Raw genomic sequence first — 130076 nt, 5'->3', positions numbered from 1 at the left:
ACAAGTTCTGGGTTATAAAATGGTAAAAAATATAAATGTAGAGCCAAGTGTTACGGGAACACTAAAAATTCAACAAAAAATGTTATTACAAAGATATTGTAAATGACATATCTGTATAGCAAAATTCAAGATATACATTATATTGCCACCATCGAGCAAATGTTGAACATTATACGTGGCACAACATCACTGGCACGTTTGTATGGCATCTCTCAAAAAGCCTGTATGTTAATGATCAAAAAAATGACCAAAGGAAAAAAAATGGACATCACTTCCTTTTTCCTACAGTAGTCCTTGGGTGCTGAGGCTCTCATTTCAGCTAAATTATGTGTAATTAAGGTGCACTTCATAAAATGTAAATTAACTGCAGTCCAAGGCTGAGGAGGCCACTTTTGCCACACACAACCTTGGGTTATCCCATTCTACAGTTCTTCAGACATCAATCTGTTCCTCAAATTGATTAACTGATTTTTTACATAACAGCCATACAAACTACTCTGTCACAGACTAGAATGAAACCTGCTGTTGTACTTTGCTATTAGGAAGCACTATCTTTAATTACCATCATGCTGAGGACTGGTGACCCAATCCGGTGTCCCACCTCTGTTCACTCTGCTGACTCATGATTGAACAACTACTTATAACTCTAACACTGTCATTAAGTTTGTGGACAAAATAACAGTGGTGGGTCTCATCAGCAATCGGGAAGAGTAAGCTTACAGAATGGAGAACGAGAATTGGCAGACTGGTGCCAATTCTACAGCCGCACAATCAAGAGCATTCTGACCAGCTGCATCACTGTCTGTTTTGGGAACTGCAGAATCTCTGATAATAAGGTCTTACAAAGAACAGTGCACTCAGCAGAAACGATCATTGGAACCTCTCCGGCCTCCATTAAGGACATCTTTATAAAGCAATGTACTGTAACTGCAAAGCCTACAGTATTGTGAAGGACCCGCTTCCACTCCTCCCACAGTTTCTTTGTCCCACTTCTGTCTGGCAGCAGGTACTGTAGCATCCAATCCAGTTTTTTCAGGTTCCGCAACAGCCATCTATCCAGATGCTGAACTCTGTTCTGCACCCTGCACTCAGATCAGCTCCTAATAGTCTATTTATATGCAGTACATTTGTTACTCTTGCTACTACTGTTGTTTTTAATTAGTAGTTGCTATTGTTCATTTATTTTTTACAATCTATTTCAAATTATTACTGTCTATTCACTTGCCTATTATTTATGTATTAACTTATTTATCTGTTTATAGTATTGTATAGTTCTATGCCTGCCTTGTACTTGTCCTGTGTCCCTGCATATGTTGCACTGCGGTCCTGGGGAACGTTATTTTTGTGGCACTGTATGCTGCAATTCAGTGTATGGATTGTTTGACAGTAAAGCCACTTGACTTGAGATGTCTTAAATTTATCAATTTTTATTTGTTCTGTTTAAAATATATATATTTTTGTACAGTATATATAAAGTATAAAATATGACCCTCAAAAATTATTTTTAATTAATTGTTTTCATGTGATTTATATAATTAAAACATCAACAGTAAATGTTATCTTAAACTGCACACCTCCTGTCAAAGTTAATTACATATTTCTTTTTGTGTTTTGGTAATTAAGTAAATGCTTGCCTTCACCATTTGATTGTTGAGTCCTCTGTGTCTCTAGCCTTGTCCTTTCTTGTCTCCTGGTTTGTAGAATGGTGTTTTCTTTCCTGATCAAGTACAGACTATCCTCTGGCTTAAAAATATCGTTGTTTTCTCTTAAACTACTATCTTTCCTGGCTACTAGTCTGTCCACCTTTGAAAGCTATGTTGTTAAATACCTTCATCTGCTTTTATCTGAAATACTTCTTTGTGTCTATTGTGAACCACTAGGGGGTATGTAGCACCTCAAACCCCAGCCACAACAGCACAGACACAGTTCCAGATGCCACTAAAGTGATTCTTTGTTACAAATACCTTAATAAACTGCACAGCTCCACCAATATGACTCTCCCCTTCTCCACTCCACCCAGGTGAGCTTCGTATTACTACCCTTCCAATCATCCAGATGAAGCGGAGCAGCTTTTGGGTCAGGTGGAACCTCCCCATGGAAGGAGAGTCTGCCTCCAGCAGATACCGCTATTGGCACCTGAGGACCTCAGCAGGGCTGCCCATCAAAAGTACAACTCCCGCGCAGCACTGCGGGTATCCAAATTGGATGCACACCAGAGGGATGATACAATTGGGGATGCACATGGTCCTGGGAAGCAGTCTTCCCCTGTGCATTCATTATAACCACCTCCTGACCAGGAAAGGTACCACTAACTTGACTTGGCCATTGCAAAATATTAATTTCATTCTTCTTTAACCATTCTTTGGTAGAACATCTTGTGTGCTTAGGGTCTTGCTGCATGACCCAACTTCTCTTGAGATTCGGTTCATGGACAGATGTCCTGACATTTTCCTTTAGAACTCTCTGATATAATTCAGAATTCATTGTTCCATGAATGAAGGCAAGCCGTCCTGGCCCAGATGCAGCAAAACAGGTCCAAACCATGATACTACCACCATCATGTTTCACAGATAGGATAAGGTTTTTATGCTAGAATGCAGTGTTTTCCTTTCTCCAAACATAACACTTTTCGTTTAAACCAAAAAGGTCTATTTTGGTCTCATCCATCCACAGAACATTCTTCCAATAGCCTTCTGGTTTGTCCACGTGATCTTTTGCAAACTGCAGACGAGCAGCAATGTTTTTTTTGGAAAGCAGTGGCTTTCTCCTTGCAACCCTGCCATGCATACCATTATTGTTCAGTGTTCTCCTGATGGTGGACTCATGAACATGACCATTAGCCAATGTTAGAGAGTCCTTCAGTTGCTTAGAAGTTACCCTGGGGTCCTTTGTGACCTCACCGACTATTACACGCCTTGCTCTTGGAGTGATCTTTGTTGGTCGAGGGTAACAATGGTCTTGAATTTCCTCCATTTGTACACAATCTGTCTGACTGTGGATTGGTGGAGTCCAAACTCTTTAGAGATGGTTTTGTAACCTTTTCCAGCCTGATGAGATTCAACAACTCTTTTTCTGAGGTCCTCAGAAATCTCCTTTGTTTCGTGCCATGATACACTTCCACAAATATGTGTATTGAAGAGCAGACTTTGATAGATCCCAGTTCTTTAAATAACACAGGGTGCCCGCTCACACCTGATTGTCATCCCATTGATTGAAAACACCTGACTTGAATTTCACCTTTAAACTAACTGCTAATCCTAGAGGTTCACATACTTTTGCCACTCACAAATATGTAATATTTGATCATTTTTCTCAATACATCAAAGAGCAAGTATAATATTTTTGTCTCATTTGTTTAACTGGTTTCTCTTTATCTACTTTTAGGACTTGAGTGAAAATCTGATGATGTTTCAGGTCATATTTATGCAGAAATATAGAAAATTCTGAAGGGTTCACAAACTTTCAAGCACAACTGTAGGTGGATTGACTTTGTTTGCTATGTAGACTCTGAAACATATTACTTCTGTTTAAACTGCTGAGGCCCTGTTAGTCGGTAGATGTTGTCTGCTCTTATTTTTTTTTTCAACATGAAAAGTTATTTTCTACATTACAATGGCATTATTTGTAGTTGAGTTCAGATGGAATTTATTAAGTTCAAAGGAAATCAATAAGTTTTAACTTTTTTAACTGTATACACCAGGTGGAATTTCAAAGTTATCAACATGGTTTCTCAGAGAATGCTAAAACAAATTAGCATGCTGTAATGCATGGATTTGGATAACTTAATTGAACTGACAATGAATGAAATAGGGAATCATATCAATGAAAGACAAAACCAGAACAAGAGTTGACTGTCTTAGTGTTGAACACTTTCAGTGAGGCACCTACAAAATAACTTCAAGAAAAGTCACAGTCCAATAAGGCATGTATGGTCAGATTAGTCATAGCAGGACCGGTTATTGGCATGGAACCCCAAAGTTTTAGGCTAAAAAGTCTAAGTACTGTACCATGTTGTGCAGATCACTTACACTGTGAAATATGAGTCTTCACCCACTGTAGTACATGTTTATGCCTCATAAAGAATTGTAAATAGTGCTATAGTAATGATATATATATATATATATATATATATATATATATATATATATATATATATAATGATATATAGTAATGGTAATCTTTATATATAATACGCTACTGTGGCTGTTCATTTGTCTGTCCAGGATTTTAAATCACCTGTAGCTTGCAAGCCGTTTCTCCTACTGACCTGAACTTTGGTACACATATACGTGACCTCTGCTGTCTGCTTTCGTGGTGATGTTTGACTTCCAAGTCTATTCCTCTTTTTATTTTTATTTTATTTTATTGTAGAATCAACTCTCGGCAGTGACCAGCAGGGCAGCACATGCATATGGGCGCCGTTCTCATTACCACCTTGGCCGTCACTTCCCCTACCTCTTCATATCTGAAATCGTTCTTGAGGCAGATTGAAGACTTAAATGCCAGCTAAAGTGAAAAATTAAGGAAAACGTACTAAGTAACAGCAACACAAACGCTGACTTAATCAGTTTTAATGCAAAAAGAAGCCGACAAAAGAAGAGGAGAAGTGGGCTGCTAGGGTGGAGAAAAGAAGAGATGCTCAGGAAACAGCAAGCACATCAACTTCTGAGCAAACGAATGCTAAACGTACAGAGAAAGAGGATGAAAACTAGGAATGCTCAAGTCAAATGTATTCACTGCGCGTTATCGTGCAGTGCGCCGTTACTGGCATTTTATAAACTTCGGCAATAATAATGGAACCAGAAATTAGGACGGGAAATATTTTACACTTCTACATGTTTTGACACTGTTAGTAATTGTTCTGTGACAAAAATGTAGTTGCACTCAGTAGAACAGTTGATATGTGAGGATGAAACTAAACAAACCGAGTAAATTGAATAATTTGTTGTTTCAGAATAGGACTACAAATTGAGGTCATTACTATTACATAAAATCCCTATTATTTAATGTGCAGGTATTATGATTCTTTGGTTTTGAAGTTTTTATTTCTGATGGTATTTTTTCATTTCTAAGTAATTTGGACTGCTTTTTTCTGTCATTTTGATTTTAGCCTCAATTATAGGTGCTCATGTTTTATGCATTGCTTAAGTAAGCACATACTTACTCTGCACAGTGAAGCAATTTTATATAGCATCACTATTATGCATCCAATTTGCAAATTACTCTTAATGAGGTAGAAACTTTTAATGTTCTTTTGGCTTAATTACTGGGTTTTAAGTTGTGAAAGGGTGTCTTGTGTCTCTAAGCATGTGCAAATACCACTTGAGAAGGCATGGTCTGCACGAAAATTGGAATAGGTGGCTGTAGATATCCTAGCATGTACTCCATAAGGTTCATTAGAGACAGGTCCTTGGACTCCACCGATCAAGGAAAGATTCAAGAATTCATGTAAGTATTCCCAGGAGATGACTGCTGTGTCTGGTTAGGCATTTCCCTGTTGGAAAATTGCACCAGAAAATTAATATTTTCCATAGGCTCTCGTCAAAGTATCACTGTGTGGTCAAACTGCCCCTAGCCAGCATTGCCATTAACTACAAAATATTTAAAAAAATTAGTAAACCCTGAATATGACCGAGTACCAGTCTATGACAGTCCAGGCTTATTAAGATACAGACAAAAGATACTGTAGCTACTGTTAATAAGGTTAAACTGGTCAGTTCAAGAGAGTGAAATCATTAATGAAAAGCCACTCATGTAAGCTGACAACTCATCATCTAAAAGACATTACTGGATGATCATTTAAAGGCACCACATCCTTGAGAAGATACTGTGATGGGCAGTCACATGTTCCATGCTATGACTGTATTCCTCTTAGCCCCCTGATTAGTAGCTTGCAACAGCCTTCATTCAATCATTATCATTAGCATTCTATTGGTGAGATAGCTGTAGTACCGACATGGGCTGCAACAGGTCGTCACAGCCTTCGTCATTCAAAAAGACCAAACGTTCATGACCTATTAACTCATTCTTGCTGCACTTCATTGGCAGTAAAAGCCTTCTGAGGTCAGCATCGTTCAACCCTTTCTGGTAATTCCCTTTTCTTGCAACCCTGATTAACAACCTTGTAAGTTGTGTAATGGCACACAAACCTTATTGTTTGTACACTTATTCATGCTAATCTTCCTAATCACTCGTAATTGCAAAAGTTCTTTTTCGGTTTCTTTGTTTATCAGGGTTTAATGTTAGGAAATTTCCTGGCGTATCAGGAGCGCCCTCTGCTGGTGACGTCTCTGCACTACTTGCTGACTGCGACAGAAATTCTGTACATTTTTAAATGACAGTTCTTTTTTCAGTTCTGGCAGCACAGTTTATTATTTGATTCTCAACTCATTATCCATCCACTTGTCTTGGAGAAGGTTATGGTGGCAACAACCTGTGGAGCCCACACCAGATTTCTATTTCTCAAGTGACAATCTCCAGCCCCATCTGTGAAATGTCCAAGCACACCAAGCCATCTGAGAAATATAATTCCTACAGAATGTTTCAAGACTGCTCCATATGTTCTGTCTCCAATATAACTCTTTTGGGACAGGAAGTGCCCAAAAAACAACCTGTTAGGATTAACTGGCTGCTGCCAGCCTAGAGTGGCTGTGGCTCTACTCCAAGATCCCCCATAAACGACACACACACACACACATTTGCCAACCTCACCACACATTTGCAGACATTTGATGGACTTTATTCTAGCCAAATGCATTTGCAATCTCATTCATTGAAACTCTACTCAAAGTTCAAAATAATAGGGGAAAAAGGTTAGATTGACAAACTGGAGTTTTTCTAGTTCGCCAACCTACCTTACATAAAACCTGCTATACTGCTAATCCATTGGTCAATCTCACAAACATACTTTTGCTTTTATTTATTAATAACAGCTTAAAGCAACTTATCCTCTTCACCTGAAGGCAGTAAGTTATTCTTTTCCAGGAGAGGACCATGAACTCCGATTTGTAGATGCTGATTTGTATGTATACCACATCACTCTTGTGAACTACACACAGAAAGGGCCAAACAGACAACAAAGAAACAAAAACACAACTCTTATAATTCCAAAGCTGCATAAAGCCTAAGCTCTTTCTCATAAAATTTTAAGTGGCAGAGGAGAAACAACACACACACGACAGAGTAATATGTTAAATTTAAATGCATTTGACTTTATAGCCACAATATTGATATTACTCTTACACCAGAAACCCGTACTTCTGCAGCTTCTCCCACAACTTACACCAGGTATGGTATAGTCAACATCCCTTGCTTAAAGCTGCAGGAAGATCATTCTCCATTGCTTTAATAAATTCCCTCTGTATTTAAGCCTTAACGTCAGCCAGTGTAGCAGATGCCTCCTTATTAGCTTGTCAGTGCATTATCAGTCATTCAGTAACCCCCTTTCAATCACAGTTCCTTGTTACTGTTACCTCTACTAATGTCTTAAACAAAGTCTTTAGAAAAAGCTATTCCAGAAATTGAAGTTAAACTCATCCTAGAAAACAGATGTTTGCTAGGCACCTTTAGGACAATCTTACGATCTGTTTGAGAGTCCTAACTCTGTGCCTTTGTCCCAAATGTTCTGGAAACTTGATTACTTATATTTACAGTGACCAGATTCTCTACAGATCATTATAGGATGGACTGAGAATCAAGGAGGTTAAGTCAGTCAGGCATTGTCCAACCCGCTATATCCTAACACAGGGTTACGGGGGTCTGCTGGAGCCAATCCCAGCAAACACAGGGAGCAAGGCAGGAACAAATCCCGGGCAGGGCACCAGCCCACCGTAGGGCACGCACACACACCAAGCACATACTAGGGACAATATAGGATCGCCAATGCACCTAACCTGCATGTCTTTGGACTGTAGGAGGAAACCCATGCAGACACGGGGAGAACATGCAAACTCCACGCAAGGAGGACCCGGGAAGCGAACCCAGGTCTCCTTACTACCACTGCGCCACCGTGCCACCCAGGAGGTTAAGTGACTTATATTAATTCATTCATTACATTTTTTCCTCTCATAAAATGTATATAATGCCAGGTTTATAATACCTCTTATGTGCAATTAACCACACATTAAGCACGCTTGAGAGGAGAGGTGGATTTCTAATTCAAATGCTTAATTCAATGCAAATTGCATTTCTTGTTTATGCCCTGTGCTAATTTTCTCAGAAGCATTTACTTAATAATATTTTAGCAAAAAATTCATAAACTTTGTACGTTATGAGCATACAACTGAACATGACACATGGGCGGATCTACCGTCAAGCTGTTCTGGGTGTACGTCGTGGGGCCTGTGAGGGCAAGGGGCCTTTTCACTGATCCACCCCCATCCATGCTCATTTTATTGAGCAAAAGTGAACAAGGAGAACCCTCATCTAAGGATCTGCCAAAAGCAAGAATGGAAAATACTGCACTGCATTAAATGACAGGGTGTCTGTGTGATGCATTGAAATCAGCTTTCTGTTAAATAGCTCTGTCATCTAGAGGCACATGGGGGTTATAATTCAGGCTAGATATGACATATGAATTATGAAAAATACATACAAATAACATGAGATTTTTTTTTTCATAAATAGCTTCAATAACATTTACTGTGGTCCAGCATTATTCACCATAGACTGCAATTCTAGCATTAACTTTATAATCCTGTTCTTCATGAAAAGATGAGATTAAAATTCTTAATCTGTAATCACTACAAAACACTTACGGTAAGTAACACGTGAAAAAAAATATCACTTTTGTTTAGAAGTTCAGATAAGCCATTCCTCCAAATCACCGCCAGGTGTCTCCTTCATTCCTAATGTGAGCACTCAAGTTGCATAGTAGGACTATAGTCTATATGTGTAACCCAAGAGTGGTCCACAAAACAAAAAACTAACACATTGAAGTTCTCCACAAGGCTAGTTTTATTCTTTATCATACTTTTGACAAACACATAACATTTTAATAAAAATAAACATTTAGAAGGCACTCCATTTGCCAGCTTTAATGTCATCAGAACTGAACAGGAGACAACTCTTCCATACTTGTAGATCTGCAACATTAGGACAGTCTTTGATGTAGTTGGAAATTTTTTGTGATGGTTTGTCACCAGTCAAAGAATAAACTGTTTCTGTTCTTCATCCTTTGTCGGTATATCATTGTTCTGTACTTTTCATAGAGACTGCATCATTGACTACCGTCATGCATACCGACAGTTCACAAAATTCATTGTAGAAGGTCTTTCCACTGTTCTAGTGATTTTTTGAGAAACAAGTGAGACCTTTCTTTGCCTTTTTCCATAAGTATTTCAAAGAAGGACGTTGTTCTTTCTGTTAGCAGATCCTCCAACTTTGATTGTTCCAATTCATTTGACAGCTCAAGTATGTTAATGGTGGCTGCTGCAGGCTTTGCAGTATCTTTTCATTTGTTTCTACTGAGACTGGGCTAAAATACAATTCATTCTTATTACTAAAATGTTATTGAAACTCCTACTTAATACTAGAATGTCCTGGAAAATTATATGGAGAAACAACTCTACAAACATTAGCTCTTTGCATTTGTTTGTGAACCATTCTAGTGTAAGTCTTCTAAGCATCCATCTTCTCTAAATATTCATAATTGAGAATAAACACAAAATAGCAGGTCAAGCAGTGGTCAAATTTTTCCTCTCTGCACATCAAATCACATTGAGATAACTGTCTTGTTTTCAAACTGAAAATTCAGGTCACCCATCTAGATGCCACATGACTGCAAGGATCTCTGTGATATGCCATCCAAAGTCATGATCCTAGGAGACATACAATACACTCATAGCATACTAATATATGCAACTGTAATAACCAAAAACAAAATTAGCATTTAATATTGCCAATTGGTAAAGTATTAGATGAACTGTTTCAATAAACATCACTCAAAGAACTGTGTAATTCTAAGGAAATAATTTGAAATACCAATGCTCCTATAAAAATGGGAACTATGCACTTGTACACCTTATTGATTCATTCATTTGATCATTTACAATACTCTCTAAATTTGTCTATTCAATAAGAAGCCTGAAATTCATCCAGCATTAGGTGCAAAGCAGAGCAAACCCTTGATGAAGTGCAGTCCATCACATAGTACAATTACTTTCATTCCTACGTTCATTCTCATTGTGCCAACTCAGAGTAACCAATTAACCTACCACACACCTGGGGCTCTAGAAAGAAAACTGGGGCTTTATGGTTAAAAACAAACTCTGCAAACAAAGTAAGAGCATGCTAATTTTACATAGAGAGTAAGACAAAATCTGGATCTGAACCTAGGACTTTTAAGCAGTAAGATAATAGCAGTAGCAATTGTGCCACCTACATATGATTTGAAAATCGATAAAAAGTGCCCAATTGCCTTATGCTATTAAGATGTTAGATGATTATTTTTCTGTATGTCTACACAAAATGCAATTGATATATCAGATACTGTATATGCACATTTTATGGAAGTCACTTTCTACTTGAATTCCAGTAAACCCATATAAATTCAAATGGAAGCCAGGGCAGCCCATTTTGTTATTAAAAACTATTCTTCTAGGATCAGGTGGAGCAACAGAAAGTGCATACAGAACATCTTCTCTGAACTCCAATAAGGCATCATTCAATCTTAACATTTGAAACAGACAAACAGATCCTCCCAGTCTCTTCTCCAGACCTCCTTATATGGTCCTGGGCCTTCTACATTCCAATATGCAGGAATTCTTTTCTCACATTCCTTTCTTACATTCCACAGATCTAAACAAAGCTCCTCCCTGGGTTTGTGCAAAAAAAAAAAAGTTAAATTGCTACTTTATTTTTATTCTGCACTTAACTGTAATTTACTCAGCCTCACTCAAAACATATCTCGATGATGACTATCTTCTAGTTTTTCTCTCTTCTGAATCTTTTTTTGTCTCTGTTGTAAGACCTACAAACAACATGTACTGTAGCTCAAGCAGTAAATAACTCTTTGCTAAAATTGATTATGCGTTACAAGAACATAAAAGATAGTTTAAATATGCCTACCAGGATATTCTTGTTTTATTCAGACATGCTCAGTAGCTGCTTTCAAAATTGATCTTTATTCATTAGAAGAACAAGTATGCAGAAGCGGGAACCTGTCACTTCACAGACTGGTGGAGATGGATATAGGTACATCCACCATTTGCCCCATTTGGATCTATATTGTCCCTATATATAGAAGCATTATGCCTCAAGTTCTTTATAGTGTGTTTTATACAAGTTGCCAAATGTAAAAATGGATAATAAAAAAATGAGCAGAAAGTTTGCGCATTTTATAGATTTTCTAGCTTTTTCAAGGTTGAAACTGTGGGAAAGAAGAGGCTATCCTCGAAGAAAAGAACAGAAGTCAGAAGAATTTTACTGTACACAGTCCATGTGAAAATAATGAACCTGTAATCCAACAAACCAATAACCTTATAAACCAACCCTGAATACTTTGTTATAGTATTTGTTTTATCACTCACTTATTTTCTGAACCCACTATTCCAACAGAACTATCCCAGGGAGTGGAGCTTCTGTGCCAAAAGAAAACTACCCTTGGGTGGGCCAGTCCATCATAGGGCATACTCACTAACACATGGTTAATTTAAAGATGTCAGTCACCCTATCATTAATATGTTCGGGAAAAGGGAGAAAAGAGAAGCACATGAAAAAAAGCCCACAGAGACATAATGAGGCACCAGATATAAATCCAAATTGCATAGATTGTGGCAGCACTATGTTATTTGTTTGTGTACTAATAATACTCCCTGTATACAGATTGTTTCAGGATGTGTACCATCGCACAGTTCTTCACACCTGTCATAAGTCAACATAATCTTAAATGTTAATGTATGTTGGTTTGTTGACATTGCTGAAGGCCATAAAGTACAAAATGGGAACTTGTAATTCTGGCCTAACTTCTCTGTGGTTTACAAATTGCAAAGAAACTGGTGTGAAACCATACAGATGAAAAGACTGTGGTGCACTTCAGCAAATTGTGTTATGCAAATCCAGGGGCACAGAATAGTCAAGGTTATTTTTCAAGGTAAATTCAGAAGGAAAAATCATGCTGGAGAAACACAAACTGTATTTATAATACAGTTGTTTTTGAGGGTCTGACACAGAGTCAGATGTCAAAGTAGACTCTGTCATCAACTAAGAACCACCTGATAGAGGTATCTTCGACATTCTGCTGTGATCTAACCAAATGGGTGAGATTCAAAAAATAAAACACATCCATTTATCTATTTTCTCTAATCTCTCTTTCCAGTTTTAGGGTTACGCACAGTGTCAGTGTACCTTGTTTGCAGTAAGCACAAAATATGAACAAGAACTAGGTAGAGCACAAGTCCATCTCAGGGTACCCTCACTCACTCACTCAATCACTAACAACAGCCAGTTTAGATCTGTCATTCAAGCTACAACCCAACAGAAATGTTTTTGGGATGTGAGATGTAAACCAATTTAGATGCAAAAACGCACACAGAAACATGCAGAGCATCCAAATTACACATAGATAATGACCAGGCCAGGATGAAAACCCAGTTTCCTGGAGCTAAAAAGAAGCAGCAGCACTTGTTGCATCAGAACTGCAACCTGTTGATTGAAACCTTTCTTCTTTTTTCCATAGCCACATGATTAGTATCTACTCAACAATTTTCTTCTTCAATTAACTAGTCAGAATCCTAAAAACATAAGAAGGTAGAGAAAATACAGGGTTATTGTTCATTTGCAAATTTTAAAACAGCCTCAAAAAACAACCAGCCAGTGAAACTAACAAAGAGAAATATGATCATAATAAAACCATTGTGAGCAAATTATTTAGACAAAATGAAAAAGTGTTTTGTTTTTTAATCTCATAAATGTATCAAAATGACAAGTGTATAACACATATATATTTTACTTCATAAATGTATGCAAACCTTTAAAAATGTCATTAATGTAATATTTTTAAAATATAATTCATTCAGCTATTTTGCCTATAGTAAACAGTCTTCCAAAACTATGGAACAGAAATGAGAGGAGCAATGACTGTTGTTTCTGGAAGAACATTTAGCATCAAAACCTGAATAACACATTTTGAATGACATTGAATATTTATATACTGTACATGACTACTGTAGTGTTGTTATGGTAACTCCTTTAATGTAAATATTCAATGTAGTATAATGCAGCATTCAAATCTGAAGCAGTATAGCACCAGCAGAAGGGGTCCAATGATAGCTCTATACAGTACAGTCAGTCATTGTCCAACCCGCTATATCTTAACACAGGGTCATGGGGATCTGCTGGAGCCAGTCCCACACAGCACAGGGTGCAAGGCAGGAACAAATCCCGGGCAAGGCATCAGACCACCGCAGATATACAGTACAATACTTACAAAGTTCATTAAAGTCAAGGACTAATAAACAAAGCAGGTCAGCTTGCAATGTTCAGATAAAGTAAGGTGTAAAACTGAGGATCTCTTATGCCACAAGCATAAGGATCACCCAAAGAAAACATTTTCATACTTGTATTAATAACAATATTTTTCTCAAAAAAACACAGCAAAATGCTCAGCAAACCATTAGCACCAAAAGGAAAAATCAATTGTTTCTTCAGATTAAGAGAAGTAGTCGGTATGTCATCAGAATGTCTTATGATTACATAAAGCCAGAGATAAACTGGGCACTGTCTACAGGAAGATCACAGAGATGTTGACCAAAATGTAATTTGTATAATTTGTAGATGATCTCTAGCAGAACTGGAATCAGTAGATGTGGAATTTAGACTACCTAGCTCAGCTTGTTTCCACTTTTTCCCTCAACAACTGCACAATGTTGTACACATTTAGTTATATCAGGATAATGTTGGGATGGTAATTAGCCTAATAACTTAGTTTCTAAGATGATGTGGAATTTTTCTGTACCAAGAAAAAAATAAATCAACAAGGGAATAATGTTACAAACCCACATAAACAGTGACTAGGCCTAGAAGATAAAACAAGAACCCTGGACCATTGAGGTACCAAACCTACCTAGGCTCCAGTGTTTAGGATACTAGTTGTTTTATGAGGTTTACCTAAGTAAAATCACTATTTCTCTTTGTATCATAAAAACCTCAAACTCTTACCAATCATGCCATAATTATTCTCCTGGATATTTTACATCTTCAGTTGATACAAACCCAATTAATAGTAATTTTAGATAAAATGCACAGTGGTTAGGTCAAATTGGGAGTAAAGGAAATGAATGAGAAGTGGAAAGGACTGCACTTGTTCAGGAACATAAAGAATGCTAGAAATATTGTTTTAATGTGAACTAAATTTTGTTTCCTTCAAAAGGAGCATTAGCTAAATGAAATTAAAATGTAATACTATTTAGCTCCAAAATCCTGGATTACAATTCTGGCCTATCTCATTGTCTAGGTGGCTTTTCCACGTTCTCTAGTTTTCCTCCCACACCCTATAGACCAGTGGTGGCGAACCTATGGCACACGTGCCAAAGGGGGCACTCAGAGCCCTCTCAGTGGGCACGCGCGCCGTCGCCCGAGCACAGAGTTCGTTACTATAAAGCCAGAGGAATGCGGGGCCGGGCTGCTCCCCTCACTGCTCCCCCTCTTCACACGCTCCGGAGGACTTTTCTCACATCACCCGCCCCTCTGCCCAGCAGCCCAATGGGAGCGCTTCCTTCCTCTCCTGTCTGGGGTAAGGCGGGCGGCACACATGCTGCTTGAGGGTGCGGCACGGACTGCAACCTTTTGAGTCTGTGATTCCCGTGGTGGGGTTGGAGGGGATGTGGTATAGCGGGTCCACAGCTCAAAATTGAAAAGGCCAGTTTTAACAGATAATTGCCGCACTCGCAGCTTAACGGGGGTTATGGTAGAGTGGCCGGTGCGGTTTCCGGGAGCTTTGTGATGCGGGCAGTCCTCGCTTAAGTGCACAGGTGAGGAGTCGTCCACATCTGTAATTATTGCCGGGAGTTGCTAATCGCCACACCTGATCCACGACCCCGTAATATATAATGGAAGCTTTGGGGGCGGAGCTTAATAGGGAAGACCTGCGTGAAACACTTGAGAGGATCGAAGGGATGACAAAGGACAGCACAGTTAGTTATGAAAATGAAATCCTTAAAGTGTGGAATTCTCTGCCAAATAATCTTAAGTCAATGAAGGCACTTGAGATTGCTTTCCTTACTTTGTTTGGAACATCTTATGCTTGTGCGCAGCTGTTTTCAGCTTTGAATTAAATCAAATCTGACACCAGAAACAGACTAACAGATGACCTGAGTGCTGCATGTGTTGCTCTCAAACTTACAAAGTATGAGTCAAGGTTAGACAAATTATCAGCATGCATACAACAGCAAAAAGCACATTAATTGTTCAAAAGCATACCGAATGCAAACTTTAACCTTTCAACAAAAAGTTGTTTGTATCATTGAAAGCTCTGTTATTAGGTCTTTCTTTTAAGACAAAAGATGTTAATGTATGAGTTGCTTTTCTAAACTAAAAGCTCAGTAGATAGATAGACAGACAGAGCATCAGTATTGGCAGTTCAGTCCAATTTATCATCCAGCTGCACTCCCAGGTATTTTTAGGTCTGTACCCTCTGCACACACTCACCTCTGATGATCACGGGGTCCATGAGAGGCCTGGGCCTCCTAAAATCCACCACCAGCTCCTTAGTTATGCTGGTGTTCAGTTTTAGGTGGTATTCAGGTTAAATTGCCATGTTGGCACTTTGCGATAAATAAGTGGGTTTTGGATTGCAGTTTGGGCACTTGGTTTCTAAATGGTTCGCCATCACTGCTATAGACACATATATTGCACTAACTGATAGCTCAAAATGTGCTTGATATGACCAAGTGCAGCTATGTGTGTGTGTATGTGTAAGACAGTGGTCTGTAATGGACTGAAACCCAGATCAGAGCTAATTGGCCCAATGAGTTTTTACCGTAGACTCCTAAACCCAAGACCCTGAAATAGTATAAATAGATTAGAAAAAAGATGGTGAGATAGATGGACAGATGTAGCATTTCTGTCACTTCATGGTGTCTTCTGCATCTTACATTTAAATTGGTATGGCCACTGGTATGTTTACTGTGGCTTTCAGCATATTAACAATGAGGCAATTTAATGATATTGTCCATGTAGTTTTAATTCTGGTCGTCCACTTCCTGTTTTGGATCACAGTCACCAACTGGTAAGTTTCTCTGGTAGTATAGTGGCAAGAAAAAGTATATAAATAGCTACATTAATGTATACGTTTGTCTTAAAATATGGTCCAATCTTAATCTAAGTTACAATAATGAACAAACACAAATACAGTCTGTTTTAACTAATAAGCACAAATTATTGCATTGTTCTTGTACATATTGAATTCATTATTGAAAAATTCATAGTGTATGTGAACCCCTAGGCTGATGACCTCAATAAAACTAACTGGAGTCAAATGATTACAAACCTGGAGTCCACTCAAAGAAACAAGACCCTAGGTTTTGTTTAGAGATACTTTGGCCTATAAAAAGACTCAAACATGTTCAGCTTGCTATTCACAAGAAACATCTGCTGATATGAAGCATGTATCGCAAAAGAGATCTTAAAAGATTTATGGTCAACAACTGTTGATTTACATGAAGCTGGAAAGAATTCCAAAAGACACAGTGCAGAATGCTCAATAAGGTAAAATGGAACCCTAAAGTAGCAGCTAAAGGCTTAAAGGAACCATTAGAACAGGTTAATGTCTCAACATTGAACAGGCCTTTTATTCACAGAAGGACACAAAGAAGGAAGCCACTGCTCTCCAAACAAAAAACAGTGCTGCACGCCTCAAGTTCTTATCTTGAGACTCCACAAAGCTATTGGAAAAATATTTTGTGGATTGATGAAATGGAGGTCAAACTGTTCAAGTAGAATATGCAGCAGTACATATTGGGTAAAAAGGGCTCTGCATACCAACAACAAAACATTATTTGAAAGTTTAAGTACAGTGCAGGGAGCATAATGAATTGAGATTGCTTTTCTGAAAAGCTTGCCATTGTCGAGAGGAAAATGACAGTTTATCAAGGTATCCTACAAGGTAATTTCAGTGTGGCTGTTCAAAAGCTGAAGGTCATTAATAGTTGGGTGATGCAGCAGAACCATGACCGTAAACCTTGGTAAATCTACCACAGAATGGCTTCAAAAATTGAAAATCCACTTTTTGGAGTGGCGCAGTCAGAACCTAGACCTTAATCCAACAGTGACACTGTTGAATGACATCAAAGGAGCTATTCACACCAGACATCCTAACAATATGACTGTGCCGAAGCAGTTTTGTAATGAAGAATGGTCCAAAATTCTTCCTGAACATTCCTCGGGAAGCGCTTGTGAGAGTCTGCTGCTGCCAAAGTAGGTTTGACTGGTTATTAAATCCAGGATTTTTCTTATTTTTCTATAGCACACTATATACTGTCTGTTTGATGGATTATAATTGTTTGCATGTGATTAGCATAAATAAGTTGTGTTTGTCTATACTTGAGACTCGGATGAAGATCAGTGCCTGTACTTATCAAGCATCTCAGAATAACTCCTAGGTATTGCACTAAAAGTCAGACTAGAACAAGAATTTGTCCTACACCAGAGTAAGACAAGAGAACTTTTTGGGAAGCATCCTACACTTACTTCCAACTAGGAGGAGTTCATGCTTGAAAATGAATGACATTACAATTTTACAACACACCGAGACTCAAGAAGACATTTAGTAGTTTCCTTGGAAATCAAGATGATGTTTCAGCCTTCTGATACTAATGCTACAGCTTCACTGCAAAAACAATAATAATTTTTTAATGCAGTAGGAGAGGAAGAACAAAGAGTAATGAAAACATAATAAGGTAGTATAGTGTGCCAAGTTGCTTGTAACTGTTGACACTTCACAACAAAATCCCAAAATCAGCACCAAGAGGAAAAGTCCAAGGCACACACCGAATGTGAGTAAAGAACAATATTGGGCATGTTTATTTAACAATGAATGATACACAGCTGTATCTCCAGAAGGAAAACACTGTATAAAATAACAGTTAATTCTAATTCTGAAGTCTCATTCATTCTTCTAATGTTCCTGATAATCCTCCACTGTGCCCTGCCTCTCTCCATGATTTTCCTTATCTTCTGCAAGGCTCTACTTACCCAATGCCCAGAGAGCCTCTGTCTGCCTTCTTGAACCTTGCTAGGCTTCTAAAATGTAATGGGAATGTTCCGGGGAATTGTGGAATGCCAAGGCTCAGCATACATATGTGACATTTTGCTGTCATTCACCCATCCAGCTCTGCTTATTTTCAGGGTAATATGCTGGCTACTGCAGTACAGTTTGTATCTGCGAGGACCTGTGTGTTGATACTGTGATATCACTTGTAATTAACATGTGCATGCTCATCTGCACTTAGGGCAATGATCTTTATGTACACAGCAATTTGAATGAATGCACCCTGTTTTAACATTACCTCAGGGGAGGAAGTGTATAAATCTGCATATTACCTCAAGCATTGTAAGGGCTTTCAAGGTTTCAAGAAATGGTTGGCTGTCACATACCCAAAGTATTGCTATTGTAGATCTGCATTTTACACATATTGTTACCAACACTTTCATGTCGGCTGACAGTGCATGGCTCCTCCACATACATGGAACAATCACATAACATGCAAGATTTGTTATGAATATTTTTCCATCTCTGTCAAAACAGTATCATTTTACAAGTTTATTGTTGTTCAGTATTTAAAAAAAAAAAATATATCAGCATTTCCCAGGATGTGTGTGCCAATCTTTACTTGAACATCATCTTCTTGAAGCTCCTAGCAAATCAGGACAGATCACAAGCTCTCCTAAATCCTGGTGAAGTTAGTAGTAGTGTCCTAAGTTGGGGGAAAAAAGCCTGAAATGTAATGATTTACTTCATGAGGTAGTAGTACATAATAAAAAACAACAGTTGCATCAAATATTTGAAATATTAAAGTGTGTTTTAATTTTAGTGTTTAAAACCTAAATATTCTTCAATGTATCAGAAAAAATAACATTATATTCATAATCAACAACCTTAAATTGGTCTAAAATGACACCCTACATGCTTATGTGAAATGTGTTACTTTTTTTTTTTTTAAACCATCTAGGAGTGGCACTTGGACCACCAGAAAACAATCACATATCAAAAATATTTGCATTGTTGTGATCAGCAAACTTGAAATAGAATAAAGTTTTTTTATGAAAATGAACACATTTTACCCCTTGTATCTCTTCAGGGGTGAAGCCCTGGGGTCGTTGATGTGGCAAGCACAACTTAAAAGTCTTTCCGATCATTAATGCTAAACACTTTACCATAACAGTGTAATTTTCTGCATAAAATATGATCCAAAAAAGGCCTAAATATGAGGGTTTTTCGGCTATAGAAGGCAAAAAAATGAGAACTTCAAAAATCTTGACGACTGGTTTCGCTCAGTCAAGAGGCGCTGGATAAAACAAAAGAACTGAAGTGATTTCAAAACATTCATTAAGTAATACTTATGAATACAAAAATAGATAAAATGCTTTTTCAGAAAATTTACGTCACTCTGAAAATTGTAAGCCAGTTACGGGTAATTCCAAAAGGTTAAGACACTTTCTTACCATTGCAATTACACTAATAAGGTGTGTCAAGAAGCTTCCATGATTGATTACAAGTGATGCGGAGTATCTTACATATCCGGTACCGCCAATAGTGCACTTAGTAATCTGGTGTGGTATCTTCTGTACACCAGTGCTTATATTAAAGTACTCTTTGGAACTTTTCATTTACAATTACGGTGCTTTTCAAGATCTAGTCCGCCTTTCTACGCGCCTCGCGAAAACGTTTTCATAACCGGTATATGAGATGATCTAATTCAAAGACAGTTTCACACCGAGTTCTGAAACACTTATATTTGCCTTTAGCAAGTATTGCAACTGAAATAATTCATGCAGTTTTGAGCACACCAACGTTCTTACAAATATCCACTGACGTTAGAAAGGTATTTCGTTACCAGGTGTTTCCTTCAAGAGACCTTCCCCATCATTTCATGCAACTTTTCTCCACCTGGTGTTGCCTTCTGGGAATATTTTCACATACAGTAATATCTTTGCGAAGCTTTCCAATGCAGTCGAGCCACTTTCAAGGGAAAGATATGACACAGCAAGCACTATCTTCTTTTTTAAGGCGACAGCAGCTCCCTGCAACCCACAGAGATCAGGCAAGAGTGACTGTGCAGCATTTCTACTTACCTCCCATCTCCCGTAGCAAGTCCAGATTGACAGAGGGCGAGTCCAAACAGCGTTGCGGCGGGCCGGGAAAGAGGCGGGACCCGCGGCTCGCCTGCGTGAACATTGTTGTGAAGTGACGTCACCGCCAGAAGATGAAGGCGCAGAGGCAGCCATTACTCGAGGTTCTGTGATTATTACCACCGAATAAATATTGGCGAATAAGTTCCATGGCAAGAACCACTAGTCATATTGTGAGTACAAGGGTTTTCATTAAGCTACCTGTTAGTGCCAAGTGTTATGCAGTGCGGGAGGTGGCGCCGTGCAGAAGAGGTGCGGTGTAGGCCCTTAGCGTTTACTGTGCCCTCTCAGAAGGGCTTCACGGCTCAGCTGAATTGGCTCAACTTATGTAATACCGGCAAATTGTTTTTAACTTTGCTTAAAGATGAGCTGGCTTTGTCCAGAACAAATATTGGTGTTGGATACATAAAGCTAGGAATAGCGGAGGCGAAAAGTGAAGGAAACGGGCTTGGTGTTTACCTGTTAGTGCCTCACGTATTTACGCACACCTAGGACACAGGCTGTAACAGGAGTCCGCCTAGTTCATCGCAAGTCTTGTTGAAGTTCATATATCATGTCACCGCCGCAGATAGCTTATTTAACGGCATTGGGAGTACATGGTTGGTCTGCTGAGAAGTGGACAACACTAAATGAGCAATTGGAGGGGGATGGGGGCAACGGATCGGCGAAAGCAGAAGTTGTGTTGGCACTTGAAAAGGTCTAGAAAAGAAATTGTTGGCCTAGAAGGGCAAATGTTATGAGGAGACCCTGAAAAATAACCAAGCTATCCAAAGTTCCGTCGTGTTCCTCGATGTCCCATTCATAAGTGGTGCGCTTCAGGTGTGACTTTCTGTCGTCTGAACCCTTTCGATCCTCGAAGGTTTTTTTCATGTGGGCGCCTTATAATTATTAACGTACTGAATGTCAAATATGAATAAAATAAAACTCTTTGTGCCGCGTAGACCCCTAGGTCCGTTTCTGTAATAGCAGATGAGAGGATATTTGATTGCATTTGTTGACATTGTTAAAATCAAGAAAGATGTAGTTTTCTGTTGCAGAGTTTCGGTTAAGTTTAAGAAGGAAGGCCAGGACATTTATTACCGGAAATGCTTAAAGACAAGACACTTGTCAAGAGGTGCTTATTGGCCTGCGTTGCCAGTTGCCCGAAAGGGTGGGAACTATGCTGTAATCACCTGTCCTGTCCAAGTCAGCTGTTTTCCTATGTTCAAACTAGCTGTGTTACTCGGCTTCACATGAGATATTTCTTAAAACAATGGGCTATGCTGTTAATCGGACGTATCAGAAGTACTATGTAAATTAGTCATTTTTTTGCATACGATATTTATTTTTTTTTGGTGTTAAATATTAGTTCACTGGTGCTGCTTACTCTTCAGTATGTTACTTACATTTGCATATCAGTAAAATAGTCTCGCCGGATATCAATTCTTTATTTTCTTAGTGATTGACCTTGGCTTTTCTTGATGGTCATTGCGAAATGCAATTTTACAGGGAGCTATTATTTAGAATTAAAATAGTTAATTAGTAGGAATAATGGGAGTTTTGAATATAAATGTAATTTCAACTAGTTGCAATCAGATTTGAATTAATGCTTTGACCTATATTCTTGTACCGTTGCAAAGTTTTGGAGGGTTTAGATCAAAAGCAGTATACTTTGAACCATGGTTTATTTTAAGTTCTTACATATATCATGGATGTTTACAATCTGCACTTTTTGCATGATCCATGAAATTAATTTTATACATTGTACAGAAAAGAAATGGTGAAAAGATAATATTATAAACTATGTACAGTGTCAACTTTCTGTATTTTCTGGCCATGGGAGACCCTTTTAATGAGCTGGGCAAGTATTTAAACTGACCATGCTGTTTATCTATCTCTATACACGCACACACATACCTACAAACTGAGTGGTATTAAATGTATGTTGAAACATGATTTTTTTTTTATTTCTCCTTACAGTGTTTCATGTTGATGCTAAATTATCTCTCTGTCATTTGCCCCATTCTTATTTCATCCTAAAGTATATAGAAGGTCATGATATGCAGAGGACATGCATACTTTACCTGGACTATGATTGTCCATAGAATTGAAGCCCAGATGTAGAGTCTGTGAAGAAAATATGCATGTTAACTTTCATTTATAAAGTGGCTTATTGAAGTAATAGAAGAAGTAATTGTATTAGTATATTTACATTAGTGATGCTCCAATTGATTTGCTGACGATTAGGACTGGCCAGTTTTTCACCTCAAATGACTTTACTGCTAATCAGTAAATTAGCCATTTTCAGAATCCGTTTTTCTAAGCCATATTTTAATTTAGTTGTAGTGCTGTTTTAATTGAAGGATTAAAGTATCTTAAGAATTACAGGTGTCATTTTGCTGGTGTTCCTAATAGCAATTATTATCTTTGAATTCATAGTGCTCACATTAGTGGAAAAGAAAAGTGATGAAACCAGGCTTGGTGTTGACCAAATAGTGACAACACATTTACATAGACCAAATGCATGATCTGCAACATGAGTCTGCCTAGTTCATCACAAGTCTTGATGAAGTTCATATGTCATGTCACGCTGTAGGTATTTTAATTTACAGCATTGGGCAGACATGTTTGGTCTGTTGAGTAGTTGACAACACTAAATGAGCAACTGGAAGGGGAGGGGGCAACAGGTTTGCAAAAGCAGAAGTTGTATTGGCACTTGCACAAGTATGTAAAAGAAACTGCTGGTCAAAATTGCAATGTTGTGTGTAGAACCATCCAAAGTTCCATTGTGTTCCTCAGTGTTCCATTTATAAGTGGTGCACTTCAGGTATACAGTAACTTTCAACTACCCAAACTCTTCTGATCTTTGAAGGTTTTCCATCATGATACAATTCATTTGCGATTCAGGTTTCACAGTTCAGTATTCCCACAATATGAAATCTTGACAAAGAAAATGTACTATTTAGAGTTAATTATTGTTAGACATGTTATTAATCAAAGCATTGTAAAATACATTTAAATAAGTGTGCAAACACACATTTTAGCATATTTTTTGTAAGTGATTTCTTTTTTTATTCAAATAAAATAATCTTTATGTATTATATAATATATACCAGAATATTTTTTTTAACACTGAAAGATCATACTCTGAGAAGTAACATTTTTTTCTACTGTTCTGACTATGGGAAACATTTCATAAAATAGCAAACACCAAGTGAAAACTAGCCATGGATGTTATTGAGCGGTTCCTTATATCACTTTACTCATCAGCACCACAGTTTTTTTGCCACTGTTTCATGCTGTCTTTCTGCACAATCCACTGTTGACTGCTACCTTCTGCAGAAGCCTTTATTCTTACTATACTGTACTCTGAAAGTCTCCGCCTGCATTCGTGAACCTTTCCTGGCTTGTAAATTGTATCATGAGTAATCCTGTGGTTTATGGAATGCAGAGCTTGGCGTACATGTGTGAGAGGTCAGTGTCAGACGTGCTGCTAGCCCTGCCCATTTTCATGGTAATCTGCTGACTGGTACAATATTAGCATAATATATTTGCCCTGCAGTAAGATATGTGTTCCATGTTGATTAGAACATGGAAGTAAGAATTTCACTGTACTCTGTACACATGACAATAATGATCCTATAAACTTACAAAGATAAAGTGGTGCAAAACCATCCGAAAGTAAACTTATCTTGTTTTCTGAGGTAATATTGCACATTACTTCAACAGTGGCTGTTCTTTCATTTCCTGTTTGAATGCTTTCTTTTTTGTTTTTTTTTTCTCAGTGTATTCAATTTCTTGTATTAGGAATTTGTTCATTTTTTACAGTGTCCTTGGAGCATTTGCAGGTTAAGGGCTTTGCTCAAAGGCCCAGCAGAGTAGGATCTCCTTTGGCAGTAACAGGGATTTGAACCGGCAGCCTTTCGAATACTACTGCAAATCCTTAGCCTCAGAGCTACCTGCTCCGCCTTACTGACCCATTAGCTCTGTGTCCTAACTCGATATACAGAGAACTTATAATGTTATCTTTCCTTTAAATAAAAACGAGGATGTCATCACTCTGCATGAATCTGTGACCTTTCCACAGTGAATATATCCCCTGCATTTGAAAACGCTCAATATTTGGGTGCAGACGTATGGCTTCACCAGAAAGAAATCACTGGGGATTGGGTTGCTTTCTCTCTCCACCATGCTAGATGAGGATTGCTGCTGAGAGCAATGCTAGATACACTGGGGTATAATTTCTGATTCAGTATCCGTGATAGGTGTATCGATGTCTCAAGCACTCATTCTCATGTCCACAGCTCATAAAGAATGACAATAACTACAGCTTCCTTCTCCAAGGGTCTATTTGAGAATATCCTGAGAAGCGTGTAGTATAAGTTTGTTCTTTACCACTCCCAAAAGATTTAGATTTGTAAACAAGCCTATGGACTCCGAGGTGCATTTATGAAACAATGCAGTGACTTGCTGTACTCATTCAGGTACTGTATGTGCATGAAAGCTTAAGTTGTAGTCCCAGGCCACCTTAGCATCCATGTAGTGCTCTGACAACCTTCACCCGTCACATCATTATATGACCAATGAATAAGAGTTCTGGCAAAGTGCAGTCAGTTTGTCATGTTATATCTTAGTTCTAGTTCTCAGTCATATTTTTAAATTCCCTTCTTTTGAAATGTTTTTTGTTTGCCATTGTGTTTTATTTCAGTCATGTGGTAATGTCATAACAATATACATTACAAGGCCACTTTTGTTACTGGCAGTATTTTCTGTCACGAAATTTGATACAATAACATTTTGTCTTATGTCTGGGGCGTCTCGTGCTAGATTGTTGTTTCACCTAGGGCTGCTTTGCACCCATTGCTCCTCTGGTAGGGTTCATCTCTCTGTTGCCCTGAATTGGATTAACTGTTTGAGAATGGTGTATTTTCAGTTTATTGACTTAATGTAATAATGGAAGAGTAACTCATTTAATTTGGAATGAAGTTAGTCTTTGTGAGAAATGGTAACTGACAACAATAAATAATAGAAATAGAAGTATTTTTATAGTGAGTAAAGCTAAACAGTATTATTTGCCTAACTGTAACATATAATTGAATGACCATTATACAAGTTGAAGGCAAGTGAACATTTCAGTAAACAAATACGGTTTTCAGACTACTTGTATTTATATTTTTTGTTTAACAATTAAAGCAATGGGGAAGAACATTGACTATCTTGATGCTGTATTGCAAGGTAAATGTGAGAATTGAAGCATCTTATTTGTTTTTAAAGTCCAATCCTTTAGCTAACAGCCCAACTCATCATACCATTAGATCCTAAAAACATCTTTAGTATGGCAGTTGTTCTATGCATAGTGGTTAGCACCACTACCTTTCTGTTTCACAAATATAGATTTAAATCCCATTTTGCTCCTCCTCTGTTTTTAAGTGTGTTTTGTTTGAGTATCGCAATATATTTTCAAAACCAGATGATGTATTTCATCCATCCATCCATTTTCTAACTCGCTGAATCTGAACACCGGGTCACGGGGGTCTGCTGGAGCCAATCCCAGCCAACACAGGGCACAAGGCAGGAACCAATCCTGGGCAGGGTGCCAACCCACCGCAGGACACACACAAACACACCCACACACCACGCACACACTAGGGCCAATCGAGAATCACCAATCCACCTAACCTGCATGTCTTTGGACTGTGGGAGGAAACCCACGCAGACACAGGGAGAACATGCAAACTCCACGCTGAGAGGACTCAGGAAGCGAACGATGTTGTATTTGTTTAAGTAAATAATAATTTGGCCTATTTGTGTTTCCCACAGCTTCAGTCGTCTTTGACCCTGAGTTTCAGAGAATGGGTAGATAGAATCCCTTTATTTTAACATTGCACAATTTTATTCTAGTCAAAATTTTAAAAAAAGGACAGTGTAAAATCATACATCAGTTTCTTTCAAAATCAACCTTAGAAGCTCAGTGAATCAAGCTTTTACCGTTCAAATTAGGTTGACCACGCAGAATAGAACACCAAAAACAATATCTTATGTTTTATTACACGAAAATCCAAATCTAAAACATGTCATCTGTTTTATTTATTTTAATATAAATATAATTTTATACAATTGCGAAAAAGTTCCAATATTTTAAAGAAATTAGGTATTTTGAAAAACTCTGGATTGTATCAGAGTGTTGGGTAGACTACCAAAAGCATATACAATATTTAGTTTGCAAATAACAAGGGCACACAAGATTTTAGTTTATAAATGACAAAAGCTTACAATGGAGAACCTAATTAATTCCTTAAAAAATACAGTTATCTTTTATAAACAATATATATTGTTATATATCTAGAATCTGATTGAACTTGGATGACCATCAACTACAAATACATCTTTGTCTTCTGAATGCTATCAATCGAAAAATTGGTGACTAGTTAATTGTATTAGCGTTATTGTAATAAACACCTATCATGACTCTGTAAGAGGTTACATTTCCCCCTTGGGACAAACAAAATACTATGTATTTCTATATAAGACTTGTAGATGTAGTTTAGAGTTACAGGAAGAAAAGTGAGTAAGGCAAAAAACAACTGTAAGATGGTCCCTTGCATCACACCCTTAAGTACACATCTACACTGAATCATCACTTGTCAGTTTTCAGTTAGCAGTTAACTTGACATGCATGTGTTAAGGGTTTTGGAGAAGGGTGGGGGGAGAATTGGGGGGATTTTGCTGGTCCCCAAAAAAAAACCGCATGTGATCTGGAGAAAAACTTTCCGACTGAATGTAGATAGTGGCTGGAATTTGGACTTTGTTTTATTTTCAGCAGTTAGTAGTAGTGCAAGCTATTCACTTTTCCAGTGTGCCATCCTGGAATTAACTAAAGTAATTACTGAATATAACATTTTTAAGTCTCTTTTTTTTTTACTTGTACTTGTTTTGTGTTTTAATTCTTGAGAATGAAAAAGTGTTCTTCATATGCAGCCAGACACACAATTGGATAAGCTAATTTTGAATTTTTATAAAGAGTAGTAGAGAGTGCTTCACATTGCTGTCCGTTTTGAGTTATTGTCACTTCTAACTCTTCAAAGAAGCTCAGCTACTTTGCCTAAATTTATTCACTGAAGGATAATGCCAAATGTCTATGTTTTTACTGTGTTGTGAGAGAGGTTTACAACACTATTTCAGAGCAGAAGAAGGGAACTCAATGTTAAATGATGAGAGTGAAGTGAATGGTGGTTTGAGTTGCACAGCAAAATTATTTTGGTTTATTCTTTTAGCAGTTTTAACAGTAGTGCAAGGTGTCACTGGCAGAGAACCAAATAATTTTTATTTCCGTTTCAGCTCAAGTTACAGTGTTCTTACTGAGGCTAAATTTGGGTCAAGAGAAGGCAGTGAATGCAAGCTAAAACACTACTCTGACAGCATGGTAGGTGTCATTGAGTACACTAGTCACTCCATACTGTATGTGTGTGTAGTACAAAATAAACTTTTCACTTTGAGAAACAAAATTGCATACTGTAATATTGAGTTTGTAACTATGAAAATTTTCAGTTGATTAAAATATTTTGCTTAAATAATGTTTTTATTTTAGATGTTTTAGGAAAATCTTTTATAGTTTATCATTTAGAATTTTATGAAATTTTATAGTTTATCATTTAGAATCATTATTTTGAAATAAACAATAGTTTGTCAAGCCCAGAAAATAGCTTTAACTGTGTATATATATATATATATATATATATATATATATATATATATATATATATATATATATATATATATATATAAAAACATTTATGGTGGAGCAGTGGTAATGCTACTGCCTTGCAGTAAAAAGTTTATGGGTTTGTGTCGCAGGTCCTCCCTGTGTGAAGGCACTTTGAGCAGTGAGAAAAGATATATAAATGATGGTGTTGTTATTATTGTTATTATTATTTAATAATAGCAGGTATATCCTTGTGTAAAAAAACAGTAACTCATTTAGTTTGATTTTTTTTCTGCTGTCTTTATTTTTGCCTCCCATTGCTCCCTATTTTTAACTCTGACATGTGACATGACAAACTGAAACTGTATTTGAATTGACAAAGAGAACGGTCTCTTTCTCAAAGATTGATTGTGTATAAATACAGACTCCACACAGACAACAGCTGGGAGCAGTATTCAAACCCAGGATACTGACTCTGAGGTGGCAGCAGCACTAAATTGCTTCCTCATATATACTACCAGTAATACTGATATTTAACAATTCTTAAACATACATTTCAGATCTGCTTGCTTTACATTTAATTTCAGTTTTATTTGGGATGGCATTGTAATCAAATACTATGCTTGTAAAATATTAATTTTGATTTGTTTGGGTTTTTTTTTTGGTAGTTGGCTTACAATTCGAGGTATTCCATTAATGTATTTTCAAACACAGTTTACATATGTGTTTAAGAAAGTTATTTGTCTGCTTTATCTAATTATGTAATCTGGTATGTGTACACACTCCCATATAATTTACTTCTCATTGGTTCTTACATTGTTCATGAACATTGCTAATTGATGTTTTAAAACTGTCATGACCTGTATTGAAAGTGAGGGAGAAAAAACACTAGATATACTATACATAATGAGTGGATACGGACACTAGTGAAAGTCACCCATACTATCACATTTATTTTCAAAAAAGGATACTAGGTATGTATAATCATAGATCACTGTAAATTGCTACAAGTTTTGGTAGCAAATCAAAAAAGCTTAATTTTTGCTATAAAAGTTATTTTTGTCCCTCCTGAGTTGTCCTAGTGCTGTAGAAAGTTTGCTGCAGTATTTTGCTCTTTAGCTGTTCAGAGCACTGATTAGGCAAATTGCTGTTTCTAATCCAGAGTATTACCTGACACTAATAAGCCCCAACATGATCTGCTGATGATGATGACAGATTAATTTTAAATTGCTCTTTGAATAAAAGAAAAGGAAAATAAAGGGCTCCTTATACCAAGTATTATATGTAAATGTTTACATTTTGTACAGTCAGCTCAAGTTGCCTTCTCTACTCCCCTTTGTTTCGAAAATGTAAACTGTCAGTCACTAAAAAAAACTTTTTTAAACATTATTTTTTAAGGTTTAATTCAGATTTTATATTGCAGGTGTTGAGGAAACAAGCTAAAAATGGAAATCGATCTGAATACAATGGGATCATTCCCAGACAAAATCATATGGACAAGTGGCACAGTACAAGAACAAAAATTCAAGGAAAACTGTAAACAGACAGGTGTAATTGTAATTCAATTGTGCAGAGAAGTGTTGGAACAAAAAGACACCACTGATTATGGTCCTTTCAGCTTCTGGTGTTTCACTTTTAAAACTAGTACCTTCGTGTTTCACCCTTGAGCCCTCCTGACAACCAACGAAGCTGTCCAAAAACGCAGTACTTCCGGGGATACAGGGATATGCAGTCCATTTAATTAACACTGCTACAGCGTACTCGGCAGTTTTCAGCAATAGATTGCAAAGCTTCTTTTCAATTATTGATGAACCCACAAAAAGATAATCCGCAAATTTTACACCTGCAAAATCACAAGAGCTGACCTACAATCGTTTGTGACAGCCCTAATAAATATACACTCACAATATTAGAATACCGAAGCGCCAGATGTTTTTGAAGGATGAGAATGATTGCACTATGAATATGCTTTACATCAACACTGTAATGTGCCATGATGTTTTAGGCCTGTGCTTTCTTTTATTGCCTGCTGATCTGCTCTTATAATTAGCAGCTGCACTGTTTATGGAGTGAAAACATAATTTTATATGTCCTGTTAGAAAATTTAGGACACTATAACTGCATTGTGGCTACAGATTCCAAATTTCTGTTAAACGAGTCTAACTAATATCCTTAGCCTGGAAACCTCACTTACTAAACAGCTTACAATCTTGTTCATCAAAACCTTTTTAAAAATTACACTATAAAAGTGATGATGATCATTTTTTTTTCTTCTCGAAATGTGTATATATGAGTAACAGATGGACATTGATTTTGTGTTTGTTTAATTTGAACCATTTGGAACAACTACAAAATACAAGTTTGGAAAACTATCTCTCCTTCTTAATAATGTTACAGTATTTCATAAATGTAGCCAAAAGCTAATCAACACGACATGAGGGAAGGATGCTAAATGTTTGAAATATATTTTTCCATTATTATTATACAGTGCATCCAGAAAGTATTCACAGCGCATCACTTTTTCCACATTTTTGTTATGTTACAGCCTTATTCCAAAATGGATTAATTTCATTTTTATCTCAGAATTCTATACACAACACCCCATAATGACAACATGAAAAAAGTTTACTTGAGGTTTTTGTAAATTTATTAAAAATAAAACAACTGAGAAATCACATGTACATAAGTATTCACAGCCTTTGCTCAATACTTTGTCGATGCACCTTTGGCAGCAATTACAGCCTCAAGTCTTTTTGAATATCATGCCACAAGCTTGGCACACCTATCCTTGGCCAGTTTCGCCCATTCCTCTTTGCAGCACCTCTCAAGCTCCATCAGGTTGGATGGGAAGTGTCGGTGCACAGCCATTTTAAGATCTCTCCAGAGATCTCTGGCTGGGCCACTCAAGGACATTCACAGAATTGTCCTGAAGCCACTCCTTTGATATCTTGGCTGTGTGCTTAGGGTCATTGTCCTGCTGAAAGATGAACCGTCACCCCAGTCTGAGGTCAAGAGCGCTCTGGGGCAGGCTTTAATCCAGGATGTCCCTGTACATTGCTGCAGTCATCTTTCCCTTTACCCTGACTAGTCTCCCAGTTCCTGTTGCTGAAAAACATCCCCACAGCATGATGCTGCCACCACCATGCTTCACTGTAGGGATGGTATTGGCCTGGTGATGAGTGGTGCCTGGTTTCCTCCAAATGTGATGCCTGGCATTCACACCAAAGAGTTCAATCTTTGTCTCATCAGACCAGAGAATTTTGTTTCTCATGGTCTGAGAGTCCTTCAGGTGCCTTTTGGCAAACTCCAGGCGGGCTGCCATGTGCCTTTTACTAAGGAGTGGCTTCCGTCTGGCCACTCTACCATACAGGCCTGATTGGTGGATTGCTGCAGAGATGGTTATCCTTCTGGAAGGTTCTCCTTTCTCCACAGAGGACCTCTGGAGCTCTGACAGAGTGACCATCGGGTTCATGGTCACTTCCCTGACTAAGGCCCTTCTCCCCCGATCGCTCAGTTTAGATGGCCGGCCAGCTGTAGGAAGAGTCTTGGTGGTTTCGAAATTCTTCCACTTACGGATGATGGAGGCCACTGTGCTCATTGGGACCTTCAAAGCAGCATACATTTTTCTGTAACCTTCCCCAGATTTGTGCCTCGAGACAATCCTGTCTCGGAGGTCTGCAGACCAATCCTTTGACTTCATGCTTGATATGTGCTCTGACATGAACTGTCAACTGTGTGGCCTTATATAGACAGGTGTATGCCTTTCTAAATCATGTCCAATCAACTGAATTTACCACAGGTGGACTCCAATTAAGCTGCATCTCAAGGATGATCAGGGGAAACAGGATGCACCTGAGCTCAATTTGGAGCTTCATGGCAAAGGCTGTGAATACTTATGTACATGTGCTTTCTCAGTTTTTTTATTTTTAATGATTTTGCAAAAACCTCAAGTAAACTTTTTTCACATTGTCATTATGGGGTGTTGTGTGTAGAATTCGGAGGAAAAAAATGAATTAAATCCATTTTGGAATAAGGCTGTTGCATGACAAAATGTGGAAAAAGTGATGCACTGTAAATACTTTCCGGATGCACTGTAAATGCAGGCACTAATGTTCATTTAGCAATGCAAAACGTAAAGAATTTTACAAGATATTAACTAACTTATTCTATGCATGTTTTGGCACTGCATATACAGTCGTGGACAAAATTATCGGCACCCCTGGAATTTTCCCAGAAAATTGTTGCAATTACAAATGTTTGGTATACACATGTTTATTTCCTTTTATGTGTAATGGAACAACACAAAAATACAGAGAAAAAAAAGCCAAATCTGACATAATTTCACACAAAGCTCAAAAACCGGGCTGGACAAAATTATTGGCATCCTCAACCTAATATTTGGATGCATGACCTTTGTAAAAATAACTGAAGTCAAGCACTTCCTAAACATCAACAAGCTTGTTACACCTCTCAACTGGAATTTCCGACCACTCTTCTTTTGCAAACTGCTCAAGGTCTCTCAGATTTGAAGGGCGCCTTCACCCAACAGCAATTTTGAGATCTCCCCATAAGTGTTCAATCGGATTTAAATCCGGACTCATTGCTGGCCACTTCAGAACTATCCAGCGCTTTGTCTTCAACCATTTCTGGGTGCTTTTAGAGGTATGTTTGGGGTCATTGTCCTGCTGGAACACCCATGACCTCTGACACAGACCTCCGCTTTCTGACACTGGGCCCTACATTGCACCCCATATGTTTTGGTAGTCTTCAGATTTCATGATGCCTTTCACACAGTCAAGGCATCCAGTGCCAGAGGCAGTAAAACATCCCCAAAACATCTTAGAACCTCCACCGTGTTTGACTGTAGGTACTGTGTAGGCCTCATTCCATTTTCTGTAAACAGTAGAATGATGAGCTTTACTAAAAAGCTGTACCTTGGTCTCATCTGTCCACAAGACGTTCACCCAGAAGGATTTTGGCTTCCTCAAGTACATTTTGGCAAACTCCAGTCTGGCTTTATGTTTCTGTGTCAGCAGTGGTGTCCTCCTGCCTCTCCTGCCATAGCGTTTCATTTCATTCAGATGTCGACAAATAGTTCGAGCTGACACTGTTGCACCTTGAGTCTGCAGAACAGCTTGAATATGTTTTGAAGTTGATTAGGGCAGTTTATCCACCATTCAGACTATCCTTCGTTGCAGTCTTTTACCAATGTTTCTCTTCCGTCCACGTCCAGAGAGATTAGCTGCAGTGCCATGTGTTGTGAACTTCTTGATTATGTTACGCACAGTGGACAAAGGAACAGGACGATCTCTGGAGATGTACTTGTAGCCTTGAGATTGTTGATATTTTTCCACAATTTTTGTTCTCAAGTCCTCAGACAATTCTCTGCTCTTCTTTCTGCTCTCCATGCTTAATGTGGTACACTCAGACACATAACAGAAAGGTGGAGTCAACTTTTCTCCATTTTAACTGGCTTCAGGTGTGATTGCTATTTTGCCAGCACCTGTTTATTGCCAAAGGTGAGTTCAAACGAGCATCATATGCTTGAAATAAAACTATTTACCCACAATTTTGAAAAGGTGCCAATAATTTTGTCCGGCCCATTTCTGTGTGACATGATGTCAGATTTGGCTTTTTTTCTCTCTTTTTTTTGTGTTGTTCCAATGTACATAAAGGAAATAAACATGTAGACTAAAACATTTGCAACAATTTTCTGGGAAAATTCCAAGGGTGCCGATAATTTTGGCCATGACTGTATTTATAGTACCACATTTTTCATTTCACAATGTTATACAATTGCAGGTTTCAGTGATGTCGGTGCTCTGACATTAGTTTGTTAATTGCCACATTTTTCAAAGCACCTGCTTTATCATGATATCACTTTTTAAAGTTGTTAGGTTCCATTTTCCATGAACGTTATAAATGCCATTAGTGTATGAGTTCATAACCCATGAGAAAGCTAATTGGAAGGATAACCTTTGCTGTCATTTTTGTAACACAAATTGATTCTTTAACATGGCTTGTTACATTAGATTGAGCATGTATTTTCCAGCAATAACCAGATACGTTTGCATAAAAGCCACTAGATGGTCCTGAGTACTATTTAACTATTGTACCAGTCTATGGATGAATGTAATTAAGATGTAGGTGAATGTGAACCAGTACAAATACTTTGTCCACTTTAAATCCTGATTTGACCTTTTTTATTTCTATACACCACACCTGTTGCAGAATTGTCCCTTATAGTCTGCTTTGACTTTATACTACCACCATCATGAACCTTCATCTAATAAGCTGCCTAACAGATGGAGAAATATATATGATGTTTTAGAAAGATCGCCCACCCCTAATTTGACTAATCAAGTTTTCAAATTTATGTAGGATTCATTAACCCTTTGGCAAGCTACTTGGAAAGGGGTTGCAAGCGATGTGTTGGAGACCCCTGTACTACACTATTGGCATGTAGACTTATCTTGTTCAACTGGAAGAATCATAACTCTCCTGTTTTAAGTCAGTGATTAACTGATGTTATGTATTATCTGAAATTGGAAAAAAATCTAATTCTTACTTAGAGGATCTGTACAAAACTTTTTCAGAACATGGCAGGATCTAATCAATAACATTTTAGAACAAAAATTTTAATTGAGGAAGCAGATTCTCTTCCCTGTTTTACTCTGTTTATTTTTATTCCTTTATTAATTTATCTATTTACTTATTTTTACCAGTTTAAAGTTTTACTCTGTTGGCCTAGCTCTCTTTCTCATGGGTGGGGGTTGATTTGTTTTGAACCTAGCTTTGTAAAAATTGACTTATTTGTATGGAATGTTATTTGATTTTAATAAAATCCAAAAAAATAAAATAAAAAAAGCATGTAGTGATTCACACACACAGAGTACATATAAAAACACACAGAAAGCAAAGCATGTAACATGCTACATTAGTTACGTTGGGATTTGAGAAACTAGTAAATTAAACGATTTTAAGATGAAGTTTGACATTCTACTTTAATGACAAAATAAACTACATGATTGAAGATTGAGTTGACATTTCAACCTTTATCCCCGTGTCCCTGTTTTTTTTTTTTTCTTTCTTTTCTCTGTACCCTGATACGCTTCCATATGACTCTCAGACGGTGGGCTGTGACTCGACTTTTCACGACGACTTAGATATCTGAGTACTTCTTATTTATTTCAGGCCCTATGCGACTTTCTATACTTGAACTTTCTAGTTTCAAAGGTCAATGTCAAGGGACACCTAGAGAATAGTGAAATCCTTCCCAATGAGGAACTTGAAGATCTGCCGAAGTCCTCTACAGAAGATGATAATGATGCAGAAGATGTTAAGAAGGCTGACGTGTAATATGTAGTTAGTAGGCATGTAACTGTTCAAAAAGGTAACGGTTTGGTTCACACTATGGTTTGACCATCACAGTTCAGTACGTTTTCGGTACAATGAGATTTAAGCAACAAAAAATGTAAATGCATGGGCTAGGTTTCTTAATTTATTTTGCATAAATGGAAGTAAAAGTTACCATCTGCTAACCCCTGAAGTTGATTAGTTGATAGCTATCAGCCTGTAGTGTATTAAGCTGTAAACGCATAACACACACTCTTGCGTACATTTTTATGTATGGCTTGTAAAAAACAGTAACATCTTGTGTTAATAAAATAAAATATCCTTCACTAGTAAAGAGTGATAGACATAGCAGGTTACAGTCAAACATCATTTTGCCAACTTACAACTTTGGTTAATTATTTATAAAAATAAGGAAGTAACACATTTTCGTGTATTACGCAGTGTAAATGGCAAACAGATTCAACATATACAGAAAACTGCACACGGGATGGAATATTGTAGCGAGGTTCGAGCAGTTTTACTAAATACCTGAAGCTGGGGTCTTCTACCATGCATATGGCTGCATAGCTTCTGAAATGTAATTACCAATTGCTTCTGTAATTTTTTTTTTTTTTGGCTCTGTCTGCAGTTGCATATAGAAGCTGCTTAAAAACCTGAGGTCACCCCAGCTCTGGTAATTGGAACATCTGGGTTTTGCTGCAGAATATGCATTAGCATGTTTGATTTGTTTCTACATACTGTACATGCCCTACAGCTGAAGAATAACATCGACACACCGTCCTTATTCAATCTACTTCTCATTCTCCATTGCTATCATAATTCACTGGGATCCCAACATGTTCCCACACAGCTGATTTAAAAGAAGCGGGCAGGTATTTCAACTCATCAGTGGAATTTACACTCACCATAGGGTGACTGATTTCGTGAGACACCAATGAGCTTGTGGCTAAACTTGATATAGAGGATTACAATTTAAGGTTTCTGTGATGGAACTCATGCTTGTAAATTTGGTTCTGCATTGCATTAACCAATCTTCGCATATTCACTGCACGACTGCATGTGCCAAACCATAACGCCCATACAGTGATGGTTTGTATGAATACACATACCATTAAGCCCTTGTAATTAGGCATACAATGGTTGCGTCTATATTGAACATGGACAGACTTTTTTTTCTTGTCACTTTTTCCCTAAACAATAAAGTATAACAATTATTCACATAGCATTTACATTAGATTTATAATACTTAATACAGAGGCGATTTAAAGTATACAGGAGGATATGGGTAGGTAATATGCAAATACTAAGGTATTTTAGTTTATAGGAGTAACTTGAGCATCCGTGATTTTGGTGTCAGTGTGAGGTCTTGGTACCTGACTCCCATGGATACAATGTTTTTATATTTTATATTGTACTAGCAAAATACCTGCACTTCGCAGCGGAGAAGTAGTGTGTTAAAGAAGTTATGGAAAAGAAAAGGAAACATTTTAAAAATAACATAACCTGATTGTCGGTGTAATTGTTTTGTCACTGTTATGAGTGTTGCTGTCATCAAGGATTTGATTATCATTATTTCTTTCAATCAGGTTCGTATTTGGAGGACGTGTTGTTTTGAAGTTACATTCCGTGTTTGTCAACCGTTGTAAAGATAACAGGTTTCATTCATCGAAGTGTTCACTACGCATATCGCTACTTGTTGAATGTAAGATGTTTAACAGGCATTCCCGGTATTAACTTGTGCTAAACGTAGGCATGTATTTTGAATGAAAAGGGAGAAGACGGCGAAGGAGCGGAAAAGTGAGAAGGAAAATTGTTTAAATAAAGAGCTAGGAAGGTGAATGGAAAGAAGCAGCCAGCGGTAAAGCAAGGACGACTTTGTAATAAGGACGGTTGGGTACACGTAGAAGGTATAACAATAATATTGTTAAGCCTTATGATAATGTTCCCGCACGGAGGAGTTAGAGAGATAGACTGGGAGAAGTATAATCTGAACCTCTCTACAGTTTTGTTTATTTTCGGATTGTAATGTTCATCAAATTTACGTATCATCTGGTCCAGTGGTGGACCGTGCATTTCACACCTAGGCTTTCAGTAGTGCTCCGTCTGAATCAACCCACCCCTCAAAAAAAATTTTATTGTTATAAAAACCATCTTAATATGCAGAAATACAGTACAAAGAGCCGCTGCATTGCAGATTGATAACTCCTGTAGCCAAAATAAATGCCTTTATTGAATAGACAAACCAGGGGTGAACAAGTTCCTTTCTACTGCAGCCACAGCCGCGACACACATCAATAATAACTTGTAAACTTGCAATATTATTTTGGAAAATCGCAACATTTTACTCACCAAAAATTAGGATTATTTGTAAACAAAATCCATCCTCCTCTCTTTCCTCAAAAACAGTTAAATTACTCTGTCATACAGATTATCCGTGTGCTTCAGTTCCATCAAAAAGTCCCTTTCTATTGCCATCGAAGCTAATGCTGAAAGTCGAACCTGCCCTGTCGTATTTCGTAAGTTTTATTTCGCTTTACGGTTGATAATGTCCGCTCGACAGAAGCAGTGGACACGGGAATGGTCACCGCCAAATATACCAATGTGTATAGCTGCCCCATGCTCTTATTCAGATTTTTCTGATGAAGGAAGTCAAGGAGATCAGTGGGAGATTTTCCTGCAAAATCATCCATGGCATATATTACAGTCAGTTCTGTTTTTAGCCGAGACGGATCAAAAAGTGCTCCATGGCTCTGTGTTAAACTGGAGAAGGCTGCATGCAGGAAATGTTTCTTGTATTCCCGAAACTTCTGGGCTCGAGGAGCGTGACAAACATCAGTTTTTCGTGGTCTTGAAATCTGGTCTGTGTCTGGCAAATAATATTGTCCAGAATCCTGCCATGGAGTTGGCGGTAGTGCGCGCGAGAATCTTGCGCTCGGAGCACCTGCGGTGTGTTCAGTGGCCTCGTAGAGTTCCTCGTATCGGCTTCTATCCAATCAATGGGTCTGAATACGGTGACGTTGCCGTACGCCTGATAGAGGGCCCTACTGACACCAACTCAAAATCTGATTGGTTGAAGCAACGGTTTAATCGACATTTATTCTGTATTAGAGGGCCTCCAGAACTGATTGTGAAGGCCTCTCTGCCTGGCAACAAATGATGGCTGAAATGTGATTGGTTAAATGCTTTAATACGAAAATACATGTCTGGAAGCAGCACAACCATCGGAAAAGCTATGAAAGGAAGCGGACAGACTATTTGGAATTATTTAAGTATTCATGGACAAAATATAATTAACATCAGTTTGTGATTCAGATATTTTTTTAGGCCAGCAGAGAAGGCCTTGCAGGCCCTGGCAGCCCACCACTCAAGCTCATGGTTAACTCATCAGGTCTTACATCACCGGTCAGCGCCTAACGCAATTCTCTGCCTCTCTGTCCAATAAGATAACGGAATAATCTGACCTTAGTATTTTCCTCTGCCTCCGGCATTGCAAGTTCTGTATATAATGTGAACTCGTCCTTCCATGTTCTCCATGACTTCGCCAGGTCTTTAGCATCGAGGCTTTATACCCTGCGTCTTCTCATTAAACTTGTATCTCGCGAATATCTCGTGCGATCTTGCAATGTCCACGGCTTTATTTAATTTTAGCTCAGACCCAGCACTCAAAAGTTTCTCTCGCACTTTCGGTAAGGGAGTGTTTCTGCAGTAGTTGCACTTATGAATATGCTAAGCACAGTCCTTCACCCGCGAATATTTACATTATATGGGCAGGCACTCAATTATGTGGGAGGCGTGATGATGCGAGACACAACTCCGCCTCACACGGCGACCGAGCTGCAGGCTATGGCTGTATACAGTATATGGACGAAAGTAGGTTCCAGTTATGACCGTTACGCGTAGAATTTAGAAATGAAACCTGCCTAACTTTTGTAAGTAAGCTGTAAGGAATGAGCCTGCCAAATTTCAGCCTTCCACCTACACGGGAAGTTGGAGAATTAGTGATGAGTGAGTGAGTCAGTCAGTCAGTGAGGGCTTTGCCTTTTATTAGTATAGATTACAGAAAAAGGCACAATATTATTTACTTCAGTAAATGGAGGTCCTCTAGTCAAAAGCCATTAAATGGGATTTCTGTCTTTGTTATGGTATCAAAAAATCTTGCTGTACTGGTATCAAATATTGTGATCAGAGAGGCTTGTGGTATTTTAAATTTTAAATAAACAATCTGCCGTCCTGGATTGTGCTGACCAGGGAAAATCTGTTTGATTATGCCTGCTCTACATCTTGAGATAACAACTCAATGACCCGTTTTCTTTTCGGTCAATACTTTTTCAACTAGTGGAACTTACTATTTCTATTCAAGGATGATCAAGAGGTTGAGAGCCTGAAGCTGAAAAGAGTATTCTACACTGACATATTTTTAAGTGGCCAGAGGTTAGCTTCTATGTGCTATATATATATGTAAAAATACACATTTTGTAGCATTTGTGATTTATAGTAGATGTTTCTTGTTGCAGAGGTAAGTAAAGATGGATGCAGAAAGTCACCAAATCCAAGTTTTTTTTTTTTTTGGCTATCATTCAGTTTCTACCACTAGAGAACAATTTGCTATTTTGATTTATTCCTGCCTACTTAATGAGTACCAAGACCAATCTCCTTTGTATGCCACAGTTTTACTGACTTGAGAGACAGACAGTAAAGAAGAACAAAAAGGACTGAGAGGTACACAATTGTCAAAACAAATCTTGGTCAGAACCATCAGTCAAACCATTCTTTCATCCGAGCCAGTGAAGAAACCAAAAATCTAATTTCAGGAACCAGAGCAAGAAATTTGTTTCTAGGAAGTCAATAAGTGGGAAATAAAATTGCAAAGGATTTGTTTATTTATTGTCTACAAATTCATATAGGGAATAGCTGACAAAGGCAACCTTTTGACTCTTTAAAGTGATTGATACCCAGTGTTGTGACTCTTGTGACTATGCCCCTGACGTCATGATGACTGGGTCGCCAATCAAAGAAAATAAAGATGGTTTCGCTTCAAGATTCTAAAAATATTAAACGTCTAATCTACTTTAAATGCAACAGTTAACATTCATTATACATTAAAATTTATGAATAGATGGATACATATTTGCTTTTTCAAGCTGATAAATAGTCCAGAGACATATGCAAGTAAAAGAAGACTGGGATGAGGTGATCAGTGGAGTCTTTCTTTCTAATTTATTTTAATAATGTTCACGGTGATATATGGAGTATACTTTGTAGTTTGCAGATAACCCAAAAATTGAAGGAGTAACAATTCTCCAGGATTTTTTTTTTTTTTCTCACTTCTTACTCAGCGCCACGTTAATGCAGTGGCTAGAGTTGCTGTCTATACTCTGTAGACATGCTAGTAAACCTGACCTTTTCTAATGGATCACGTGTCCTGGTTTGAATCCAGCAACCAGTTTTCTGTCTGTTTGGTGTTTGCAAATTTCCTCACATCTGCCTGGATTTCTTTCCCAAGGTAATCTGTTTTTTCTTCCATACCACAGCATTTTTCAAGTTAATTTTCAGTTCTTAGTTGGCACTGTCAAATGCTAGTTTCAGCCTTTTGCCTGATGTTGTCTGAAGAAGTTCTACACCCCTACATTTCTGAATTGGATTAGCTTGGTTTGTGAGTATTATATATTTAAATAAGCAACAGTTAGATTCAAGTCCAACATTTCTGGATTTGCAAAATCTCTGATTTCAGAGAAGTAGGTAGGCAGCCAAAGAAATGTGACTGAAATATAATTTCTGCATGTTATCCCTTGTTTAACATCTTGGTGCTTGTTAAAATATTTTATGTTGATTCAATTAGTGTGCAACATGATACACAAGGTTATGTTCATACTATGACTTAGTTTGGTAAGTGAGGGTTTTATTTGGGCAAAACTGTTTTTAAATTATATCATTACATAACTAGCTAATGTATCAGTTTAAGCATCAGATAACCGTTACCTTGCAGACCACCCAAGTCAAGCCCATTGAGTGGTGGACCAGTGATTCACATCCTTGTACTTGTAGATTAGTTAGGCAGTATTTATTCTGAAGGGTTTTTCATTATAGAGAACTCTTGTTTGATTTGTGTGTTTGTAATCTTCATATTTTAAACATGAAAGAAATCAACCTTTGAGTTTTCTCTTTAGTATGTTATACATTTTGTAGGTTCATTTCAGGTTTATTTCTTTCTTTAGCAGATTTATTTTTATTTATTTCAGGAGAAAGGTAATGAAAGGGAATTTAAGTTTTCTGTCTGACTTATTTGCATGCAGTCACCCCAAAAACAGGAAACCACAGTTGCCTTAGCCATTCATAAAATACTTTAGTCTAATATATGCTATAAATTTCAAATCAGTTTAGTATGTAAGTAAGCCTGTGTGATCTTTATATTCAGTAACTTTTTTTTTTTTTAAACTCCGTTTTTCCCTACCTTCAGGACACATTTTTCTTCATCTGAGGTGATTAATAAGCCAGTTAACAAGTGATGTCTTTTTTTTTTTTTTTACTTAAGTTGTTTTTTTTGTTTAAGCTGATGATATGATAGATTAGGCTACCACATCTTAAGGATATTCTGAGACTAAACATTGTGAAAGTTTGTACATTTCAGCGTATCGAATTGAGTAGACATCATATTACAAAATAATAAAAAAATAAAAAAATTAATTATTTAACACAATAATGTAGGAAATACAAAACAGGTAGTATCTGTCAGCTTTAAATTGGCCTAACGATATATTACAACATCATTTTAATGAGTACAGAGTATTACACCTCAGAAAGGACATGCAGTCCTGTAATAGGCTTGCCAAAGTAGAGTTGTCATAATTAGTAATTTATATTTATTAAAAATTGTTTGTTAAACTTCATATGTAGCATGTTGACTTGGCACTGCTCTCTGTACAGGTCCAATGAGTTAGAGATAATTGCTTGCTTGAAAATATCTCATAATTCACATAATTTATCATCATCTATAGCTGTTACTTCATCATTTGCTTCATTTTTTAATCAGAATTATTTTAATAATTTAAATAGAAGACTGGCCACAGCAGTAATGAGTCCTGAGGATCCTCATTTTTGATAAAAAAAGCAACATTTTTTGTGCTTATTAGGTATAATGTAACAAATAATCTCTAAATGGTTTATCTAGTTTAAATAAAATTTATAAAGCACATTTTTCATTATTCAAGTTGGATAGTACAATATATAGGGAACTTTGTTCTTATAGTTGATCAAGTGGTTACATGCTGATCAGGAGAAAAAAAATGATACAATTACTGTATTATTGAGGGATTTCTGAGACTTACCAAGTCCATTACTAGTTTGGTCTACCTGTACACCTTAAGATTACCATACACACACTTGGAGATGCTGTTTACACAACTACGTATGAGTGATGCTCTATTGCCAATTACTCTGTAATATTTCACATAGGATTCTTTCCACATAATTACTGTATATTAGAGTGATTCTTTCAAGCTTGTCATTTCTCAGTACTCCACATAGAGACTCACTATCACCCGCACTAACAAATCTACGGGTGTCTCAGAGACACACAATGGCTCAACACTCTTTTGGATATATTCCACTTGCCAACCAACTGGGTCGGTCTTCTAATTCAATGGTTCTATTAAGATATGATCCCCTCAGCCTTGATAAACCCTTTGTGCAAGAAAGTAGCAATCTTCCCATACAATGTCCCCTAGTATTTATTTCAATCACTGAAGATATAAATAGGTATTGAAATGTCAACCATGTACATATTAAAGTATAATAAATTAAAAGGTGTGAAAATAAAGTAAGATGGATTACAGTAGTCTGGGTATACACGTAGAAAAACCAACTGAAGGTCATTAATGTCAAGGATGGATCTTGCCTGGGCAGCTTTTTAATTTAGCAATCTGTGTGATCTATTAGTTCCAGTTGAAGTCAGAAGTCTGCATACACATAGCATGAATCCTTTAGAACTCACTTAATAACCCCTCCACGGATTTTATACTAAAAAACTATAAATTTGGCATATTGTTTAAGGCATTTACTTTGTGCAGGGAAAAGGTGATTCTTTCCAACAATGTTCACAGACACAGTTATTTCACTTTTTATTGACTATCGCAATTCCAGTGGGTCTGACTTCTGCCTTCAACTGCACATTCACTCACTCTTTCTCGATGTGTCCTGGTCTCTGACGTTGCTTCCTATATTATTCGGCTCCTTTAACTTTGTCATTCAGACGGGGCATTGTTTATGTAGAAATTCCATGTGGGGGCTTCAGGGCATGTGACATTAAATATATTTGATTTGCTGGCTGCTATCATGATGGATGGGTCTGCTGAAATTCTTTGATCCTGTGTGTATCCATTTTATTGTTAAATTGAAAGCTAGCTAAAACAAATGTAGTCCTGTGACATTCACACTGTTTTCCATTACCAAGTTATAAACTGACTAAAACATCTTTTGATCCTGTGGCATTCATACTGTTTTTCATTCCCACTAGCATTAAGTTATAAACTGACTCAAACAGATGCATTACAGTTTTGAATTAGTGGTGCAATGCAGGAAGAATGTATAAGCGAGAAACACGTCAATGTTATTTTTCCAAAAATTGTGATTTGTAATCTTTTCTGGTCCACACCTTATTATATGGGTGCATTCACATATTTTTTCTCCTCAGTAATCATGGACCCACAAAAACTCAGTGATAGTATAACCAGCTGCATCCAGTGTCTATGAAGAAGCAGCACATTTCAGTCAGTGCAGGAGAAGCCCTCTTGTAACTGCTGTGACCTTGCTGGTAAATTTTTTTTATGCATGGCAGGTTTTTCCTGTTTCAGTTTCCAGTTGTATTTTGATAGTAAGTGAATAGTGTTGTGGTCAGACACACGTATGGCTGCTCAGCAAAGGGGTCTGTAAGCTCCAAATGTTTCCATGCGTTTGTCTAGTGTGTTGCTTCCTCAAGTATTAATAATAGTATATTGATGGTGATGGGGAAACACCATTTCCAGTTTAAATTGACATAGCCTATTACAAGTTTGGATGAACAGACTAATTTAGTTTCTAGTTTTTGTATAGTTAAATTGTTTCAGTGGCAGCTGCCACTTTAGTGTTGGTATGTTAAAATCAAGTAAAATGCATTAATCAGATTTCCTGATTGTTCATAAAGGTATTTCAAAGACATTTGAGCTTGTCTATTTTATTGTGTACAGGCTATGTGTAGCTCATAGTGATCATTGGCAGTAGTACTTTAAAACTTCATCTCAGTCTAATTGAAAACCAACTTCTGTTTTCTTGCTGAGACAGTTTTGAAACTTTCAGTTTGTCTCCAGTTGTAGCATTTAAAAGGGGCCTTACTTGTACCTGGTCTTATTGATAGTAGCACATTACGGTTGTAGATGAACCATGCCAGCTACACCTCAGTTCTGTGTAGGTCTGGGGTGGGCAAAGTCAGTCTTGGAGGGCTGCAGTGGCTGCAGATTTTTGTTTCAACCCAGTTACTTAATTAGAAAGCAATCCTTGCCAAAAATGTAACTTCATGGCTTGTTAGTGCTTGTTAAACCTGCCATTTCAGGTCATTCTCTTGTCCTAAATGTTTTTGTTCCTTTCTAATGATATCATCCAAACAATTTAAAGTTTAAAAAAGATGAGTAATTTTCAGCCCTTCACTTTTTTATCATCACTTTCCTTCCAAGTATTTAATTAAACCAAATAGTGCACAATAAATACACACAGATGTAAATGGAAAAGTGCTGGTTTCCTTTGTCTTTTGCATCTTATTGCTAATAAATTTAAAAACCAAGAATACAGCTATTTAAGACTAAAATAAGCAACAATGGTTCAAGGCCTTAATAAGTAAAATAACTAAAGTGAAGCAAAAGTGGTACTTGAGAAGTAAGTGCTTCTTATTAAGCAATTGGATTGGAACAAAAATCTGCAGCCCTCCAGGAACAACTTTCCCCACCCTTGGTGTAGGTAGTGTATATGTGTCCTGGTAGCTTTCACAGGCTATAACAATCAACATTAAAAAAAAAAATCGAAAATATTGTTAAATATTTTACAAAAATAAATAACCTGCTCATTAAAAACAAACAAAAACAATTTAAAAAGGCAACTATGAGAAGAAAGGTGCACTGGCAGGTTTATTATATGTATTGTGCTGTAAAAACATCACTGCTGTGTCACGCTATTTTTGCTGTTATATTTAGTTGCAAGAAATGTTTACTACTAAAAAGTGCTTTATGTAGCCATTTCCCATGGGAAAACTGCAGGTTTGATAAATTGATTGAGCAGTGCATTCAAATAGCTTTGTATACTGTACATTATATTTTTTACCAATTCTATTGATTATCACAGCTTTACAGAATAATATACTATTCTTACTTATTGTTTCATATTAGTCTACTAATAATAAATCAGTCAGTCAGTCATTGTGCAACCTGCTATATCCTAACACAGGTTCACAGGGGTCCGCTGGAGCCAATCCCAGCCAGCCCAGGGCGCAAGGCATGAACAAACCCCGGGCAGGGCGCCAGCCCAGCACAGTAATAAGGATAAGTGAACCATATTTTTAAGTAATCCTTTTGTTGACGCAGTCTCTGAAAATAGCTGATTGATAAATCACATAATATTTCTTAAAAAAATGAGTGCCAATGCTTACTATTTTTCATTTGCATGAGACACATTATCATAAGCCACAATTGTACTTTACAAAAAGTTGAACTTTGGCTGAATGAAACAGGCTGAACTAAGTAACCGTACCTGCAGCACCTAAAATTGACAAGAGATTTTTTTAATCAATCAACTACAACTCCTAGAACCTTCTCTTAAGGTTTACCTTCATGCTTCAGACTTCCTATTGTGCACTCAAATATATAGATTAATGTTTAACAGTTTGAATTTATTTACATACTATTTCATCTGCCACAACTCTGCAGAAGCCTGTATTCTGTCCTGGTCCATCTGTAATGATTGATCTAATTCTAGATTATTGGCCATTCAACCAAGTTTGAAGTAACACAGCAAGATACTTGAATATCCTTTAAGAAAGAAACTAACACAGTAGACCAATTTCTAGATAACAAATGTGAAAAATTTAAGCATCTATCCCAGTGCTTGATTAAACATACTATATATAATAAATAGGTGTTTATGATCAATGAAACAATTTGTAAGTTACACCAGACTGATTGACTGAAAATGAAACAGCTATGAAGAGGAAATTAAACTCTGCAAGGGACAAGACGATTAAAATGGAAAGGTTGAGGTAGATGTGGCACTTTACCCTGCAAACCTTACACCATGGGCAAAAGTGAGTATAGTGACAAGACACTTAGGTGGTCATCCTACATCATCAAAGTCTCTCCCAACAAGAAACTTCACAGCAGACGGGTTTCCAGTTGTGCCGTCTAAGCTATTCTACAGAAGTAAACACAAACAGGCTAGGCTGAGGACAGGAAACACAGTGGTCAGCAATGGAAACTGATTGCAGTGGATGACAGATACATCAAGCTTACGTCCCTTCAAAACTGGAAGATCTTCAGCACTGTCATCCGCATAGAACTGGCATAAACCATTGAGACCCTGGTACACCCATCTGTAGTCTTATCAGAAGTGGTCTTCATGGAAAAGTTGTAACCAAAATGTAATTTCCTTCGAGGTGCAAGTAAACCTAAACTACCTACCTAAATGTGAAAAGCACAAAAGCTGAGGTTTAGAAAGCCAGTGATTGGGACTGATGAGCTAATATTTTGAAGTTTAGACCTAGGGTCATTTGTTGTTTCTTTGTATGTTTTGCCATTAGGAGATGCATTTTGAGAATTTAGTATTAATTTGCATTTTATGCTAATAGTTGTCAATTGTATTTGTTGGCTAAATTATTAATTTAGCTTATTGAGAAAATGGTGAGTGAAAAGTTTCTTTAAATTGAGAAGATACAGATCTACTTACAGTGTGGTAATTTTGCAGAGAGAAAGAAAATACTAAAACATCTCAAGTATAAAAACTTTTAATTTGGTAGAACCAACCGAAAATTTGACTTTTGCCTTTAACACAGGTTTAATATTAGTTGTTATATTTACAAATTTTCTAAAACTTGATTTGTTTAATTTAAAGATGTTGTGCAATTTATTTATTTTCAATTTCTTGAAAAACTTAGCTTTTCATAGATTAAGGCAGAATTAGTGCTTATAGCACTTGATTTTGTAACTAAATTATTCCCATACTACGCTGCAGTAAATGTAATACACGCCATTCAAGATCATAGTTAGAATTACTAATTATAAACAGAATATATAACTTTAGTTCTTACCTTCCAATTAGGGCCATTTCAATATATCCCATTTTGGCATTTAAGTACTTCAGTAAACTTACACCCCCACCTTTTACCCTATAGAACTTACAAGTGCCTATATTTTACAGTGTACATTCTAAAAATTCTAATAATAAATAGATATGGGACCTTTACCCATATATGTCTCAAACTCTTAAATGGTCTGCGTGCAAATGTTATAGAAGTCTTTCTTGCCTCATTAATTTAGGCATAGATTGTTGTTAGAGCTTCTGCTGAGGCAGTTCATATTAATTTTTCACAAGTTTAATATTTGTGGATTTTTTTATTTGACAAGTCTTTCCAATTTTCTTTCTCTCTCTCGTCGTCCTGCAGTGGCACTTGATGTACCTTGGAATGGATGTATCATCACCAATGATGGACCAATTGTCAAACCTTCATGGTATTCTGTGGTAATTGTCATTGTTGCCTGCACAATGATCCATTGCATAGTGTGACAGACCTATATCAGAGGGAACGAAAGCTTATTTTAAAAAAAAAAAAAAAGAAAAGAAAATCCTAATGAATTTATTAAAATCCTACTACATGTTTTAAAAAGATATTCAGTACAGTCAGTGGCCACTTTATTAGATATGAAATAACATATTTGGCTGCAGCTCAGTATACACCGTGTTCCAAATTATTATGCAAATGATATTTTTCTCTGATTTTCCTCAATAGTCGATGCAAGTGGCAGTCAGCATAATTTTTGAGTCATCAACCATTAGAGTATAATTTGAATGTTACTGAACAAACCTCCTAATGATAACGGTATGTTTTTCAAAAAAGAAAAACTTAAAATGCACTGTTCCAAATTATTACGCACAACAGAGTTTCAAAATATGTTATAGGTTGTAAAGAACTGAAAATGGTCATTTGTTTTAATTTGCAGCATTAGGAGGTCATATTTACTAAAATCAAAAGCTATTTCAATCAAAAACATCTTAACAGGTCAAGTTACATATTAACATAGGACCCTTTATTTGATAGCACAATTCTTCACAATTCTTACATCCATTGAACTTGTGAGATTTTGGAGAGTTTCTGCTTGAATTTCTTTGCAGGATGTCAGAATAGCCTCCCAGGGCTGCTGTTTGGATGTAAACTGCCTCCCATCCTCATAGATCTTTTGCTTGAGGATGCTCTATAGGTTCTCAATAGGATTGAGGTCGAGGAGGATGGGGGCCACACCATGAGTTTCTCTCTTTTTATGCCGATAGCAGCCAATGATGCAGACGTATTCCTTGCAGCATGAGATGGTGCATTGTCGTGCATGAAGATGATTTTGTTACAGAAAGCACGGTTCTTCTTTTTGTACCATGGAAGAAAGTGGTCAGTCAGAAACTCTGCATACTTTTCAGAGGTCATTTTCACACCTTCAGGGACCCTTAAGGGGCCGACCAGCTCTCTCCCCATGATTCCGGCTCAAAACATGACTCTGCCACCTCTTTGCTGACGTTGCAGCCTTGTTGGGACATGGTGGCTGTCCACCAGCCTTCCACCACTCCATCCATCTGTACCATCCAGGGTTGCACGTACTCATCTGTAAACAAGACTGTTTGAAATTTAGTCTTCATGTAGTTCTGAGCCCACTGCAGCCGTTTCTGCTTGTGAGCATTGGTTAGGGGTAGCCGAATAGAAGGTTTATGCGTAACTGCAATCCTCTGGAGGATCCTGCTCCTTGATGTTCGTGGGACTCCAGAGGCACCAGCAGCTTCAAATACCTGTTTGCTGCTTTGTAATGGCATTTTAGCAGTTGCTCTCTTAATCCGATGTATTTGTCTGACAGAAACCTTCATCATTTTGCCTTTATCTGCACAAACCCATGTGTGCTCTGAGTCAGCCACAAATCTTTTAACAGTACGATGATCACGCTGAAGTTTTCGTGAAATATCTAAGGTTTTCATACCTTGTCCAAGGCATTCAACTATTTCATGCTCTTCGGCAGAAGAGAGATCCTTTTTCTTACCCATATTGCTTGAAAATGGTGGTCTGCTTAATAATGTGGAACATCCTTGTTTAGTAGTTTTTCCTTTAATTGGGCTCACCTGGCAAACTAATTATCACAGGTGTCCGAGATTGATTTCAGTGATCAAAAGAGCCCTGAGACACAATACCATCCATGAGTTTAATTGAAAAACAAAATATTTAATCTTTGACACTTAAATACAATTTGCATAATAATTTGGATCGCAGTGTATATTGACTGCCAAGTAAACATCAGAAGACTGGTGATGTGAGCACCCTAGATCCTAGAGTGATTTTGGTGCCAGACATTGTGGCTCAAGAAACTGGATCAGAAGCATCTGCTCTCTTGGGATGTTCACACACTACAGCTTGGCAAAATTTACAGTGAATGGTGCAATAAACTATAAGCATCCATTTAGAATCACATATATATTCAGAACAAGCAGGATCACACTTTTTTCAGAGTAATGGCAAATTCACAAACTCCAAAAAAAACCAGCTGTTTATGACAGTAGTATGCAGGCAGGGGCATCTCTAAATGCACAATGCATCTGATGGGCTGCTCCAGCAGATGATCATTCCGGGTTCTAGCCTTGTCAGCTTAGAACAGGAAGATGGTAGTACAGTTAGACATGTGATGACCTACACAGGATGGCTTTCAGACCAGACAAACTTTTACTAACCTCCAAAATCTTGGTTTCTGCTAAGGCATACAGAAAAATAGGGTCAGTATTTGACATAAGCAGCATGGCCCATGGGGGTAGTGTAATGGTGTTGCAAATGTTTTTTGGCACATGGCAGGTCTCTTAATTACAACCTACAGCTGAGCATGATTTGTGTGCTACAGCTTACCTAAGAATGTTTACTGACTCTATAAATCTCTTTATAACTACAGTCTACCCTTTTACAAAAAGTTGTATCATTGTAAGCTGGCTCCATGAACATGACATTGATTTCAGTTTACTTTAGTGACCTGCAATGTCGTCAGATATCAGTCTAGTAGAGAACACCCTTGAGATGTGTTGGAACAAGTGATTAACAGCATGAACATGTGGCCAAAAACCTATGCCGGATTTGCTTGATTCTGTTAAGTAAGGATGAACCAGAATTGTTCAAAATGTGTCTAGTGCCCTATTGAAAACATCTCTTGAATAATCCACACTTTTCCAGAGGCAGAAGGGGAGGACTTACCGATTACTAGATCCTGTGGGTGAACTTAAAGTGGCCATTGAGTGTATATTGCATGGTGTTTTTTCTTTTGCTGTTCTAATTTTGTTGTGTGTTTCATATTTGCATGCTATTTATTATTTTCTTAACCTGTATTTTTTAGTGATTAGTGCACTGTATTTTTAGGTAGAAGTGGGCTTTAGAAGAATGAATTGAGTTAGGAAAAAATGAACATGTCATTAAGAAATTAACAATTATATGCTTGGCATGTTCATATTTATTTTCTGCCTCATTAGTGACCACCATTTCTATATCCGACCAACTTTTGATCACTTTTTTTGGGTGCAGAATACTGTATAAATGTGTCTTACCATTTTGGTTTTATTGGATGTATGTGAAAAATTATAAAATTTAGGGATTAGTTTACTGCTCTTCCATCTAATCTTTTTTATCTTTGATGGATATTGCATGCTTTTGGGTAGGTTTAGTATGAAATAAAAATTCAACAATGAGAAAATACTACTTTAGGTTTAGATTTTAAAAATAACTGATGTTAAGAAAAAAAAATCATCATTTTATCTGTTTCAGGAGATCAACATAAATTTTTGATTTGGCATTTTATTTCAGTCCGTAGAATCATGATATTGATAATGTTTTGACATGCCGTAGGGGCTAGATATCGATAACCAGATAATTTGTTTTATAAAATATACCTGACCTATATTTGATGTGCATTCTAGCAATGTGTACCTCATTACTATTTCCCTCTGAACTTTATACAGTTAGTACTTAAGTAACATATGTTTGAGTTATAATTTTTTATCAGTTTCTCTATAGTTGTCTACTTCAAGTTGTAAAAAAAAACACTGCCTAGTGTTAAACTAACACTGACAGAACACTACATATTTGAGTGGGAGAGAATAACAAACTTAATGAATGCTGTTGCTTGGTCTTGACTACTTAAGTATGTCCAATTACATGACTAGGAATCACAGGGAATGACAGATTCTATTACTCTCTCATGACCTTTGTGCACTGATTCAGATTTCCAAAGTATTGGCAGTTTGACACTCAGATAACATGCTGCCTTACAGCATTGATGTCTGTGGAAATTGTTTCCAGGTATGGTGAATTGGCTGCAAGCTCAACCCATAATTTTCCTTTACCATTCTATTTTGAGATAACAAACATGAGACATTCGGCAGACAAGTTTCTCTTCTGTTTACTTAGTCCAGAACAACCGTTTTTCCTCTTTACTTGCAGCTGCATTATCTGCATTGTATTTCAAGCTAGTTGTCAGTGTTTGCACACTCGGGGGGGGGCCTACCCCTATGACCTAAGATACAACAGTCCTGTTTGATTTGTTATGGAAGGTCTTATAATGTTATGACTGAGTCATTGGGGATGTTACCATACATGAATGGCCTTCATTGGAATGTGCCACTCGTCCTTACGACTTGGTAAGATTATATAAATTAAGGCTATGGCTGAAAAACACTGAAAAAGTTATGCGATATAATAGACTAGATAAAACTGTGATGAGATCTTGCACATTTGTTCTGACATTGTTTCAGCTAACTATATGTACTCTCCATCCATAACCCATTTTTCAGAGTTCATTATCCAGTTCAGTGACACAATGAATTGGTATCTGTCTAGGCAGGGTGCCTGTCCATTGCAGGTGAATTTGCATATACACTCATATTCTGTCACATTGAGCCAGTTTGGCTTTACCAGTAAATCTACAACAAACTCCTTCAGATGTTAAGATTTTTTGTAAAATAATTGAATAGGTACTGTGCATACTCTGGTGAAAATATTAATAGAAGGACATAAAAATTAACTCAAGTATTTTTAGTTTTGGCTTTAGGAAAAAGTTGACATGTAAGAGTAAGTAATGCAGACGAAGACCATGAAGGTACAAATATTAATAGATTAAAGATAAAAATTGAAAAATTTTAACAAACCTTAAGCATGTTCTAGGGCTGTCAGAACAAATATCACGATTCAAATATAATTCAACAGGCAAGCACTGCTGTGCTTTTTGGTTAATGGGTGTGGTAACAACAGATTTTTCCATCACCCAAGGTATTATTTTCCTTCTAATCCTATTCTGTTACACTCTTGAACCTGAGATCCCTGATTTGATGATTTATATTAAAACCAATAAGTATTCATTGTAGCAAACAAAAGCTGGTTTCCTTTCTCATTAAACAAAATTGCATTGTAATTGATTTAAAATTGCCATTTTAAGGAGCATTTTCAGCACTAGGAAAGCTATCCCAACCAACACTTATTTGGAAGCTGCTGGCTTGACACAATGCCTAAAACAAAGGCAAGGCACAATGAAAAATAAACATTAAGGGTACATGAGTTACATTTTTTCTGCATCTGTAAATAGGGGGGGGGTGGGGGAGACTAATGTTTTGTATATTTGATATTCTTTGACCATCGGCATCCCACTCTGCAATGTTACTAAATCGGGCTACTCTATAAACTTTAACCTGTATTCCACAAGCTGTTTTCTTTTTCTTTTTTAAACTACAATGTGATTTGCTTTGTCTTTATATATATATATATATATATATATATATTTTTTACTTGGTGCTGGAATTTTTAATCTGTTAAAATGTTTGGCAAATAAAAAATATAATGAAATACTTAAAAATCATTACAATGAAACATATACCACATTCAGTAACTCCTTTTGTCAAATACAAATAGACTTGTCATGCCTCGACTTATATAAAATACTAGTCAACCCGCGGCGTACCATATGCCGCATAATCAGGCCGTTTTGTTTTTTTTTAAATTTTAAGCACAGGGAGAAAATTTAACATTTGCAAAATCTGTAATGTAATAAATTAACAAGAAAAGCAACATTGTAACAATGCACTGAACGAGCCAACACACAATCGTCCGTGCGGCGTAGCGCGGTGGGAGGGGGGTGTGTACAAAGTGCAGGAGCATCTAAGAAGGCGCATGTTTGTCGCGGATGCGAATTGCTGCATGTAGCGTGTACAACACTTTGCTATGCTGCACGCGGTGTGCGTCGTAACTGAAAACTCGTTTTTAAAGACTGCTCACTTCATTGTGTTTTAACCTCAGTTTTAAAGGAATGTTTTAATGATCCCATGGGATACCCCTTGCAAACAGTTTTACACGCTGCATATGGCGATTCACCTCCGCAAGAAACATACCTCTATTAACAGTCATCGTGTGGGAGGGGGGTGTGTACAAAGGGTAGGGACGAAAACCGTGGGAGCGTATGAGTCACACTTAGTGGCAATTCCACGGTTTGCAGCCCGAATGGGGTTCAGCGGCTTACCCATGCCTAGACACACGCTCAATCTCATGCATAATTATTTATTGAATGGTAAACACTTCTGGAAAGACACGGTTGTCTAAAACAGGTTAGTGTGAGAATACAACAGTAAGTGAATGAAAAGATGCAACTCTGGAGAGAGCAAAATACAACACAATAGTGAACCTGCGGCATAACAAACGCCGCATAATTATTTATTGATGGTTGAACACTTCTGGAAAGACACAGGGACACCCCTCGCAAACTGTTCTACACGCCGCATACAGCGATTCACATCTGCGGCAAACAAACTGTTTTACACACTGCATACAGGGAATCACATCCGCGACATGATTTTTCCTAGATGGTCCTGTCGCGTCCACCCTCGCACTCGAAGCATACACACTGCCTGCTCATGTGCCCGGTCGCAAGCCGCGTCCAGCCTTGTTCTCGAAGCATACACACCGCCTGGTCATGTGTCCGCTCGCAAGAGAAACTCACGGAGAGCCGCCCACCAGCCCTGCAAGTTGTCGTCATATCCAATGGTCTTGGAGTTGGTGGGCGTGGCTCCTTCCTGTGTGCGCCATAGGTGTCTCACTTGTCGGCTTAGTGAATCCATGCCCCTTCCGGCGTGCCTTTCATGGTTGTCTTGCCTTAGTGAATTATATATATAGATAGATGGGCATTGATTTCATGTGTTTTGCACCTAATAACCAGGGGTAGTGTGTGGGGACTACATTAACTAGTGTTTTTAATGTGTTTTAAGTAATCAGGAGTGTTTTTGTACAGGTTCATATTTGCATTATAGGAGTGTGAAGTTTCCCAATTCCACTTTTTTCTTTGATCATAACTTTTAATGCGCAGAAAATGCAGTTGTTGTCATCAGTGCACGAATCATAAGTGCTGCACATTTCCCTGATGTGCCAAGGGCAAAAAAGAAAAAAAATAATGATGGGAACAAAAGGCATGTTAAGAACAAATATACATGTAGTACCACTTAGAACATTTAACCTGTGTTCAAAAGTACTGTATTCTAATTTTTACTTATTTTAATATTCTTTTTCGGACTGTAATTTTTATATGGTTTGAAAGTCCCAATATGTACATAGAGCCAATTGGGTACATGTAAAAATCACCAGCTAAAGTAGGTAAAAGTTGCACATTGGACATGTTCAATTTTAGCTCAGTAATTTTTTTTTTTGCATTGACAGAATGACCTGTTATTAAAACTATTCTTGTTAACAATATATTAAATATTGCCATATTACACTTAAATGTTTGAATTTAAGAGCATGCAAGGTACTAAATAATACAATTAAACTTTTTCTTCACTCATATGATCATCTTCAGTTGCTATTATATTTTAAGTTTCTCATTTTTCAGTCTTGTTTTTCTGCCTTATATCCACTAATGGTAGAAAAGTAATTGTGTTCCTGATTAAGTGTGTTAGCAAATTGAGGGAATAGTGGATGAAAAAGGGTTTATATCAAATGTATATCGGATTTTATCTACGTTTTAGATTAACTGATTCTGACATCAGAAAAAGTATTTGGTTATGTACAAAGGTAAGTGAATCTTTGGCTTTATCATCTCCTTTCATTTATAAAATGTACTAAAATTGATGCAAATAATTAACAGATCATTGCAGGGTAGTGAGCTTACCTCTGTAAAATATTAGAAAGCTTAATCTGTTTTGGTCTTCACCATAGAACAAGTTGTGATAAAATCCTAACTGTTTCAAGAAGCATTGATGATCACGTGTCTGGAAAGCATTGCAAAGGAATATAGTCGGCACAAAGGATCATCTACAATTTGAAAAAAAATATATAATAATAATACTGACAATGTCTTTAGCATAGCTCCTTTTACAATTTTGGCCCATAGGCTAACGAAACAAAATTAAACAATGAACCCCAAGTTACCTGCAGAAGATCTAAATGCTTTTCATAACAAAGTCCAGTGTGAGAAAGTGATTATATGTACTTCATTTAAATATGAGCATAAACATGTAGTTGATATTTGTTTTAGATCACTTAGCTATGGAATACGATTGTGAGCAATGTGCTTTAGCCATATGAGTCAAGGTAACCACTGTTTATTTCTCTTTATTGTTGGTAATCAATGGTACTAAAGTTTTACTTGATTTTTGGCACCCTGATGTTTGACAGTAAGCAGCAATGGTTAATGGGGTACACTTTGTATTTTTTTAGGTTTCAATGTTTTAACAAGAAATTGTGACTTTAAAGTTGCCCTTTGAAGTCTGTAGTAGTCCTTTTTGAGTGTTGTACCTTTTCCATACAATTGTAAACCTGAATTTTAAGCATGAATTTTCATTCGACTTAGAGTAATTAAACTTGCCTACAAATAGCATTGCTATGTGTAGTTTAGATTCACAAAATCTGTCTTTAGACCGTAGGGAAATGAGTGATTTTATGATCAAGGAAATTTCATAAATTTTATTGGCCAAAAGACAGAAATTTAGCCTAAATATAATTTAACACAATATTAAAAAAAAAAAAAAAGTTACTCATTGGCTAACAACCATGTTTTTCAGGAAAAAAAAAAATAGATCCTGTTCTTACCTAAACTCATTATAACCATTATACTCCTTCACCAAGTCTTCTGTATATTGTTAAGTTATATAGCATAATTTAGATGGTGAAAGTATTCATTTTCAATATATGTTTTATTGAAAACATAAAAGGTTATGTCTAGAAATTTGTTCTAAATACATAACTTTGTTTTGCATTGTTGCCCTTGCCCACTTTGTAAACTTTGTTCATGTTGTGCATCATTTCTGAACTGGAATGAACTGAACCAAAGGTAATAACTGATATTTTGCTGGATGTGGTTACTGTAAATATATATGACTGACATACTGTTTCAGCTTGATTTTGTGGTGTTTTTCTGATCTTAAGTATAGTAAGAAACAATCCTTTGAAATAACACACAAGTGTAATCTATAAGTATATAATCTAATTTTACTACATAATATTTAAAGTTTTTGTAATATTTTGCTGTTTTGATCATTTGAAATTGAATAAATATGAGTGTGTAATGAATCAAAATGTTTTACATTAAATTCAAACATAATTTGTTCCTTATGAGAACATTACCATTCAGTTAAACTACAAATAATTTTAAATATGAATGTAAAATAAAATGCCTTTATTTATACTACAGTATGAGTCAGTTGTGCAGGTGGTTCAGTCAGCTATTACTTTCTGTGTTGCATCTTGAGTATGTGTGGGATGTTTCTGGTAAAGTTTTTTTTTTTGTTTTTTTTTTTTTTTTGTTTGTTTGTTAAGATCCTGCTGGGAATTATAAGGAAACAATTAGGCTTGTTGTAAACGTACTTCCTGTACAGCTTGCATAAAACTCCAAATGACACATCCTAAGCTTCCTAGAAAGCTCAGAGATATATGTCACTGAGTTGTCTTTTTCAGTAGTATATTTATTTTAGTTACATCATCTCATGGTTATTCCGTCAGTCATGGTTCTTTGTTTTTATTTTCATTAAAATTACAGTGTAAACATTAGTGTTACAGTGTAACATAATATATATATATATATATATATATAAATGTTATAATTCTTTAGGTTACTGGACACTACTCAAGGAAGAAAAAAGTTTTACTTTCACTAATTATCCCTGTTTCATATTATTATTTTCAGTCTTTCAGAACTGAGCAAGTGTTTGTTATGCAGTGTTGATGTGAGCAGTAGAAGGGGCTGTCCTTTCAGACACTGGTTTCTAATTTATGAGTCAACTCATTCAAAATGCTTCACGTAAATTGATAAACAGCTTGACAAAAAAATACTGCAGTGTTTAACAAGTTTTTTTTTTTTTTTTAACTGTTTTTACTAATGGAAATATAAACGGATACAGTTCATGAATTCAATAAACATAACATGCAGCAAACAATTGTGAGCAAAATCAGAATACAGAAATTGTCAATCTGCAATAATAAGTTAATTTAATAAATCTAAACTATTAAAAATAATTTCAAAAAAGTAAACAAGCTGTACAGTTAAGCTGCTGATCATGTACAACATCAAATAAAACAAAGTGTAGTAATTGCATTTATTTAAAGAATTGCACAAGCAGCTGATACAAACCACTTCTAGGCTGTAAATAGATTATAAAGATATCAGTAATTTTGAGTTTTAATGCATGTCTGCTACAATATTTAAAAGTAAACAGTAAAAGCATTTTTATTTTTGCTTTTGTCAATCATAATTATATGACTAATAATTAAAAGTTTATTGATGTTTTTGTTCTTTGCATTCATACATTTTCTAGGTTTAGTTACTTTTTTTATGGAGACACATGGCTTAGGAGCTTGTGCAAAGATGTTTTTATACTGTATATATACTGTGTGTGTGTGTGTATATATAAAATCTATATTAATAAAAGGCAAAGCCCTCACTGACTCACTATAATAGACTTCTGCTCAGTGCCCGTGGGAAGGCGGAGTTACGCCTCCCATGTAATTTAGTGCCTGTTCATATAAGGTCGTCCGTCAGCGGCAATGCAATAGAAACACTGCCGCTAAATATTCACGGGTGAAGGACTGTGCTTATGCAGAGGAAGATGAGATGGTCAGGGTAGTGTTTGGCACAAACTCGGTGAAACTGTGAGAGAAACTTTTAAGTGCCGTGTCTTAGCTAACATTAAATACAGCCGTGGACATCGCACGAGATGGCACCAGCACAGCTGGAAACCTTCGATGCATTTACACCGAGCGGCTCACGTGAAATGACGCAATGCACAGACAAAAAGCAACAGTTCCAAAGAGTGCTGAACAAAAACCGAATTACACAATTCAGAAGGCAGCAAAAAAATATGATGCGTGCGATACATACAAGCATATTCATAAGTGCAGCTACTGCGGAAACAAAGCACACGGTGGAAAAAGTCAATGTCCCGCTAAAGGAAGACAGTATAAAAAAAAACCTGTGCATGCAGTGTGTCACGTCTCAGATAAAGAGGAAGACGAGCTGTTTACTGATGCAGTAAGAAACGAATCGATGAATGAAACCTGTTATCTTTACAACGATTGACAAACACTGAATGTAACTTGAACACATCCTACAAATACAAACCTGATTGAAAGAAATAATGATAATCAAATCCTTGATGACAGCAAAACTCCTAACACTCACAAAACAATTACTGTATATTGACACTCATGTTACTTTATTTTTAAAATGTTCCCTTTTTCCCTTTTCTTTTTCATAACTTCTTTAACACACTACTTCTCCGCTGCGAAGCTTGGGGATATATATATATATATATAGCAGAATACCAGCGCGCGAGATAGTGTGTTAAAGAAGGTACTAAAAAGAAAAGGAAAAATTTTAAAAATAACGTAACATGATTGTTAATGTAATTGTTTTGTCATTGATATGAGTGTTGTTCTCATATCTATCTATATATATATCTCTATCTATCTATATATATATATATATATGTATATATACTCGCGCTTGGCAGCAGAGAAGTAGTGTGTTAAAGAAGGAAAGAGAAAGAAAAGGAAACATTTTGAAAATAACGTAACATGATTGTCAATGTAATTGTTTTGTCACTGTTATGAGTGTAAGCTGTCATATATATATATATATATATATATATATATATATATATATATATATATATATATATATATATATATATATATATAGCAAAATACCAACGCTTAGCGATGTCATGTGTTTAAGAAGTTATGAAAAGAAAAGGAAACATTTTAAAAATAATGTAACATGATTGTCAAAGTAATTGTTTTGTGTATTTGGCGCAGCGTCCGAAGTTGTTTTCGTAGCTGCATCAGAAAATGTACCACTGACGTCTGACACGCCTCATTTTTACTGTTTTCTCAAAGCTTGGATTGCTGCTGTCATATATATATATAAATATATATATATATATATATATATATATATTATATAAATATATATATATATATATATATGTTATATATATATGTTATATATATATATTATATATATATATTATATATATATATATATATACATACATACATACACACACACACAAATTATATATGTGTGTGTGTATATATATATATATATATATATATACATACATATATATACTTGTGTGTATGTTTGTATGTGTCTATATGTGTGTATAGCTTTGGTCACTGAGTGCAAGGGAAAAATAATAAAATATAGTCTAAGTTATTAAACAGTAAAACATTAACGTTTAAGAAGTACAGGTACATTGAGCCCTAGTGGAGTGGTTGCGGGTAAACTACATTTTAAAGACTGTGTAACACAACAGGTAAGTAACTAACAGCAGCTAAAATATATATGGATCATCTCTCGGTAGTAGATCCCTTTTGAAAGGCGCTACACGACGGCTGTGGTATAGATATTACATTTTCTATGTGAGCGTTCAAATTTGTGCCTCTGGTAATGTGCCTTACCGGCATTTAAAGAAAATTAGTTTTGTGTCCTCTGCACTGTTTAGAGAGAAAGGCTTTGGTTTGGGATAAAAGGTGTAAAGAAAGGAAAGTTGCCTTTTTCTTTTATATAGTATAGAGAGATGTGTTCGCTGGCGTTATGATCGCCTTTTGGGGACAGTCGCGGTGGGTCTTGTGTAGACTGGTGAGGCGTCCCTGCCATTAATCAGCTGTGATGGCACTGTCAGTCCTCCACTCGTGTGCGTGTCTTCATAATCCGAGGTGATGACCTCATAATCGTATCGTGCAAAAGAAAGTGTGAATCGCCTTAATATTATTTTTCCATGGTGTAGAAAAGGGGTCCGTGTTTGCACTTGTCTGGGCTATAGCGCAGGGGGAGGATGAAAAAAATTAAAAGTGCTCACTTTGACTTAAGGCAGAAGCGCAGTCAGCGTCTCAAAGGCGGCACAGCTATGCGCGCTGGCTGCTCGACTTTTGCTGGGCAGGAGACCACAGTTTTGCAGACACGTTCATGATATCAAAAGTCTCAGCTCTTTGGAGGTCATTCATATATTATATATATAGCAAAATCCCGCTACAGCAGCGAGAAGTAGTGTGTTAAAGAAGTAATGAAAAGAAAAGGAAACATTTTAATAATAGCGTAACATGATTGACATTGTCATGAGTGTTGCTGTCATATATATGCCTGCCTAAATAAGTCACCCTCGCTTTGCTCTTACTTTATTTACCGTTCATTTAATCATGGCTATTGGCGGAAAAATTATAAAATGGAAGGAGGATGGCTTTACCAAAACAATTATTGATGGCGAATCGATTATTCATAAAGCTTGAATTGGTGATGTTTTTCTGTGTTAACCTCATATTTTTCAGACTTCTTCTCAAACTAAGGTGGTGCGAGGGTAAAATGAATCGGGATGCGCTGATCAATGTAATCGTGTACCAGGAAATCATGCATTGACAAAAGCTCCCCTTTGCTTGTAATGCAAAGTGTGATTAAATGCATTATTTTTTAAAGCGTTATTGAGCACATGCATGAAGCTTCTCAGCTGTGCTTGTGCTAAGAAAAGGAAAGATTTTAAAAATAACGTAACACGATTGTCAATGTGACCTTTTGTAAGTAGTGCCTGGAGGATTCAGTGTGGAGAAACTCGAGAGATAGCGTGTGTATTAACTTGTGGATTTTTCTGTGAGTATTTGGTGGCAGTCTGACGAAGTTGCTTCGAAAGACGGCATTAGCCTGAGCTCAGCTCAGACCGAAATTAGATGAATGGGAGGGGAGATGATGGCGTGACTCCCCCACCCGCCTTAACTGTCAATCCCCCACAAACACAGTCTCGGAATTTGCATAAGCACACCCCTTCACCTACAATTTTAACTTAGTTACAAAGTGATCAAAACTCTCGTTTATATCCTGCGTCCTCTCATTAAACTTGTATCCCGCATTACCTGTGGGCATGTGAAGCATGCGTAGCCTGTCTATGAACTTAATTTAAAGTTTAGGTTTACACCTTTCTTTCTTTCGAGGCAGCAACACTCATGAATATGGTAGTATATGTCACTCGCTTCTTCTTATTGTTTTTCGCTGCCTTCTCAATTATATAAAGCATGTTTTCTTAAGCGCTTTTTGGAGGTCTTCCTGGTTTTCTACGCACTGCGTTGACAATCAGTTCACGTGATTACGTGGGAGGCGTGATGATGTCACACGAAACTCATTCCAGCTCAACTCCATTACAGTTAATGGAGAAAAATACCTTCCAGTTATGACCATTAGGCGTAGCCCAACTTTTGTAAGTAAGCTGTAAGGAATGAGCCTGCCAAATTTCAGCCTTCTACCTACACGGGAAGTTGGAGAATTAGTGATGAGTCAGTGAGTGAGTGAGTCAGTGAGTGAGTGAGTGAGTGAGGGCTTTGCCTTTTATTAGTATATATATATATATATATATATATATACCCCGATCTACATACGCTCAAATAGATAAACTAAACGCCGTGGCGCAATGGTAGAGACTTTGCCTTTAGCGCCGACGTCCTGAGGTTCGATTCCCGAGAGCACTGAGTATGTATGCGCACTTCCCGATTAATTTTATCTTCGCATCCCCTTTGTTTGAGACGTATGAAAAAATATGTGGTTAACACAGAAAGACAGATCACCAATTGAAGCTTTATGAATAATGGATACTTTATTCGCCATCAATCATTGTTTTGGTAAAGCCATACTCAGTGTATTCATTAGATGAATGGTAAAAAATTAAGAGCGAGGGTAGGGTAACTTATTGAGGCACGCAGGCAAAACCACAATAGCACGCGGGCTCGATGTAATGTAGTGTGCATCAACTCGATCTGAATTGCGCGATCAAATTCGAAAAAATATATCTCTTCAAGTTCTATTCAGTCCATATGTGTCAAACTCAAGGCCCGTGGGCCATATCCGGCCCGGCGTGTAATTATATCCGGCCCGCGAGATCATTTTATATACTGTATTATTGTTATTAATGGCCGGGGATATGAAGAGCTGGTAACAGAATAAACTACAGATCCCATAATGCAGCGCTTCAGCTGCCTTGCGTTTAACACTTACCGCGTTAATCAAGTCTAGCTTATGATGCTGCAAGTTATTGCGAAGCTAGCCCACACAATGCCGAAGAGAAAAGTTGATTCTGAAAATAGAGCCTTTAAAAACCGATGGGAGGCTGAGTATATGTTTACTGACATTGCTGGTAAACCCGTGTGTCTCATTTGTGGAGCTAATGTGGCTGTAATTGCAGAATTTAATCTAAGACGGCACTATGAGACAAAAGATCAGGATAACCTGAAAGACCTGAATGCAATGCAGAAGAAACAGAAAGCAGAAGAATTAAATAAGAATCTGACACTTCAGCGGACGTTTTTACCCGTGCACAATCACAAAGTGATTTCAAGTGAAGCTCCTTTTATGGGAGACACAAATGCACCAGTGCAACTTGCCCCACTTTCCCTGTTGCCAAGTAATGTTGAACCAAGTCGGCACAACGGTGTTCCCAAATACGCACTTGACTGATAAACTGAGCGCACTGAGTTCGCACGGCGCTTTGGTGACTTTGAAGAACAAAAAAAGAATTTTGAGTTGTTTCACAACCCATTTGCCGTCGATGTGGAAACTGCACCTGTGCAGATTCAGATGGAGGTGATTGAGCTGCAGTGTAATGGCACACTGAAGGCAAAGTACGATACTGCAGGGCCCGCACAGTTTATTCACTCCATTCCCGCAGAAATGCTCCAGCTCCGTCTACATGCGCTCGAACCTTGTGCATGTTTGGTAGCACATATCTGTGTGAGAAGCTCTTCTCAGTGATGAAGACTAACAAAACAGCACACAGGAGTCGCCTCACTGATGAGCACCTGCAGTCCATCCTGAGAATCTCCACAACACAGAACCTCACACCAAACATAAACGAACTTGTTGCCAAAAAAAGATGCCAGGCGTCCAGCTCTGATAAAATGACATATGAGCAAAGACAACTGAATGATTTGATGTGTTATTGCTGAAAAGAACAAATTTTAATTATATTTCCAGCATGTTCATATTTGAATTTGTATAATTTTGACATGATATATTTTTATGGAGAGCAAAATCTTTTGGGATATTTAAAATTTAAGTTTATTTTTATATAAAATTACATAAGAGTAAAGAAATTTGAATGTTTGTTCTTTTAACGTTTACTTTATTTCTAACTTGTATAATTTAGACAGGATATATTTTTATGGAGAGCAAAATATTATAAGTTATTTAAGGTTTGAGTTGATTTATTCTGGAGTAATATTCCTATCTGTTTTTATTCATATTTATGTTCAAAAAAGTTGAGTTTTAAAAGTTTTAAAGTTTTAAAAGTTTAGTTTTAGTGTGTTCAATAAATGTTTATCCTGTAAGGCCCGGGACCTAAAGTGTGTTTTGGATTTTGGCCCCCTGTGCAATTGAGTTTGACACCCCTGATTTAGTCAACACATATATCTTTGGTTGGAATGTAAGGCGAATTTACTCTTTACATTTGTATGGTGAAGAAAAATTTATGCAATGATGCCTACATTTAACTTATATTCCTACCAAAGATATTTCTGTCGACTAAATAAAAATTCCTTCTATTTAAAATTTAAATAGAACTTGAGCAGATACGATAGTTCATAATATCCACGCAGACTTGCGTAAGAGCGGGAGTCATCCGTTTTAACAAACAGCGTATTGCACTGATACGAAATAGCCTGCCCATTTAACTATTTAGGAATGGATAAATAAATTAAGATTTTGTAAAAATAATGTTTTTCATTTTTCTTCCTTGATGGATTCTGCCACCCCCAGCAACAGTTGCTCGCACCCCAAAGAGTGTGTGTGTGTGTGTGTGTGTGTATATATATAATATAATATAATATAATATAATATGACAGCAACACTCATCACTCACAACAGTGACAAAACAATTACATTGACAATCATGTTACGTTATTTTCAAAATGTTTCCTTTTCTTTTTATTACTTCTTTAACACACTACTTCTCCGCTAAGCTGGTATTTTGCTAGTATGTACTGTATATATATGTATATGTATATATATATGTATATATATATATATATGTATATATATATATGTGTGTGTATGTGTATGTATATATGTATATATGTATATGTATATATATATATATGTATGTATGTGTGTGTGTGTATATATATATATGTGTGTATATATATATATGTATATATGTATATGTATATATATATATATATGTGTGTGTATACACAAACCGGATTCCAAAAAAGTTGGGACACTAAACAAATTGTGAATAAAAACTGAATGCATGTGGAGATGGCAAATGTCAATATTTTATTTGTAATAGAACGTAGATGACAGATCAAACGTTTAATCCGAGTAAATGTATCATTTTAAAGGAAAAATGTGTTGATTCAAAATTTCACGGTGTCAACAAATCCCAAAAAAGTTGGGACAAGTAGCAATAAGAGGCTGGAAAAAGTAAATTTGAGCATAACGAAGAGCTGGAAGACCAATTAACACTAATTAGGTCAATTGGCAACATGATTGGGTATAAAAAGAGCTTCTCAGAGTGGCAGTGTCTTTCAGAAGCCAAGATGGGTAGAGGATCACCAATTCCCACAATGTTGCGCAGAAAGATAGTGGAGCAATATCAGAAAGGTGTTACCCAGCGAAAAATTGCAAAGACTTTGCATCTATCATCATCAACTGTGCATAACATCATCCAAAGATTCAGAGAATCTGGAACAACCTCTGTGCATAAGGGTCAAGGCCGTAAAACCATACTGGATGCCCGTGATCTCCGGGCCCTTAAACGACACTGCACCACAACCAGGAATGCTACTGTAAAGGAAATCACAGAATGGGCTCAGGAATACTTCCAGAAACCATTGTCAGTGAACACAATCCACCGTGCCATCCGCCGTTGCCAGCTGAAACTCTACAGTGCAAAGAAGAAGCCATTTCTAAGCAAGATCCACAAGCTAAGGCGTTTTCACTGGGCCAGGGATCATTTAAAATGGAGTGTGGCAAAATGGAAGACTGTTCTGTGGTCAGACGAGTCGGGATTCGAAGTTCTTTTTGGAAATCTGGGATGCCGTGTCTTCCAGACCAAAGAGGACAAGAACAACCCAAGTTGTTATCAATGCTCAGTTCAGAAGCCTGCATCTCTGATGGTATGGGGTTGCATGAGTGCGTGTGGCATGGGCAGCTTACATGTCTGGAAAGGCACCATCAATGCAGAAAAGTATATTCAGGTTCTAGAACAACATAAGCTCCCATCGAAACGTCATCTCTTTCAGGGAAGACCCTGCATTTTTCAACAAGATAATGCCAGACCACATTCTGCATCAATCACAACATCATGGCTGCGTAGGAGAAGGATCCGGGTACTGAAATGGCCAGTCTGCAGTCCAGATCTTTCACCTATAGAGAACATTTGGCGCATCATAAAGAGGAAGGTGCGACAAAGAAGGCCCAAGACGATTGAACAGTTAGAGGCCTGTATTAGACAAGAATGGGAGAGCATTCCTATTTCTAAACTTGAGAAACTGGTCTCCTTGGTCCCCAGGCGTCTGTTGAGTGTTGTAAGAAGAAGGGGAGATGCCACACAGTGGTGAAAATGGCTTTGTCCCAACTTTTTTGGGATTTGTTGACACCATGAAATTCTGAATCAACATATTTTTCCCTTAAAATGATACATTTTCTCAGTTTAAACTTTTGTTCCGTGATTTATGTTCTATTCTGAATAAAATATTAGAAGTTGGCACCTCCACATCAATTCATTCAGTTTTTATTCACGATTTGTATAGTGTCTCAACTTTTTTGGAATCCGGTTTGTGTGTGTGTATATGTGTATATATATGTATGTATATATATGTGTGTGTGTGTGTGTATGTGTATATGCATATATGTGTGTGTGTGTGTGTATATGTATATATATATATATATATATATATATATATACACACACACACAGTGATGTGAAAACTATTTGCCCCCTTCCTGATTTGTTATTCTTTTGCATGTTTGTGTCACAAAATGTTTCTGATCATCAAACACATTTAACCATTAGTCAAATATAACACAAGTAAACACAAAATGCAGTTTTTAAATGATGGTTTTTATTATTTAGGGAGAAAAAAATCCAAACCTACATGGCCCTGTGTGAAAAAGTAATTGCCCCTTGTTAAAAATAACCTAACTGTGGTGTATCACACCGGAGTTCAATTTCCGTAGCCACCCCCAGGCCTGATTACTGCCACACCTGTTTCAATCAAGAAATCACTTAAATAGGAGCTGCCTGACACAGAGAAGTAGACCAAAACACCTCAAAAGCTAGACATCATGCCAAGAGCCAAAGAAATTCAGGAACAAATGAGAACAGAAGTAATTGAGATCTATCACTCTGGTAAAGGTTATAAAGCCATTTCTAAAGCTTTGGGACTCCAGCGAACCACAGTGAGAGCCATTATCCACAAATGGCAAAAACATGGAACAGTGGTGAACCTTCCCAGGTGTGGCCGGCCGACCAAAATTACCCCAAGAGCGCAGAGGCGACTCATCCGAGAGGTCACAAAGACCCCAGGACAGCGTCTAAAGAACTGCAGGCCTCACTTGCCTCAATTAAGGTCAGTGTTCACGACTCCACCATAAGAAAGAGACTGGGCAAAAACGGCCTGCATGGCAGATTTCCAAGACGCAAACCACTGTTAAGCAAAAAGAACATTAGGGCTCGTCTCAATTTTGCTAAGAAACATCTCAATGATTGCCAAGACTTTTGGGAAAATACCTTGTGGACTGATGAGACAAAAGTTGAACTTTTTGGAAGGCAAATGTCCCGTTACATCTGGCGTAAAAGGAACACAGCATTTCAGAAAAAGAACATCATACCAACAGTAAAATATGGGTTGTTTTGCTGCTTCAGGACCTGGAAGGCTTGCTGTGATAGATGGAACCATGAATTCTACTGTCTACCAAAAATCCTAAAGGAGAATGTCCGCCATCTGTTCGTCAACTCAAGCTGAAGCGATCTTGGGTGCTGCAACAGGACAATGACCCAAAACACACCAGCAAATCCACCTCTGAATGGCTGAAGAAAAACAAAATGAAGACTTTGGAGTGGCCTGGTCAAAGTCCTGACCTGAATCCAATTGAGATGCTATGGCATGACCTTAAAAGGCGGTTCATGCTAGAAAACACTCAAATAAAGCTGAATTGCAACAATTCTGCAAAGATGAGTTGGCCAAAATTCCTCCAGAGCTCTGTAAAAGACTCATTGCAAGTTATCGCAAACGCTTGATTGCAGTTATTGCTGCTAAGGGTGGCCCAACCAGTTATTAGGTTCAGGGGGCAATTACTTTTTCACACAGGGCCATGTAGGTTTGGATTTTTTCTCCTAAATAATAAATACCATCATTTAAAAACTGCATTTTGTGTTTACTTGTGTTATATTTGACTAATGGTTAAATGTGTTTGATGATCAGAAACATTTTGTGTGACAAACATGCAAAAGAATAAGAAATCAGGAAGGGGGCAAATAGTTTTTCACACCACTGTGTGTATATATATATATGTATGTATATATATATATGTATGTATATATATATATGTATGTATATATATATATGTATGTATATATATATGTATGTATATATATATGTATGTATATATATATATATGTATGTATATATATATATGTATGTATGTATGTATGTGTATGTATGTATGTGTATGTATGTATGTGTATATATATATATATATATATATATATATATATATATATATATATATGTGTATATGTGTGTGTGTGTGTATTATGAGGGGCCGTTCAGGAAAAAAAGATTGGTTTGTAAATATATACATTGGTTCAGATATTTATATCGGTTCAGATACATTGGTTTGAATATATACATTGGTTTTAATACATCCATTCAGATATATATTTCGGTTCAAATATATACATTGGTTGGGATGTATTGGTTGAGATATATACATTGGTTTGAATACATCCGTTCAAATATATACATTGGTTGAGATATATATATTGGTTGATATACATTGGTTTAAATATATATATTGGTTAAAATAGATTGGTTTAGATATATACATCGGTTCAGATACATCCGTTCTGATATATATATTGGTTCAGATAGATCGGTTCAGATATATACATTGGTTGGGATTTATGGGCAGGCACAACGCGGTCACCCATGTTTAGCATCTCCCTTTCGCTTCATCATTGCTTCAACACTGTTGTAATTATTGTGCACATTTTATACAAGCAGCATACGCTTGTCTGTCGCGTTTTGTTTCGTAAGCCCTCTTGGTTGGGGGTCCTTGATTTCAAAGCACTTTTTTTCCTTTCATTATTTAAAACACTCGCACAGATCCCCGCCTCTTTGCCTCGCTCCGTCCGCCCGGCTCATTGTACCCGCCTCACTCGCTCCCTCTTGTCCCTCCCATGACAGATTCTTCTCAAAAGCAGAGTTACTAGAAAGCATTAATCGCAACCACAGTACGTCCCATTTTTTCACCTCATCAGACGCTGGTTTATCATTGGTGGAAAGCCGCCCGGTGATATCTGTTATTCCGTATTGGCAGCATTTCATTAAAGAGCGATCTGCTTCAGCAAGGAACTTAGTCCTGTTTGCTGAAAGAATGTTATGGAGGAAAACACTGGAGTTGCTCTCTTTCTTTAAATGTTGATCAGGGATCAAAATGACCAGAATATTCCGCTTCACAAATAACTGATGTTTAACTGATGTTTTATAGTAAAAACAAAACCACACACACTCACAAACTCACAAATCATGGGTCGCACGTACTACTAATTAAGCGTATCTGTCAAGGGCGATTATTTTTTCACCCCATAAAACAGATTCTTCTCAAAAGCTGAATTACCAGGAAGCATTGATCGCAACCGCAGTACCTCCCATTTTTTTCACCTCAACAGACGCTGGTTTATCATTGACCGAAAGCCGCCCGGTGATTTCTGTTATTCCGTATTGGCAGCATTTCATTAAAGGGCGATCTGGTTCAGCAAGGAACTTAGTCCTGTTTGCTGAAAGGATGTTATGGATGTAAACACTGGAATAGCGCTGTTTCTTCTGAATGTTTATCAGTGATCAGGGACCAGATTGATCAGAATATTCCTGCTTCACAAATAACTGATGTCTGTTTTATTGTAAAACTGAGAAAACCAAACACGCGCGTACACAACACAAATACTCAAACTCACACATCGTGGTCGCACATACTGCTGATTAAGTGTATCTGTCACGGACGATCATTTTTTACCTAATAAAACTTTAGTTCGTCAAATTTAGAAAGCAGCGGTGATTTCTATTATTCCTTATTGGCAGCATTTAATTTAAAGATGATTCACGTCAACGAGGTGAAAGAGTCTCTTATTTTGACAGGGCGATCGTTTTTAAGGCTTAAGCATTTTTGATTGACTTACAAAAGAAAATAGCTATTACTTACCCTCTTTGCTTCAAATTGGCTTTTTAAAAAAACTTTTTGATGTAATTTGTTTATGACAGTATAAAATAAAAAAGTAGTGCTCAAAATTATAATGCGCGTATCTAACAGGAAGAGGTGGTGGTAAGATTGCTGACTCGCAGTTAAATGATCACTGGTTTGTGTCCGGGGCTTCCTTTCTGTTATTTTATTTATTTACCTATTTATTTTACAAATTGCTTTGAGTAGTAAGAAAGGCTATAAAACGTAAGGAATTAATAACAATTGTATTATTATTATTATTATTATTATTATTATTATTATTATTACGTGTGAATGCATGATCAAATTCAGCCGCTGCGTAGTGGGGTAAGAATAGGGACAATACCACGAGTTCATTGAAATAATTACACAGCAAGGTGCACATGCAATGCAAACATAATGTGTATATTATTGAAGTAAAGGTTCATATAAATTAATTATATACAACTTTTTAACAAGTTGAGAGATGTCAACTGGTTAAAATGCACGAAATTATACATGTATTGCTTTATAGTCCACACATAGTGTATGTATATTGTTAAAATAATGATATAAAAATCCTATAAAATGGTATAGAATCTGCGTCGTAGACTTATTTTGTGTCAAATTTCTTCAAAGAAGTTTTTAATTAGTTTGCTTTAAAAAAATCTTACGGCAAACATGTGAACCGTAGAAAATCGCTGATCTTAATCAATTTGTTTTAACGCATGCTCCGTGCAAAATGCTGTCATATCTGTTAGTAAACATGCACGCACAGCGATGTCCTGATGTCTGCGTTCTAAGGCTGCAGGTAAATTAAACGCTATTTACGTTTTAGCGGGGTGCTTTGTGATTGAGGGCGGACAGTAAACTTTGTTAAAATGATATCAAAAAATACCAGTCGTCAGTTGTGTTTTTTAGTCGTTTTGGCGTGTTTACTGTTCTGTTACCAAAAAATTCTTCAACGGGGATCATCAACAAAGAAACGTGGATAGTAAGATTTAGTAAAATATCAGTAATAATAATACATTGCTCGACACCTAGTAACACTTTACAAAGACATTTAAAAGACAGCTCGTTAAAATAAATGTAGCAGTCCATTGTCACGCTATAAGTGACAGCTTGCTCTTAAACATTTACACAGGTGTTTTTTCCTGGGAATAAAAAAGGGGGAAAAATCCACGGGAAATGTTTTGTTTTGAACTCAAATTTCACCTCAAGCCATGTGAGTCATTAAAACTATTGGAATGAAAACGCATGTCTCATCCACTGGTCGGTACGCTCATTTTCCATGGCTGCTGTAGAGCTGTAAAATGTGTGCCCTCTGACTGCTGATTATACAAAATGAACACGGATAGTTAAAAATATGTAAAATTGATTTTAAAAGGTTGTAGATATAGTTTTCTATATAATCTTCTCCACTATGTGTTTGCATCCTATTCCCTACAGGCAACACTCATTTCCATGGCTGGAGCAGATCCATGGGCTTGTGTGCACCCTGTCTGCTGCTTTCAAAATGAACCCTGGATAACTAATATTGTCTGAAATCCATGGTAAAAGATTGATGAAAGTCTTCTACATCACTTTCAAGTCTACTGTGTCCCATGTCCTCTCCACTCAAAGGGACACTCACTTCTACAGCTGAGCTTTTGCGTCAGAGTTGTGAGCTTCAACTGTTGCTTGCAGAATGAACATTAGACAATTTTTATTGGATTGGGTGTTTTTCATTATATTAATATTAATTTATTTATTCATTCAGCCTCTGTTAAAAAAAGAAGCACATTTTCCCTTAGAGTACAAGTTCTATCTATCTATCTATATGAAATACATGAGACTTGGAAAAATTCATATTATTTGTCAAATGAAGTACCAAATATCCACATTTGTAGGACAAGTCAATTAAAGAGTCCGACAAACAGCAACTGAGATATTAAAACATTTTATTGAATCTGTTCTGACAATTATAGTCTTTTAATTAAAATAATGATTATAATTATCAGAAAACATAGCCATTTTAATGTCAGCATAAAACCAGGCCAGTAACATTTTTTTTAAATAATTTCAGCAGTTTTATAAATTCCAGAATGTACACCAATAGCACTGGCATGAACTTCCTTACAAGTATCCTTTGTCTCCTAAACTCAACAAATAACTTTCATATTCCTCCTGTTGCTCTGCTTGTCTTTTTGACAATAGTAAAGGTCATCCCTTTAAAAAATTATATTCATGCAGCAATTAATAAATGGTTATAATGTAAAACACTTCAAACAAACCTGCAAAATGTACCTTTTCTTTGTTTAAGTTGACTTCTTCAATGGATCTAACACTTACAACATGGGGCACTACAACACACATACACAAATATCTTTTAGTATTGTTTTAATATAGCCTTGAAAATTGTTAGTATCTGTCCTCTATCCAAGCCACCCATTTACAAAAGAGATTTACAGGCTTGGGCCAGAAGACAAAAATGAACGGAAAGAAATGCCAATCTAGTGCTTGCCACATTGACGCTTGCTCATACTACTACAGTTTAAAAGTGCCACCCAACCTGATGCCAACTCTTTCAGATGGGTAGTGAAACCCGGAAAATGTATTAATGGACACAGGAAAAAAGTTAAAAGACTTATTCTGACAGTGACCATGTTGGGGATTGTTGATCTGTGAAGTGGCAGTAAAAATAAAAAAAATTTAAAACCTGATTACAAAATATATTAAGAAACTCAAAAGGTTTGATTAATTTATGAAAACTCCATAGAATACTTTCTAATACATGTTTTTCCTTCAACAGTCATGCTAATGTCAGAATTTGTGTGTTTTATCACCTATACTTTGTGCACATATTGATGCTGTTTTATGGAAAACAAGCACACAGTAAATAATTATCAGCGGTTACAATTTAATGTATATTTGCAGTATATACTGTATCCTGAAATGCCAAATTAGAAATGAGAAGATGATGAAAAGTTATATTTTGTTTAATATACTTTAAACAAACTGATCACAAAATGTCCTAATCAGTTTGACTTTGTTGGTACCCTAGAGTGGCACATATCCTGGAAGAAGTCCTATCAGGTTTATTTGGATTTAAAAAACCAAAATAATAATAATAATAATATATTACATTTATATAGCATTTTTCTGGCTACTCACAGCGATTTTCATAGACATACTTAAAAAGACAGTGTAAGCTTGATTTTTTTAATTAGTGGATGAGTAAGGACATAGTAAACAAAAAGTGATATAGAAGACTTCCTTCAATCTCTTTAAATAAACTATGGACAGTTTTGTAATTCCAGTGTTAATTTACAAGCAGAAGACGGGGGCACGCGTTTCTACAGCATAGACCAAGCTGTGGAAATAAGTGTCTCCTCTGCTAGAAGGGATTAAGAGACACAATCGACATGAAAGTGCTATAAAAGACTGTCTAATAGACTTATTAAAGAAACTGTGCACAATTGTAACTGCCTGGTGTTCATTTTGTAATGGACCACAGCAGATAAGGAATGCCACAGGCTGCTAAAAGTTTTTTAAATACATTTGATGAGTTTTAATCTCCATGAAAAACGGTGCAGAGAACTCCTATGTGTTTTATAGGATAATTGCACCTGCTGTGAAAATGAGAATCCTCTCCAATGTACAGGAGGTGAAAGGGTGGGTGTGATAGGAAATTTATTTATTTATTTATATAGAACTACTGTATATTTCATTCCAATAGTTTTAATGGCTCACATGGCGGAGGTGAAATTTGAGTTCAACAACAAAACCTTTCCCGTGGATTTTTCCCCCCTTTTTTGTTCCCAGGAAAAACCACCTGTGTAAATGTTTAAGAGCAAGCTGTCACTTATAGCATGACAATGGATTGCTACATTTATTTTAACGAGCTCATCATTTTACCAAAGTTTACTGTCCGCCCTCAATCACAGAGCACCCCAGTAAAACGTCAATAGCGTTTAATTTACCTGCAGCCTTAGAACGCAGACATCAGGACATCGCTGTGCGTGCATGTTTATTAACAGATATGACAGCATTTTGCACGGAGCATGCGCTAAAACAAATTGATTAAGATCAGCGATTTTCTACGGTTCACATGTTTGCCGTAAGATTTTTTTAAAGCAAACTAATTAAAAACTTCTTTGAAGAAATTTGACACAAAATAAGTCTACGACGCAGATTCTATACCATTTTATAGGAATTTTACATCATTATTTTAATAATATACATACACTATGTGTGGACTATAAAGCAATACATGTATAATTTCGTGCATTTTAACCAGTTGACATCTCTCAACTTGTTAAAAAGTTGAATATAATTAATTTATATGAACCTTTACTTCAATAATATACACATTATGTTTGCATTGCGTGAATTTGATCATGCATTCACACGTATAATAATAATAATAATAATAATAATAATAATAATAATAATAATAATATAATTATATTAATAATAATAATAATAACAACAACAATAATAATACTATTATTATTATTGTTATTAATTCCTTACATTTCTTACTACTCAAAGCAATTTGTAAAAATAAATAAGTAAATAAATAAAATAACAGAAAGGAAGCCCCCCGGACACAAACCAGTGATCATTTAACTGCGAGTCAGCAATCTTACCACCACCTCTTCCTGTTAGATACGCGCATTATAATTTTGAGCACTACTTTTTTATTTTATACTGTCATAAACAAATTACATCAAAAAGTTTTTTTAAAAAGCCAATTTGAAGCAGAGGGTAAGTAATAGCTATTTTCTTTTGTAAGTCAATCAAAAATGCTTAAGCCTTAAAAACGATCGCCCTGTCAAAATAAGAGACTCTTTCACCTCGTTGGCGTGAATCATCTTTAAATTAAATGCTGCCAATAAGGAATAATAGAAATCACCGCGCTGCTTTCTAAATTTGACGAACTAAACTTTTATTAGGTAAAAAAAATGATCGTCCGTGACAGATACACTTAATCAGCAGTATGTGCGACCCACGATGTGTGAGTTAGAGTATTTGTGTTGTGTACGCGCGTGTGTTTGGTTTTCTCAGTTTTACAATAAAAACAGACATCAGTTATTTGTGAAGCAGGAATATTCTGATCAATCTGGTCCCTGATCACTGATAAATATTCAGAAGAAACAGCTATTCCAGTGTTTACATCCATAACATCCTTTCAGCAAACAGGACTAAGTTCCTTGCTGAACCAGATCGCCCTTTAATGAAATGCTGCCAATACGGAATAACAGATATCACCGGGCGGCTTTCCACCAATGATAAACCAGCGTCTCATGAGGTGAAAAATGGGACGTACTGTGGTTGCGATTAATGCTTTCTAGTAACTCTGCTTTTGAGAAGAATCTGTCATGGGAGGGACAAGAGGGAGCGAGTGAGGCGGGTACAATGAGCCGGGGCGGGGACGGAGCGAGGCGAAGAGGCGGGTATCTGTGCGAGTGTTTTAAATAATAAAAGGAAAAAAAGTGCTTTGAAATCAAGGACCCCCAACCAAGAGGGCTTACGAAACAAAACGCGACAGACAAGCGTATGCTGCTTGTATAAAATGTTCACAATAATTACAACAGTGTTGAAGCAATGATGAAGCGAAAGGGAGATGCTAAACATCGGTGACCGCGTTGTGCCTGCCCATAAATCCCAACCAATGTATATATCTGAACCGATCTATCTGAACCAATATATATATCAGAACGGATGTATCTGAACCGATGTATATATCTAAACCAATCTATTTTAACCCATATATATATTTAAACCAATGTATATCAACCAATATATATATCTCAACCAATGTATATATTTGAACGGATGTATTCAAACCAATGTATAAATCTGAACGGATGTATCTCAACCAATGTATATATATCAGAACGGATCTATGCAAACCAATTTATATATATTTCAACCAATGTATCTAAACCAATGTATATATCTGAGCGGATGTATTCAAACCGATGTATATATCTCAACCAATACATCCCAACCAATGTATATATTTGAACCGAAATATATATCTGAATGGATGTATTAAAACCAATGTATATATTCAAACCAATGTATCTGAACCGATATAAATATCTGAACCAATGTATATATTTACAAACCAATCTTTTTTTTTCCTGAGCGGCCCCTCATAGTGTGTGTGTATATATATATATATATGTGTGTGTGTGTGTGTATATATATATATATATATATATATATATATATATATATATATATATATATATGTTATATATATGTGTGTGTGTATATATATGTGTGTGTATATATATATATATATATATATATATATATATATATATATATATATATATATATATATATATATATATATATATATATATATATATATATATACTCCTTATGCTCCCTACATGAGTGTTGGTGTGATGGAGTGGGAGAAGGGGAGCATTTAGCGATGGGAAGGAAAAACTCCATACTTCCGAAGTAACCTGCCCAAGATACTATGGGATACTAATCTCAAGCTTTTCCTAATTTCATAAAGCACATATAGGACAGGACTGGTAATTTTCCAATTATCTTTCATTTATCTGTACTGACCTTCTGTTTTACAGCTAGGATGCAATCGGTTTTGCTCCCATAAATATGAGATTTAGATTTTGGACAGAGCTTCATTCTAGTACCACTCCTTATGCTTAGGCTAATGAGTGTGATCCCTGTGTAGCTAGATCACAGCCTTTTTACTTTGTTTTTAAAAATTATCCTGTGGCACTCTCTCTCCCTTCATGCATTATTTATTTGTCTTAATAGCCAAACACACACACACACATTACTCACTTTGACAACTTCAGCAACACAGATGAACCAGTCCATAACCAATTATTTCGCCACTGTCTTCCCCAAGTAGTGTGGTTTATTCACAAGGGTTTAGCATTTCCTCAAAGTGCTCCTTTAATAATCTGTTTATAAGCATATTCATAAGTGCAGCTACTGCGGAAACAAAGCACGGTATAAACCGTAAGTTTAAATTAAGTTTATAGACACGCTCCCACTGCCGTTTGTCATGCACAGTGACGCATACAAGCATATTCATGACTGCAGCTACTTCGGAAACAAAGCACGGTGTAAACCTAAAGTTTAAATTAAGTTCATAGGTATGCTGCTGCTGGCAATTGTCATGCCCACGACTAATGCGGGATACAAGTTTAATGAGAGGACGCAGGGTATAAACGAGAGTTTTGATCACTTTGTAACTAAGTTAACATTGCTGGTGAAGGGCTGTGCTTATGCAAATTCCGAGAGACTGTGTTTGTGGGGGGATTGACAGTTGAGGCGGGTGGGGGAGTGACATCATCCTCTCCCCCTCCCATTCACCTCATTTTGCTCTGAGCTGACCTCCGCAGCGAACACGGTCTTGCAGAAGCAACTTTGTCACGCTGCCACCAAATACTCACAGAAAAATCCACAAGTTAATACACACGCTTCTCTAGAGTTTCTCCACACTCAATGTATTCCTCGCATCCCCGTTATACCCTCTGATCTCCCATTTCAATTCAGATGCCTCCAATTTCCAGTAAGGCTCTGCTTCGCGATGAGAAGTAAGTCGTCTCACGGACAGACCCAACAAAAGGTTGCCATTGATTTCAGGCAAGATTGCTTTTCTCCTGGACAACTATACGTTGCATTCTCAAGGGTGAGCTTGCGCAGCTTCGTCATATTACAACCAGAGTGCTGAACTGACAACGTGATATATAAAGAGAACGATAATAATCGTAATAAACGAACAATAAAACAGCGGAGAACCCATGGATTAAATAAAAAGGCAGCTTTCTTGGCAAAGCAAGGAAAGAGGATGGCTTTATATGTCGTTCGTTTATAAAACAGCGGAGAAGCTGTGTAATGGCTGCTTCACAAAAGCCAGCGGGCCTATATATGAGCAGGCAGTCAGCTAAAGAAGGGAATCAATAAATATCTCTAATCGTGATAAACAAACAAAAAATAGCGTACAAGCCGCGGATTAAATAAAGGAAATGGGTACCTGAACAGTACAGTAAGTCTCGAATAGCTACACAATAGCTATAAGAATCATAATAAATGAACAATAAAACAGTACAGAACCGCGAAGCAAGGAGAAACGACGGCCTTATATGGGTTGAATCAGAACCCCCCACCCTCCTGGCACTCACTCCCTTATCACCACAATGTGTCTGAAGGTGCTGCACGCATCCTGGCCAAGTCAGGTGTCAGAATAGCACACAAACCCACGAACAATCTGCGCATGGTCCTCTTTAATGCTAAAAACAAGAAATTGACAGCAGAATCACGAAACGCAGTGTACAGCATTCCATGCAGTTCGTGCTCAGCGGTATACATTGGACAAACTTCAAAAAGAATCGCAACACGTATACAGGAACACCACAATGCCGTCAGAAGAAAGGACTCACTATCACTGATCTATACACATACTAAATCAACAGGACATACATTTAATTGGGACGATGTACAAGTAAAATTTAAAGCCAATAATAAAAGTGCCAGAGAGCTGGCCGAATCCTGGTTATCAAATGAGAACGCCATTAACAGACACTTGGACATAAAACCAGCATATGCAAACTTAAGAAGAACTTAATAAACAAGACTTTACTCCCAATAAGCCGCCACCCCTCCCCATCCATATATCTATACTAATAAAAGGCAAAGCCCTCACTCACTCATCACTAATTCTCCAACTTCCCGTGTAGGTAGAAGGCTGAAATTTGGCAGGCTAATTCCTTACAGCTTACTTACAAAAGTTGGGCAGGTTTCATTTCGAAATTCTACGCCTAATGGTCATAACTGGAAGGTATTTTTCTCCATTAACTGTAATGGAGTTGAGCTGGAAAGACGTGGGGAGTTTGTGACATCATCACGCCTCCCACGTAATCACGTGAACTGACTGTCAACGCAGTATGTAGAAAACCAGGAAGACCTCCAAAAAGCGCTTAAGAAAACATGCATTATATAATTGAGAAGGCAGCGAAACAATAAGAAGCGAGCGAGTGACATATACTATCCAAATTGAGCACTTATTGGCAAGGAAAGAAGTAACTCAGAGGAAATCAAGCAATGATCTGAAATGATTTAATTAACAGTAGAGATAATTACACTATGTTCAGAATGATAATAGCATGCATAATAATTAAATGTGAGATTACAAGAAAGTATTGGTCTTTGCCCAGTTTGAAGAAACCCTTTAGAACAAATCAGGGATAGTGAGTTTTAAATAAGATTTTCAGTTTTCTATTTCTATAGGAATTGTCACAGAATTAGATTTTATCATTCAATTTAATCATTCTGATTAATTATACTAAATATACTTGGTAATGTGAAATGAGTTAAATTACCAAAATATGTATGTACGTGTGTGTGTGTGTAATAAATATATATATATTTTTTTTTAACACACACTTGCTTTAAGAACCAAAACTGCATGTAACCTATAGTGGAGGTTGGCAAAGTTTCGTTTAATGTTATTTAAGTATTTATATTTTGTAGACTTTTGCCTTGGTATTAGCAATTTTATTTTTAGCCACCATAGAATGTCATTTTTTTCTATAGCGTTCTAAAAATCGGTGAACTCAATAACATTGTTTGAAAGATATTCCAACAATTCTTGTATCACTAATGGAGAGGCATATTTTCAATTTCTCTCCTAAAAACAAATAGTTGTAGAACAATGTTAATATTCAAATTTTGGGCACTAAATAGCTATGCTGATTTAACTTAAATATTCTGCAACTGTAGTGACCTCAAACATTTCCTTCAAAGGCAATTTATTGACTGAGAACCCAGGTTCTTCTACATTAATTGGAGTGGTTTCTTTTGAGTTGTATCCATGTTTGGAACAGTGTTATCTTTTAGCTAGTCCTGTTTGTACATAACTACATTTACTATGATAATGTTTATAATTCTCTAACTCATTATCTGAACAAACGTATTCTTCATTATTTTGCCCTCACCAAAGAGATGAGTTTTCAACTCCAACCTTAATTAATTTATTTTTCAAAAATAAAATCATTTTTTCTATGCATGGCCTCACTTTTGGGGCAATCCCTAGTGATTTTGTGGCTTGAAAATGTATTGCTATGGTGCCTCTTTAGAGAGCAGGTGTTTGGAAAGTACCAGTCAGTGTCTGACTTATTTAATTAGCAGTGGAGATTCTAAACCTAGATCTTTAGGTTTGACAAATAATATTTTGACCAGCTCTTGTAATTTTGTTTTCTTTTATTCTGACCCATTAAGGCTGCATTCAGTAAGCATTGGCCACAATAAAACTCAGTCATTCAACTTGTTACTTAAATTTTACCATACAATTTGTAAAATGCTGTTTTAGTTTCCAAAACTGTAGATATTTACCTTGGGAACCCCCTAGTATTGTAATACAGGGTTAAAATAAAACAGAATGAGCAGATGCTGCATGTTCTCACTGAGAACATTTCTCAGCCCATTGGGACATGTGAAGAACATTATTACTACAGCAGATTATTCTGCTTTAAGGTTACTCACTTCTCTACTAATCCATCCTCTTCTTCTTGCACTTTGCTTTCGTATTTTTGTATGTTTTTAATACATTATTTCTTTTCTTGCAGTATGATGCTGTTCCTATTCAATCCAGTGTTATTTGTTCCTGTCATCATTCTCCATCAATGGTAAGAAATAAGCCTGATTCTAGATCGCCGCTCGCCATACCAGGCGCCAGCTGCAGCCCAAGCCACAAAATGGAAGGCACTACAGCGGGAATGAGAACCGCCCTGGAAAATATGGAAGAGCAGCAACCATCTATACAGCAGCCAAAAAGAAAAAGACCTGAAGACTTTAGATTTGGGAAAATATTAGGAGAAGGATCTTTCTCTACGGCAAGTAGTTTCCTTTCAAGAAAAATAAGCAAAATGTCAACAGCCATGTTTATTTTAAATACTGCGTAATTAAGTAGCTACTGTTTTAGTGTATATATTGTATGGTGTTTTAGTTTTGTTTTTTCTTTGAAAGTGTTTAGTTTAAGCCTTTCAAGTCTCTCAGTCGTTTGTTTATACTGTATGTTGCCAATGTATTGATCAACAAAATCTGACTTTCCATACCTAGCATGTTCCCCTATAAATTTCAAAAAATAAATGAAACTGACCTTTCCTAGTCCTTATTTAATATGAATGGCAAGCAGGGTGTGTCCATATTTCACTTCAGTGTCAGTTTTTTTTTAATCAGTTGCATATTTAGCAGCTTTTTGCTGTTGTGATTTCAGACTCGAACTTTTTTTATGCCTTTGTAGATGTTAATCAGGAAAAATATTGCAAAGAATGTAGCATGTATTTATTTGAATAAAAATGTAACATTGTTAATTTAGACTTTTTTTAATATACTTTTGTTATTCTGAGGAGTCTTTATGGTATTTAAGTTGTATAAATAGTAGGAGAAATAGTATGAGTATTATGAAACACTTAATATAACTTTGATTCAATGCTGTTTCATTCGTTTCATATTGGTAAATATCATTGCTCTGTCTAATGCAGAATTTCCTGTTATGAACAAAAAGCAGGTAATATTTTGTTTCCAAGTAAAATTGTTTTGGTGACTTTTCATCCTGTAGGCTTTACTGGTATCAGAATAATCAAAACATGAATGTTTTTCATTCCATTTTTCTTAAAATATATGAAATTACGATTGTTGGTTTTAAATTCTTTAACATTTGCTAACAGTATACATCAATTGTAATATACTAAAGCGCAAATAAGCAAAACAATTTGTGAGGATTGTGACTTTTTAATCTGAGTAGAAATTGAAACTTTTCTTTCAAAGCATTTATCGGGTAAGGAGTGCTCCAATTTACTCTAGGGTACATGAGCTTATGCTCAGAAATGTTTAAAAATTGAACCTTGCATATGTCTTGCCTAACTTTTTTTTATCCTTCTGTAATGGACAGGTTGTACTAGCAAGAGAATATTCAACAGATAAAGAATATGCAAGTGAGTAAATGCATCCTTTTATTCAAAAGTGTAGTGATTAAATTGTTTTTGTAACAGAATTAACTGACAATTTGTTCAGATTATTTCAAGGTAATTGGTGTTAAATTATTGTCAGCACTAGTAGTTACTAGTATTTTGCTTATGTTCTTGTAACATTTACCTGTTCATTAAGTGTTAGTTTTTTAAGCAAACAGTATGTTTTTTTTTTTTCCAATTTTAGTTAAAATTTTGGTGAAGCGCCATATCATTAAGGAAAACAAGCCACATTATGTTAAAAGAGAGAGAGATGTGATGTCAGACCTGGATCACCCTTTCATTGTAAAACTTTATTTTACTTTTCAAGATGATGAAAAACTATGTATCCTTTAAGCAAGACAAAATACAGTAAAAACCTGTCTCATCTCAAAATCTGTATGTCATGTTATTGTTAGTGGGTTTTTTTTTGTTTGTTTTTTTTAAAGCAAATTCGATCAATTTATTATAAATGTGTGTAAAATCAGTACAAAAGATTTCGCTTTTTGTTTATTTACTCTGTTTAGGTGTGTATGTATGAATGTATAGTACATAGAAGTGATTAGAATTTGTAAGATGTGTTAATTATTTCAATTTCTTTAGCAAACTGCTAAAAATGTGTACATTTTCAATTTAGTAAAAAATTAACAATAACAGTGTAAACAAATGGCTTTAAGATTAATTGATAAATTGCAATTATGGTTTTCTTAGTAGTAAAAAAAATCTTAAGTTTTTAAAGACTTTAAAAGCTATTCTTTTGCAGTTCTAATTTTTCACTTAATTTAGCCAGACTGCTCCTGAAGTAATTGGGCTGTTAATGTAACTAGAACACAATTATTTTTAACAAGGTTCGTAAGCTAAAATGACTCTTAAACTGGGAAAAATTGTACAAAAGTAACATATTTTACCATATAATTTATATATGCTGTAATTTCAGACCTGATTTTATTTAAATGTCAAAAGGTATATTCTAGATATACTAATTTCTTTGTTGAAAATCTCATCATACAGTCTTACATAAATAAAATATTCTTCAAAGAATTAATATAGTTCACATATCTTGTACTGTTTAAATATACTATATATGCATGTATCTTAATTTTTATTTATTAAGAGACATTAAAATAAGATAAATTTAATGTAAGTAAAAATCTATATGCACTTATTTGAAGTTAATTTTTGTATAGGCATTTTACATAAATTTGTGATCATTGAACAATATGTTTTGGAAAAGTTTCTATTGTCTTAAATACTTTTGTAAATTCATTTAACTTTTGATACAGCTTGAACAAAACATTATGAAATTATGCTGAATTGTTAATCACTGTATACCTTACCAAAGCTTTAAAAACTTTTCTTTGCTTTAAACATTCAACAATATTTTAGATTTTTAAGGATATTCACTTTTTGATTTTGATTATTGCATGCATTATTAGACATTCTTTGGGTGTATCTTGCTTAAATGTTATGTGTTATATTGCTGATATTGCCCTTAACTCTTTATTTAAGACTTTGGTCTTAGCTATGCTAAAAATGGGGAACTGCTTAAATACATTCGCAAAATAGGTTCATTTGATGAGACCTGTACGAGGTTCTACTCTGCTGAAATAGTATGTGCATTAGAATATTTACATAAGAAGGGGATTATTCACAGGTAAATAAGAGTTAAATGTTAATGTTTTCAAGTTTACATAATTTGCCAGTTCTATATTTACATTCCAAATGCTGGTTCTGTTTAAAGCTCTAATGCAGTGATACATTTTTCCCAATTGCAAGTTACCAATAGTCCTTGATCTTTTTTGCTGAAAGTTGCACAAGATCTGTGCAAAATAGCCAAAGTTGTCTGATAGTTTGAATCTTTTTTCCATATCTCACTTTTCACTTCAGCTGCTCATGCTCGTTTATTGTTGTGCACATCTGAAAAGTGGGAGCAGCTGATGGCAGGTTTTATATATGCCTTCAGCTTTTTTGTAGGAAACATTGCACAAATTGTTCATGGAAAGATGTTATAAAACCAACAGCTTATCGCTTGTTCTTTTCTTTTGCTTCCCTACCCACTATTGTGTTCCAAACAAAGTAGCTCTAGCAATGAAACTAGTTGTAAAGCTACAAAAAAGTAATTTGCCTTTGTGTTGGCAATGAATGTTAAGACTTCGCTTTGTTCTTTATTAAAGAGAGAACACATTTTGAGCATCACTGTATTTTAATGAAAATTTTCTAAGTGAGTAAAGGAAATTATTTCCATATATTAAGCTTTGGCATAAATGTATTTATAGTTTAAGCAGTAGCATGTAACATTAATTCTGAAGTGTGCTTAGTTTATTTCAAAGTGTGTTTAAATATTTGTTTATATTGGTTTCCTGCAGCACTGACTGATTCATTGTATTTTAGGGACCTTAAACCAGAGAACATTTTACTCAGTGAGGAGATGCACATCCAAATTACAGATTTTGGAACAGCCAAACAGTTGTCTTCAGATAGCAGACAAGGCTAGTTCTATTTATTTTTCATTTTTACATATTTTAAGAATCATTTTTTACAATAATCAGTTTATGTATATTGATATAATTGTAAATTTGGTAACAAGTAGTATCAAGACTAAGGAAAACTTTCTGTGATGTAAACAAGAAATAAAAATTGATTTTGGGGGGTATGGGAGCATTTTCTTTTTGAAACTGCTATCATAGGCCTTAAACAAAATTACCTGTTTTAATAATAAAATGCACCAAAGTTTGATGTTCTCTATTGTTTCTTTATTACAAAACCATACAAGAATGAATATTACTATCCGACTTATTTCTTAAATTTTTAAGCCATGCCAGAGTTGGCAAATTCCTGACTCACTCTCTCTGTCTCTCTCTCTCTCTCTCTCTCCTATTTGTTTTCTAGCAAGGGCAAATTCATTTGTAGGAACAGCACAGTATGTTTCTCCAGAGCTGCTAACTGAAAAATCTGCATGTTTAAGGTAACTCAGCATTTTGCTTGTTAAATAAATAGTTTTCCCCCTCTATTTCTAATATCTGTTTTTTTTTCCCAGCATTAAGCTGTGTTACAGAAATGCTTGTTTGATTAATTGGAGTTATAACAGTAATAAGTCATAGGTATATGTTTAGCAAAATAATTTGCCTTTATTTAAAGTACATACTTTGTAATATATTTACTAACTGTACAGCATCAAATCATGTTTTATTTTGTGCATCTTATTTAGCTCTGATCTCTGGGCCTTGGGTTGTATTATCTATCAACTTGTGGCTGGATTACCACCTTTTAGAGCTGGGTAAGTGTTTCCTAATTTTAGAATCTAGTTTATTTGCTTGAGAAATTGCAAGTATTTGTGTGACTTTTCTTGGCAAGTGTGGAAACCTCACACAGTAACGTGATTAAACACCTTGCAAAATAACAGGAAATAATGGTTGCAGAAGACTTGGAAAAAAATCTTATTCAGCCGTCTGGTTTAGTTTCACTTTTAACTGATGTACCACTGTAGAGCTGAGTGTGTTAATCACTTTGTAACCTGTTATAATGCACAATACATTTGCATTAAGACATTCAGCCTGGCAACCTGCATAATAAATAAAGAGCTTTTCTATTTTAAATATTTAGACTGGGTTTCAGAATGGCACATAATGTGCAAGGTTGACATTTATACTTACAAGATCCAGAGAGCCGAGTTCATTTCTTGGTCTATTTACTGTCTTCATGGAGTTTGTACTCTGGATATTGAAAAGATGAATTGAATTAATTTGCTTTTCTTATTTTGAATGAGTGCGAGTATGTGTGAATGGTGCCTTATTGTGCTTTGAAGTTCATCTAGGGTTGATGTGGGGTTAACTAAATAAAAAAGGTATTTTCAAAAAGTATATGGTGGATGTTCAGGCTCATTTAAATCAGAACTTTAAAAGTCGTCTGGGGTAAATACATATTTTAACATATTTAATATTTTGTAGAAAATAGAAAGCAATTGCATTTTTGATATTTTTATATGATGTTTAAAGTATTTTCTTTTTTATTGTACCAGAAATGAATACCTTATTTTCCAGAAGATCATTAAACTGGAGTATGAATTTCCTGAGAAATTTTTTCCAAAAGCAAAAGACCTTGTTCAGCAGTTGTTGGTAAGGACCTTTATAACATATTGAGTTGTATCAGAAAATGCCTGTCGTTAATAATTCATTCATAGTTCCAACTTGTGGTTGTAAGCAGAGATTAATCTAGTAATGAAGAGAATTAAACTGGATTCTCAGCTTACTGAGGTGGCTGTGAATTTTGCATAAGGAAAATAGATTACAACAAAAAAGTGCATTCACAAATGTTTTGTATGCACAGGCTGATGATGAGGAAATACTTTATGTAAGACATAAACATTACAAGAGAGTCAAGCAGCAATTTACAGCTGCACACTTTATGTGGCAGCACACGTTCCATATATATTCATTGCACAAGTTCAAATTCAGAGCATTAATACTGTATACATTAATTTACATTAATGCCTTTATAAATCACAGTAAAACAATACTCATCTTGCTAAGAGACAGTCCAGGTGAAGATGAAGCAGTTTACTGCATATGCTGTAAATACCTTATAATCATTCTTGATGTCTTATTCACTGAAACAGTTAATGACAAAAATATCAGTCTTCAATGGATTGCATAAATGAGTGGCATTTAGCAAAAAAGATAGAGCACACAAGTCTTTGGTGCCTGTAGATGTCTAGTTCTGTGTAGAATGTTAAACTGGTCTAATTATCAGAAACTAAATTATTTTGAATGAATGATAAATTCTCTATAAACTTGTTCAACCGCAATCTTTTGTGTACACTGTAAGTAGCTCAAACAGACTGGTCTAGTGAGGTCCTCAAGTACAGGCTGAGAGGATGCGTTAATGCTACAACTCAATTCTTAGTTATTTCTGCTATTTTAGGTGCTGTTATATTTGTATTAATTCAACCTTAAGAATAATATTATAAGAAGAGGGTCAAATGGAGCGTCAAGAATGTCCTCATGAGTCATAGTTATTTATGTGTTAATCAATGTTAAAAAAAAATGTAATCTCTGACATTGCCAGATCAAATTAATGGTCTCACATTTACAAAAAGCCGGTGATGGGCATTAAAAGTTAATACGACCACAGACTGATAAATGTCATTGACCTTATCCTGTCTCTTTGGTAGTACAAGACAGATACCTTTTTGCTAACCTGTATAAACATATCTTGCCTGAATTAAAACAACAGGTCTAGTAAGGCAGCAAAATGCATTCATATACATCTCTACTACTTTCTTTTTCTTCCCTAATTGATTAAAAAATACTCTGTTAGGAAAGTCTGCTCTAGTTTTCATGTATGCTATAATAGGAGGATGTCCTAATTAGAGGGGAGAGAAGTCCCAGAGATTTCCTTCTCACCATGTATGAGCACTATCTAATGCAGAGTCTTGTGGCATTAGAAACTGAAATTCCCATACCATACTGTATAATTGCCACATAGTACACTCTCCATGGTGAAAATTTCTGTCTTTGTAGTGATGGTTGTGTTTTGGGGGTTGCCTGGGTGTTAATGGTTCATTGTAGGTTGTAAATACTTATAACCTTGGTGATGCTGTTTTGAGTTCTACTTCGTAGTACAGTTGTGAGTCAAGAGTGAGTAGAAATGGGTTTCCCTGTCTGTTTGAAAAGGGTGATGTGGTGTAAAATACTCAAGTGAAACATGTGAATAGGATCTTTTATATACATTGCCTTTTTTACCCAAGTAGGGAGTATGATATCCTTACTGGACCAGTTGGAGTAATAAGCGAACTGGATGGGTTTATGGAAGTTTGGAGACGAGTTTTAATGTACCTCATAATAAATTTATTGACGCACTTCATAATGACATGTACAAGTACCATTGGGCAACAATCCTTTGATTTCTTTGGTTCATGTATGACGGTGCTGGCCTTTAAAGACATGGTGACAACTGGCTAGCTTAGGGAAATGTTAAAGATGTCTGTGAGATCAACTGTGAGGTGGAATACAACTGTCTTCAACATAGATTAAAACCAGTCAAGTAAACTTTTCTGGATTTACTGTTGGCAGAGTTCTTCTCACATCATCTGTGGACAGAAGCAATATCTAATCATCAGGAAGGCTGGTGGTCATCATCACAAGCATGTCATTCAGTGCATTAAACTGTACATAAAAGTTCTTCAGCAAATTTTGAAGGAAAGGCATAATTGTCACCGGTGTGGTTTGATATTCTAATAATTGGTGTATGTGTTGCATGTCTCTGTGGTCCTTAAATTGGCTTTGTATTTTCCATCCATATTTGCACTTTTCTGCCATTAATACTACTTGACAAGTTTGCTTTTGTGTCCTGAGGGCTACATTGTTTTGAAAGCAACATCACAGGTTTCAACAGCACACATGCTTCTGAAGACATCCACATTTTCAGGTTAGCAGGAATTATCATCTTGGAGAGAGATTAACATCATCTATATATATACTTGTTGATGCAACTAGTAAAAGATAATGTACTAGCTGAAGCCCACTGTAGCATACGGCGGTGTAAGAATAGGAACGGAAAACGGTGAGAAAGGAATTCAGCATAGCAAAGGCTTAGGAAACCACCGTCGCAGCATAACGAAAATAGCAAGGAGCGAAACCAATGCCAATGGTCAAGAGAGTACCTTCCTGTAGCATACTACGGAAAACATAGACATATATAGATAGACGCTGCATTCACTGTGTTGCCCAGTCGACACAATAAGTCAGCGCGTCCGCCCTATGCGAGTGGTAAAAGTGCCATTTAAACTAATACAGGTAGACGTGGAAACCGGGTTTTCTGATTAAGAAACAATAACGTTTTAAACAGTTTCGTTTACATACAACAGATTTTGGCAAATTGTTTACATTTAATTATTAATATCCATTTATACACTAATAATGGCAATTATTAAATAATATTATCTATACTAATAAAAGGCAAAGCCCTGACTGACTGACTGACTCACTCACTCACTCACTCACTCACTCACTCACTGACTCATCACTAATTCTCCAAATTCCCGTGTAGGTAGAAGGCTGAAATTTGGCAGGCTCATTCCTTACAGCTTCCTTACAAAAGTTGGGCAAGTTTCATTTCGAAATTCTACACGTAATGGTCATAACTGGAAGCTATGTTTCTCCATATACTGTAATGGAGTTGAGCTCGAAAGCCGTGAGGGGCTGAGTTTCGTGTGACATCATCACGCCTCCCACATAATCACGTGAACTGACTCAACGCAGTACGTAGAAAACCAGGAAGAGCTTCAAAAAGCGCTGAATAAAACATGCATTATATAATTGAGAAGGCAGCGAAACAATAAGAAGCGAGCGAGTGACATACAACCATATTCATGAGTGCTGCTACTTCGGAAACAAAGCACGGTGTAAACCTAAAGTTTAAATTAAGTTCATAGACACGCTGCGCTGGCGTTTGTCACACCACGGGTAATCACGGGATACAAGTTTAATGAGAGGGCGCGGGATATAAGCGAGAGTTTTGATCACTTTGTAACTAAGTTAAAATTGCAGGTGAAGGGCTGTGCTTATGCAAATTCGAGACTGTGTTTGTGGGGATTGACAGTTAAGGCGGGTGGGGGAGTCACGTCATCATCTCCCCTCCCATTCACCTCATTTCGCTCTGAGCTGAGCTCCGCAGCTAATGCAGTCTTACAGAAGTGACTTTGTGACGCTGCTACCAAATATTCACAGAAAAATCCACAAGTTAATACACACGCAGTCTCTAGAGTTTCTCCACACTGAATCCTCCAGGTACTACTTACAAAAGGTTACATTGACAATCATGTTACGTTATTTTTAAAATGTTTCCTTTTCTTAGCACAAGCACAGCTGAGAAGCTTCGATGCATGTGCTCTATAACGCGTTAAAAAAAATAATGCATTTAGTCACACTTTCAATTCCAAGCAAAGGGGAACTTCTGTCAATGCATGATTTCCTGGTACACCGATTACATTGATCAGCACTTCCCGATTCACTTTACCCTCGCACCTCCTTGGTTTGAGAAGAAGTATGAAAAAAATATGAGGTTAACACAGAAAAACAGATCACCAGTTGAATCTTTATGAATAATCGATTCGCCATCAATAATTGTTTTGGTAAAGCCATACTCAGTGTAATCGTCCTTCCATTTTATAAATTTTCCGCCACTAGCCATGATTAAATGAACGCTAAAAAAGTAAGAGCGAAGCGAGGGTGACTTATTCAGGCAGGCAGGCGACAGCTCAATAGCTCGAATTCAGATATAAGTAGGTTCTATTTAGTCGGCAGAAATATTTTTGGTAGGAATGGAAGTTGAATTTAGTCTTTAAATTTCTATGGTAAAGAAAAAGTTATGCAATGATGACTAAATTTAACTATATAAAGTCAAAACTTGTATATATAAAGTCAGCATCGGTATATATAAAGTCATTCCCAAATATATAATAATATTCCCCCCTCACACATACTAATGTGCCACAAACAGGAAGTTAATATCACCAACCATTCCCATTTTATTAAGGTGCATCCATATAAATGGCCCACCCTGTATATCTAGGTCTATCTATATAAACTGCTCAAAAAAATTAAAGGAACACTTTGAAAACACATCAGATCTCAATGGGAAAAAGAAATCCTCCTGGATATCTACACTGATATAGACTGGGTAATGTGTTAGGAACGAAAGGATGCCACATCGTTTGATGGAAATCAAAATGGTCAACCTACAGAGCCCTGAATTCAAAGACGTCCCAAAAATCAGAGTGAAAAAATTATGTGACAGGCTAGTCCATTTTGCCAAAATTTAATTGCAGCAACTCAAAATTGTACGCAGCACTTTGTATGGCCCCTGTATTCTTGTATACATGCCTGACATCGGTGCATGCTTCTAATGAGATGACAGATGGTGTTGTCGGGGATCTCCTCCCAGATCTGGACCAGGGCATCACTGAGCTCCTGGACAGTCTGAGGTGCAACCTGGTGGCATTGGATGGACCAAAACATAATGTCCCAGAAGTGTTCTATTGGATTTAGGTCAGGAAAGTGTGGTGGCCAGTCAATGGTATCAATTCCTTCATCCTCCAGGAACTGCCTGCATACTCTCACCACATGAGGCCAGGAATTGTTGTGCACCAGGAGCCACTGTACCAGCATAGGGTCTGACAATGGGTCCAAGGATTTCATCCTGATACCTAATGGCAGCCAAGGTGCCTTTGTCAAGCCTGTAGCGGTCTGTGTGACCCTCCATGGATATGCCTCCCCAGACAATCATTAACCCACCACCAAACTGCTCATGCTGAATGATGTTACAGGCAGCATAATGTTCTCCATGGCTTCTCCAGACCCTTTCACTTCTGTCACGTGCTCAGGGTGAACCTGCTCTCATCTGTAAAAGCACAGGGCACCAGTGGTGCATCTGCCAATTCTGGTATTCTATGGCGAATGCCAATCGAGCTGCATGCTGCTGGGCAGTGAGCTCAGGGCCCATTAGAGGACATGGGGCCCTTGGGTCACCCTCATGAAGTCTTTCTGGTTGTTTGGTCAGAGACATTCACACCAGTGGCCTGCTGGAGGTCATTTTGTAGGGCTCTGGCAGTGCTCATCCTGTTCCTCCTTGCCCAAAGGAGCAGATACTGGTCCTGCTGATGGGTTATGGACCTTCTATAGCCCTCTCCAGCTCTCCTAGAGTAACTGCTTGTCTCCTAGAATCTCCTCCATGCCCTTGAGACTGTGCAGGGAGACACAGCAAACCTTCTGGCAATGACACGTATTGATGTGCCATCCTGGAGAAGTTGGACTACCTGTGCAACCTCTGTAGGGTCCAGGTATCGCCTCATGCTACCAGTAGCTACCAGTATATATATATAGCTGCGGAAAGGTAAAAAGAAAAGGAAACATTTTAATAATAACTATATATAATATAGATATATAGATATATATATCTATATATATAGATATAGATATATAGAGAGAGAGAGAACAACAACACTCATATCAATGACAAAACAATTACATTAACAATCATGTTACGTTATTTTAAAAATTTTTCCTTTTTCATAACTTCTTTTACACACTATTTCTCCGCTGCGAAGCACGGGTATTCTGCTAGTTGTTATTAAATAATTCCTCCTATATAAGTAACATTTCTCTGAGTGCTTTCTTCCATCTCCGAAACATTTCTAGACTTCGTCCGGTTCTTACACAACACAGTACTAAAGCATTGGTTAATGCCCGAGTCACCTCACGTATAGATTACTGTAATGGTATTCTATCTGTCATCCCACAAAAATGTATCCATCGTTTACAATTTATTCAAAATGCTGCTGCCAGGATAATAACCTGCTGTTCTAAATCCACTGAACATACTACACCTATTCTCTCTCAACTTCACTGGCTCCCTGTTAACTATAGAATACAATACTAAATACCGCTCTTAACATTTAAAGCTCTCCACAACCTCACTGATCTCCTACAGACTGACGCTCACTCTGATTCTCATCTGCAGCTGTACTTTCTGTACCACACATCAAACTCTCTGCTATGGGAGCTCAAGCGTTTCTCATAGTGCTCCTCAACTCGGAAATTCTCTTCTTTCTCATATACATCAGCTCGATTCAATAACACATTTTAAAACTACCCTCAAAACTTATCTTTTCAAACTGGCATAACAATTGTGAATTTTGCACTGTTACTGCCAGTTATCTTTGTTTGTTTGCTAATTATTGCTGTTTGATCGAGAGCGACGGTGGACGCGGAAGTAGAATTAGAGATGGTGGGCATGGCTCTGAGTTGGCGGGCGTGGCTCTCTGTCTTGCGTGTGGTGTAAAGTCAACGTGGCTCAAAGGTGTATGTGGACTTTTGCACAGACGAAAGCGACTGAGGCTGTGTTTGGTGAGTTGTTGCGTGCCTCAAGAGCGACGCTGAACTCGGGAGGACGGTTACAGTTGGCATGTGTGTCTCTGTCGTACGTATCCCATGACGCGGTAGGAGAGTTATAGTTGGCAGGCGGGGCTCTGTCTTGCTTGCGCTCACTCTTGCGTGCCCTCAGTGTCTTGCCTGCGCTCAGTGTCTTGCGTGCCCTTAGTGAATTATATGTATATAGATATTTGTCCAAGTCAGTGAGATGTCCATATATGGAAGCCTCCTAGATATTATTCAAAACTGTGATCAAAACAGTTTTGTAAGAGCTGAAGCAGCACCTTCTGGCCACATTTGGATTAGTCTTTCAACTTGACTGACACACTTTTGCAGCAGATCAATACTCTACCTTGAGCTTTTCCTCACATGCCCCATAGCATCAAATGCAAAGCACCATTGCAGGCAAGATATTTTTTTTTAATTTGTAGAAAGTGCTTAACTTTAGAACACTATATTGTGTGATAAATGCATATATACCATGTTTGGAGAAAAAAATACATTTGACTTGAAAAATGCCAGCCTCATTCTTTAAATAAGCAAAAACCGCTCTCATTCTAACAGTCCCAGACAGTAGTTTTAAAGGATTCCCATATGGCATGTAGGTACTGTATTTTTTTGTGGTTTTTTTTTTTTCCCCTTAGGCCATTATTTTTACAACAGTATTTTATATGCATAATATATCAACTTTTTTGAATACATTAGGCGACCTTCATGAGAGTTTATTATCATCTGCATCAATTTGTAATCATGACACTGGGGAAATGTTTTTAAACAAGCAATCTGGACTTAAAAATAAGTTAACAATAAGTTTATATTAGATATATGAACCCCTGATACTTCAGCACATCTCTAGAAAGCACATGAATTATATCTTGAAAAGTTAGCCTCAAAGCTGTGTACTGCAGGGAGCAAAAGAAATGTGCCCAATAATTCTGCATCACTTTGAGATCAAGAGCTGAGCACTAGGATTCACAACCTTTTGTATGCATGTCCTATAATTAATTATGTGTAGCACATGCTCCATCTAGTGGTAATAGTACAAGTTGATTGTTCTTTCTTTATCTAGCACATATTTTGCTAATACTGTATTGGTTTGTTATTTGCAAGAAAAATTCAAACCACTATAGTAAATGAACAGTTCCCCTGTGAGGAGGTCACCCTGCTCTAATCCCAGGGTTATTTAATAATGTGTGCAAAATATGTCAATGATTTAGATGAATCACTGCATTACTGTGAACAAACTACACACCAACAAAACAGCATTTCTTCTTAATCCATTATTGGCACAGATGCAACTTCCTAGTATGGTAAATATCTGCAGCACAGTTTTTCTTTGATATAATGTCATTTTCTGCTATGACAACAACTTTTCCCTGAGCATTTAGACAGCTTTTCTTATTAAGGACAAGATTAGAAAAATGTCTTAAACATAACCTCTTACTCCTGTGTTGTTATGTTTTAGTACTACTTTTACTACTTCTGGTGGGCTTTGTGTAATTGAGCAGTGATTTCCACTGCTGCCTCACATCTCCAGAGACATAAGTGATGATCTCAAAACTTCAGTTTCATTGCATATACTACTGATGTTTAGTTTAAGTTGTAGTCTACCAGTGAGTTTGAGTGTGTACCACAATAAATTAACACCCCATCCACAGAGGTTTCCTTGTTTGAAGTAATTGTTTAATGGAATTAGTGAGTTTGGTAAATAGACAAATGAACAATAAAATTCATATGATGCATATCTATTCAAATGTTAAGTTTCTTAAAGTTCATTCATAGTATTCTGGCTCTTGTTGATTGGTCATTTTAAGATTAAGCTGTTGTCCACATGTCTCAGTTTTAATAATTTGTCACTTTTGCTTCTTTTGTTATAGTCATTAGATCCTACCAAAAGGTTAGGCTGTGAAGAGATGGGAGGATACAAACCCTTAAGGGCACATCCATTTTTTGAGTCCATTACTTGGGAGAACCTTCATTTACAAACTCCCCCTAAGCTTACACCATATTTACCGGCAATGTCGGAAGATGATGAAGACTGCTATGGAAATGTAAGATTAAATCTATTTTCTCTGCAATTATAGATAACGTGACGGTTTTGCAAAACAAGTTTTAATTTTCATATAACATATCCAGGTTTCCTGACTCTGTCTCTTTCAGTTCTTAAAACTATGGAGAACTATTCATGGAAAATTACAGAAAACATGGAAAATAAATAAAGCATTAATTCAGTTGTAAAATGGTAGACCAGTACATGAGTAATAAAATAAGTGCATGACCATTAAGGAAAATAAGTGCTTATTATTGCATAAGATTTTTCCATATAATCCATAACATTAGTTTTAGCACTAGCACTAACTATCTATGTAAACCAGAGCAGTGCACTTCATATGCCTGTATCCCAGTAATAGAAATATGATAAAAAGTGTGATATAGAAAGGTTGCTTGCTGTTCAGCTCATATACGTTTGTATTACATCTCTTTCATTAAAAGTCCTAGAGTGCTATACATATAAACAAAATTAAAATGTATTCTATATAGTAATTTGTGTATTATAATACAGGTTGAGTACACCAAATCTGAAATGCCTGGAACTAAATTGTGAATAAGTAGGAAAATACAGCCAAATTAGCTAAATGAAGACTCACACGTATAACAGTGGTGACTACTTTCACTGAGCCATTATTATAATGTGTATTGATGTGATAAATATATTAACCCTCAAAAGTGATGAATATGATGTACTGACTCTATTGTAGTTCCTTTTTAAGAGGGCCAATACTGTGTATTTGCACTGATTAACTTTTTTTATCAGTTTATAAAGGCTACCTATTGTCACTTCTCAGGGAACTAACTGACAGGTCAGAAATATCTCAGCCAGCCTTCACTCCATCATGCCTGCTGTGCTGGAAGGTATTAACTGACTGTTGGGGCACTACATTTAAGTTTTCATATAGTGTGGGTGTACATGAAACAAAACAATTTTTGCAAGTAGTGTTTGGTTTTCCTAATATAGTCAGAAGATTTTACTGGCCTCATAATGCAATAAAGACACCTAGTGAGAATGAAAGTGTTTTTGTTAACTGTAAGCAGCGACATTCTTTCACACAAATCTGGAATCTGTGATGCCAGTATGAGTTTTCAAGTTCATTCAAGTGCACACATTTACAAGAAAATGGTGATTTATAAAAGTAAATTGTTTAGAAATGTGTGTACACCTATTTTTTGTTATAAAAAGGAGCTAAGTAGCATTTTGAACTGCCGTGTAGGTGTTACCATTTAACTCCCCAATGTGGGGGAATGTTCCTCAAATATAGTCAATAGACTGCTGCTCCATGGGTAACCTCAACCTCCGGTCATCAATCATGTGTCTTAGCTTTGTGGCTTTTCATTACAGACTACTATACCACCGTTGACCAAAGTCGTTGTTTGTGTACCATAGATGCTTCACAGGGTAATGATATCTTCCTTCCTGCTTAAAATTAATAAATACATTTGGAATTTGGAAATATCTTGTTTACTTTTGCTCAGTATTTAAATAAAAAAACATATAGGGTTAACATAGGTGATGTCATGTTGGCAATTCAAAAATTTTGTATTTTGGAACATTTTGAATTAGAGATACTAAACCTGTATTATGCACGAAAAATGTCTGGCTGAATTTTTACAAAATCTACATGAATTTGGCATATGTTGGTTATCCCAAGAACATACGCTGCTAAAGTTTATCGTCTGTCCTGGGGAAAAACAGAGTCACCATAAGATATTGTATACAACAGATTGGCAAACATTTCATTAATAGGTTTGATATTTTAGCATTATAAGTGAATTGTACTCCGGTTGATAGCATTGGGTGCTTTTAAACCATTCAGCATGAGCGGGAACTAAAAATCCATTGTGAAGATGTACCTAGAAATTGTAGTTCATACTTTTCAAATATAACAGTTCTTAAAGAAGCAGCCAATAGAGATACAAAGTCTGTGTTGAGGACCACACAAAAGCAGCTGAGGTGGCCTGTGAAGTGGTGAGTTCCTACCTGCATTTGCAAGTCAGCATGCATTTCAGTAACTTGAATTGCATATTTGTTTTGCTGTCAGAATATGTGAAAGAGAAAAATGTGTATGCTAGAATAAGCACTCTCAAGTTAAGTGTAAAAGTGTAAATTAAACATTAGTCACAGAGAATGTTTCTTTTTTGATTTTCAACATTTGCCAGTGATTTTTAAATGGATGTTTCTGAAATTTTAAAAACTTGTTCAACTTGCTCTTTTTAAGATACAGTACATCTGGAAAGTATTCACAGTGCATCACTTTTTCCACTTTTTGTTATGTTACAGCCTTATTCCAAAATAGATTAAATTCATTTTTTTCCTCAGAATTCTACACACAACACCCCATAATGACAATGTGAAAAAAGTTTACTCGAGGTTTTTGCAAATTTATTAAAAATTAAAAATAAAAAACTGAGAAATCACATGTACATGTACATAAGTATTTACAGCCTTTGCCATGAAGCTCAAAATTGAGCTCAGGTGTATCCTGTTTCCCCTGATCATCCTTGAGATGTTTCTGCAGCTTAATTGGAGTCCAACTGTGGTAAATTGGACATGATTTGGAAAGGCACACACCTGTCTATATAAGGTCCTACAGTTGACAGTTCATGTCAGAGCACAAACCAAGCATGAAGTCAAAGGAATTGTCTGTAGACCTCCAAGACAGGATTGTCTCAAGGCACAAATCTGGGGAAGGTTACAGAAAAATTTCTGCTGCTTTGAAGGTCCCAATGAGCACAATGACCTCCATCATCCGTAAGTGTAAGAAGTTCGAAACCACCAGGACTCTTCCTAGAGCTGGCCGGCCATCTAAACTGAGCGATCAAGGGAGAAGGGCCTTAGTCAGGGAGGTGACCAAGAACCCGATGGTCACTCTGTCAGAGCTACAGAGGTTCTCTGTGGAGAAAGGAGAACCTTCCAGAAGGGCAACCATCTCTGCAGCAATCCACCAATCAGGCCTGTATGGTATAGTGGCCAGATGGAAGCCACTCCTTAATAAAAGGCACAAGGCAGCCCGCCTGGAGTTTGCCAAAAGGCACCTGAAGGACTCGCAAACCATGAGAAACAAAATTCTCTGGTCTGATGAGACAAAGATTGAACTCTTTGGTGTGAATGCCAGGCGTCACGTTTGGAGTAAACCAGGCACCGCTTATCACCAGACCAATACCATCCCTACAGTGAAGCATGGTGTTGGCAGCATCATGCTGTGGGGATGTTTTTCAGCAGCAGGAACTGGGAAACTAGTCAGGATAAAGGGAAAGATGACTGCAGCAATGTACAAAGACCTCCTGGATGAAAACCTGCTCCAGAGCGCTCTTGACCTCAGACTGGGGCGACGGTTGATCTTTCAGCAGGACAACGACCCTAAGCACACAACCAAGATATCAAAGGAGTGGCTTCAGGACAACTCTGTGAATGTCCTTGAGTGGCCCAGCCAGAGCCCAGACTTGAATACGATTGAACATCTCTGGAGAGATCTTAAAATGGCTGTGCACCGACGCTTCCCATCCAACCTGATGGAGCTTGAGAGGTGCTGCAAAGAGGAATGGGAGAAACTGGCCAAGGATAGGTGTGCCAAGCTTGAGGCATCATATTCAAAAAGACTTGAGGCTGTAATTGCTGCCAAAGGTGCGTCGACAAAATATTGAGCAAAGGCTGTAAATACTTATGTACATGTGATTTCTTAGTTTTTTTTATTTTTAATAAATTTGCAAAAACCTTAAGTAAACTTTTTTCATGTCATTATGGGGTGTTGTGTGTAGAATTCTGAGGAAAAAAATGAATTTCATCCATTTTGGAATAAGGCTGTAACATAAAATGGGGAAAAAGTGATGCGCTGTGAATACTTTCCGAATGCACTGTAGCTCAGCAAAAATTTAACTTTTCTGACAGATCTCTTTAAAGAGTATGTATACCACAGTTCAGTATTGAGAATAAAAGAGTAAATTTCAATGTGGCCTACATATTATTTATTAGAGTGGAAATTAAATCTATTATATTTTTGATAATGGCAAAATACTGCATAGTAAATCAGTCTTTATGTTGAACATTTACCTCTTCTTGTTGTTTTCTGGAAATAAAAAAAACAGTATTAAACTTCAAGAACTAAGAAATGGAGGGGACGCATTCAGATCATAAGGGCAGTCAAAGGCCACCTTGGGCCCACAGCATAACCAGAACGTTTATATATATATATATATATATATATATATATATATATATATATATATATATATATATATATATATATGTATATATATATATGTATATATATATATGTATTTCTGCTGTTAAATTGACTCAACTGAGCAAGATTATGGGAAGTATGAAATATGGTATAGTGATATTTACTAGGAATTTATTTTTCTGTAAGAAAGGATAATGTGATGTGCATTTTAATAAATGAATGCGTTGCCTAATTTTCTCCCCCACTTTTTCTCTCTTCCCATGCTACCCTTCAGTATGATGATCTTTTGAGTCAGTTTGGTAGCATGCAGGTTACTCAGTCATCATCTGTAACGGAGTTTACACAGTCACAGCGATCAAGTAGTAACATTGAACAGTACATCCATGACCTGGACAACAACTCATTTGAGTTAGACTTGCAGTTTTCTGATGAAGAGAAACAGCTTCTACTTGAAAAGCAGGCTGGAAGAAATCAATGGTATGAAATGTATTCCTTTTCATCATAAATTAGCAATATAAACTTTGATGTGACAGTTTTAAGTGCTACATGTAATTTATGGTGTGTATATGATTTGGTAACACTAGCCACTGCAGCAAGCTCTTCTATTCTTTCCTGTTGTTAAGAGTTCTTACGTACAATATCTATTTCCATAGCACATTTTCAAATTCAAATTTGTGAATTTCCCCTTGTGATTAATCTGTCTATCTCATACAAAACATGTAGCTCAAAGTGGTTTAGAAGATGTTAAAGAATTGCAAATAAAAAGAAAAGTAGTAGATTAGAAATAAATGAATATGTGAATGGATAAATAAATGAAATGCAAGAAATAGTAAATACAAATAAATCAATACACACACAAATAATACAGATAAACAATTAACAGATAAAGTTGGAGCCCTTAATTATGAATTAAAGTGTTCAATTTGTGTTTTAATTGTCTAGTAAGCTCACTTTGTATGCCCAGTATTTTATTTGTAATAGAGCTAAATTTAGGGAGTCATACAAGAAAACTGATACCTTTTTGCTTCTTGTAGTACCAGAAAACCCAACCTTACATTTTTGTGGCATTTTTTTAAACTGAAGCGTGAAAATTTTAAAAATTAGCAGAAAAATAAGATTTGTTGGGCAATATCTGCAATTTTTTTCTGTTCTTTGACAGTTATCTTAGAATTTGTATTTAAAAGCTTAATGCGGTCTCACTACCATGTTTCCCCGAAAATAAGACAGGGTCTTACATTAATTTTTGCTCAAAAAGATGCACTAGGGCTTATTTTCAGGAGATGTCTTATGTTTATTCATGTACAACAATATACACTTATGCAAATACAGTCATGTCATCTTCTGGAATATTGTCATAACTCTGCACATTTAATCCCTTGATGTTTGATCAATGGTTCGATGTGGTGAAGCAAAATGCTGACATACAAATGCATTTGTGGTGCTTTTATATTCAAGTGTTGCATATTCCCCAAAGTAATGACATGATACATTTTAAAAGTCTCACATACCATCTTCTGTGCTGTCTTTTTTTTTTTTTTTGGCACCTTTTACAATACTGTCGGAATGAGCCACAGAAAAAAAAATAAGGACATAATGAAAATGTTTATTTTGTGATTAAAGTAAAAATTTCGGCTTTAACCTTTGTAGTTTACATTATCATATAATTGGACTGTCATTAATGTCATCTTAAAGCTGACCCAGTTGTTAAATTGCTACTCACTTCTGGGGTTTCCTTCTGACAGCAGCGGCAAGCAGCATCACCACACAGAACACATTAAATTTATAATATTCCAGCTCTCTATACATTTAGGATTCTTAGATTTATACTTAATATTGCTTTCATGATGAAATGCATTCAAATATGTATGTTACATTTTACAGATAAATTGTTAACTTTGTTTAAATAATGAATACTGTTAATAGTTACACACATGGGGTGGCACGGTGGCAGAGCGGTAACGCTGCTGTCTCGAAGGGAGTTGCGTCTCTTGTGATCCCTGCCTGGAGTTTGCATGTTTTCCTGGTGGGTTTCAACAGTGTGCTCAGTTTTCCATCCAAAGACAAAAAGATTTGGTGATTTGGTGAAGCTACAATGATTCCAGTGTGTGTGTGTGTGTGTGTGTGTGTGTGTGTGTGTGTGTGTGTGTGTGTGTGTGTGTGCGTGTGTGTGTGTGTGCTTATGTTCACCTTGCGATGAGCTGATGCCCCATCCAGGGATTTTGTTTCTGTCTTGCACCGATACTGCTGGAAAGGACGCATCCCCGAATTAATGGATGTAATCATTAAACATCCTTTTCAGAGATATTGTGGCAAGGTGTCGTTTCGTGTGCACACGTCACATCGCGTGAAGTATAAACCTGGCCTTGGGCGCCTTACTTTTCAGCTGACAGTCTTGACTAGGGCATATTTTTGGGTTAGGGCTTATATTACAGAGCAGTCTGAAAATCATGCAAAGACTTCTTTTCAGAGTAAGTCTTATTTTTGGGGAAACACGGTATATATAGTTCTTAATTATGTTGCTTATCAGTACTGGCCTACATACTGACTTTCTAATAATTTTTACGGTATGTTAGAGCTGTATCGGCTGTTAAGTTTTGTTTGGTTTATACTGATTTTTGCTATATTATTTAAAGATGATTTGACAGTGCTTTTCACTTAAACCAGAACAAGCAACATGATTGATACACCATACACACTCTCAAGTGCTGTTTAAAAAATAATATATTTTGGTTCTTTTAATTTTCATTAATGGTGCAACTTGAGTATTTCAGGGGTAAAAACAGTTCCAGCTTTTATTTTCCACATATCTTTAAACGCATTACTGTTTTACCATTAAAGTTCTTTAACCCTGCCAGCATCAACCATATTTATGTGTGTAAATTGCTATTTCTGGCTAGATTTTGTTTTTAGCAATTTTTTGATCTTCCCAATAGGTCAATAAAACATAATTCTCCATTGTCTAAAATGCATATGTAGTCACTACTGGGTGGTTATTCAGAGAAAATAACTGCTTATGATTTAGGAGCTGTTAAACTTGTGAAGTATAGGAAAAATTGAGTCTTTTTTGTTGGAAAAAAGCTAAAATTTTAGCTAAGGTAGCAAAGTTCAAATTTTTGTTACTGTATATCTCATCTTAAGTACTGTCATATTTCTACTGAGATGTCAGAGTGAATTGGTAGAAAGTGGAGAATCTTTCCACAGATGTTTAAAATTAAAACATTTTTTATTTCAGGTACAGATCATCATCTGTTGCTTCTGATGAGCAAACAAATGTGATGTGAACTGTGTCATCCCTAGATAAAGCAATGAAACATTTTTTCTGTGGTTCAGTCAGGAACTTCAGTAGAAAATGCAGGAGCGGTTCATGTTAGTATGAACTGGTCCAAGTCAAAGTTGCATTTTACTTTTGCAAAGTTACATTTACCTTTTTTATTTATACTTTTAGTATAACATTTATATTTATTTTTAGGCACCAGTTTGTAGAAAATAATTTAATATTGAAGATGGGTCCAGTAGACAAAAGGAAGGTAAGTTTCCACTGCTCTTTGTTAATCATGACTAGCCAAGGTTATGCATTTAAAGAAACAAAACAGATAATGGATTAACCTGGATTATCATAGGCGATTTTGAATTGATGTTATTATCTTGCATAGACTAACATGTTGTTCTTTTTACATATGGTGACCTTGTTATAAATGAGTCTAATTTAAAAACACATGAATGGGTGACTAGCATTTGTATAATGTATCTTTTTCTGAATACAAAGAGATCCTTAACAAATAATTATTGGTATATTTTCCCTCAGTTTAAAAAGGTTTAATTTTCTTCTTAATAAAAATTTTAAGGCAGTACTTCACTGCTGCGAAACGCGGATATTTTGCTAGTCTATACTAATAAAAGGCAAAGCCCTCACTCACTGACTGACTGACTGACTCACTGACTCATCACTAATTCTCCAACTTCCCATGTAGGTAGAAGGCTGAAATTTGGCAGGCTCATTCCTTACAGCTTACTTACAAAAGTTGTGCAGGTTTCATTTCGAAATTCTACGTGTAATGGTCATAACTGGAACCTATTTTTCTCCATATACTGTAATGGATGTTAGCTCGACTGCCGTTAGCTGCGTGTGACATCATCACGCCTCCCACGTAATCACGTGAACTGAAACTAGCATGAAGTCCAATTGTTTGAATTACTCTCTGCCTTTTTTCATTTTTTTATATGACCTGCATTTTTTGACCTGTAAGCTATTGTGTGAAGTCATAATGAGTATATTTTGTATCCTTTTATGTAGGGCCTGTTTGCAAGGAGACGTCAGCTTTTATTAACTGAAGGACCCCATCTCTACTATGTAGATCCAGTTAACAAAGTACTTAAAGGGGAAATTCCGTGGTCACCTGAATTACGGCCAGAAGCAAAGAATTTCAAAACGTTTTTTGTGCATACAGTAAGTTGCATTTTTTAACAGTCTGCTTAATCCATTCAGTTTCAATTTGAATTTGTTTCTGTACTTATGTAGATAATCATTGCCTACTTCTTTCTTCATAAAATTTCTTGTAATTTTGCATTTTTCATGACAGCTTACAGTAGGCGGTGCATCAGTTTGCTTTTTTTTATATCTGTTTCCAGCTGGTAGCTATTCTTTAAAGACAAACAAACAAGGCGATTTTAATCTTAGATTCTTCATCCACAAGTGTCATATGGTTGTTTCATGCTGAGTTTTTAAATATTCATAATATTCATAAACTTTATGAAGGTATATTTCAGTGTATTATTGTATAGTATATTTTGTATGTTTAATGTACCAGCACCTGAAAGAAAAGGACTTTCTTTGATGGCAAAGAATATTGCATGTACAAATGAGCTAATTTTTTGTAATACTTTTAAAAAATTGATCACAGCTAGTTACCTAGGACATTAGATTACATTTTAGTGGGGAGGGAGAAATTAAGATATGGCCCAGCTGACTCATTAATGGCAATAACCCAAATCTAGTTGCTAAATTCTTTTACCTAAATTCTGCTAGATAAGATGCCATTCACATAGTAGGACTTGTGTATCGTCTATGATAATATCTTAGTTGTTGTTTTAACAATGTGCAAAGTGAAATTATAGAGTAAAACAATGAAAAACACACCTTGAGAGTCCACGTGTTCACTCTCTCATGTAACCTAACGGGATAGACTGTGTGTGGTCAGCACACCACAATTGAAGCTTGACTAAAACTGAGTCAGCAAACAACACCAGGGGATACAAAGCCTCATAATCTACATTGTTAGATTTCATTGCAAGATGTGGATCATCTCCGCTTGTGTGTGGAGGTGGTTTGCCTTTTAAAAGACTGATGCTGCTTAAAAGATGGCTTCCAACTATGTTGGAAATCATTTACTTTTAAAGACAGCTTGACCACTAACTTGTTTTACCATCTGTGGGTGTCAGGTTAAAAAAAAAAAGTTTCAAAGAATTTTGTAATTTGTTTGAACAGATTATTTTTATTTCTGTAAGAGACATATGCCTGTCAGGTGTGTTTTTTATTTTTCAAGCTTCCTTCATTCCAAAGCACATTTATTTTTCTTTTCATTATTTAAAACATTTCTACAGAGATCCCTGCCTCCTCGGCCTGATCCATCCTGCACCTATGGCTGCAGAAGTTGGAGCAGGTGATGAGCAATAAGGGCAAAAAAGAAAAAAAAGTCTTTTAGCAGCTGTCAATAAAAAAAAAAAAAAAGAATTCAGGGAAAGCAAGTCTCTGCACACTGACATCACACTGACTGTCATTGAAAAAGAGATCAAGAGCGAATTGATGATACCTGAGGTGGACATTGATGTAAATCCACTTGAGTGGTGGAAAACACAAGAAGTAGGTTTCCCCAAATTGGGAAACTTACAAAAAAGTACATTTTCATTCCTGCTTCAAACACTCCTGTGTTCTGGAATTGTAATGTAGCCATGCTGCTCTGGAGCCAGATTTTGCGGACAGACTAGTGTTTCTGTCACACAATTTGAAGTTTCCTCAGTAGAATTTTACAGATGTTTTATTTTTACTGATATTTTTGTACAATATTGGACAGAACATTAAGTTAGTAATTTGTTTAAAAATGTTATGTTTTTTTTTTATCTTGGTGCAATATATGACAGAACCTGTTTATAGGTGCTATAGTTTTTCCTTTGCAGTATTTTACAGAACTTTTGGATTTTTACACTATAGTACAGTATGCTAGGTTTTTGTTCTTGCTTGTGTGCTCAACAATTTGCTTTACAGCAAAACAGTTTGTTTATCCAGTTTGTAATGTTCATGCCCTGTATTTCAATTGTGATTAGTATTTTATTAACTTTGGATTCACATCTTGTTTACATTATGGTTAAGTGTCTGTTTAAAATGCTCTCATTATAATAGTTTTGTTGATCTTAGTGCAATTATTTGTGTAACTCCTGTAGGCCACTTTGAACTGGGTTACTTATACCTGTACTGTTTGATCTCAGTAATACTTTAACTGGTGATTTTAATGATGCATTTATGTTATTTTACTTCAGTTTTAAGTAAATAAATTACAGTTAACATTCTATTATCAAGACCAAACTAGATCAATAAGACTTTTACAAACACATTTTTAAAGGATGCAAAATATTGTCTAATTATCGGTATCATCAAAATCTCAGAAAATATCGAGATACAATTTTTTGCCAATATTGCACACCTTTAAGTTCAATATACATTCAGTAATGAAAGGTACACATTAAATATTTTAAACGAAAGTCAATGGCATTACTGCATTTTAGGATATTCCACAAGATACATAATGCTGGCAGCATTTTCCATTTCTTTCAAACATTGGGTGTAATAGTTTGGGTTTTGCATTTTTCAGAGCATTGTCGGTCTGCAGTATGTTCAGGTAATGTGTTGCCTTAAAGTGGATGGTTGGGTTGTGGGGGAGTGGATAGGGTTGGTTGAGCCCAGCCAAAGTTTAAATTTCTTCAAGTTTATATCACAAGTTTCAACAATATCACTCATTTAGAACCGCTTTATAATATTAAAGGCTTTCAATATTGTGACAATTGCAATTTAATTTCTGTAGAGAGGCATATTAGAATTATCACATGAACCTTCCCAACTAAAATTGCATAAATACAGCATGTAATTAAGTTGGCCTAGGCAATGAAAAGTATGTTAAGATACTAGAAATAATAAAAAGATAATACTAATATGTCAAAACAATGTTCAAACTAACTTGTATATCCTTACACAACACAATACTAAACATGCATTTTTAATCAATTCAGGCATTTTATCCCTAGTTTGATCACATTACATTATTAATAGTTGAATTTCATGATCAGTTAATAACTGTAAATTGTGAAAGAGACATTCAGTTTAATAATATTGATAGTGAAGCAAACATACATTTCACAGAAAATAATGTAAATTCATTTTTGCATTATGCTTTTAAAGAATTTGTTTTAACACCTGTGTTCCAAACTCTCTTTAAGTTGTTGATAACTGTTTTTTGCATTTGTGTTTAGGATTAAGGATTCTCGGGAGTCTGTCATATTTTCATCCCGTTTTTTACACAGTGGCGAGATGCTCCACATACTTCACTGTATTTGAATTATATTGATAACAAAATTGCATCATTCTGCAAAAATAAAAATAGGACACCACAAGTGGAAAATTCCACACCAGTGGTCTCATTTATAAAACTTTGTTTGGATTTGAGCATTTTCCCACTTGATAATGTGTCCTTTCAAGATATCTCATTATGTATATTCAACCTGTATAGAGGTCTCTAAAGTCTGAACACCTAATGACTTTCAAGAGTCAAATGCTCCTTTGGTTAAAATTGGTTATGATTATTGTTTGTTGAAGTAGTAGTTAGAGAAGCATGTCTGCGCTATAGTACTTCCTATACTGGTTATATAAGTTAAGTAAGTGATCTGCACAGATTCAGATCAAGTCAATTTTATGTATACAGCACATTTAAAACAGCAGCAGTTGACCAGAGTGCTATACAGCTTCCATAAATACACATCTCTCTGTTATATAAAAAAATCTTGGGTTGAGATGTGACCTTCTCGGAAAGACACTTTGACGTCCTATGAGAACAACCAATTTAAAACAAGATCACAGACATCTAACCTCTCAGTTGTTGGAATGCTTTTGGCAGACACACTTCACGTGCTGTCAGTTCTTAAAAATTTTTATATGTTCTTGGTGGCACGCCAACGACTAAGTGAAGAAGAAAGAGTGTCAAAAAGAGTGCAAAAGCGAACAATAATAATCTATGTGCAAATTCTGAAAGAAAGAAAGTAATAATCAGCCCGGACCAAGTGGAATTGAAAACTTCGTAGGTCCAATTGGGGTCAGAAATTAAAGACGTCATAAAGACGTTCAGAAACGTTGCCACAATATACTTGTAGAGCGGGTTAGAGATTATGAAAGCAGTGGAATTCGAAAGGCTCAAAAAAAAAAACTGTGCGATACACATGCGCAGAGCAAGTTAAAGAATATGAAAGTAGTAAAATTCGAAAATATCAAAAAAAAAAATCTGATTAATAATGGTTTTTTTTTTGGCAGTTCCATTATCTTCTGATTTCTTCTTTAGGCTGTAACTATGTATGTTCTTGGCACAGTATTAAAACTGAAACTTAGTTAATGTTGTGCCACACTCGGGTTATGTTCAGGGATACCTTTAATAAGAAGAATTTTAGTAGGGTATTCACTTTGACAGTATTTTCCCTGTTAAACAGAGTTAACAGGGCTATTTACATCTTGTTGTATGACTTCCATTATATTGTTAAATTTGAATAAATATAAAAGAAAGATACTGTAGTCTTCATATTTATATTTTCTGAAAATGGATATCCTCTTTGCTTACTCAATCATGTAATATAACCTTGGAAAATTATTAGTCCTCGCTAGCATGAAATTGCTAATTTTGGATTCATTTTTGTATTAAATCACTGAGTACCTCATATCCAACATGATTTTTGCTTGTTTTGTTTGTCTTGTTACAGGAGCATCTTGATTAGAAAACGATTGAAATAAATGTTCATGTACTGTAAATCCAACCTTATGGTCATATATGCACCAACTTAAATCCATCAGTTGTTAAAAATGTTTGTTTCTCACTTTCATTGAATATCATTTGGTTTCAGTTCACTTAAGATTCTTTTTTTCACATTAGACATCCATAAGCTATGTTTTAAGGGCCAAGTGTCTAAATGGTTAGTACTACAAAATGTTTAAAATTTTTTTGCATTTAAATTTTTAAGATCAGTTTCCAAAGCCTAGAATCTTTTGTGAAGAACAGGCACCACAGAGATTATGAGTACTGTCTGAAAAACAACCAGAGCTTTTATTTCTTCCTAACTTAAAAAATCTTTTATTTTTGCTTATATTAGGGTTTGACCGTTTTAATACAGTATGTGTATTGCATATTTATATAGCAGTAAATACAAGATCATTGATAAAAAAAAAAATGTTTTTTCACCCTATAGAATATAATGCTTAAATCAAAGTAACTTAAGCACTTTCTGGCCGGTACCTTTTTCACTTTTACTCAGATGTTTGAATAAGTACTTTTAATTTTGCTTAATTGATGTATTTTTTAAACTAACCGCACTTTTACTTGAGTACTAGTTTGGGCTATTCTACTTCCCTCTTAATACAAAGGGACAAAACTAAATTTTAATTACTGAAAATATAAAACTACATAAAAAGAAAAAATTGAATGATGAAAAAATAAATAAAACTAGAATATAGTGAAAAGCTAAAACCTAGTATTGAAAACTAAATGTAAAAAAATAAAAAAAAAAATAAAAATAAAAAAAGCTGTTTTAAATAAGTTAAATGTGTTCTAAAACTTTTCATATTCCAATTTGTAGGGTAGTAGCTGTTTTCAATAATTTGACACCCTAAATGCCATTGTATGTACTGCAGTGTATATTGTATTTTGACTTCATTGTATAATTATGTTTTTGAGTGCAGGGCCACAGAGAGTTTGGAAGGTTGCAAACAAAATGCCAGTTTCTCCTGGGTACAGTTGTGCTTGAAAGTTTGTGAACCCTTTAGAATTTTCTATATTACTGCATAAATATGACCTAAAACATCATCAGATTTTCACTCAAGTCCTAAAGGTAGATAAAGAGAAACCAGTTAAACAAATGAGACAAAAATATTATACTTGGTCATTTATTTATTAAGGAAAATGATCGAATATTACATATTTGTGAGTAGCAAAAGTATGTGAACCTTTGCTTTTAGTATCTGGAGTAACGCCCCTTTGCAATAACTGCAACTAAACATTTCTGGTAACTTTTGACCATTCCTACACACTGGCTTGGAGGAATTTTAAACAGAACAGCTTCAACTCTGGGATGTTTGGTGGGTTTTCTCACATTAACTGCTCACTTCAGGTCCTTCCACAACATTTTGATTGGATTAAGGTCAGGACTTTGACTTGGCCATTCCAAAACATTAACTTTATTCTTCTTTAACCATTCTTTGGTAGAACAACTTGTGTGCTTAGGGTCGTTGTCTTGCTGCATGACCCAACTTCTCTTGAGATTCAGTTCATGGACAGATGTCCTGACATTTTCCTTTAGAATTCTCTGATATAATTCAGAATTCATTGTTCCATCAATGAAGGCAAGCCGTCCTGGCCAAGATGCAGCAAAACAGGCCCAAACCATGATACTACCACCACCATGTTTCACAGATGTGATAAGGTTGTGTTGGAATGCAGTGTTTTCCTTTCTCCACAAAACATTCTTCCAATGGTTTCCTTCTGGTTTGTCCACATGATCTTTAGCAAACTGCAGACGAGCAGCAATGTTTTTTTGGAGATCAGTAGCTTTTTCCTTGCAACCCTGCCATGTACACCATTGTTGTTCCGTGTTCTTCTGATGGTGAACTCATGAACGTGAAAATTAGCCAATGTGAGAGAGGTCTTCAGTTGCTTAGAAGTTACCCTGGGGTCCTTTGTGGCCTTGCCAACTATTACACGCCTTGCTCTTGGAGTGATCTTTGTTGGTCGACCACTCCTGGAGAGGGTAACAATGGTCTTGAATTTCCTCCATTTGTACACAATCTGTCTGACTGTGGATTGGTGGAGTCCAAATTCTTTAGAGATGGTTTTGTAACCTTTTCCAGCCTGATGAGCATCAACAACTCTTTTTCTGTGGTCCTCAGAAATCTCCTTTGTTCATGCCATGTAACACTCCATTAAACATGTTGTGAAGAGCAGACTTTGATAGATCCCTGTTCTTTAAATAACACAGGGTGCCCACTCACACCTGATTGTTCACCCATTGATTGTAAATGCCTGACTGTTATTTCACCTTCAAACTAACTGCTAATCCTAGAGGTTCACATACTTTTGCCACTCACAAATATGTAATATTCAATCATTTTCTTCAATAAATAAATGACCAAGTATAATATTTTTGTCTCATTTGTTTTACTGGTTTCTCCTTATCTACCTTTAGGACTTGAATGAAAATCTGATGATGTTTTAGGTCATATTTATGCAGTAATATAGAAAATTCTAAAGGGTTCACAAACTTTCAAGCACAACTGTATACTATTACACACATTCACCCATACTCGTACAGGTCTATTTCAAGTTTTAAGTAAGCCTAAACCTTGTGTGTTACAATTTGGCAGAAAGAAAATTTGTATGGGCACAGGAAGAACTTGCAACTATGTACAAATATTACCTAGTTTCATAATCAAAAAAAAAAGTCTGTAAAACTCTTGAGACTGCATCTTTAAAACACTTAATACACCATGCTAGCTACAATAACACTTCTAGTGTGTGGCGCTTAAACTGAAAATACTGGACTCTTATCACTTCTCAGTTGTTTATTTTCCCACCATCACTTTTCTTCATTCTTCCTCAACTTTAAACTACATCTCCAGCAAAAGCAAAGAATATTGATTGACATTAAAGATTTCACAGAAGGCCTTCTGTTTTATTTGCACTTTTTTCTTTATTTCTGTCTGAAGGCTACATTAAACATCACAATTTAGATGCTTGTTTCTGTAAGACTGTGTATTTATTACAATTTACATATGTAGAAACAAACAATAACTTACATTTTTCTTTATTGTAATTCTAGCAGCTATAGATTACAAAAGGAGGTAAGAGTTGTGGTGCCACAGTGACAGAATTAAAATACTGGCTGGCTGATACAAAGTGAAAATGGGTTTGTGAATTGTCTTTAATTTTTGTAGTTGCAATATCTTAATATTTCACCCAGTTTGTATCAGATAAAAGTAGGATAAAAAAATTTGAGTTTATTAATGCATCTCTTGTAGTTTTCTTCCATGTAACCAGACAGATCAGCCAACACCACCTGTATAATAATTGTAGTATTAAGTGGTTTATATGCCTAGCACAACTTTATGGTTCTCCGTTAGCTCCCAGTGTAACTTGAATAAATTACAGTTGTGTGATGAGCATGTATTGTAAGCGTTTGATAAAGATGTGGTGCATTCAGCAACAAGCAGAAATCAGGCCACAGATTTTCACCATCCGATGAAAAATGCAATTCAGGACATGTAGAGAAATGAGTTTGTGAAAATTTTCATCTTCTAGTTTGCATGAATATAACACTAAAATACCATCAGCACTCCTTTTTCCAGTGTTGATGTATTGTGTGCTTTCCACCCATTTTGGCTACATAACTTGTTGCTGATATGAGATTTATGTCCATTTAATGTATAGTGCTAGTTGAAACTTTACATAGTGCTTTAGTTCTTTTAATATCTATTTTAACTTGGAAATTAATATGTAATCAAAACTAGTTCTTTTCTTAAAGCAGGCATTTCTACACAGCACATGCATGCTATAGAACGTGAAATGCGGTAGTTAAATAATTATTGTAGTTTGTGCAAATGTATGTGAATGACAACATTATTTAGGCTTAGTCCCAGGCCTTTTGCCATATACTATTAGGTATAAATACTTTTGAGTCGGGACATTGGCATGTCTTGCTGATGTACTACCAAACAAATCTGTCATTTATGTATTGTCTATTATATGAGTTCTCTGTCATTACTGAATCTCGCATAATTTTACTATTATTTAGCTAAGAAATAAAAAGTGAATAGTTTAAGAAGCACTGTATATTTGTTTGTCCATCCTTGAAGTACTGGTATGTTGTGAATAAAAACAAGTGTTTGAAGCTCTTGCCTCATTTCTTTAGCTCTTATTTTCCTTCAAATAATAGCTGAGATCGTCACTGCACATACTTTATTAAAACAAATCTGGTGGTGAATTTGCCACCCTGAGTTTGTTATAACAGTTACTAAAGTATAAGCTTGGACTTATGAAGGTGAGATAATGTGCTTAACATAACTGTAAAATAAATCAATTTGCACCAATCAAGATAAAGAAAATAATATAGTCCATCGTGCACACTATGTTTTGTATAGATAGAAAGGTGCCAAAATATCTACATAGGTTAAAAGTCTTTGGCAAAACATCTTTTCATTGCATGGTAACATCTTATCTAAACATGCTACTGTCATTGAAGGAGTTACTGTATATGATCTCATCATCTCATAGTTAATGTGCTGGAAAGATGGGCACACGAAAATCTTGGTTACACATTAAAACTTTCAAGATTTACATACGTGTCTCTCCATTTAAAACTGCATATTTTAAAAAATCATCATCTTCAAGTATGCATAGTTGGCAAGGCGTGTTTGATTCAGTTCAAGTATCACCAGGCAGCCTGTATATTTTAGTGCCTTTCTACAGAAAATACTGCCCCTCATCACTTTAAAACTTAATTGATATAGAACAGCTGTTTACAAATTTTATATATGTGAAAATTCCAAAGAACACTGTTTAGTGAATAATGATGAAATGAAGGATACATTAAATCATTACAAAAAAATCCTTCCCTAGATCTCAGTAGTCAAGAAAGAAGAAGTTTAGTTAAAAAAAAACAACTCTTAAGGACTGGCAGTTTGTCAGAACTGTGATTTGCGAAACTGAGTCAGTCACCATTTGTTGAAGTACTACACCTGTAGTAAAGATTATATGAAATGAGTCTGCTAAAAAAGTGCCAAGCTCATAATCTCAAGTTAGATAATTACTTCAGTAAATGGAGATTTCTAATTGCTGTGATGGTCACCTTCTACTCTCCACACAGAGTAAGGACTCAAATTCAGTTATCTCTACACCTGCTGTACCTGAAAGTTGTATCGCATCAAAGAATAAAACCTCCGCGTTTTTATTAACTTTTGAATTAAATATGTTTAAATTCTACTTGTTTGTATGTTGCAATGTTAAACATACTGAAAGAGAGCAGTTTGAATTTGACTTACATAAGCAAATCTTAACACCATAAATTCTAACATTTTAATTGGTATATGGCTAGTTGACAGTGGGGTAGAGGAAAAAAAAACTTCTGGGAATTCATGGTCTGTTGTAACTGTTCTGGCCACCCACTTCTTTCCACAATATTAGAAGCACATGCTAGAGAATGAAAAAGACGATGAATTCTTATTGTTATTGAATTACAGGGCTCTCTGCTGTCACTGACCATGTGGAGGAGCAATAGTTTAGCAATGTAAAAGTGGTACCAAGTGCTTTAGCAAAATGCCAAGAAATGTAAGAGATGAAAACAGTTTCTTGGTTACATTTGTCAGTTGCACATTACCTTTTAGTGTTAGACAGTGTTACTTTGTTTACCTTTACATAGCTATGACACAGACGATGGCTAGTTAAAAATGTCTGTGAATGCAGAAGTAAGATGATCCTGAGAGGTTTTTAATGATCCTGAGAGAAACTTGGTCAGGCTTAATTATTTTGTGTGTCTTTATTATTCTAAATCTTCTGCACACATACTTTATTGTCTTTTTGAGAGCCTCCTTTGAATGCAGATTTATAATGAAGTTTAATTAGCTTATCTGGAAGTGGGAAGTTTTGTCAGTGATTTCATTACCATTCCTTTATAGTTGGTGACAACCTGCAATCCCTGTCATATGTACTGTGATTTGCTGCCTTCAAGCTATATGTTTTGTTTTTGCATTTGTTTTCTCAAGAACATGCTTGTAATTTTTTGTTCATGATTTATCTGACTGAAATGCAGTATTTGAGTCCTTAATTTGACAAAAATTATTTTATTCAATGTTTTTTTTAGTCTGGATATAACTGTTATACAGTATACCTTCCTGGTAAGCACAGAGCTGTCCACTCATGAAGATAACAGCTTCACTTTAGGACTCTTTTTAAAGCAATTTTTTTATTTAAGTATGCATTGTTTTACTAAGCAAAACATTTTATATGCACACTATAATCTTCTTGAATTGCGTACGAGTAAACTGTGTAGCAGTTTAATAAAATTTGCGTTTTGTTTCTCCTCTTTTTGCAGCCTAACAGGACCTATTATCTTATGGACCCTAGTGGGAATGCTGACAGATGGTGCAAGAAAATCCAAGAAGTGTGGCGGAAAAACTATCATAGGCACCAGAATGCTGGCATCTAGCACAGAACAAAAAAAGATCCCAGCAGCCTCCTAGCACATCCCTCTCTGTTACCAGACTTCATTTCCAAATAGACATCTGTAACACAGCAAAGAAAGCCTTCCAGATTAGAATGCCTTGATACCAGAAGCATTTTAAAATCTATCTCCGTGTGCTGGCTTCTGAATTTATTCCCTTTGTGTTTTTCCTACTTCTTTTTTTTCTCAAGCAAACAAATGGAATTCAGGGTTGCTTTGCTTGTTCTTTGTGCTTTTTTATGTTGAAGCTTCAGGTGCAATACCATCATGTGCAAATGAAGATATTTGCCTTTTGTCTACTTAAGCTCTACTGCTATGAAAAGGAAGGTGATGCTACTGTGCTTTACAGCTTCATTTGAGATTATGTAGAATCAAATGCACATGTCCCTAATGATGTACATTTGCCCTGTGCTTGGGGGGTTTAATTCTGCGACTTTAGTTTTGTCTTCAGCCATATGTTTTGTCAGGGAGCCCTTGAGAACTTTTGCTTACTTGTCTGCCTCTCATTGGGCATTTTCTCTTTCTGCTGCTCATAGTCGAAATGGTGAGCGCCTTGTTTCATTCTTAATATGGGAACTGATTGGAAGTTTACAGTGGTACTTGTATAGTATTGAGGTCTGTATTCTGACGTTATGAGCAGACTGGCGCATTACTGTAAACAATTGATCAGTGTCGACAGAGCAAGTGGAGAGTAACAAAAACTCTTCAAATAGAAAAAAATATAGATGTAGTCATAGTAGAACCAACAGTTGCCTCTGTGTCCAGCTTTACATCTTGGACAAATTATTTTGTGACGGTGTCTCTTACTCCATGTTCACTCTTGTAAATATGTATATGGAGAAAGAGAAGTGCCTCTGTTGTAATGTCTCTTAAAATGTACTGGAAAGTTGACTTTTCCAGGACCTGTCCTTAAGGTAACGATATCTTGATGGAATCTCTTTTTAAATTAAAATAAAAGAATAGTCATGCGCAGATGTTATGCCATAGCTGGCATTTAGTGTATCCAGTTCAGCCAGATTAGCAATCGAAACACGCTATTATTCTTGTGTGTGCACTGTTAAAAGTTAGTTTTTTTTTTTTCTACATTATAATAACAAAAATGTAGAAGCCAAATACTCTCAAACCAATGATTTACAATACAGTTGTAAGTCACTTCACTGTCAGGCTGAACTTAAAGACAATATTGTAGTATAATAAGATAATACTTCATCCAAGGTTTACAATCCAAATCGGATCCCACAATCTAATGTTTTGTAGCTGGCAGTGAGAGACACTTCAGACTGCCTGAAAGTAATGCTCACTGAAGTGACATGAAGACTCAGCAGCACCTTCTTGCAGTTAGTCTGCTACAAATGGCTGTGTGTTTCCTCAGAGCAGCCTCCAAAAGTTTTATTGTGCTTCGTATGTCCAGAAACGCTACCAAGTCATGCAGCAGTTGAATCTGCTGTATTTATCTTTCAGATTAATAAGTGCAGGAAGTGTTTAGTTTCTCTTGCTAGTATGTTGTTATGATTATTTTTTTAATCAGGTTGGCAACAGTCGGTTACATTGTGTATTTAATACTCTCTACCTGGTTTGTAGCTGACTAGAACTGTGATGTACAGACAACGTGTAATTGAAATCTGAAGCAAGTAATGCAGCGATATTAGGATACACACTTTTTTGTATTTTTATTCTTGTATAAGGTTATTTGCTGGCTGTTGTTAGCCTCTAGTTCAATCTGTGTTATTTAAATTCTAATATATGATTTATATTTGGATTGAAGTCATGTTCATGGGCCATGTTGTGTATGTATTGAGATGTAAAGCCTTTGAATGTGAATAATTATTGTAAACTATGATATTTTACAACCTTTCTTCCTTTATTATATAAATTTTCTATTTGGCAGTGAGTTAATCACATTTCTCATAATTTAATGAATCTGTTCATTCTGTTTTCAATATTTGTGCTTTAGGTGTAGTTAATGAATGATGAATTTTACACATAATGCTTGATAGTCCTATAATAAAAGCATGTAGGGTTCTAGGCTTATAATAATTATGTCTCTCTTCATTTTATCACCAAAAATGTTTGTTGCAAAATCTTTTCTGTAATTCATTCTGCTGTGATGAATAGCATTAGTGTGGAGTTTCTTGCTGGGACATAACTGGACTTTGGTACACCTCCTCACATTGCTTTGAAATTGGTAGGCTATTAAAAGATGATTAGTGTGGCTAAAAGCAAAACTATTCAGGATTATTTATAAAACTAAAGAGAATTTATTATCTAAGGGCCACACTGTTTTTAGCACGGGGGTTGACACAGTGAGAATCAGCACCTACATTGTGGCTGCAGTGGAGCCTCTAGTTCTGCACATTGTTCACTTCAATTTTAAAGAACTTTTAAAGGTGAATATATTTTTTTATTCTACCCAAAATATCTAGGTACATTTTTATTTTCATATTAAATGAATGTGTTTACTCTTTAGATTTGGCCAGTGTGCCTATTACTAAAAGAAGGGTTTAGATTTGGCCAGTGTGCCTATTGCTTAAAGAAGGGCCATATTTGATGAGTAAACACATCTGCAAATGAAATGTATTTGTAATCTTTAAATTGGTGTAATTTTATAAGAAATTTTCATTTACTGTTAGATCAATTTTAAAAGGAAACAAACTGAGCTATAATAAACTTTCTATCAATATTAATGTGTCCAGGGCACTTTGGAGATTGTAATATTTGCAGTAGCATTATGCTTGGCAAAATATATTGCATGTATTTAGCAGACCATAACCAAGTAATATTCCTTTCTGAGATAGACCAGACAAGAGTTGACTTAATGCTGTTGACCTTTGAATCCAAAATCTGTGTTTACCACCAAAATAAGCACAATGGTCTCATTTAATTGGATTAAGTGGGTTCAAGGGTATGTGGATGCAGGAAACGGAGGCTGTGCTCCATATTTGGTGAAACATTAATTTTTGGTAGGCCAGCATTGCAAAATACTACATACACATCATAAGAACATAATAACCACCTGATGGTAGACTTAACGGATGTTTATGGACCTCACATAGAAAGATAAAACCAAGAGGACAGTAAATAAATTTTTCCACAATGTCTGTTATTAAGTTAGCTTGAGTGATTATGAGAATATTCTACAAGTGAAAGTTGCTGTTCCAGGTAAGAGCATATTGTAATTTTTGCCAACAGCAGCTATTGGTTAATTTTCATTTTATAACAAATTATGTGATCAATCTGCTCTTAAGAAATCCTGTGTGATCATCCACTGATTTTTGGAAATCCACTCTGTTAAGTAGAGCCTTGTGCAGAATCAGAGCCTGTCCCAGCAGAAGCGGTTTGTTACGTTTATTCATTGTAGAATAAGTTAAGAGAATTTATTCAAACTAAATGTGCATGTGTATGAACATCTGTCACCCACACTCAGAATATGAAAATTGGGGAGAAGTAGACTGCACTAATAGCAGACAGGCAGGGAACTGTGACATGTGAGGGCCAGCTACAGTGCAACAGCAATTGAATGAGTTCTTAATATGAGTAAAGAGCTTAGAGAAGGTCCAATTTTTATGTTCATCACAATATTATAAAGCCTACTGATTCATGCCATGATAGAATCATAGTCTGAGGAGTGAATGAAGAAACAAGTAACCTGTTAAATATAATCTGTATTAGTGGATTCATTTGGCACAGAATAGTTGAGTTTGAGGACAGAATTTTTGAATCATTCTGGACCTGGAGGTTAAGTGGCAGTCTGCATCCTGGGAGGCCTGTATAAGAAGTTGGTTGTCACGTGCCAATAAGTAAATGCCCTTGTGTACATGGTTGCAATGGTTCACTAGCAGTTTTGTAGATGTGCCTTTTTTTCAATTTTGAGAATATAAAGAATAGAACACAAAAAGTGAATCCTACTTGAACTAAACTAAAACTGCCAAAACAGCATAACTGAAGGATGTGTGGCTTTGGTTACTATACACATGTTGGTGACACTCTTTCAACTCCATCCATATGTGCATGAAGCCAAGATACAAAATGAACCTTGTAGGAGTTTGCCCATTGCTGTTAGAAGCTGTGCCATTTGTACCACTACAGTAGCACACAATGTGTGGTGTTCTCCTGTCTAGTGCAAGATGTTAAAATTGTTACACCATGCACGCACCAAATGTCAAGCTTCTGCCTCGTGGTTTTAGTTACATCACAGAGACTTTACAGCTCTATAGTGAATTTCATAAAAAATGTAACATGCAGAAGAGCTCAGAGCAACTTGCATGATCTTAATAAGGTCACACATGGAATTAACTTTGTAGTTTGAGTCTACCACATGCACCTTAGTCTGCTGATGGCACCACCCTACCTTCATAACCTGTCACAAATAATGAGTTCAGAAAAGTAAATCAATAAATACACAATCTGAAAGTAATATTAAAATATGTTGCCTTAATAAGTGTATGTCGGAAATTGGGATAATTTCAGAGTGTATAACAATAAGCAATTACCAATTAAACATTTTTTTATATTAGCAGAACTGTGCTGCCATCATGATTTTGAATTGCAGTAAAAATTACAAAATGGCTTTGCTGTTAAAAAAATAAGCCTTACAAGAAGACTGACAAGCATGATTATGTTTTTCATGGTGAATACTTGCATTAGGACTATGACCTGCAGGAAGAGAAGATCCAAGGTAAGGATTTGTAGTCTCCTGGCGTTTGATACTGTATTATCATTTTTTTATCTCATTTGGCCCTGTTCACTGGGTAACAGCACGAGTGTGCCCTGCAGTGATCGGTTGGATCTTGGCCATTTCAAAATCTAGTCTATAAAGCTCAATTTAGGTTTGTACACTATGGGCGTCCGTATTGTTGAACCTATCTCCACCACATTTTCCACAGATTCCCGGTATGGGTAGGGGAACACCTTAAGAAATTTGACAAAACGAGGAGACATTTCAGTCCATCAAGCTCGTTTGTATAGCTAATAGCTAAGCTGTGCCAATATTTCACCCAGTACATCTTAAAAGTGGTCAAGGTTACTACTTCAGCTCCACATCTTGGTAATTTTGTTCCAGATTCCCACATCTTTTTGTGTCATTGAGTGCATGATTCACCGTTAATTCGCAGTAATTCTGATACAGCTGCTTTTTTGAGGATTTTGAAAACCTGAATTAGGTCCCCACATGGTCTCATCTTTTTGAGACTAAATTGGTCTCATTTTCTGAGTCATGTCAGAGTAAGATGTCCTGATGTCCATAGGTTATATTTTATATGGAAATGTAGTTTGCACCCCTGCTAGTAGTTTATCTGTTCATATACCTTCAAGATATTGATATAACCTGGTTTAGATTTAGTAGGGAAACCTATGGTGGTTATTTAAGTCAGCCTGCTCTCTATTTCCCCAATTTTTATAATCTGTTCATCCCTTATCTGTAACCCACTTAATCCAGTCCAAGGTTGAAGAGTGCTGGGCATATCCTATCATGCCTGGACATGAGACATGACACAGTTGTAAACGACAGTTATAAATGAAGTAAAGTGATGGCCACTAGAGGGCAGTGCACTGGCTTAGCACTACTTAGCACCTCGGAATTGCATTATCTCGTCCTTGTCACTGACACTGCACATTCCCCTCGTGACCATGTTGGGATTTCTCTCAGCAATTGAGTGTACAAGGAAGAGCAATCCAGTTGGCTTTTACACTTGGCTGTCACCATGAAAGCCATGAGACCTTGGGACCAAAACAGACTTTCATGGAAGACAGTACTGTCTGTTACTTTTTGCAGGTCATGTAAGCCTCAGCCATAGTGTTGGGTAAGTAACAGCTGAATACAAACGTGTTGTCAAAACAAGCATACAGTGGATTCAGAACACGTTCAGACCCCTTCACCTTCTACACAATATATTGTGCTGTACATTTCATTTTTAATGGATAAACGTGCATTTTTTCCTTCCTAAGTAACACTTAATGACAAAGTGAACATGTTTTCAGAAAGGTCTGCAAAATTATTATAAATCATAAACTGAAAATTCATGTTAAGTATTCACAGATCAGGGCAAGGAGGTAAAACCATTTCTAAAACTCTTTGAGTGTTCCCTCCATCATTGTGAAATGGAAGAAGTTTGTAGCCTCCGGGACTCCGCTTAGAGTTGACCATCTAGACAGACTGAGTACCTGGGCAGGAAGGGCTGTGGTCAGGGAGTTGATGAAGAACTCAATGGTCAATCTAACAGAACTTCAGAAGACCCTTGCTGAGAGTTAAAGAATGAAAGTATCCAAATACAAAAAGGCCTTCCACAAAACCTGCTCCACAATGTGTGTCACCTCAGACTGGGATGACAGTTCACCTTTTTGCAACAACACAATGACCCAATGCATACAGCCAAGACAAAGCTGAAGTGTCTTTGTGAAAAGTCTCTGACTTTCCTCAAATAACCCAGAATTAAATCGCATAGAACCTCTGTAAAGAGACCTGAAGATGGCAGTTTACAGATGTTTCCCATCAAATCTAACAGATTTTCAGAGAATCTGCCAAGTAGAACGGAATAAACTGCCCAAATTCTGGTGTGCAAGGTTTGTAGAGACTTCCGAAGGAGTCTTGAGGATGGAGCTGCTGCCGGAAGGGGCTTCTACAAAATATTGAATTAGAGGCCTGAATGCTTATATGAATGATAGATTGCAGTTCTTGATTTTTAAAAAGTTTGCAAACCTTTGTCATTATGGATTGTTAAGGTTGAATGATTTGCAAAAATGGCAAATATGTGCATTTAAAATTACTGTAAATCTACACCACAGCAATATTTGTGTTATAGGAGTGCAGGTTGATGTGAAGATCTGCTCCTGCCACCTTGTGGCTGCTATTCCCATCTACGTTAATAATTATCTTTCATGGACAATTTTACATATTCATAATAATGCTCTCTCTTTGGGCTTATATTAAAGTCTACAGGTTTGAGTCCAAAAACAAACTTTATTTCGTATAGTGCCTTTCTATCATAAAACCAAAATTCCATAAAGCCTGACATCCGGTAACATCTGCTGTGTTATTTAAGCAGGAGTAAGCAATTAGTGTGGTATGATGATGCCACCTTGTAATTTCAAGTTTACCATGTAGCGTCTTCCCTGGACTCCTGAGGAATACTTATGAGACAAAGAGGTTCAAGAAATTAATCCTGCCATTTTGCAGCTTCAAGCCTAAGAAATAACAGGACATTCTTTGGGCCACTTCTTTAAATTCACAGTCATGGTGGCCGGTGTCTGTCCCTGCAGTATCAGGTGCCAGTATAATGCACCCAGTATATAGTGCCTTTCATGTGAAGACTGGACTGTGTATTCATATAAAATGCAAAAGCTCGAACTGTTGTCCTGTCTGTCCATCTGTATGTCCCTTCATTTGTCCATCCACATGAAATAGCTTGGCTCCTCCCGACTGATTTTGGTGAAGTTTGCTACATTTTGTCAGAAAGTTCAGTTTTTCGTTGAGGTATTTCAAACAGAGTGTGCCATACAACCTTCTGAAATTTAAAAAGCTGGCATTTTTTCATTTTTGATATTGGCAGTCTTTAAGCAGAGGAACGTTTTTTGCAGCCTTGATTATGGGTTCATTTACTCTTTCAAACATGTCGTAAGAAAGCTTATTTCAACTTGTGTGTTTTCCACTTTCATTCTTTTTCTTTCTTTCTGATCACCGCTCCTAATGGCAAAATAAATCTCCAATACAAATCAATGAAATGGCAGCAGAGTAGCACATGTGGCTGGGAATGCATCATCTTGTCTGGCATTATCAATTTAAGATAGATAGATAGATAGATACTTTATTAATCCCAAGGGGAAATTCACATAATCCAGCAGCAGTATACTGATACAAAGAAACAATATTAAATTAAATAGTAATAAAAATGAAAAGAATTAAAATAAAATTAATATTCGCATTTACTCCCCCGGGTGGAATTGAAGAGTCGCATAGTGTGGGGGAGGAACGATCTCCTCAGTCTGTCAGTGGAGCAGGACGATGACAGCAGTCTGTCGCTGAAGCTACTCCTCTGCCTGGAGATGACACTGTTAAGTGGATGCAGTTGATAATAACATAAGAACCTGGCTTAAAAAGCTGCTGCCAGACCCTCTTAATTAATATCTGCTTTTTCTTGTCTGGTCTTCTCCCTGGAATACATCCTGTTAAAATGATCGATCACCAAGTGACATTCCAGAATGGTCTGTCTTCTCCAGTTAAGTGTTCAGCTCAAAGAGCCATAATTCAATGACTGGCAACCATGATGGGAAAAGCTTTGCTCCCTTAGTCAACCAAAAAGGATGGGCTTATGTGCTCCAATGAAACCAATGGCAAGATGTCTTTTCTCCTTTAGAAACCCTTGCAAACTCCAAACCTTTTTTTCTTCTCATCAAGTATACTGCGGTCAATCTGGCTGTAACTTCTGCAGTCCATAACTGAACCCCATAACCTATAGTGTGTGGCCGTAATAAAGTTTGGATTGCTCACTTTTACACCAAAGGGCAATTTGGTGCAGGATTGGATGTGTGGAAGTCTTGTCTATGCTTGAGCTACAAGTTCAAATATTGCTAAGGAGCAGCAAGTGAACGAGCAAAGAGAGACTGTGCATTAATGCTATGCATTCATCCTGTTAATGATGGGAGCTGACTGATCACCAGCCGCCCAGCAGGCATAATGGCTGAATTTACTTCTGCGTCGAACCTACTCCGTAGTCCACATTGCCTATGGCATAGCTTGATGTGCATCTCCTCAGAAAATTTGACGTTGTGTTGTGCCAACGTGAACCCTACGCCAGGGGTTCTCAAACTCAGTCCTGGGGGACCACTGTGGCTGCAGGTTTTTGCTCCAACCAGATTCCTAATCAGTGACAACACCTGATAGCACAGATCTCATTTGATTAGCTGGTTTTATTTATCTTTTATTCTACATTCAGAAAAGCACAGCAGCATGATTTTTACATTTATAAGAAACATTTCTTATAAATATTTCTGTTTTTGCTATGGATTTAAATGCCTAACTCTCTTTTTATTATATTTCGCCCTCTCTCTGTGCAGTTTGCTCCCTTCATTGAATCTTCATAATGACAGTTAAAAACAAGCAGAGCAGAAATCCAAGCAAACAACACTCAGTCGTGAAAGGCTGCAACTACTTTAGTGTCAGCCCCACAAAGTAGTTAATAACGGATTAATTAAACAATTAGGACACCTGGAAAAGTAGAATGACAATCAAGATGAAAAAACTGTTAAAAAGAAAAAAATGCATATAACTGCTAAGTACATTTTACTACTTAGTTTTCTAATTTGTATATTTTTCCCAAAACAGGGAATCTGGGAAACAACAGTTCTCTTAATTAGCACAGGAGTCCAATTGGAGAGTACGCAACACGTGTTTCTTCCTTATTTGGGCTCATCAGGCGTACACACTCCACTGCACTCCTCGCGGGAATCGAACCTCGGACGTCAGAATCAGAGACAAAGTCCCTGTACGCTACGCCATGGCTTGTGAAAACACGTGTTGCGTACTCTTTGCATTATTTGTGGGATCTGGGATCTGCTTCTCGCAACTGACCGGGCCCATGACGGATGTTTGTAGACCGGCAGACCAACCACATGCGTTACCTGGTAGGTAACCACCCACACAATCAGATTGATACTCAGACTTCGGATCCTATGAATATATATATATATTATAAAAAAAATCTTGGGACGAGACATGATATTTTGAAGAGAGACACTTTCACGTCCCACAAGACGTTCAAGTCACGTCGTACTTGCAACCTTTGGAAGCAAGTCCCATGAGACGGTGACTTTTGCATGTCCCGTCCTACTTATAACCATTTTCAAACAAGACCATGGTCATCTAACCTCTCAGTTATTGGAATGCTTTCGGCAGACACACTTCCTGTGCTCTCAAGAGATTTAACCACACCCGGGGCTGAAAAAAGACAAAGTAGAACGTCGTAAAGAATTCAAAAATGTTGGCACGATACACATGCAGAGCAGGTTAGAGATAATGGAAGTAGGAAAATTCGAAAGTCTCAAAAAAATGATAGTAAAGATCACATTAGTGCAAACAAATGGAAAATATTACTATTATTAGTGAAATAACGGAACAGCAAAAAGAGGTTGAATAGTGTTTGAGGATGTCTTGGGCAGAAGAGAGATAAGGCAGTGAGACAAAAGGACAGGTGCTGTACAGGCCTTTAAATGTTTTGAACCGACACACGAGATGCAGATTACGTGGCATGGCAGCAGCAGCAAATCAGCAGCTGATTGAGCAAAGAGGAGGTAAAACAAAAATGTATTTGTTTCCCATTGTATCACCGTTTAAGAGGGGGTTTTGGAGGAGTGACTGCATCTCCTTGGGGTGCGTTCAGCCCCCCTCTTCATAATGGCACATAGAGCTGGCGGGGCGGGGAGGGGGCAAAGCCCCCTAATATTTATATATATATATATATAGTGACAGCCGACCCAGACAGAGACAGGTGGACATGTTCATGTCACCCAAAACACATTTAATTACCATATTTACAGAAGTGCACACAACCCTTAAGTCCCCAAAGTCCTGGCCAACACGCAACGTCTTCTCTTCCTTCAGGCCGCCTCCTCCAAGACGTCGTCCTCTTTCACCCGACTCAAGTCATCATATGAAGGGAGGTGGCCCCTTTTATAATCCCCCAGATGTGCTCCAGGTGTTTCCCGGCAATCTTCCACTGACACGCCCCAGTGTGCCCTCTGGGCATTCTACCTAATATGAATGAAACAGTCCTCTTTGGATTTAGGGTTCTCACGGAAGGACTTGATGATGATGGTCACGTAGAATTCTGTCTTTTAATCCATCCATCATTGTTTGAGCATCATGAAGCTTTGAGTAGGTGGTGGTGGTGCAGGCCACCACCACAAAGAAACCGGAAAAAGAAACAGAAAAGAGAGTAGGGGTCAGTACAGATTTTAGAGCCACCATGAGTAATTATTATGAGGAAATTGAACATATAGAGTATCAGGATTAAGTTAAATTAAGTTAAATTGAAGTTATAAAAAGGCCACGGACCCCTACAGGGTTGAGCTTCAAAGCTCTGTACCCGTGGCCCCCAAAGGTACCATGGCAGTCACCCCCACATGGTCTGGGGAAGGCATAAGCCCTCCTCCAGTCCTCCTGGGCGTCCCAGCTGGGTTGCCCCCAGTCATCTCTAACAATATATATATATATATATACAGTATACACATGCACACAATATAGATATACAGTATATACAGTGTGTGTGTATATATATATATAAATACAGTATACACATGCACACAATATAGATATACAGTATATACAGTGTGTGTGTGTATATATATATATATATAGTATATATGTACAGCTGTGTAAAGTGTAAATAAAAACAGAATGCAATGAATTGCAAATCTCATAATAAATGTTTAAAATGTACCATTTTAAGAATAGAATAAGGTCATTTTGAATTTGTTGGCAGCAGCGTGTCTCACAAAAGTTGGGTCAGGGCCATGTTTACCACTGTGTAGCATCCCTTCTTCCTTTAACAACAGTCAGTAAACGTCTGGGTACTAAGGAGACCCGTTGCTGGACTTTTGGAGAGGAATGTTTTCCCATTCTTGTCTGATATAGGATTCTAGCTGCTCAACAGTCCTGAGTCTTTGTTGTATTTTTCATTCCATGATATGCCAAATGTTTAATTTGGTGATAGGTCTGGACTGCAGGCAGGCCAGTTCAGCACCCGGATTCTTCTACTACAAAGGCATGCTGTTGTAATTGATGCAGCACACGGTTTAGCATTGTCGTGCTGAAATATGCAAGGCCTTCCCTGAAAAAGACAGTGTCTGGATGGGAGCACATGTTGCTCTAAAACCTGCATATACATTTCAACAGTGATGGTGCCTTTCCAGATGTTCCAGATGTATATGAAATAGGCACTAATGCACCTCCATACCATCAGAGATTCACACTTTTGAACTGAGTGCTGACAACAAGCCAGATGGTCCTTCTCCTCTTTGGTCCAGAGGACGTGGCATCCATGTTTTACAAAAGGAATTTCAAATTCATCTGACCACGAAATAGTTTTCCACTTTGCCTCAGTCCATTTTAAATGAGCTTTGGCCCAGAGGAGACGGTGGCATTTCTGGATCATGTTCTCAAATGGCTTCTTCTTTGCATGATAGAGCTTTAACCTGCATTTGTGGAAGGCACAGCAAACTATGTTCACAGACAATCATTTCTGGAAGTCATCCTGAGCCCATGCAATGATTTCCATGACAGAATCAGACCCGTTTTTAATTCAGTGCCACCTAATGGTACGAAGATCATGGGCGTCCAATATCAATTTTCAGCCTCGTCCTTCCACACAGAGATTTCTCCAGAATCTTGGAAAATACTGTAGATGATGAGATATTTAAAGTCTTCAAGTTTATGTTGAGGAACATTATTCTAAAACTGTTCCACAATTTGTAGACTCAGATTTTTGCAGAATGGTGAACCTATGCCCATCTTTAATTCTGAGAGCCTCTGCCTTTCTAAAATGCTCTTTTTATACCCAATCCTGTTACTGACCTGTGGCCAATTAACCGAATTAGTTACAAAATGTTCCTCCAGCTGTTTCTTTTAAGTACAACCAGCTTTTTGCTGCCTCGTCTCCACTTTTTTGAGACATGTTGCTGACATCAAATTCAGAATGATCTAATATTGTTCTTGAATAGTAAAATGTCTCACTTTCAATATTTGATATGCTTTCTATGTTCCATAATGAATAAAATATGGAATTATGAGATTTGAAAATCATTGCATTGGTTTAATTTATATTTTACACAGTGTCCTAACTTTTTTTGGAATTTGGGTTATATATAATATACAGAGTTTTATTTCTTTGATGGCCATTGTTGAGGATCTCAGTTTCTGGTCCAAAACAACTCTTAAGAGCCCATCTTGAGTAAAGTAAACTATTAGTTTTCTTCACCATGAGACTCAGAATGTACCCACTGGTACCAGAGAAGCCTCCTGCCACTTGAAATCTCTGCGCACATGCAAGCTCATCCACCTGTGCTCCAGGTAATTGGTGCATTGGGAATAGCATGTGTGCACTAGAGGCGCCTCCCAGCAAATTGAAACGCCGATGAGCGATAATCCACAAGGAATCCAACTGGAGGTTTCAAGAAATCTTGTAGCTTTGCCATTGCTTTAAAAGTCAAGTAAAGTTTGTTATCATGTGTACTCAATGCAATGAAATTCATACTTGCATGTCTCCTCAGAACAGTTGAAAATAAGAAAGGTCATTATAATTGACTGTACTATGAGAAGAAACATGCAACATACTCGTAAGCACTCTCCAGAGCATTCTGAAGGTCTAAGAAATAGCGTTGAATTCAGTCATCTCCTTCACAGACTAATACTTTGTTTAAGCCTTGACTGTAATGATCAGTACAGAGTAAGACAAGCAGAGCCTTTAGATCTCGGGCGCAAAAGGCACTTTGACCCTTTTCTTGAAAACTACTACTCTTTTTTCTACCTCGTCCCCAGAGATGATGTCCACCTCTTCTCTATCTTTACTCTCCACACACTTGCATATAGATGTTGTCCACCACTTCTCTTTCCTTACTCTAAACATTCTTGCCTGTATCTGTAAAATCTACTTAATTCCAGACCTGCTTTTCTCTTTGGTTCTTTTATCTTTTCTTTGGTTCTGATGTCTACTTCCAATCCTCCCTCTCTTTCTGCAAACAATCTCTAATTACATTGAGCTTGCTAATGTAGATCTTAGTCATTTTGGCCCATCCTTCTTCTCGCTATCTATCTATATTATAACAATGACATATTGACAACTTTTAAGAAGTGTCTGGATGAGATACTTGGACAGCTTAACTAAATTAACTAGCTTCACTGATTTAATAGTGTTCTCATTTTATGTCAGATTTCTTATGTTCGTATGTACATATCAGCATTCAGCATAATTTTTGAGAGGGGTTCCCTTTACATAACAGGAATCTGTTCTTCTTTGATGCTTCCATGCATCTCTGACCCCACACATACACACACGAGTATCACAAAGGTCCCCTTCATACTGTTGTAACTGCAGCAAACAAAATGTAAATAACCTCACACTGTTCCAGCGTGGTGCTGCGGTGTCACCTGTTGCACTTGGGTCTCAATCCAGGTGCTTCGGCATGTGGTGGTTGCGGCAATGTGCTATCAACACATGCTCCCAACCCTCTCTTTGATAATTAGTTGAAGTAACAAGTCTTAAAGGCTCTGGGGCATTGACAGTCTATGGTGCTGTATGGTGGTGTTTGGATGCAAGAGATTAGAAAATGCATCTGCCACAAAGTAAAATTATGATGGCACAAGAGTGCTTCTTCTAACCCACATTGCTAATTACACAAGCACACCTTCTGAATCTAATGGCAGAAGTGTATGAAGTCTGAAAGCATTTTTTGAAGACAAGAAATTTTATTTTTAAAAAAGGCAAAGTTGTCTTGGAGACAAGTTTGACCACATCATACCAAGATTAGCTTTATAAGATCAATAAAAGAGCTGATCAGAGGGAGACAGAAGGAGAGGAACATCAATCCAAGAGTGCTTTGAGTTACTGCAAGAACTTCCAGCAACGCAAGAAATGGGCCACCTGGAAAAGACTAAACATCTACCAGTAATGGGTTATACAGTGTTCACATTTTTATTTTACTTTTGTTTAAGGCATTATTTATTTAAATAAAGCTTAAAGATTAAAATCTATTAAAGTCTGGTTCCCTGCCTGCATATTTGCTCTTTTTTAACTACCTGGAGATGAGAACCAAGATCC

The 130076-nt window shown here is 36.5% G+C and overlaps 1 protein-coding gene and 1 long non-coding RNA gene across 2 annotated transcripts; one reads left to right on the top strand and one right to left on the bottom strand.

The window, feature by feature from the left end:
- Nucleotides 1–17989: 17989 nt before the first annotated feature.
- Nucleotides 17990–20279, bottom strand: LOC120542913. Its single transcript, XR_005636257.1, has 2 exons — nucleotides 20052–20279; nucleotides 17990–18911 (listed from the first exon to the last, which is right to left on the bottom strand). It is a non-coding gene; the product is annotated as an uncharacterized LOC120542913 (long non-coding RNA).
- Nucleotides 20280–20390: 111 nt separating this feature from the next.
- LOC120542912 (3-phosphoinositide-dependent protein kinase 1-like) lies at nucleotides 20391–117309 on the top strand. The gene is made up of 14 exons (XM_039775640.1): nucleotides 20391–20519; nucleotides 81210–81476; nucleotides 82538–82580; nucleotides 82801–82938; nucleotides 84102–84246; nucleotides 84984–85081; nucleotides 85482–85557; nucleotides 85801–85869; nucleotides 86611–86707; nucleotides 95398–95571; nucleotides 100034–100236; nucleotides 103229–103286; nucleotides 104054–104206; nucleotides 115144–117309. Exons 1-14 carry the CDS (start codon nucleotides 20496–20498, stop codon nucleotides 115255–115257), a joined length of 1659 nt encoding a protein of 552 aa, XP_039631574.1. The 5' UTR covers nucleotides 20391–20495; the 3' UTR covers nucleotides 115258–117309.
- The last annotated feature ends 12767 nt before the right edge of the window (nucleotides 117310–130076 follow it).

This window comes from Polypterus senegalus, chromosome 13 (genome assembly GCF_016835505.1).
Source record: "Polypterus senegalus isolate Bchr_013 chromosome 13, ASM1683550v1, whole genome shotgun sequence".
Lineage (NCBI taxonomy): Eukaryota > Metazoa > Chordata > Cladistia > Polypteriformes > Polypteridae > Polypterus > Polypterus senegalus.
Note: the sequence above shows the minus strand (reverse complement) of the source record. Positions and strands in the feature narration are given on the sequence as shown.

Excerpts from the sequence above, each read along its gene's own strand:
- LOC120542912 (XM_039775640.1), top strand. The coding sequence starts at position 20,496 with ATGGCAAGAACCACTAGTCATATT. Across the intron at positions 85,558-85,800 it reads GAAAAATCTGCATGTTTAAG|CTCTGATCTCTGGGCCTTGG; the intron begins GTAACTCAGCAT and ends CATCTTATTTAG. Across the intron at positions 86,708-95,397 it reads ACCTTGTTCAGCAGTTGTTG|TCATTAGATCCTACCAAAAG; the intron begins GTAAGGACCTTT and ends CTTTTGTTATAG.